Source organism: Numida meleagris, chromosome 5 (genome assembly GCF_002078875.1).
Source record: "Numida meleagris isolate 19003 breed g44 Domestic line chromosome 5, NumMel1.0, whole genome shotgun sequence".
Taxonomy (NCBI): Eukaryota; Metazoa; Chordata; class Aves; order Galliformes; family Numididae; genus Numida; species Numida meleagris.
In genome coordinates, this window is record NC_034413.1 from 7,994,620 (window position 1) to 8,118,419 (window position 123,800).

At 39.4% G+C, this 123,800-nt stretch overlaps 4 protein-coding genes across 9 annotated transcripts; 1 reads left to right on the top strand and 3 right to left on the bottom strand.

Annotated features, from left to right (window-relative positions):
- Positions 15,724–55,723, bottom strand: NHLRC2 (NHL repeat containing 2). The gene is made up of 12 exons (XM_021398486.1): positions 55,595–55,723; positions 55,292–55,496; positions 53,304–53,456; positions 44,639–45,094; positions 42,818–42,939; positions 41,656–41,785; positions 31,082–31,181; positions 30,421–30,652; positions 29,844–29,966; positions 27,746–27,955; positions 25,893–26,118; positions 15,724–23,206 (listed from the first exon to the last, which is right to left on the bottom strand). The coding sequence occupies exons 2-12, from the start codon at positions 55,452–55,454 to the stop codon at positions 22,938–22,940; spliced, it is 2,184 nt and encodes a 727-aa protein (XP_021254161.1). The 5' UTR covers positions 55,455–55,496; positions 55,595–55,723; the 3' UTR covers positions 15,724–22,937.
- On the top strand, positions 55,884–70,567 carry DCLRE1A (DNA cross-link repair 1A). 2 transcript variants are annotated; one of them, XM_021398485.1, is made up of 10 exons: positions 55,884–56,076; positions 56,178–56,850; positions 58,284–59,783; positions 61,586–61,719; positions 62,734–62,852; positions 64,548–64,691; positions 65,578–65,723; positions 66,861–67,015; positions 69,025–69,166; positions 69,848–70,567. In XM_021398485.1, the coding sequence occupies exons 2-10, from the start codon at positions 56,433–56,435 to the stop codon at positions 70,012–70,014; spliced, it is 2,925 nt and encodes a 974-aa protein (XP_021254160.1). In that variant the 5' UTR covers positions 55,884–56,076; positions 56,178–56,432; the 3' UTR covers positions 70,015–70,567. The 2 variants fall into 2 exon arrangements, with proteins under 2 accessions (XP_021254160.1, XP_021254159.1); XM_021398484.1 differs by having other exon boundaries at positions 55,884–56,850.
- On the bottom strand, positions 79,016–96,099 carry PLEKHS1 (pleckstrin homology domain containing S1). 5 transcript variants are annotated; one of them, XM_021400079.1, is made up of 16 exons: positions 95,947–96,099; positions 94,931–95,057; positions 94,562–94,691; positions 93,289–93,380; positions 93,077–93,183; positions 91,677–91,811; positions 90,623–90,695; positions 90,034–90,141; positions 89,269–89,361; positions 85,708–85,818; positions 84,586–84,701; positions 82,909–83,091; positions 82,702–82,803; positions 82,092–82,227; positions 81,210–81,299; positions 79,016–80,100 (listed from the first exon to the last, which is right to left on the bottom strand). In XM_021400079.1, the coding sequence occupies exons 3-15, from the start codon at positions 94,590–94,592 to the stop codon at positions 81,231–81,233; spliced, it is 1,356 nt and encodes a 451-aa protein (XP_021255754.1). In that variant the 5' UTR covers positions 94,593–94,691; positions 94,931–95,057; positions 95,947–96,099; the 3' UTR covers positions 79,016–80,100; positions 81,210–81,230. The 5 variants fall into 5 exon arrangements, with proteins under 5 accessions (XP_021255754.1, XP_021255755.1, XP_021255753.1 ...); XM_021400078.1 differs by having other exon boundaries at positions 79,021–80,100; positions 82,909–83,094; positions 93,289–93,377; XM_021400075.1 differs by having other exon boundaries at positions 79,021–80,100; positions 82,909–83,094.
- CASP7 (caspase 7) lies at positions 98,266–120,516 on the bottom strand. Its single transcript, XM_021399851.1, has 7 exons — positions 120,434–120,516; positions 118,719–118,831; positions 103,564–103,712; positions 102,451–102,579; positions 101,818–101,993; positions 101,113–101,251; positions 98,266–99,882 (listed from the first exon to the last, which is right to left on the bottom strand). The coding sequence occupies exons 2-7, from the start codon at positions 118,829–118,831 to the stop codon at positions 99,659–99,661; spliced, it is 930 nt and encodes a 309-aa protein (XP_021255526.1). The 5' UTR covers positions 120,434–120,516; the 3' UTR covers positions 98,266–99,658.

Sequence of the window (123,800 nt, forward strand, 5' to 3'; positions counted from 1 at the left end):
TTCTTATCAGTTTTTCAGTTTACCTCAGCTGATGATCCATCCAAGTAAGTGTCAGAGTTCTTTCAGTATAGCTCTTTCTCCACCAGTAATGCATAATTTAAACATGTCATTCTCTTGTCCCTTAAAAAAAAAAAAATCCCATTCTAAATTGGTTCAAAAAGATGCAGCAAAAGGGGTTTTAAGAACAGATTTGGTTTGTTAGCATGCATTTTAAAACTATCAAGAGCTTCCTTGGGGTCTAACAGGAATGTTGAAAACTATGTCAAAGCTTATACAAATATTTAGGTGGAAGGCTTTCCAATGTAGATCTCAACAAAATGAAATCAAATATGTGGTGCAGAAAAAGAGAAGTAAATGACTATTTCACATCTTTTTTCTGTCTGTCTTTTTGTAAAATGTACTCCAATGGATGCACAGATCTGCTTATAGCAAACTAAAGCAGACCAACATTAGGCTTAATGCTTTCAAAGTGCCTTGCATGATGTTCCGCCAAGCCTTTGGGACCTATGGATCGTTAGGTAGGAGCAATTGAACTAGATTTCTAAATATTCCCCTATGTTACCCACAGTTACATCTATCAGTTCTCCCCCTTCCCCCCACTACAACATAACACACCGATCCTGCCATATCCCATTGCATGTCATGATTCAGTATGGTAGAGAAGAGAGTTATTGGTAGGACAGCTCGGGACATCGGGTACTTGCTTCCTGCAGTGAGCACTGTGAAGCAGACTGCTCTCTAGCCAAAGTCTGAGGTCTGTCACAGCAAGGTAAACCTGAAGTTAATGGGCTTGCAACTGCATGGCTAAGAGCAGAGCCTAACGCTCAGCCTGTAATTTAGAGGGGGATCACCCTGGGACCTTGCTATTTTCCACATTTAGGGTTGCTCTAAAGTGTGTTCTGAATCTTTAATGTGCACCACTGATTTATGGAAAAGCCATGGTCATTAAGGTAATTTTCTCTAGAGAATTCTGTTCACCTAAAAGTTTTCATAACCATAGAAAGAATAGAAAGGAAAGGAAAAGGAAAAGGGTGGAGTCTCCGGAAAATCAGGGGCTTAACTTTACCCACCATCGAATTGTAGTGTTGAAGTAAACTATCAGATTTTCCTTTTAGTCTTGTTCAACACTAAAGTTACCAAACAGTGGTAGGTAGCAGTTATGGAGAGACTTTTATGTATAAGATATATAATGTCTTATAAAAATGCTAAAAGTTAGTAAGACATGCTAAAACTTACTAAGACGCGTGTTTGTGTATGAACTGCTAAAAACTGCCTATGGGATTATCAGCACAAAGAAAAAACAGTGCTTTGGGCTTTCAAACGCTCTGAGAACTATTGGTTAGTTTACATGAAAGTAAATGTCCTTGTAATTTGTTTTCAGCTGCAGCTTTAGATTTTCCAGTTTTAAGTCTCTGTGCATGAACTGTGCTCTGACATTTTATCTCTAACACTTTCCTTGATGGGAATGCTGATATGTACTGGGAGGTTCTTTCTCATTTTCAGATTTCGGATTAACCAAATAAAAAAGGTGCACAATGAAAAAGCTGGGAAAAGATAAATATGTGAATCTGGTGATGCATGAGTCTTCCCACTGAAAACTCTGTTACAGACATGAAGCCAGAATAAAAATAGCATGTAATAGCTACTCCCGACTTTTCATGGAAAGAGAGGAGAAAGGCCATATGAATATTTTACACTTCTAAGGCTTAGGTTGGTCTGTGATAAAATAATAACACTCAGTTTAACCAATTTTATTTGCTCTCCCTCCTCCTTTCAAGCTCTACTTGTTGCTGGTGCAGCTGCTTTGCTGGTGTGGTTAGAGATGCATCTTAGTCATACAACCCAATCTTGAGTAGTCACCATTTATGAAGGGAGCCAAGAAGGGAAGCTTCTTCCTCATGCGGATTCATACTTTTTGTATGAATTTTGTGGTTTTGACCGATGTGGCAAAAATATGGAGTCAAGTAATTCCTAAGAGCAAAAAAAGAAGCTCTTACAATGAAACATGGGCTGGAAAGATGAGGATTAAACTTTGAATTCTGTTAAATTATTCCTTTTTGTGAGCAGGAAACTTTTCAGATGTATGATGCTATGGGATTCAAACTTTGTAACCACAGGAAAGTGTATGATGTCATTCTCCTTGGGGTTCATCAGGAGCATAAGAAAGCCAGCAACAAGACACATACCTAAAGTGCCTATGGAAACATTGCTGGCATTCGTGTGCCCTGAACTTAAGGTCAAACCTTAATGCAGAATTTAATAAAGCCATCTTTTCTCAGCCCAGTTTCTCCTCCTTCAGAAAGCCAACTGAGCTTATTCTAAATTGTAATATGTATTTCAGTTCAGGTGTTTTTGCTTGTTTCTGCTTCCTTTACTCATATTGAAGGAAATCTGGTAAGAAATCGTGGTAAGTTCAAGAAAAGAGGGTAACTATTGCTCTCTGTGCTGGAGAACCATGGCTTCTTTAGAACTGCTAGCAACACTGGCTCCAGAAGCCAGAGAAAGGGCAATAATTTTAAAATTTCTAAGCACCTCTGGCAATCCTTGACAATCAGCATTGCTCTCAATCAGCTAAGGATAGAACATAGGTGGCAATTCAAGTGGCCTTCTCCATGGCAGCGCTCAAGATGGTAACGGCCTGCAAATAAAGGACATAATATCTCAAATGCTACAAGCAAGCAGAGAAGAGCTTTTTAAAAGTGCTGATGTAATCACTATGAGTTCCAGATGAGAAAGAAAAGGGAACAAACTGACTGTATCAAAGTTTCCCTGGTAATTCCAAACAATGCACTATTAACTTTCAGGTGGAGTAACTCCAAAACTATAGAAAAAAAAGTGATGAAAATCAAATCCTCAAAGAGATCTACCTGGGAAAACTAATTTCATGGGTCTTAGGATTACAGATCTCAGCAATGGAAATGAACTCAACGTCCCTGCATTGCTCAGGCTCATATGCTCTTGTACCTGTTTTAATGCTTTGTTTTGCCTTCTTTGAGCAAAATGAATTTCCACATTACGTTCATTTCTATGCACCTCTGAAACAAAACTATCTACACTTAGAGGCGTGTTGCAATGACAGTAAGAAAGAAAGAAGTGTGTAGGTTTAATACAAAATGTCTCTGATGTCTAGAATATTTAAGAAAAATGCCTACGCTAGGGACGTGAGGAAGGTGGTGCTTTTCTGTGCTCCACTGTTGTAATGGAAAGTACATTTTAAGGCAGAAAAGAGGAACGAGGAATTTAAAAAAGGCACAGAGAGAAATAAAAAGCCAAGTAGTCATCAAGAAAATCTATAACTGAGCTGGCAAAGCGACATGCCAAGTTTCAGCTAAGGATTTTGAATTCCAGCTGACAGGTTCATCTAATTTACTGCTTTGTTTTGGACATCAGGTTAAAACTCTTTAAAGAAATGCTGGACCAACGCATCTACGTCCTGAGTTTTCCAAGCGTGATGAGCTCAGCTTGGAGAAGGAACCAAGCATGTGATATTACTGTGCAAATCTTGGGCCTTTGGTTTTCTTTTTTTCTTATTATTTTTCTAAAAGGGTTATTAAATCACGTATGCTATCAAAAAGCAAGGATTTAAAAGCTCAAGATAGACTTTGGACGACAGTGAAATAAGAACTTGCAGTTAAGCTTGAAATTCAGACTGCTTACTCAGGTGGCAGTAAGTCCGGACTTGGAAGGCAATTTGGATTTCTTGCGCTCTATCTGCACCCAACCCCAAAAGAAACTAACCACCATCTCCACCTCTGACTGCTGAAATCTTCAAGCCAAACTTTCAGCAGAGCTGAATGAGAGAAGACTTTGTGAAAGTGAGTTTGCGACACAAGAGTCTTAGGTTAGATGCTCGGCATGTGCTTAAAACTGACCTCTAAGAAGACCCCATTCCATGATGAGCAGCAGTCATTATGAACGTTTAGCTTGAACATTTAGCTCCTAATTGCCAATGTCAGTGTCACAGCTCTTTCCACACCCCAAGAGTGGGAGAGACACTTAACGTACAGACAAAAATTTCCTGTTCTGCTCTGCAGTAGATTGTGTAGCATGTCTTGAATGAAAATTGATATCCTGGGTTGTTACCTGCTCATGCAGTAGTCGATGTTTTCAGCTTCAAACGTCACGCTGACACTATCACGAGCTGCAGAACTATGCAGCTCCCAGTGACTTCTCTTTGCAGTTGATAATGAGGTAGCACTGGCTTGTCATTGCATCCTGGTCCAACTTCAGGAGCAGACCACAAGTGGCAAAAAAAAGTACACACAAAGGCAAGTACAAGTGGTCATCTGATCACGTTCTCCATGGACACATTTTCTTTGTGTTAGCAGACGACAAAAGCAAAACCAATTGAAATGTTTTGGGATCCTGTGGCATGACTGAGGTGCTCAACCCCGAGAACACTAAGTAACCACCTAGCAAGTGATGCTGCAGCTGATGGTTCAGATGAGCTGGCAGAACAGCCTCAGCTCCGTTTGCTGTGTTGCCCAGTCACATTGTTAGATTGTTCTAATTACCAAAATAGTCCAGAAAGTCTGCTCTGTCTTTCACCTTCCCAACATAAATAAAGTCATAAATGTGTTGGCTGGATTCAGCTTGTGTATCTTTGCTTTCTGCACATTCTTTCTGGTTTGGGATGGAGAAGTGCAGTCCTCTTGCGCACAGAACAGGCCCAGTCCTGGCAGCAGCTATTAAATATTAACCACACCTGTAGATGAAAAGTACTGCATAAAAATGGCTGTTACTGCCTCTTCAGCATGGTGCTTCAAGTAAAACCTGGAAGGACGGGATCACAGGCACTTCTGCTCTTCTCTTCTCTCAGTATTTTACCTCCACAAAGTCAGCCTAAATGTCTAAGCTACGATGGCATTTCCTTGGAGGGTGGCCATGTGGCTACTGAGAATAGAATGAGACCACTAATAATAGATCTTAAATAGGCATAAGGTAAGCAAATCTTCTTTGCTTCCTATTTGGAAGTCTTCCAGCCAACAAAGGTTCTGGTTTCTCAGCTGAATGAGCATATTTTGGTAGATGTAACTCGCCTGAAAATGTAACCTACATAAATTAAACCTGCAATGTACTATGAGTGCTTCAGTCCTCCTCAGCACCACCTGATCTGCAGGAAATCATGTCTTTACAGTTCATGCCTATAGGTGCGTGTCTGCTGTATGCTTTCCTGCAAACTTAGCTCATGGTCTGTCTCAGAATTTTAAATCAACGTTATGGTGAGGTATGGGCTAAGGATTTGCAAATGTGATGATTTAATCAACTTCAGAACCACATGCCCATATATATATATATATTCCTACAGTTTCAAGGTAATTCTTTTCACAGCCGGATGATTCATTTTGTTTCTTGTCTGTTGCATAATTTTAGCAGCGTTACTTATTAAGGGAAAAAAAAACAGAGAAGGTCGAGCTTTAGATAGAAGCGATACGCAGTTTTGAGGCACTCGTCACTGTCAGAGGAGGCAATGTCAAAAGAGACAAAGAAGCAAAAATCATTTTTGGATTTTGAGGTTGTAGCAGTGTTTGTTAACTGTCTACGGTTGTGCATGGTCTCAGAAGCAGCAGCATTCTTCTAGCACATTCTTTAAAAAATAAAAAACAAAAGCAAACAGTCCAGTTGCTGACAGTTTCTCAGTTATGCTCCAGTGAGAATTTTCCATAGCATTCAGGTGACTTTGCAACTGTTACTGCTGCCACCTTGAAGCTGCATGGTCTTCTAGTCCACAGCCATTGAGAAGCAAAGATCATACTACGCTGCCCTGGTTAGGCTTAAGGTGTGGGAAATATTAACTTTTTTCCAAAGGCTGAAGTGGTCCTATCGCTAGTCTTATTTCCAAAGGTCTGCAGGGCTAGGAAATTGAACACAGAATGAAACGATTTTGGGCATGATGATAAAAATACTCATAGACATCTGTATTTTGTGGGGTCAATGCAACCCCGTGAAAAGTTAAGGCAGCTGCGAAGTTAATTTTAATGGAACACAAATCTAATGGGAGTTTGTAATGTGTTAACAACCACAGATCTAAAGTCGGGCATGCCATGATTTCCACACTTGACCTGATGTGTCGAGGGCTCAAGGTTAAAGCTCCCTTCTGAGAGCTCTGTTCCCGTGACAGCAATGTCAACACGCATGAAAGCTCCCGCTGTCATCTTCACGGCTTCAGCAGGTTCAGGTGTGACACCGGAGCTCTCAGGAGAGCTGGGATGGGGATTCCAGCAGTCCATGGCAGTTTGGAGCTCGCTGGAAGTTGTTTCATTACTGTCACTTCTCATTACTTGGAGCTCTCCAAGGATCCCCCACAAACTGCAGCACTACGGATATGAGACACTGCAGCCATATCCATTCTGGAAAATGTGGGCCGTGCGGTGTTTAAGGAGACTTAAGCAAATCACTGATAATAAATCCTCCAGCATTTCCCTCTGTATACAATTTGGTGTCTCCATTCCCCATTTTTAGTGATACATTTTGTTCTGATTTATATCCCACACAGAAGCGAAGCCTTTTAAACATAGGAGGAAACCTAACATTTCACAGCTGGTGCAGTTAAGTTAAATATATTAAAAATTGCCCTACGCTTGGAAAAAGAGATGAGTGATCTTTGTTGCCTCTGTTTATAGACACCAGCAGAAAAGCAGCCTGCTGTTCCGAAAGCACTGAGGCAGCCGTACTTCAAAAATTAGATCCATTAGAGTGATCATTAAGTTGGGTGCCCTCACATTGAGGTATCATTTAAACCACCTAAAACATTTAGAACAGACACTCTCCTGATGACCTGGGAATGCTCCAGGACTTGCAGAGATGAAGGACTTCAATGGTAGACTCGTGCTGCGTTACCAGATTCCTGCCTGATAGCTAATTCAATTCTCAACTTAATGCTGTTTAAGATAACTGGATTTTTTATTGTATTTATTGAAGGATGCGCTCTGCGGAAGTGCTTATAGATTTCAAAATTAAAGGAAAGCAAAGATTCCAAGGGCTTAAAGATGAGAGCCCCTCAGATTTAGGATGACAGAGCACTGTGCAGTGGACAATATCTTGCTTACAGGATGGAGAATGCTTACTACTGCCTTGGCACGCATAAAAAATCTGACAATAGATGCTAACCACCTGGCCATACCATTGAAAGGATCTGTTCTGAGGCATTGTGTAAATAAACTTTGATAGCTTGCATAATAACACGCTCTTATCAGCTCTGAGGCTGCTGAGTTCAAACAGCAGGACACTGGGATCAGCATCATGAGCCTTTTTTGGATGGAGATTCTAATTCATCTGTGCTTTGAACTGACTGCTGCATATTTTTTGCCACCATGAGAAACTCTCATAGACATGTATTTGCTTTTTGTATTTTACATGTTTCTTTTGCATGATATATGGTATATATATACAGGCTTAGCTCAGGGCTTTTTACTCCTTTTTCACACTACAGGAAGTTTTCATTAAGAACACAGAAAATGCAATACATCCATTCAAACATCGTGCAAAGAACAACATAGGAAAAGCCTTTTATGACAGGGCTGTTTAAATGTAATCAGGTATCTGTCATCATACAGGCCTGCTTGTGACACTGTCAGTTCTCCTGCAGAAGAAGTGGTTTGCATTCAATGTTTCTGAATAAGTGAGAGTGTAGGATATTTTAAAAAGCCAAAATGGGCATCTAAGAAACAACATACAATTTTCATCATTTATTTCTGTTGAAACAGCACTCAGCAGTCCCAAGTCCAGGCTGGAGCCCCACTGTGCTCAGCACACAGAAAAATGTGTGTGTGCTGATGCAGCCGGGTATGCACGAACAGACCTTTACTGCAGTGAATGAGCTCTTTGCTGTCAGCAGCAGAGCTCCTCGACAATGAAGCACGTGTGCAGACTTGGGAGTAGACCCTACAAAGATCACAGTCTTCCGAAACAGACATCCCAGTGTAGGTGCAAGCATAATGACATTGGGAATGAGTTCAACTTCATAGAATCATAGAATCATAGAATTGCTCAGGTTGGAAAAGACCTTCAAGATCATCAAGTCCAACCACAACCCAACCATACTGCTCTAACAACCCACCGCTAAATCATGTCCCTAAGCACCACATCCAAACGGTTCTTAAACACATTCAGGGATGGTGACTCAACCACCTCCCTGGGGAGCCTGTTCCAGTGCTTAACAACCCTTTCTGTAAAGAAGTTTTTCCTGATATCCAACCTAAACCTCCCCTGGCGCAACTTGAGGCCATTTCCCCTTGTCCTGTCACCAGTGAGACGAGACCAACCCTGCTCTCACTGCAATCACCTTTCAGGTATTTGAAGAGAGCAATAAGGTCTCCCCTGAGCCTCCTCTTCCCCAGACTAAACAGCCCCAGTTCCTTCAGTCTCCCTTCATAGGGCATATTCTCCAAGCCCTTCACAAGCCTTGTTGCCCTTCTTTGGACCTGCTCCAGCACCTCCATGTCCTGTACATGTCATGTACATGTTTGTGATAGGGAGCAGAGATGGGTGGCAGAGGATGGTAAGGTATGCTGGGCTCTGGCTTCACGTGCTCGTGTGAAACAGCTTGCTCACTTACTTTGTTCACATTCCCCTTACTGAAATACTAAAAAGGCATTATCAGCTTTGCACATAAATTTGTAATTTAATGAAGCAATAACCAGAAAAGATTGCCAAAAACATAGTAAGATGGTACCAATGAAAAAAGTGCTTAATTATGGTTTAGGGGATTAAGAGGCTGACAAGTAATCACAGAGAAGCGAGTACACCCAGCTCCCACTGCCATAAAGGACACGACCCCAATTGTGCTCTGTTTTTTATGACAATTTTGGTTATTCATCCTCACATCATTGACTAAAATATTAGTTGCATTGAGTATAGAGTTTCTAAATCTTAAAAGATATGTATGTGTGACTCTCTTGGGACTGTAAAATAAATGAACCAAAGCTGGAGAATCTGGGGGGAAAAATTCCTAAAGGAGTATCTTAAAAATTTTACTGGATTTATGGTCTGAGATGCTTATTTCCCACTGCTAACATTATGTGGTAAGTGCTCTGCTTCAAGGTCCTTTACAGAGAAGAGAAAATAACATATTTTCCCTTCCAATATTTTCCTCAGACTGTATCATCTTAAAAGGAGAATCGCTGAGAGGAAGGTGTGAAAGAGTTAAAAGGCAGCTCTTGGTGGAAGGCTGAGCCCAGGATCCCATGCGCGCTGGAATGGGGCTTTGTAAGTTGGTTCTAATAAAACATGAGAAATCAAGGTTAGAACATCAGACAGGAATTCTTCAGGATTAAAGGTAAAAATAAACCAGTCCATGCTAGTAGATTTATGTAGGACTGCAGAAGTTCCCCCAAGAAAAGGCTTCCTGCCCATCTGTCTCTCGGGGTATTTACATTGCACCTGGAGCCCTCCTATGTTGCTCACTGGCACTGAGCTCCCACACAACACCATCTCAGGGCAGTGCCTCTTCCTTATCCAGCTGATTTGGAGATTTCAGTCCTGGCAGGCTGCTGGTGTGTTATACATGTCTTTCATTGCCTGGACTGTAGCCATGCAATATAGAAGATGAATCATGGAAACATTAAGGTTGGAAAAGACCACTAAGATCATCCAGTCCAACCCCAACCCACCCCCACCATGCCCTCTGACCACGTCCCTCAGTGCCACATCTCCACGGTTCTTGAACTCCTCCAGGGACGGTGACTCCACCACCAATGTGCCAGTGCCTCCCCAGGTAAGGAGAAGTGTGAGAAGTGTGGAGACAACAGGTTATACAGAAAACTGTGACTCAGGAAATGAATCTTTCTGCTCAAAATATCAAGTAAAATCCATGAAAATATTCATACTCTTCTACACCAAACATATGAAAGTCAGCTGTGAAAGAGAACGCTGATCAGTCACTCAGATTTCCATTGTAAGGGTAACAACCTGTTCAGGAGACATCTCTGTGGCTTGTTCAAAGCCAGAGAGTAAACTTCTAGACGAACTAAATATCGCCAAGGACGTCAGCTCCTACAGATGATCCAAAGTCAGCCTTGGCAATCCAGTTCTTCCCCATGAGAGAAAGATGGAACCACAAATGATGATTCCCACTTGTTGATTAACACTCAAATAAAGATGCTCAACCATTATGATAAAGAAGCCAGGAAAGTATCCTTTCAGAGCACGGCACTGATTACACCTAAGGTAGTCGGTACTTGTCAGCTCACAGCCTCAGCTCTAGTTCAGAGACATCAGCTCTAAACCTGTGTCACGCAACAGTTTGTGGAAGTTCTATGCACTTCTACAGTGGCATTCTAGTCCTCACCCTAGTTACGTACAGGGAGGCCCAAGAGGTATTTTGATTGGTGTGGCTGGACAGGACTGCTGTAGCAGCCGTATCTCAGACTGTGTTTATGACTGCATTTATCTGTCATGACCTCAACATGCAGCTGCTGGTTGGTGTGATGGGGCTGCTGCTTGTTGAGAAGACTGCGCTAAGATCTAGTGGACAATGGTAAGAATTGAGCAGCTTTGCAATAGCCTACGATGGAAAGGGCCATCCCTTCACTCACACGTGTAGGATCAGTTGTCTTTCGGTGAAAGACAGATGTATCACAGTGTAATATCAAACCCTATCTTCAATGATCTTTTGCTTATCATCTGTTCAATCAATCATCTCTTTAGCAACTAGAACAAACAAAAAGAGCTAATAAATACGTGAAGACTTACATCTCTGGCCAACTTCAACATTTTTTCAGCATGTGATCAAACATCTATATAAAAAACTCGATAAAAATCTTTGGACCCTTTAGGGCTTGAACCTGGAGAGACGTCTAGTTTGGCTGAACTCCATGCGCCCTTCCAGAATTCCTGCGCTAATGACTTAATCCCCCCGGTTCAGGAAGGTTTCTGAATTTATTTGCTTGCACATTTCTGAAGCTTCAGGAGGAAAAGCAATGAGAGATTTGTCTATAAACAAACAAGCAAGAGCAAGTCCCTGGTATGATGGAAGAATAATTGCAAATTTCGTAGAAGTCATTTATTATTTCGGTTTCTGAATCTATTTTTAGAGCTGTTTTCCTAAGACTAAACACTACTAGGGAAATAAACCTGTCATACCAACTGTTATTATCATTTATATTACCATCGAGTCTAGGAGTTCTTCTCAGGAAAGAACTCCATTGCGTTAGGAGTTACATACATAAACGCATAGGAAGAATAAAGCAGAATTGCCACAGAAAGCTGGAGGTGGGGAAGACAAGGACTGTTCAGCCAAGGGCACGGTGAAGGAGCAGCTTCCAAAGTAGGCAGACAGCCAGAATCAAGTGTTGCACAGACACAAACAGAAATAAAGATGTCAGAAATAAAAGGTAGGTTGTATTTGTTGAAGGTAACCAGTGGGTCAAGAAGCCTGAAGAGATCTGGCTAACAAAAGGTTATTAGAAACCCTGCTGAGAGCAATTTCGGTGGTCAGCATGGAGACAGCCAAATTAGTGGGAACGGAATACAGAAGTGAAATAGAGGAAGTTGGAGCTCTTGTTAATAGAACGTTTCACGAGTGCAAAAAGAAAATGGAAAGGGTGTGCAGGTTAGGAATATTTTTTCCAGTATGAGAGGAACTAAATTACTTTTCTTTTTTTAGTGAAAGGAGCTACAAATGGAGAGTCAATGGGCTGCGAGTTTTGGGAGAACTAATTAGAGCAGTGAAGGGGGAGTGAAAAGAATCAAGTGATAGTCATTAAAAAGAGATTCAGCAGAGATTAAAGAGATGATTGAAGCAAAGTGGTGGAAAATGCATCTATTTGCTGCCTGGGATAAATGTATGAAGTCTACTGCCCAGATTGAAGCGGGACAACCTCTGCATCGAGAGCCACGTGAAACGCTTGGCCTCGTCAGTTGGACAGCTGAAGGGAAGTTACAGGCTGACAACAGATGTGAGTGGAAAGAAAGGTTTAGCCAAGAGGTCGGAGGCACCGGGTGGGGCGCATACATTAGGACCTCATGCATCGTCCTGTGTGCTTTGAGGTAACGGCGGCTATGGTCCTCCTGCCCCTTCCAGCTGGTTTACACCAGGGCTGCAGTGACCCTTGGCAATGAATGAGTGAATGTGCTCAGGAGCCACCACGATGTGACGAATTATTGCTGAAGAGAACGACTGATTTATTCCACGCTAGGATTCAGCCTTCTCATTTTATATCACCGAGTTAAACTTGCTACTGAATCTGAACCTCCTCCCACTCGGAGGAGATTTCCGTAGGCTTTAATGCTGAGAGGCACTATTGCATAAGCCTGGTGGATTTTCCTCACTAATTTCCTTGGCTAACCACCACAAGAAGAAAGGATAACATATATCATGGCTTAGGATAGTTCCCAAAGCATACTGTTCAGCGGACAGGTCAGCAGTGCCTCAGAATACCTTGGTCACATTTCCTGAAAATTTCTGTAGCAAATTAGCACTCCCGGCCTGCTTTAATCATAAGTATCAATTCCCTTCAACACTGTGAGAAGCTTCACACTAAAAGAATCCTGATCATTTTTTGCTTGTTGCTGTAAAAATATACTCCACGTGCTTTCTACATATTAGGAGAGGTTGGAGAACAATTACTGTGACAGGTTCGTCAGAGCCAGAATGCTTTCTGCAAACAAACGTGCCCGTTGTCAGTGTCTATAGTGAGACAGCCCTTCCTACTGTCAAGACCAAAGCTGTGATGTGCAGTCCCAGGTGGCACAACAGCCATCAGAATACCAGGGTACATGCAAGGAGGAGACGTACTGAGTGTCTGTGAAAACCAGCTATCCTCACGGAGGGGTATATACTTACAGAGACCCAAACTAGGTCACAAAGTCGCTGAGATTCCATCCACTAACATTTCAAAATCTTTATTTTTAGAATCAACAAGTTCTCCGTATATTAGAACAAGATTCTTATGCAACTCTATAAAAATAGCATTCATTCTACTTCTTCTCTTCACTTGGTGAAGTTATTTCTCCTGTATTTTATACATGTAATTTAAGCCTACTATAAAGAGAACTGCTCTTCAGCAGCCTCAAGGAAATAAAAAATGCCAGCCTCCCGCTAAGCTTCATTTCCTGACTACGCCTGTTGTGAGTCAGTAGGTGTTTCACTTTGCAATTCCAAGAGGCAAGTTTTGTCACTCTTTGCGAGGGACCCCATTTCAGAGCATCCCAGCATACCCTCTGCACTTTGCACGTAGTCTGACAAGTTCTGCCACAGAGGCCTCCTTCGACTCAAGTCTATGACAACTTTACAGCACTTCCACTGCTAAATGCACAGCAAAAATGCTAATTAAACCCATCTTCTTCACTCAACTGCATAAAGGAGAGAAAAACGTTAATGCTGTGCTTCTCAGTAGCCCCCGGCAAATTTCCCTTGGATTTAACTGCCTTTTAGACACTGAGGCTCCTACGCACCGCTTGGCGCATTTCAATTTCGTACTCTTTTGTGATTCCATCGGCTTGATACGTTAAAGATGCTGGCAGACAGCTCCATCTCTTTCTTAATGGTCTCGGTACAGCTTTAGTCAAACCACTGGTGTGTCAGCACGTGCATGGAGGGAGATGGAAAACGCCGAGGCCGTGCTTGAGGCGCTGCTCACGCCGCTGCCGGCAGAATGCTGACTGCTCCCTGCTTTGTGCAAAGCACCTCACGCTGATGTGCTGTCGCCTCAGACCTTTGCTGGGAAAGTGATGTGCTTTCCCAGCCCTGCAGTGTAAGTAAGATGTACTGCCTTCTCATGAGTATATGGAGATGATGTTAGAACAGCTGCTCAGTTCTCACTGACAAGAGTTGCAACTTTAGCATCAGAGATCCAAAATAACACTGCAGATCCACAGTACGAACTTACAAGCAAATACAAAGCACAAAGGTGATTTTGGCTATTTGGTTTTACTCAGCCTCTTCATTAATGCCTTAACTCGCACTCCTTGTACTGCAGCTTTACTCAGCTTTTGGAAAGCGTATCTATTACTTACAGCCTGCTGATAGGATCTGTGAGCACTGATAAGCCCACAGACTCTGCTTAAGGCAACACCTGAGAAAGGAAGAATACAGAGATTTAACCAAAGGTTACAGCGTGCTCGTGCTTTTCCAGAAAAGAAGGAAACAATACGTATTGCTGTAGCAGTGCTTTAGGAAGCTACTTTTAGAGCTGAAGGCTGAAATCTCCCCTTCTGCTTTCACTTCTGTATAGAAAGAAGAGGGCAAGGAGAACAAACCAGCCTTAGAAAACCCCAGTACAACTAGAGTAGAATTCTGCTTCACACAGCAGCGTATAAAAATAGCCATCAGACACTGCTTTCAGTTTCTGTTGGGACTGTGCACAAAATACCAGGGTGACAGGAAGAAAAGATAAAATTTGTATGAGACAGCAGGACCGTGATTCTGTGGAACACCCAGAGGAAAGCATGGTGCAGGGCGGAAGGACAGGGCAGGGAGAGGCCTTTTAAAGGCACCATCTACCTCACCTCCAGATATGTTCCTCTTGCCAGGAGATTGCAGAATTCCTTGCAACAGCAAGAAAATATCTTGGTCCCTGCATTACATTTCAAATGCAAGGCTCCTTTCCCCTGCCTTTAGAAATAATGTAACTGATTCTTAGAGCAGTCCCTTGGAGACCACAGGAAGGAGTGGTGCCTTCCTCCGTTCCGGCAAAATGCACAAGTCCAGTTCAGCCACACAGGTGTCATTATGCACAGTGGTTCCTTGCGAGTATCTATAGGTTTGTACATACAGGCTTATGTATTAAATATTTGAATTGATAAGAGCGATGATATTTATCAAGGAAAAAAATCAACATAGCTGCCCTACTCTCATTAGCGCTCACCTATAGTAAACAAACCAGAGTTTTTGGCATGCAGTGCTTTCGTGAGCAATTACTGATTGTACCAGTAAGAACACGAGGAGAAGCATAAGTAACAGACTGTATTCGTAGGTATGCTGGTAGTGCTCCTCGGTTGTATGACTGCACAGAAGCCTGTATTAGTACTCCAGCTCCATATGTTCTTAGTCAAAGCTGTAAAAGTGTTACCCAAAGTGAAATGATTGTAACAAAACAATTCTATTTGATGGAAGCTGCTGTTAATATGGCTCAGCCGCAATGAAACATTTCCACTACGATTGTTATTGTTGTCAATAGAACAAAACCTTCACCTCCCTGCATGAGCAAGAAATGGGGGAGGGTGTATTGTCTCATTCCTTACTTAAGGTTTGGGTGAAGTCAAACCAAGCACGTGCTTCCAGGATCTTCCATCTGTCCAGGGGCCACGCAGTGCGGAGCATAGCTGTGTCTGTAAGCACCCACACGGTGCAAACCATGGCACCATCCACTCACAGTAACGTGGCCAGCAGGGCTCCAGAGCACAACTCAGCGCAGCAAGACCTGCCGCAGGAGCTAAGCCAGCTCTTGGGATCCCTGCAATAAACTGAAGTGTGCAAACAGGCTATGGCTCCTGCAGCACAACATCTCTCATCTGTCTTATGTGCAGAAATGGAATAAAACCAGACCTCATTTTCCAGGTTGCTGAAACAACCTGGAGAGCCTTTGCAGCTCCATGCTCAGGTCCACAGATGGTCGGCTGACACCCATGGCTGCAGGGCCCTGCAGGAAGGGGAGTGTGAAATGAATGGTGCTTGTTAGCTCACAGATTTTAACGAAGTTGTAATGCCTCATGGCACACACATTTCACTGCTTCCACATCTCTGCTGATGTAAAAACTGACAAACGCATCAAACCACGAAAGGAAAGATAAAATTTGTAATGTTTATTTTTCCGTGAAAAAGCTTTACAAGGAGGAAGAGGTTTCACAGGAGTAAGAATACATTCCTCAATAGCTGCTCATCTGCTAATTGAAATCTGAGGCTGACATTTCCTCTACGGTGTATTTATTTGTTCTCCTAATATTACAGGACATTTACCTTTTTCTTAAAAAGGATCATAATCCATGAATATTGTTAAGAACTCGATTAGGTAATGCTTATGTGAAGGATCTCCACCATCTCCATAAGCTGTGGATGAAGTGCCTTCAGTTTTAATTCTTCCCATACTTTGCAGCAACAAATACAAAACATATCTTTTAAATGTCCAAATATTTGAAAGGCTTTACAACACACACAATGCAAAAACAGAGGTTTAGTATCCCAAAGGGCAGGCAAAAAGAATCCCATGTCCTCAAAGCAACACTGAAGTTTTCGAGGAAGAAAATACAATCCCCATCTTTCCACCTAAACAATATAGAGACATTTATTAAGGTGTTAAGTGCTTGACTGTGACTTGATCTGCTACTGTTCTACTGCTGGAATGTTAAGACATGCCAGCATCAGAACCTAAATGAAGTGATATAATTTCACAGTGAGAGTACCTGACCCATAGCTGCCTCTATACACAGACCTCTGCCGTTTAAATAATCTTTGCCAATCTGCAGAAGAGGAAAAAAAAAATAACAAAAAAAACCCCAACCCCAAAAGACCAAAACCTTGCCCCTAAAATACCAAGAATCATCCTTGCCCACCTAAAGCTTTGCCCTCCATCTCACTTGCACTGCAATTTCTGCAAGATGTTTGAAATCACCCTGCCAAGTTTACTCCTCTCTCTTATGCACACTTAAGAACAGCTCCAGAAGTATGTTCGCAAGATTGAGAAAAAGACTTGAGAGTGAAGTACTCCATAAGACTAGCTTGAGCAAAAAGCACCTTCACTTTGACGTGGTTCAAAGACATAACAGTGAAGTAAAACTCTTTACAGCTTCAGAATTAGCAGAGTTAAAAAACAAACCAGCAAAAACCAAAGCCCAAACTCACAAATCATGAAGGTCAAATAAATACCTTATGTCATTCAGTACTCCAGCATTTCTATGAAGACACACGTTCAAGTATTTTTATTCAAGGCACTGATTTTTTCCTTCAGTCATCCTGATGCAATGAAAACACAGAATTTCTGTCACACTGGGCTGAACTACTGTCCCAGGAGACACCTACTGCTATCCTTGGAGAGCCTGAATTTCACCTTGTTGCAGTTTTTCAACTACTTGATGATATATGGAAGAGAAAGATTTAAATGCACTGATTCTCCTTTAAAAGCAAGGATGGGTACACGTGAAGTTAGATACTCAATATATAAAATATTCAGCAATTCTGTTATAGAATCATAGAATATCCCAAATTGGAAGGGACCTTTTCCTGACACCCAGCCGGACCCTCAGGACACGTGCCTTGAATGGATGGTTATAAAACATGTATTTCAGTTTCATCAAAAGCTTAAAGAACAAGATCTTGTTCTTCAAAACTTAAAACCAAATCAGGAATACTTATATTCCATATTAATAAGCCTGACAGAGATGACACTGGAACAGGTTGCCCAACGAGGTTGTGGATGTCACCTCCCTGGAGGCATTCAGGGCCAGGCTGGATGGGGCTGTGAGCAACCTGGTCTAGAGGGAGGTGTCCCTGCCTACTGCAGGGGCTTGGAACGAGATGATCTTAAAGGTCCCTTCCAACCCAAACCAGTCTATGACTCTATGAGATGGGTTGAGTTTCTAAATATTTAGTCAGAAGGAGAAATATACACTGTGGAACACAGCTCTCCTGAGGCATGTTGAATACATAGCACTGAGTAAAGGTAGACATTTCTACAAGCATCATTTCTTCAGCTCAAAATTGTCCATGTTCTAAATGAACTAGGAGAGACCTGAACGATTCTTCTAGTTCTTTTGCTTAGCCCTAAGTAAAGTACTGCAGCTGGACAAAAAGTTCTCTTGTGTGCTTGAAAGCAATGGACCAACAAAGCAGTCAACTAAACAACAAGTAGGGGATGGGCAATGGGTTGGCAAAGGGAATTATCAATCTTGGATCCCTCTATGGTAACAAAGTATTGGCCATGTTTCATTCTTGGGGAAACTACCGGAGGAAAAGACAGACCCAAAAACATAATGAATACCTCCCATAATATTCAGAACAAACCCAGAAACTGAAGTCACACATAGCTGTACTGAATACTTAGTAAGAATGAATCCCAATCCTTAACAAGAGTAAATGATTTTACGCGACAGTACAACATCTGCAAAATGTAGGAATAGCAAGTTCTGATGGATGAGAGTAGTCAAACTTTGTTATGTGAATATAATGGAATGTAAAATATTAGAGATGTTATTTCTAAATTCATGATCTGCTGTACAATGCAAAGACAAATGTGGCAGTCTAATTAAAAAAAATAACCAGGGCTCACTTCTGCAATGACTGTCTATAACTGACTTCTACCACTCTGCCACCTTCCCAGCTAGGGACAGAGAAGCTCATTTAATCTCTGACAAACTTTTCCCAATGTAAATCATTAATTCTGACTACTAGATTTTTGCCAACATAAAATCTGAACAGATTTTATAACTGATCTAGTAGACTTGAGTGCACAGTTACCGTCAAGAAGGGTGGGTGATAAGCTGCTATGCATGGTAAATTTTTCTCAGAACAATCGCAGCTTGGAGGACACATAAACGCACACACAACCTGTTACAGCATCTCTCATAAATTATACAAAGAAGAAAACTTACTCTTGACTTGCAACACACAATTTATGAACACACTTCTGTGTAAGTTTAGGTGCCATGTGTCTTTGACGTAAAGAGCAACAGTAATTTTCAGAAATTATAGACAGTAAGAATGTACCTCAATCTCTGCTATTTCCTCCCAAAGTGTAAGCCATTTAGAAATAGATATCTCATTAATAACTCTACAAAGTCAAACATTTAAGGCTTTTGTGTACGTAGTAAACCTTGTTAGGAATCAAAAATTCAAGATAATTTGAAACTGTGGTCAAGAGTCCAACACTCTTTGCTAAAATAAATAGTAACTGAAGGGGCAGAAAGACATGCCCCTGTCACTTCATTCTGATCATCTCCCTCCTGTAAGGAAGAGATTAGGAACAAGTTTTTCTTGATGCTCTCGCAAAAAGTAGTTTTACCCATGGTTTGAACAACAAGATTTGTTCACTGGAATAAAACAAGTGGATTAAGAATATATACATATGCACCTTTTCTCAGGCTAAGCAGATAAGGCATTTCCATGACACTACTCTCTCATGTATTACTCATCTGGTCTGGACTTGCTTTGTATCGCATTACCACAGTAATACAAAACCACAATGCCCTACAAGTGGAAGACGTGAGGCAAAACATGAACTATGAAGAGGTGTATCCAGTAGAAAAACCCCAAAAATCCACGAGAGAATCTGATACAAAAAAGAACCAACTAAAAATGAATGCATAAAATGTATGCCCATCGACAACAGACTCACGCAGTCAGCGTTCCTCCTCTTCCTTCAACAGAGGGGAACAAACTACAGAAAGATGTTACTGAATTCATACAATGTGAAAAGCTATGAGGAGACATTACTCTCCTTCCTTGAAATTACATTATCTTTCTCCTAGTAAAATGAAAGCTCTAATTAAATAAAAACATCTCCTGGAACTTTCAACGTATTCATTCACAAACAAAAGCTGACCTAGGAAAGCAAACACCAGAACTAAAAACTGCAAAAGCCTTGGAACTTGCTTCTATGGTAGAATGCAAGCATGACCAATATTCTTTAGAGATTTGCTACAGTAATTTATGACTTTATTATGGTCTGATGCAAAACCTATTCAAGTCAGTGAGAAAACATGATGTGAAAAGGCTTTGAATCACATACTGCCACTGTAAGTCCAAAATCTGGGAGTGCTAAGCCATACCAAAGTACTGGTAATTTAAAATTTTTACATCAGGAAATACTACAAGCTAAACTGCCATACGAAGGGACAGCAGCCATCCGATTTTTCAGTATTTAGAGACAGAAATAAAATATCTTATTTTTCTAAATAGTATTTTGAGGATGCTTTCTGGTAACTGAACTGAAATTCCTGTAGCTTGTACAAGCTATTCTGTTTGCCTGTCTGGTTACATTCACAGCAGTTGTTGCTTCAGTGTAAGAGCACCTTGTAAACCCTGGAGAAAGCAATGGAAACAGCATCCCTTTTGTAGAATAAAAGTCAACAACATAGGCTCTTAAAAAGCATGTTATCCTAATTATAGAGTGTTCAAATGTCTGTTCAACTGATGCTGAGTGAAACATAAGTAGGGACTCGGTGAGTTCGTATGCTATTTCCTGGACAAACAAAATAGTGTCAGGCTTAACGTGATAGATGCCAGTCATAGTGAACACACACAGTGAGTGAGGATCAGAAAAACTCTGGTAACTTCATCAGGGAGAACTGGAGCACACTGAGAATCAGCTGCTCCTAAGACCACAAAGGAGAATTATTACAGCAGTGTCCCTGTGGGAAAGCCATGAAGATAGATCAGGTTAAGCTCTCCCTTTTACTCTAAAGGGGTTCAGGACTTACAGGATGCAGGTGGGGAAAGCATTTCGTGACATTCATCTTTTCTTTGTAAGTAACAAGACAAATGCATTTCTGAGGTGGTCTCACACCTTCTGCCTCTGTTAGTCATTACACTGCAGTAACAGGGAATGTACTAACAATGGCATGAATCTGGTACGTCCCTAGTGTGTACTGGATACACTCCTTGTTTATACAGGATTCACTCAACTGCTGCAAGACACAGACTTAAAAGAGAAATAAAATAATCCAACACATATTCCTATAGTTTTCCTTGAAATGCAACTATTTGGCTATGACTAAATACTTAAAGGTCCTTTAAAGTCTGAGCCTGGATGTCAGCTGGATGCTTATGCAACAGTTTTCCTACTATCTGCTACCACTCCTTTCCAATAAGTTTACAATGGTTGTGAATGTGCCTACTTATAGTAACTAGAAGTTGAATCTTGAAAAGAAAAAACACATGACCCTTAAGCACATGTTGGTAGATGTATATTTAGATAGAAAATGTATCTACAATACTATATTTCAACATTAGATGCTGTAGGTAAATAAAGTTAGGAATACATGGCCTTTCCCTACAGCAATTCTTTAATTAAAAAAATATGATTTAGATTATATTTGTTGCAGCTTTTTTTCCTGAGTACCAGAGAATTTTGTGATCTTGTCCAACTGAAACTGATTTTTTTTCTCTAATTTCCAACTAAAATTACACTACATTGGTCTATCCGCTGAGTTACGTACTCAAGGTAACTTTAAGAGTTTGATTTGTTATTCTGAATTTCTGAAACTAATGCCTGTTTTTTTTTTCAGTAAGCAGCAGAAAAACTGTGAGCTAGCTGGAAGCTGATCTAAGGTTTCCTGGCTACCACCCAAAGTTAAACACCAAAAAAATCTGAAGGAGCTATAATAAAATGTAAGGAATGATAAATGCTCCAATCAAGTTCTTCAGTTTCATCCTTCTAACAGCATTTGCAATCTGTGAACAAAGTAGCAAAGCTCTATCCTTCTTCAGAATGGCATATGAGGTTGTGAGGCTTTCCCAAAGGAACTGAAAGACTGAATTAGAAGAAATGATTTTTAAAAAGCAAACAAACAAACAAACAAAAAAACCACAAGAGAAGTAATAGTTCAGTCCTCAGCTTGCTGACAGGTGGTGAGATAATCACCATTTCTGGTACTACAGAGAACTCACAGATAGGCTGGCACTTCAATAGAAGGAAAAAACACACCAATCCATATGGTCCCCCCAAAACAAAAGCCCTTTGAGTTCATGACCGACGTGTCAGTCAGCTTTTAAGAAGGATCAACAACAAATCATACTGGGGAATTACTGACAAGTGTCAGGAACCATGGCGACTGCTTTAGAAAAGACTACCACATAAAAATTCTTCCACTATCATGCTTCGTACTCAATGCAAAAATACTATCTTCCAACTTAAAAACCAATTCATCTTCTCAGAACTGATCCTCATAATCAGAGCACTGACCCTAATCCAGCTGCCACTTAAGCACTGTGGAAATCCTTCCAATTTGGGCAAGACACTCGCACATCCTTCCTGGTATTTGCTATGGCAAATTGATCAAATTTTACTTGCAAAACATTGAAACACCAAAGGCAGAGTTCTGGAACACGGTTTCAAAGCATTTCACTCAAAGATGAAATCACCAGCTTTCTAGCAAACAGTCAGAACCTCCAGACATGATATTATCACAGGTATAGCTCTCATTCAGAGGCCACCGTAACAAATGAGTGAGAGGACAAACAGCAACTTCAAACAACTTTGAATCAGACTTCAAGAGGGTTGTATTACTCCAAATATTTTAAGTTTGCAAGAAAGAAGTCCTCAGACAATGTTTTACATTGAAATTGTAGACGTGAGAAAGTGATTCACTTGCTTGAAATGGATGGCATTTAATTTCTGCAGTTTAGATAATCAAACATTTTCTATCACTTACCATAAAATGTAAATCAGTACATATTAGAAAGATTCCAGCATGGTTTTATGACTTTTTTTCTTTACAAATATACATATACATCAGAGAGGCACATTCTTTGTTAGAAATCAGTGTGATTTTTTTGGAGGAACTTAAACACTTCCTTTCACAGGAATTTTTCCATGAAGCTGTCCTCTTCATATAAGGCAGTCAGATTTGAGTTCAGCAAAACACTCAGCTTAAATAATATTAGAGCTACACTTAATTTAAGATATATTTTCAAAATACATGTGCCATAGATGCTGTTCAGAAAAGCAAGCAAGATGCTTCTTTTGCAGCCTCGAGAAAGAAACCATTAGTTTTGACATCCTGTTAAAATTTAAGGGCACAAAGGGAATCTATAAGTGTTAGTCCCACGTAATTCTGTGTACAATGCAAAGAACTTCTTACAGGAGCATCACAAAGCAATATTAACTCTTTCAAAAGGACTTGTTGCTCATTACTTAGAATGGCGTATGTCCAATATATTCACAATTGGCAACAAAGTCTAGAGCATTACGATATCATTGCTGCTACTGTAATGAAAAGAAATTGAGGTTGTGATTACAAATTTTCCCGTTAATCTAAGAAACTCTGCTTCATTTTACCAAGCACTAGTTAGTTAAAAACGAATGCGTTAGTTCAACTTGAGTCAAATTGCCTTGGTTTGTACTTCCTATCTGTAAAGGCTGATTGAATGAGATTCCTTTCATCATGCAGGCACTGCTATCTTTACTGCAATAGTAGAGGCACGCTTTGATAGCCAGGACAGCTTCAGCTGATAGACAGACTCTTGGTAGCTGAAAGGGAATGACAGTTTGACAGGAAACATCCTTAATTTCTCCAGACAGATACTGTCCTTGAAGCAGCCATGTATTATTATCTGCAAAAGAACAACAAGTTTTATCATTAGGATATTTAACACCATATCTGAAACTAACAGAAAACACTCATTTTACCTATATGACAACATGGCCTTTCTTTAGCAATCATTTAAGGATGGAAAGATCCACAGCTTTGCTTCAAACTTGTGGGTACATATACAGTACACCTTTGTTAAATGCAACGATCTGCAATTTATCCTATACACTCCTCAGAGGATATTAATATATTTTATTTCTGAGATACACAAGCAAAACTCCTTAAATTATTGGGCTGTTATATGTTTTCATCTGAGGTCTAATACTCCAGGTAAGATGACTGCCATAAATACACAAAACTGCAGGAACTTTCTGACATATCCCAACAGAAATGTTGGCTTTACAAGCGGTACGCTGAAATTTACCCATGTTCAGACAGTTACAGCATAACTGGAGTTATTTATTTAAATTTTTAAGAGCACATGAACTTAAAAACAAACTGCACAATAAACACTCACTGCATTGTTCTCTGCATTTTCGATTAAAGTAAGATGGGTAAGTGCTCTTCCTGGCATTTTTCAGAAAACACATAAAAGTTGGCTTTAGAAGTTACGAGCTTGCAATGACTTGCTGAGTTTAAGTCACTCAACTTCCTCCAGCTTTACTAATGCCTGAAAGTCTGACGTAGATCTCCACCTCAACAACATATAGAGATTTTGCAGGCCAAAAGGTGTGCTGAGTATCCTGGGAATATTCTACTTGTACTCTCCAGGCACAAACTGTGGTAAGAAACAACCTAAAATCATGAGGTATATAAACAAATTGCGGTTCCTGTACCGTATTTGTTGAATGCTTCTAAAAACAATCCATTTAATTAAGCTATCACCTGGAGAGTCAGACACTTTGAAAGCTGGCCAAAAAAACGTGAGTCAGAAAATGAGATGTTTCGTTTCAGATCACTTTAATTGCATCTACAGGGAGGAATGACTACTAACATGTATTTATCATTGTAAAAGCCAATATGGCACATAAATTCAGGCTGGGAACAATTACTAAAACTCAGCAGAATTTTACAACCTAGCAGCATTTCAGAAAAGGATTACTTTTCAATGCAGTATACCAAATGGGCAAAAGTAACTGAAATACAAATGTTCTGTGTATTGCTTCTAAAATTTGACAAAGAAGCTACAGGAGAAGATATTCCAAGTTTTTTCTTTTTTAAATTGCTTAGCAAGGTTTGTTCTGCCCTATAACGGCTGAGTGGATATCTTAACTTACTCCAGGAGGTAACAGTTCTCTGTACATCACTGACTGTTAGGGTGTGCAGAATATAAAAACAAATGTGTTCATGAAGTTCAGAAATCTCACGTACTCTGAGTACTAAACATCATCCCTTCAACTCCAAGATCGCCAGTTTATGGTGGCTGCCTTACTTAAGCACACAGCACCTACCACAGGATACTACTTCGAAACATTGGTATTTCAGAGGGACAAATATGTTAAATGCATCAGACTTAAAGCAAATGAGCCATACCTGAGTAAGTCAACAGTCAGGCAAAATTGTGTTAACACACAAAGAATGTGTGAAAAAGATGGGTTATTTTGTAAATGGTCTTTCATGTGGTACTTCTGTATGAAAGTTTTTACTTTGGAATGGTACTTCCAAGGGCACTGATAGATATTCCCTTCTGAGTGCAGCTGGAACACTGGAAAACATTGTCTCCAAACACTCACTAATGGTCACCCTTTGCAAGAAGGTTTTTCAGATAACCTTGCTATTTTTGTACTGAAGAGAATTTCAGGGAACACGCTCACACGGCCTAGTCTACCAGTCATGACTTTGGACAAAGTAGTGTCCAGAGTAAGGATGGCAACGATGGCTACAATTAAACCATTCCAGCCACATGCCACATGAACAAGTTCCATGCGTTCTTTTAAAATACTTAAGAACTGAGAGAGATTAACTTAGACTCTGGACTCCCACTTCCCGGTAACCAAGACATGAAGTTACAGTGCATCCAAAGTCACACAGAAAGTGAGCAAAAGAACCTCCAATAAACGTCAATCTGCATCCCTGACATACCATAATTTAGTTCTGATATAAGGTGTGCCTTATTATAGAAGTACTCAAGCACAAACAAAGAAACACGAATTACAACCAAGTCAGTTCAAAGTGGTTATGTACAAATGTACCTCAATTTTTTGAAGAGATGAAAGGAAAAAATGGAATTTCATTCTGGAATATGTTTCAGCTTCGCAAGAAGCTTTCTGCCAGAGACAGGTAGTGAGACTGCGATAAGCCACTCACAGAGACAGAGTAAAGAGGGCAAGCATTCAAGGAGGAAAAATGTCAACTGTTCTGTGAACAGTAGCTCTGCAAGCCCTCACTGGCAGTTTGTTTTATGGAAGTTTTACAAAAATTAACACAGCATGCATTAATTCAAGCAAAAAGCTACAGTCGTCTGTTGTACCAAATGCTGTACTTGTTTTGTTTGGTTGGTTTTTGTTTAATTCTTCCCACTTCAGTTTTCCAATTTAACAACTAAAATGGCATTTAGCATATCACAATGTAAGTAATATAGCAACAGAGACTGGGAGGGTTGTTTTGGTTCAGACTGAGATCCCTCATATTACCTGCATGCAATGACAAAATCTACTTCTCATCTTATCTACTCCCATTCCACTGATAAAACAACATAAGCACTTTACCTTCTGCTGTGATAAACCAGGAATTAGGTGCTTCTTCATTCAATTTTGAATCTGGAGGGAGAGTCAACTTCAAAAGAAACTGAATTGTCTGACCGGGAGCTGCACTCAGTGAAGGAAGCTGAATGTTTGGAGCAGATTTCGGCAGTTTCGGAAGGTTTGCTATTTGGTCCTTTTGCACAGCCAGGTTATCTGTAACATCGCAGGTTTCTGGATTCAGGATAGGCAACTATCAGTAGAAATCAAAGTATTAATTTTCATTTGTACTGGTACGGCAAATAGGCTTTCAAAACACAATCACTTTCACAGCTGACATGGACTAGGAAAACTAATGCATGACAATACAGCTACTGTACTGAAACTCTCTGTTAGAGTGCAATAATACTGCAATGACAGGCAGGGAAAAGGAAGGACAAAGTGACTTCTTAAATTAAAGGGATGAAACTGATTGATCCCTAGAAAAATATTTACTATTAAAATCATAAAATCCGATTCAGTTTTACAGTGCTCACTACTTCAATTTAAAATTTGAACATTTGCTTTGTATTTTTATTTAAAATAAGATTTGAAGCTATTTTCTCCTGACTGGGCGCTAACTGCATCCTTTGGTAATAAAATCCAAGAATCTAACTACGCAAATTACACAGCAAAGTAAACAACAATTTCCCAGAAAATGCACCAAGATGTTACATGGTATGAAAATTTAAACACGCACTAACATTGCACACTGTGAAATGCAAGAAACATACAAGAAAACAGTAGGACAATTACATCATATATTTATGAGAACAGTAAAACGTGGTGCCATTATAAGATGGACAGCAGAGCAAATCTGTTTTGCTTTCATGTTTACAAGCACACCGAGCACTGCTGTATTTGAAAGTAGATTTCATTCGGCAACTTGAAAGCCCCAAATAAGGAATATATGAAATTCTGCAAGGCACACACTAAAACTTCACGTTTAAAGTAAGTTCAGCACCATAACAGTAAATTCAAGACATCACAGTACACATTTTTGCCAAATTTGGAAGAATTTGGATCTACGAACTTTTGGTTTTGGAGCTATAGGAGAGCGATGACAACACTTCTGCTCTCCCCACAGGACTTATAATACAGAAACTATTGCTGACTTTTCTCTCCAGACAACTGCTGCAAGCTAGCATTTCTGTAATTAATATTCTCAACGTTGTGCATATTTTGGGGTATATTTAGATCTCAGAAATACAGATGCAGAACTAGAGACAATGGAGTTAACAAATATAGGATCTATTACAAACACTGTGGGGAGAAAGTAAGCAATTGCACAATAAGCTACACAGAAATACATGAAGTACAAAGGGGGAGATTTGCTCTGGCATACAACAGTTTATGCAATAGTACATGTAGAATAGCTGAAATTTGGCAAAAATGACACCTTAGATTGCCACCTGATCTTCGGGATAGACTATGTAACACACTTTAAGGCAATGACCTCTACAAATCATGCCATATAACTTGATTACAGACCTGGTAATTGATTTCAAATTCCACTCATTATAAAGGCAATTGCTATGGCTCACAAAATTCTCTTCGTATTGAAAAACCGGGCTATACTATTTAACAGCTTGTATTTCAGTATTATTACTTAGTAGAGGATAATCACTCTTTCATGCAAAAGTTGCCTTCCAAGGACTAGGGCATTCAACGCATACGCTAACAGACGATGTTTGCTTGTCAGATCATCACAAAACATTACGCGAATACACCTACCAAAAAGTTTATCAGCTATATGATTTTTTACACCGCTTGCCAAAGTCTGTAATAGTAATTTACACCAAGAAACACCACTGTCAGACTGTTTAATAAATATTACTTGCCATGGATAGAATTTTTGTTTCCAAATCCAGCACTTTAATCTGATGATTATTTGTGTCTGCAACATACATCAAACGGCCATTGTCTTCAACGCACAAACCTCCTGGTTCATTGAAAGTCGACTGTGTAAAGCTGGAGCCAATAACATTGCCTGCATCTCCCGTGCCTGCCAGGGTAGCACAGTTCTTCATTTTGGGATCTACAATCTTAATCTAAGATTTAAAAAAAGACCAAAAAAAGACCACTTTCTGAAAAAACTACCAGAATTGAGGAGTTCTGCATTATATTTTACCCCACATTTTCAGAAGCCAGTGCTAAACTTGATTCTCTTAGCTAACAAGTGTGTGTCCTAGAAGACAGGTTATCATACTTTACCAAAAGACATCTCCCCTTTTTCCTCCTGAACTCCATTCAGTTGTCTCTATTTAAGGCACCTATTCCTTTGGTGTACACATATGCTGAACAGCTTGTTTTTTCTAGTATTTGTTGCCATTCTGAAAACATTTGCAAAATAGTAAGACAACAAAACTGGGAGGCTAACTTTTAAATATGTTTTTCTAAAAATGGACGAGTTATTTTTTTTTCTTAAAGTAATAGCAAAAAAGTTGATAATGTTGCAATGCTTTAAGCCAAATTTCATTTGCCCCTGCAATTTTAATGAGTGTTTATTGATACCTACCTTAGTCCTCAAGTAAAACAAATTACTTGCCTTCAATTCAATTTATCATCGGAAAGCTAGTAACTTTATGGACACGAAAGCTTATACAATGTCATGTGAAAACAATCAGATAAAACAATGTCTCATCTTTGAATTCCAAGGGGTAAAAACTGGCAGGAAGTGTCGATCTGCCTGGGGGTAGAGAGGCCCTACAGAGAGATCTGGACAGGCTGGATCTCTGGGCTGAAGCCAACGGGATGAGGTTCAACAAGACCAAGTGCCGGGTCCTGCACTTTGGCCGCAACAACCCCAGGCAACGCTACAGGCTTGGGGCAGAGTGGCTGGAAAGTTGTATGGAGGAAACGGACCTAGGGGTATTAGTCGACGCTCGGCTGAGCATGAGCCAGCAGTGTGCCCAGGTGGCCAAGAAGGCCAATGGCATCCTGGCTTGTATCAGAAATAGTGCTGCCAGTAGGAGTAGGGAAGTCATTCTCCCTCTGTACTCAGCCCTAGTGAGGCCCCACCTCGAGTACTGTGTCCAGTTTTGGGCCCCTCACTGCAAAAAAGACATTGAGGCCCTGGAGCGTGTTCAGAGGAGGGCGACGAAGCTGGTGAGGGGTCTGGAGCACAGGCCTTATGAGGAGCGGCTGAGGGAGCTGGGATTGTTCAGTCTGGAGAAGAGGAGGCTCAGGGGAGACCTCATCGCTCTCTATAACTACCTGAAGGGAGGTTGTAGTGAGCTGGAGGTCAGCCTCTTCTCTCTTGTAACTAGTGACAGGATGAGGGAGAATGGCCTCAAGTTGCGCCAGGGGAGATTTAGGCTGGACATTAGGAAACACTACTTTTCTGAAAGAGTGGTCAGGCGCTGGAATGGGCTGCCCAGGAAGGTGGAGTCACGGTCCCTGGAGGTGTTCAAGAAACGTTTAGATATAGCGTTGGGAGACATAGTTTAGTGGGATTGTTGGTGGTAGGTGGATGGTTGGTCTAGGTGATCTTGTAGGTCTTTTCCAACCTAGCTCATTCTATGATTCTATGATTCTATAATTCAAAACATGGGTGGCTTTTCTGAGGAAAGAGCGAGTCCTCTTGCTCTCCCAGTTTTATCAAACCTGCAGTATTCCTGAATAAGCACTCCCAGTTGTTTTGCCACAGTTTAGCGTCTTTAGAAAGACACAAGGAATGAGTCTTTAGTTAGATCTGTAACTTGGCACAAAACTGACCTTCCCCAAGGGGCCATCATGTCAACACAGCGTATGGCAACAAAACAATGGGTAAAGAGAAGAATCCAGAAAGGAAGGAAGGAAGGAAAAAGAACCCACAAAAGGACTCTTATCATTTGTTTCTTCAGCTCCACCAAGCACAACCTTCACATGTTCTGAAAATAATCTCTTACAGTAGTAAAAATTGTGAAGCCTGTATATATCACGCTACTGCACGCTTACCTTATGATTATAGGAATCTGCCACATACAGCAGTTTTCTTTTCTTGTCCCATGTTATTCCTAGGGGATGCTGCAGCTTGGCATTTATGCCTGCTCCATCCACATCACCAAAGGCAAACAAATTCTGAAGAAGTACGTTACCAAATGAAATTATTTGATTATTCAATGCTGGCATTAATTTAAATTGTTGGAATTAAATGGAAATTCATTCTGACAAAAAAAAAATCAAGACAACTTCCAAAAAAGGAAACTGAAAACTAGGAAGCAAGGATACTAATGATGGAAATGGAAATTATCACATTTAAGTAATCGACATGAATCCAGCTGGCTTTAACAACCACGCAATGCAGTTTCCATTCAACTATCTTATAAACAAGTCAAGTGATTTTGTATCTGAGGAGCAACAGTATGCTCTATAACCTGAGCACCGCAACTGGCACACATTCGCATTCCAAGCAGTGACGTTAAGAAACTGATGGCCACAGAAACTAATTTACCCTCTCACCCCAAAAGTGGTTCCTCCAGGTCAGGCTTGAGGAATATTAGTAGGGCAGTGTGGGGAAGTTTGAAGTGATTACCAATGGATCTCTCTCTCCTCCTACAAGGTGCTTCACAGCTCCATCTTTCAGAGAGATCATTCGCACAGTGCTGCTCTCACTATCTGCTACAAAAAGGCAGTTCCACGGCTCTTCGGAAGCCAGAGACAGTCCAGAAGGTTGTGCAAAGCCAGCCTTATGAGGGTATGCATTGTTCCTGTTCTCTTCATTTCCACTCCCAGCAAATCGAAGACAGACTCCTTTCTTTAAATCACTAAAGGAAAATAGTACTTATCTTCAAGAACGAGTCTGACATACTTCAGACATTATGCATAAACAGAAAATACAGGAAGAGCACTTGTGAGTTATAAAAACAACCGTGCTATTACAGCACAAGGAATTACTCAAAAGCTTCATGCTATCTTTTATTTCAACTTGGTTTATCATTCATCACTAGATAATTCAAATGGAATGAAAAGTAACATTCAATTGTACAACTGTACCTTACCAAGTCATACAGCTTTTTAGCAAAGGTACCATATTTCATTTCCTCCACTTCTAAGTTTGAACAAAAACAGCAAGCTACAAGCTAAGTACAGGTGGAAATAAATTACTTTAATTGGTTTATCTGCCTCTTTGGGGGTCGAAGGCTAGTTATCCAGACAAATAGCAGTTTCACATGTCTCTTATTGCAACAGCTTACCTTCCCTTTGGAAGTTTTCCACCTTCCAACATCAGAGCCCATACCTGATGAATGCCTGCCATTGCTATCCATAAAACATCATCTTCCTGGGTCCCTGAAACTTAAAAACAAATGGATATATAAGAACAGATGCAAAAGAACCAAAAAAACCCCAAAATCACTCTTTGTAAATGTTTTTTAAAACAAATAAGCCAACAAACCAATCCTGCCATCCCCACTACTCTGGCTCACTGTTTGCCACAGGGAAAAACAAAAAACAAAGAAACAAGCCATCGAGCAGGAGAGCAAGAGAATGTCTTTCATTTACCAAGAACTCTGCTATTGTTCTTATATTCTCTTCCCAAGGACATAGAATTATGTTTTTAATATCTCTGCCTGGTAAAGACAATACTTCAAATGGGATTTGCTCTTCGGAAGATTCTGCTATTGGGTCCATGTTTCACCTGTCATTTTGGGATCGTATGTTAACAAACATGTATGTATTTTTCCTAAGCGTGGTTTTCAGGGTGTTTTTTTTGTTTTGTTTTTAACTAAGCTACTGACAAAATTAGACACTACCAAAAGCTATTCATAATTGTTTACAGGCCTTGAGAGGAATAACAAGGACAGTAACTTTCAGATCAAAAGTTCACGTTAATTCCTGGTCCTTTATCCTGAAAATTCAGATATTCTAACTGCATTACTCTTAACAGTCCCACTCAAACCAGTGTACCACTAATGAGTACAGACAGTGTACACAATGTTTTTAACATAATGAAAACTGACGCTGTCCAGTCTCCAAGTTGTACTCTCTGTGCACACACACACACGTTATTGCACACAAGAAGCAGAGCTACGGAACAGTGACATTCTGATCAAGCATATATCAAGCAGCTCATTTTTCCCAACACTAACATTCACCAGTCCAAATCTATATAATTAAATAAAGCTCTCTTAGATAATATATTGCAAATAAAATGACAGAAATAGAAACAGAAAAATATTCAAGTGCTCTGTAGCTCAAAATATATCACATTACGTAAGAAATAACATATGAAGACATCTGCACTTGTGGAAGGCTCTTAAAAAAGTTACTTATCTTAGTGCTTTTTGAACAGGCTAAGGAATTGAAAAGTTGACTTTTAAAAACTGCATTATAATGGGGACTGTTAACTTTCGGACACTGTCCTAGTTCATACACATTGAATACCACTCTTTGGTTTAGTCCGACACAACTTTAAGAAGGTTTTCTAAATGGAGGAATCAGGTATTAAAATTAACTACTAGCTCGTCAACAGAAAAGTACTTTTAAATGGCTCACAGAAACTTTCTAACACACATGAACTTATAAAACAACGTCCATCTCACAGCTATTCCTGCGAACAACCTCTTGGACCAGCCCTCGCTCCCCCTTATTTGAAGGTTTCAAAATAAAAGCAATTATATGTAAAATGCCTGCCAACACCTTAGATCTGTGAAGTTAGTCCAAGGCAATCTTTCTAAAATGAAATTGCCACTGTTGCTTCAATTGGTATTCTGCTGCTGTTCCTTCAATCCTAAATCCTACTTTGCCTTGAAAGCTGCAAGCAGGAGAAAACAGCATCCCATCTCCAGCATCATTTGCTCACTGTGACCTCTCTTCAGAGCAGCACTGGTATGACTATCATGCAGTTTTGGTTCAGCCCTTCCTGTTTTTTGGATGAAGATACAAGTTTCCAAGACGGTGATCAAAGGAACTCTGCTGACCCTCTCCTGCACTTTCACATAGCTCCATGTTTTTTATGCAAAGTGGAGTTCCAAGAATAAAAGTTAGACTTCCAAAGTATCTGAATACTTTTTGTTGAGACGGAAGGTTTGCAAAATAGGTTGGAAAACAAACATTTTATAAGTCATCAGAGACATTACCAAAGCATTGGCAATATCAGAGCCCTTCACCACACACCTAACAAAACTCCCCCAAAATAGAATACCCTTTGGTTCCAGCATGTTTCTAAGAGATTTAATTGAGAAAATGACTAAGAAAACATTTCAATACTTCCTATATAGTACACGATGAATTTCCAGGATTCTGTGCCTATGCTGCATAGCTTGCACTTTTCACGTGCTACAATTTTGAGGACCCCAGAAAGAATGATGCTAAAATCACTGGTCAACTCTGAAGGCGAGCTTTCCACCTTGCTGTACATACAGTTCATTCTGATGGGTGTGGAAAACTGCTTTGTTCATTATTTAATATTCACTTCACTCAACAGTTAAATGAAGGAGTAAGACTAGAGCTGAGCACTTCAGAAAATTCTATTCCATAAAATCCAATTTCTGTAATTCCACCCACTGCTGATCCCCTGTGACAGCTGTAAGGTTTAAACACAAAAAGTGTCTAACTCTGCATATCAAAAGGCTTACCAAACTTGAGATACAGGAAAAAAGTATAAATATTAAATTTCAAATTTTACAGAACGTGCAAGATCAATAGAGATAAGATCCCTTCTTCATCTGGAGATCAAGAGAGGAAAAGTAAATAAGAACTCTGCAATTGCTGTAACAAATATTTTCTTCTGGACAGTAGTTAAAACAAATGGCATGGATAAAGCATAGAGACAGTACAAGAATACTGAGTTGTGGAAAATATGCCAGAGCTTTAATAGAAAAAAAAATTACACAAAACTAGAAAAGCAAAACCAATGCCAATGGCCGCACAGAAAATGTTTGTTTTTTTTTTAATCACACATTGGTCCTGACAATACAGATTTTGATGTTACATGTTTGAAATTAAAACAAACGTAAAAAAAACCCCAGATTCTTATTTGAGGATGAAGGGATTTGGGGACATGCCACTGTCATCCTCATACTGTTCTCGGAGGAAAAGGGAACCAGGGAAAACTAGCTTGCTGAAGTTATGATAATGCCAGCATTACCATAACTCCTTATCATCCTTGACTGGAAAGAATTTATTTTTAAAGAATTTATTACAAAACAACATAAAAGAACAAAGCAACTCTTTTACATTTATTCAATTAAGCCCCACATTCCAAACTATCTTGAGCTGCTTTAAAAATCCAATGTAGTTTCTCCTTATTAGGGTATGTACTTTCTTATCTTCAGTGCTGCCTGTATCAAAGCAGAGTATGGCTTACTAAAGTGATATACTTATGTTATAAAGATTCACTAATAATAAACTAGAGCTCTGAATGCAGTTGTGTGATGTGGTATACACTATTTCAGTGCTTTTTAAGTTCCCGAGTCTGCCTCTGCTATATATCTGTGTTTTAAGAACTCATAATCCTGTTCGTACACACACTGAATTTTGAACAGTTCAGGAATACTGCTGACCTCTTTAAGACACTAATCTGAACACACCAAATGGACTATCTTTTGTAGCAGGCAACGTCTATTTGAAGAGATTCCATTCCCAGGGCTTCCAGTTGCCCATCTGAGGACTTCATGCTTTTTTCCGGTCTGGGAATTAAAAGTCTGGAAATCAAAGTCACATCTCACAGCTAGTACCATTGACATTTTCTAAATAGACTGAAGTTTGAAAATATTATTCGTGTCTACTAATTTTATCTTTTACTAATGCAATAGTAACAAAGAAGATCGTTGGTACACTCATCTTGTGCAAAACCCCAAGAGGCAAAAAGGGCTGACCAATGGCCGCCCCCTCCTGCTTACAGACACATATTGCTGCACATGTATGCATATGAATACAAGCCTTGTCCTCACTGAAGTCAGTAGAATTTTAGCAAACTAAATCCAAATCTGACAAACACAACGGCTAGAGAATCACTGTGAGACACTGAGACACTTTTTTTCAGTGAGACAGAGACAGCAAATCACAAAAACAAATGCTTTAGCACTCTTAAGTCCGAACTGTTACATGTACACGTCATCCTTTTTGGAGGAGTAAAAATTAGTTTTCCTCTTTTTTCCCATGCTACCCAGTTCTCTTTCACATACTTCTGCATCATGCAAACAACATAATCTTTCATGAAACAAAATGCCTTTGGGATTTTCCTCCTTAGTAAACTACTCTTAACCTCTAATCAAGGGAAATCCGTGGACATGAATAGCAAGGGGATGTCGAGCATTAGGAGACAAAAGGAAACTAAAAATAACAGCTACGGTCTAAAGGCATTTTTTTTAACATGAAAGTACTAATTTAGATTATCTTCTGTTGGGATACAACAAGATAACTGCAAAAAAACTAAGACTGGTTACATGTTTTATCCATTCTTGTTTAAGAAGAACAGCCACATACACTTGAGCCTAGGTCAGTACTGCTCTGCCCCTCAACAGACTTCCCACATTGGAAAGTGCTTTCAGCATCAAACTAGACCAGTTCAGAAGCCACTCATCCTGACCCTGGCATGCTCAGCAAGGCCTCTGTAAGATTTGTCAGCGATGTTTATTTTCAGCAGATCTTCATCTGGAACTTTTCAGTAGAAGCAGTATCCAATACCTAAAACAGCGCTGAGGAATCTGATGAGCAGTTTTAACATTTGTCTAATTTACAAACAAGACTTGTGCACTGTGGAAGGAAGAAACAGTGTAAGAAACCAACATTACAGGTACAAATGTCATACTTTACATATACAGAGAGCACTGAAAAGTCATGAAATTCAAGATATTACTGAGTCTGACATCTGTTAAGATGGTAACTGCTAAACCAAATGTTTCTTTTACTACAGAAAATCAGCATAAGCCATTTTGTCAAGATTTAGAGAAGTCTTACTAGAAAATAAGTCTGTCAAACTAAATTGTATAGGATTACTGCTGGAAATCCAGTCACAACTTCCATTCTTACATTATGTTTATATCAAAGGCATGCTTATACTGCTGTTAATATCAACTTTCTTGACCAAAATGTACAGGGAATATGTAAAATATTATTAAAGTCTATGGTATTACTATTCAGCAATACCATAAACTCTCTAATCACTTAACAACCATTTACAAACAGATTTAGGATCTAGTTTGAGAAGGTAGACAAAGCTATATCATGTCAACAATGTTTCCAACGTGACTTTCTGTGCCATTCATGTTTATGGAGGCAGATGATGCCCAAAACTGGGTATAGGTATCCCTGAGCTTGTACTTTGCATTGGAAACCACTGAAGAGATGAGAAGGCCTTTTGCATGTCAACTAAGTCTACACTGATACATTGTGCAGTCATATCAGAAATGCAACACACATTTAGAGCAATTCAAGTTTTGAGTTCTCAAGAAAAATGGTTCCTAATTAAAGCCTGATGATCTCATGAAGGAGCCCTTTAATTTTCATCTATAGCCAAGGAAAATTCCTTTTACAAGACAGTGAAGGCTAAAGCCTCAATGCCAGAATGAGACCAAACCAGAAGGGCAAAGGAAACTGCCATGTAGAAAAACATGCTTTCAAGATAGAGACAGTTTAGACACAGTTCACCATGTAGTGTTAATTACTTATAGCTGAAGTGATTATTGCTTGATTTTACTTTTGTTTGTAAAATTAGGGGAGAATTGCTAGGAGTAATTCAGAAAAAAAACAAAGAGTACTTCCTTGTGAAAGCAGTTCTAAAAAATAGGAAATTGGAAATGGAATGGAAACCAAAGAAAAACTATACATACTTTTGCCTTTTAAGGGCTATAAAGACTGTACCAGTACTATAAGGTATAGTACTTCCAATTAAATAGTATCTATGTAAAACCTACATTGACTTAAAAATTTCCAGTTAGTTTACTGAAAGCTTGGTCAACACTGTGCTTGGGAGAACCTATAAATAGCATACAATCATGCAACTTAAGACTGGATTTTGGAATGTGAAACACACAGTTATGTCACCAAGCGCAGGTCATTGTCCTGTTCCTCCCAGCAAGAATGCAGCTATCAAGAACATTTCACACTCAGATCAACTGTGCATTTAAGCATCACTTGCTTTCAACACCCAGTGAATAAAAATAGAAGAGGACAACAGAGAAACCTAAAAAAGCAGACAGTAATTTAATAATGTATTTTTAAGCTGCTGGCCCTTCCCTTGTATTGTGTATTTCCTACACGATCTATGTCAACGCAAGTTTCAGCACTGCTTTCGACAACAGAATTTAATCCATGGAGTTCATTCAAGACTTTTGAAGGGGGAGGGCAAAAGAGAAGCCTAGTAGCCTCAATTAAAGAAATAAAAAAAGAGGGAAAGGAAGAACACGGTCTACGTGAATCCCAGCACAATGTTTGTCTTAACTCCCCTACCTCAGAGAGACATTTTAATCAACCTGCTAGTAAGAGGTGTTTCATTCACTTAACCTCTTTGCCTCAAGTTTCAGCATCTGTATAAAATGGGAAACAGAAGCTTGTTATCTCATGGAAGTATTGTCAGGCTGGTTGAAAGTACAATAGTAGAATGTGCTCTGAAGATGAACTTATCTCTGTTCTATCTATGTAACTTTTCTTCTCAATATTTTTAACTTCAAAATATATACAAAAAAATTCTAATCACATAAAACTGTCTACCAAAGGGGATGCATCTGGTTTTCATAAAGATGATATGGTATCCTTTCAGGTCTTCGGCTTCACTCATCTGATAAAATGAGAACTTTATCCTTATGAATACAGATTCCAAAAATGATCAGATACCACAGTACTGAACTGCATATGGAATTAAGAAGTCTGACTCTTAGTATACTTGGAGGCAAATTAACACAGAAAAATGTCATTCACTGAAACCGTTTCCTGTATTGTCACGACAGATGTCAGCAACAGATTTGAAGACTTCAGTGGGCTTTGAATCAGGCTTAATGTCATCTGGAATCACTGAGACAACTGAAATGCTATAACTAAGCTTTGCATTTACTTCACACCTTTGTGCCTACTGCCTCAAAGTGATAATGACTTCTGAACACAGCACTGGAGAATTAACTGAGGGCTTTTCTTGGTTCTGTGCATGGCACCTTTTATTTAGACCGTGATCTGAATTTAAGTTCACAACAAACAATACATTAAAAATTTATGAAGCAAACAATGCAGTCTTTTAATTGATCGATACTTACTCTAAACTTTATGTAAGAGGATTAATCTTTGAAGAGATATGATTGATACAGAGAAAAAATTAATCCCTCAAGACGTAACCTTCTGCTGACACTTTGAAAAAGGTCAGCAGAAGCTGTTTAATACTGCTTTCATCTTTTTTTCTTCCTCCTCTCATGTTTTGATTAGCATGGCTTTGGGCATTGAAAGGAAACTCACAGAAGCATTACTTGTTTAAAAACTGTAATATCCATAAATCTACATTCCGAAAAAAATGCTTCTTGTACAGTTCGAATTACATGGATCTATGGAAAACAGAGAAGCATGAATCTATTTCCCATATGCTATTCCAGTTCTGGCAAAAGTCAGAATTATAAATTATAAAATTTGGAATAATGAGCCTTAAGTTTTTCAAACACGCATAAACTCCCACAGCTTGCAGTTGCATTAGAGAAATGGGCATTACTGTGCAGACGCAAACAAAAGTCATTTGGGAAACTGATTAATTACTTCATTCATCCAAACGCATTAATAGATATGGGCAAAACACTTCTGATAACTTGTAGGACAGCACACTGAGAGTCACCAACAGAAGCCTGGGTTTCTGCCCACGGACAGCTCTCTATTTAGTAGAGACTTCCAACAGAAGTTAGCTTAATATGGGTTTACTAGATAAATGCATCCCATCCCATCCTACTGGACATTAAGAGAATATCCTACTAGGTTCAAGTGATTTGCATTAACAGTACAACTCCGACAAACCCTACCTAATGAGTTTTTTTGCATTAACAAACCTAAGGAAAAAGAAAAAAATCACTGCAGCTCATGACTGTATCTATGGCATAAGGTAAATGTGCTGCAAACTACAACACACAGTCTTGGCTCCTTGTGCACAATCTGGTTGTTTTTCTGTCTCATTGTAAGACAGTGTTCCAGCGAGCACCACTCATTCACTTGTTCAAAACTTCTGATTCTTTCAGTTTCCTTGAAAATGGTGGCTAAGTTGCAATTCTGCTCCCCTGAAAACATTGTTACCTTCAAATTTCTGTGGCACTCCCAAAAATACTGCACATGCACCAAGAATAAATGAGCACTTTTACCAACTGCTCATCAGTGCTGTCAACATTTTGACAAACTTCATTTTAGTTCAGTAAGCTAAATTCCCTAGAAAGACTCCCTGAAACCTAAAACACACAGATTGTTGCACAGAGTTCAACTCCAACTACATGTTTGTAACTTCATTTCACAAACCTAATGAAATGAATGTGACAACATAATATAAGGTATCAGAAACAACTTTCAAGAAAGCTGCATCAAGAAGACCAGCCTGAGGCTGCTGCTCTGACAATATAAGGCTGTTTTAAGAGGCTCTTGGAGGAGCAGCAGGGGAAGGAACTGAGGCAGCTGTCAGCAGGACATGCTCAGCCCAAGAAACACAGGAGGAAGCTACCTTGTAGCAAGCAGGGCTGGAGTACTGCAGCCTGGGATGGTGCAAAGGAGTCCTCACTTTTGTTTTAGACTACCTTCTGAGAGCTGTTATCGTAAATGCCAACCACGTACACAGAACAGAGAGCAAATCCTCCAAAGCGTAACACTGACTTCAAGAGGCTTCAGGAAGCAATCTAGTTCATTACCCTTCTTCAAGGAGATACTACGTACTGCTTCACATCTACAGCTCATGACAGACCATCTAACCCATTTTCCAATACCTGCAAAAAGACGACTCTACAGTCTTGTTAGGTAGGAAGTTTTACCAACTTTACCAATTCTTTCATGCCAGGTTTTGTTCTGCCCACAAAAGATTTGGAAAACAAGATTGCTGTCACACTGCAGTCATCTATAATTCGATCATTCCCTTCATATACATGGCAGTATATGGTATTTTCTCCTACTAAATAATAACAAGGCATTCCAAGGTAGATTTGCACTGCATCAAAGTCATTTTCAAACTGTGCTTCCATCAGTACACTGTCTGCCTTTTGTACTTGGGTGACACTGGGCTATGGGACACATTCCTGTTCACGTTCTACTCAGTGTAACCTCATGTTTCCACAACTCCCCCTAGTTACAGTTTACTGAAAAGATTTATGTAGATACTACAATCATTTACATATTCCCTATCTTACCTTACACACAACCACATCAAAACTCTTCAAAAATCCTAAAAGCATCCCCCCCATTTTACCTATCTATCCTATTATCCTCCCAAAGGAGGGGATTAAATTGATTTAATCTCCTCTGAAATTGAAAGTTTTTAAATATTTTTTAGAGATCTAAGCAGCCAACTGACTGGTAGGATGTGACTGAATATAAAAAAAAATCCTACACCGGTCTGAAAACAGCGCATTTAGAAAATCATTTTGATATAAACACTGATAAAAATTCAGCAGTGTTAAACTGTGCAGATGACTAATCCTTTACAGGTGACTAATTCACTGATTACTGTGTTCATGTTGGTAACAATCATATCATTTAACGTTTCACTTAACAATCAGAACTCTCAAAAATAAAAGTAACAACAGATACTCAGCTACTGGTAGATGCAGGAAAAAAAGCATCATGAAAATGGCAAAGTATAATTAATGTATATTTTGAATAGTTCTGTTAACAGCATTAAGTTTATGTTGCACTGGGGCAGTACTTTTCGAGTTTGTATTCTCCTCCATTACTGATCTGTAAAACAGCTCTGCAACAACAGCCCCCAGCAATCGGGTTGCTGGTTCAGGGTAAAATGAAAACTATACCACCCAGTCACACAACAGTCTACGGGATCACAAAAGTGAAATCGGACTGGGAAAAAATCATTAACAACAGCCCAAATCTGGTGAGATGCTCTTTCAGCTTTTCTTCAGTAAGATTCCTTAGCACCCTTAATTTGTAAGGGTCACTGACAGTGGTAAATGTAAAACTGATGCCTACTAACTTCCAGTTAATAACATTTAAAAACATGGCAGTTATGTGATGTCAGGCTCAGGAGTGTGTGAAATTGATCAGGAAAGAAAACCACTTAAATCCTCAGAAGATGATTCTTGCATACTATCTTGCAAGGACTTCGTTTTTATCCCCTGATGCTTGGAAGGTGTTTTCTAAGGTATTCTTCTATCTGTTTAAATCTATCATGATCCATTAGTCTAACAATTTCACATCATCTAAACAGGAATAAGCAGAAGTCATCAGATAAAATTTATTTCCTAAACTCAAATATTTACGAGTGGTGAGATGTCTGGACAGACAAGGAAAGGAGCTTCAGACAATGTCCACTTCCTGTAAAACGCAGCTGCTTCTTCACTCATCCTGGCATAGAGCACCGGCCTAGCAAAGGCAATCACAATTCTCTTCTGTATTTTGACCGAGTAAATACATAACTTTCTGCAAAAGAATTTTTCTTCAGATTGGTAAACAGCTCACATTTTTTCAGGATTCACATCAGAAATTCAGAGCTGATAACGGCGGTACTTACGCAAACGAAACCACCAGTTTTTAGACTCGATTGTGAAGTACATCTTACTCTTTCACGTTTCGGGTTACTACCATAACAGGAAAACATTTAGCAAACACTCATGCTTGTGAGATTTTGTTAAAACCTCAGCTGAAACTGCACCTGAATTTCCGAAGACCACATCCCAAGGAGAGCTGATAGGCTGTTCTTCTCCTTTTGCTCCACCTTCTTTATCAACACCTTGTATCCCAATGCCTGCTACAGTGGTCACAATCTCTAATTCCAGGTCAATCTGTAAGAAGCAAAATGATGTACACTAAATGTACAACAGCAACCGTAGTTAATACAGAGGTAATACAGATAATCTGAGCTACCTATGGAAAAACAAGAGTATCTTCACAAGTAAAACCCTAATCCTAATAAATTTCAGGTATTTGTTTATGAAGGAAAATTGTTAATTTTATCATAATGCTTTCTGCTGGTGTTAGGGAGGTAAGGCAGCAGGAAAAACAACTGACTGCAATTCTCTTCCAGATGCATCAAAAACACTGATCTGCAAAGATCTGCTCAGGAATTTTGGAAGAAAGCATTACAGTTTTCTAGAGAAGTATTTCAGATGGACAATGGATATAGGTTTTAAAATTCTAAAGGAATATGCTATAAAAGCTCAAATATTGTAAAATTATTTCTTGTCTTTAGATAAAGTAATCTAAAAAATTATAGGAAAATATTTGTTATTTCTGCAACCTAAATCTATGAGTGACTTCTAATATCTCCCTTTTAATAATAAGGTAAGATGATATTGCTTCAGCAAACTTCTCATTATTCTAAGTTTGACCTAACCCCTATCCGAGTTTAAGATTCAACTCCAATTAAATCTTAACAGCAACGTTCCTATGTGCTAAAAACTTGCAAGTGTTTAACAGAAAAAAAACCCACATGGATTAAAGCAGGTACCTCTACTTTACAGGCCCAAACATTTAGATATCCATCAAACCTTAAGAATATGATAACCTCAGATAAGAATCTTTCACAACTGGAAACGAAACAAAAACAACTTCTGCTTCCAGTACTAAGAATAAATATTTCTTATAACAGAAAAGGAAGAGTCACTAGAAGAATCACACAGCTTCATTTGAAAGGAAGTACAAAAGATATATGCAGCCCTTTAAAGAACCACCACACAAAAGCATTTTTTTCAGAAGATAATAGGCCAAATTTCTTTCTTGATGTTGAGAGCATTTGTAGAAGAAGTCACTTGGTATAAATTTTCAAGTAAGTATGGTGAGGCACAAGAGATTAAATTTGTTTATGGAAAAATTACCTTTCTAATTAGATGATTTTCTGTATCAGCTACGTAAATAACATTATTTTTTATAGCAACGCCTTGTGGTGAGTTGAAAGATGCCTCTGAAAATCTCCCATCTTTTCTTCCACTATTTGGACCTATAAATGAATCAAAGCAAACTCAAAATTCATTTAAAAATCCTGAAAATAAACAGTCTATTTAAACCTGTAAGATAATCACATATTCTAAAAGATGCTTTCGTAGTGCCTTGTAGAGTTTACATTACTCACATTTTGTGTAGCCTCACTTTAATCACTGTGATGTGTAATTGCTTTCGGCAGATACTAAGGTTTGAAGTCATTCTCCACAAGTTCTCTGCATCTTTAAGATTATCTTTCAGAAAAAAGTCTTAGTAAAGGTCTACATTGCTCCTGTTCCATTTTGCTAAGAGACAATTGTAACTGCAGAAGACAACTCTCAAAACCTCCTTTTTTATTAATTCTTCATTACATCAAAGCTAGTCAGAAGCAAAGATTTTAAATTCCAAACTCAATTTCGTTTCAGTGGTTTCGATTTTACTGTAAACACAATGAAACTAGTATTTGATTAGCAGCACTTTCTCACTACTAATAAAAATCCAGCAAAAAGATGAAATGCAACTAATTACACAGAAGAACAGTGAGAATGATGGAGTGACAGCCTTCTGCATAGCACAGTGAAGAAACAGAGAGGAATATGACCTCGATAAAACAGTATCAGTGTAAGCACTGTATTTTAGATGGAGTAACATTTAAAGTGCATCAGCACTGTGTGTCAGCAGAAGACATTTAGATACATGAGTTACGTGCACAACATGATTTATGATGCAAATATAGCAATTTCAACCTTTGTGCATGCCCACATTTATTACTGTATTATCAACTTCATTACGTTATTTTCTGCCCACAGAATCATTTAATGAGTCACTAAAACATACAAACTTTTACGACTTACTGTCAGAATACAATTCAGACATGAGCAGACATGAAATACTGAGGTGCTAGTGTGTCAGACTCCAGTTGTTCCCCTTGTAACTAGGACACAGCACAGAGTGCCATGGGAACCAAGGAACCAATAGGACACTTCCCTCCGAGTTGTTCTTTACTGAACATCCCAGAACACTGATGAGTACTTTGTTGGCAGAGATTTCAGCTCACACACAAAACAGAAACCAAACTGTCTGACTCTTGTCATAATAAATCCTGTTTGTGCTTCTTGTAGGAGAAGAGCACAGTGACTGATGCTTTGACCAAGGTTCACTTGAGTAATAACTCAGTGCACTGTTCCTACAAATAATCAAAGTTTTTCTTCCTTTCTTAAAACAGTAATGCCACTGGTATACCAACTCCAATGATCCTATTGAGAGGTACTCTTCACTCAAAAACAAACAAAAAGCACCCCCAGAACACAACTCCACCATAATCCAATGTTCTTTTTTGCCTCTTGGAAAGGGAAGTGTTCTTATCTCTTTTCCTTACCTCGCTGCTAGATGTGGATATACATCACTTAAATCTAAATGCATTTGAAGCTCTTTCAGAAGAAAGAAAAACTGTATTTTTTGTAATTCATATTGGTTGTCACATAAAAATACAGAACATAGTTAATGAAACAAAGAAAATGAATTAGAGACAACTCAACCAGTTGCATAACAATTTCCCACTGACAGTACTACACTATAGCCCTTCCGTGTCCAGTACAAGTGATTTTCTGAGAAAAAAAATTCTGACAATGTTTATGAATTAGTAGATCCTAGGATCACCACAGAATACAGTCCACCCCTAAACTAAAAAGTTCGTAACAAAATTTATATAACCTTACCTCCAATAGTGTGTAGAATCTGCCCGTTTTTCTGAGTGACCAAAATCCTGTGATGTCCAGTGTCTGCTATTACCAGCCTTTCTCCTGATTTATCTACTGTCACTTTGCCAGGAAACAGCAGGGGAGAAGGTGGGAGAGAGTCTTTGTATAGCTTTATTCCAATACTGTTATCTTTAATTTGTCCTCTCTCCTTGTAGAATTTCAGTGTTACTGAAGTAAATAAAAACAACTTCTCTTTGTGCCCTTCTCCAACAAGTGAAAACAGCATGTTTCCACGAGGCCCAAGAATGACCAGAGTTGGCCAGCAGGACACTTCTAGTTCATGCCACAGTGTTGCATCTGCATCATTCACTACAGGGTGGACAATATTGTACCTCAAAACTGCACTCTTAATGTTATCCAGAACTTTTTCGTTTGGAAACTTCGCTGAATGGACACCAATAATAACAAGACCATCTGAAAGGAAAAGTGAATTATTACATTTAAATATATTTGTATTCAATTACAAAAATAAAAATAAAGCAGTTATCCTCCAACGTAACTGAATGCATTTCAGAATGAAGAGAACCGAACAAGTAAAAAGCATAATATGTCATAAATAGTTCTAATTCCTGAACCTCTGCATATTAAGGCAGAAAATACTTTGAAAATAATCATGGGTAAGCTGTAGCAGTTCAACCGATACTTTGTTTTCTCAAGTATTCACCATACCTCTTTGACTTCTCATTCCTTTACACACCTATCTTGTTTACAGAAAATTAATACTTTTCTATTGTAAACTAGGAATCACAAATATAACATGGAACTTTAGATAAACAATAAAGAAATGAAATGTACAGGCTCCTAAAATCAAAACAGTATTCTGTATTTCTGTATTGTAATGCTGGCAGCACTGGAAACTATGAAAAATAGTGCTATTACAAACCAAGTCCCAACTCCTTTCTTAAAAAAAAAAAAAGGATTAAGTCAATTTAACCTTCAATTTTTACCCTTCCTCTTAAGATTTTTAACAAAATATCTATATTTGGTTTATAAAGACAATCAATAGTATACGTTTTCCTGCAACAGAGATACTGCACTTGAAATCCTAGCATGAAGGTTCTCTTCAACTTCTTCATCAATGACATTGATGACGAGTCTGAGTGCACCCTCAGCAAGTTTGCTGATGACAGCAAAAGGAGTGGTGCTGCTGACATGTTAGAAGGAAGTGATGCCATCCAGAGGGACCTTGAGAAACTTGAAAGATGGACCCGTGTGAACCTAATGAGTTCCAGCACAGCAAAGTGCAAGCTTTTGCGCTTGGGTCAGACTAATCCCAGATATGTATACAGACTGGGAGAAGAATTCCTTGAGAGTAGCCCTGCGGAGAAGGACCTGGTGGTCCTGGTGGATGAAAAACTGTACATGACTCAGCAGTGTGCTCTTCTAGCTTGGAAGACCAATGGTATCCTGGGCTCCATCAGAAGAGGGGTGGCCAGCAGGGAGAGGGAGGTGATTGTCCCTCTCCACTCTGCCCCTGTGAGGCCTCATCTGGAGTACTGCGTCCAGGCCTGGGGCCCCCAATACAAGAAAGATGTGGAGCTGTTGGAGAGGGTACAGAGGAGTGCCATGAAGATCACCAGAGGGCTGGAGCACCTCCCCTATGAAGACAGGCTGAGGCAGCTGGACTTGTTCAGCCCAGAGAAGAGAAGGCGCCAAGGAGACCCCACTGCAGCCTTCCAGGATTTAAAAGGGGATTATAAAAAAGAGGGGAGTCAACTTTTTACTTGGGTAGACAGTGATAGGACAAGGGGGAATGGTTTTAAGCTCAAGGAGGAAAGGTTTAGATTGGATGTCACGGGAAAGTTCTTCACAGAAAGAGTGGTGATGTGCTGGAACAGGCTGCCCAGAGAGGCTGTGGATGCTCCATCCCTGGAGGTGTTCAAGGCCAGGTTGGATGGGGCCCTGGGCAGCCTGGTCTAGTACCAGATCAGGGGGTTGGTGGCTCTGCCTGTGGCAAGGGGGTTGGAACTTGATGATCCTTGGGGTCCCTTCCAACCCAAGCCATTCTATGATTCTATGAAGGTGCTGGATAAGCACAAAGTAATATAATTCAGCTTCTATATATGGGATAGACAGCATCAGCCATCAAATTGATCAAAAAGCACACAACTGAATTGCCTGTTTATTTTCTCATTTCAATGAAACTCAAACAGAAAATCTACAGTTCACAATTCATCAGCTTTTCTCTGCATGACAAAAAATAAATATATTTCCACCCCATGTAAACAATTTCATCAGCAGTTCCCTACCTACTTAACTGAAAAAGAATGAAGAGCCTTGCTTTAGCAAAGTCACTTTTCAGTACTTCCTAGGAGGAAAAAACCTCAAACACCCTAACAAACAATTCTGGATCCTTTTTCAGTGCTTTAAATTATGTTTTACTAGCATAATCTCTCAGAAATTAAATGAGCAATGTACATGACATCAGCACCATATTTTGTTTCATTCTGTGCTTAAAGAATACTTAGCCATAAACATCATGTTGTTATAGTCAAAGTAACTTGTCAAATCTGCAATGATTTGGGTTTGGGGTTATTTTTATTTTGAAATTCAGAGATGCTAGCAAAATAAATGAGACTGTCTGAACCATGACATTTGATTAAATTTGAGAACATTCCATTTCTAGAATCTGTTGCTCGCAGCCATCATAAAAGAATGAGACACTGAAGATCTTTCGTTACTGAAGCCAGGAAGATAACGACAGTAACAACCATGCGGTTGTAGAAAGCTGCAGTACAATAATTTTAAACCGAAACTGTTGATCTAATTGAAATCTTCAGATGTTAACCCTATGTAGTGGAAATGCTAAGTCACGGCTTGAAGCAGTGATTGAGCACCTGGGGGGGAAGGCAGGGCCAACCCAGGGGAGCTCAGGTGCATGCAATGCACTGAGTGACTGGAAGGAGTGGAGCCAGGATCCATCCCTTCCCAGACCTCATTTAAGGGCTGGCAGTGGAGGAAGGGATATCTTGCTGGAGATCCCTGTGTACCTGAGGCCTTCTGAAGGTAAGCAGCTGCCTTCCCTTATTTCTGTGTTTGCTGCTGTCGTGTTTGAGAGAATCCTCATTTGCTGTGGCCTGGGATCTTGCTGCTCTGCTGTTGTTGCTGTGCTTACTGTTATGTTACGCTTTACTATGGATGTAAAAACCATGGGTGTTTCTAGATATAGCAAACCTATTGTAACAACAGGTAACTGGAATCATTCTACTACTTTAACCAAAAAAAAGTTACAAAATTCTATCTAATCTTATGTGTTAGGTTGAGTAGAGAAGTTAAATTCAATGGGAAAGGGGAATATCCTTACAGTTAACACCCTTTCTGGTTGATTTCACTAACTAAAAAAAAACTGACAGCAATAAGAAAGTGCTTTCTTCTTTTTTCAGTTATACCTATACATATATTTAGCATCTATGAACTCTTTATCACTTGCATTCAAATATCTACAGTGTTTCCTTCCTTCTCCCAGCTACCAATGTCTATACTGAATTCCTTATTTTATCAACAATATGAGTAATATCATAGAGAAGGAGACTTAGAGACCCTACAGGTGTCAGGGATGAGGAAGAGACGTTATCCAAGCTAACTTTGATATACAACTGGTGTACAGCCCTGAAGTACTTAATGAGGTTCTTAAATTACATTTATCTTAAGTTACATCTCAAATTAATTTGTGCTCCCTCAAACACTGCAATGAAAAATGTTGTATTGTACTACTACAGACAAAACAAATTTGGTTGAACAGCTAGTAAATTGTATCCTATTTATATAAACGTAAAGGTTTAAAGGATAAAAGCAGATGTGCAGTGTGAATCCGTAAGGAAGCAAGTGCCTTTATTTGCTGTTGATTTGAATATGGGAAAGGTCACTAATCTGGAAAAGACAAACTTTAAAGTCTTTCCTATCTGAAAGGATTTTATCAGATTTTCAGAAAGACTGAAGGAACTGTTATTTGTAGTAGCAGATACTTAAAAGACTATTTTTGCCCTTAACTGAAAATAACTTTTTGTTACAACAGAATGAAACTTTCATCAGTTTGCTACACCTAATCTGAAAGAACTAAACACTTTCAACCATATTGCTGGCAAACTTATTTCTCACTTTATAGTTTCTCATAGTTGCCAGGGCGAAGTCCTTCTTCTCTTGCCTGCTTCTATCTCCCACTTCCATTTCCAACTGCAATGATCAAAATCCAAAGCTTGCTCTTTATGAAAGAAAATCACAATTGAATTATCATTCAAGTGGCAGAAGTTTGTTTCCTTATCAAAGAAATTTATAAACATTCTAGCCCTTTGGCTTTTCTTAATCCACAAGAAATGCTTATTTTTTTCCCTAACACTAAATCAGCTATCTTATATACCTCATTTCATCTAGCATTAATGGATATCTGTCACACAATGATTTGTTACTTTTTTTTTTGTGTTATTATCCCCCTTGCTCTATGTAAGTGGTGAAGTTTGGCTAGCTGGCATCTCTCATCTACCCTTGATGGTCTGAGCAATCTGTTGTTTGCAAGTAGAAGTTGGAGAGCTCTCCCACTGTCTGCTCCTCTAAGTTCTGTCAACCTACCAACTTCTGACCAGACAGGCCCTTAAATCTAAGCAAGCAAAATCACTTCTATTAAAGAATCAGCTAATAGTCCCACATTATGGCAATGCTGAATTAGACTAATACAGTCTAAAACTGCGTTTTTTCATCCGAACTTCACAGTCCTTAACTTTGCTGACACAGGAAGAATACTTTCTGTTACACAAACTCATTTGAGTTAAGAAATCTTGAGCTGCTTTCTTGCAGGTATTTGCTATACTTTGCCATAGTTATTTCCAATAGGACTTCAAACCTTCAAGGCCCTACTGCCAGGACACTTATCCACGCAGCTGGTTTGAAGTCAGGGTAGCAGTGTCTTTTTTTTTTTTAGAGACTCTTCCTCAGACTATCTAAAAACACACCTGCAAATCTCTTATTTCCCTGTTGCTCAGTGGAAACTTTTTTAAACCTGCTTCTTGCAAAAATGTCAACCCTTTTTCTCCTCGCACTCTTAATATCTGTTGAGTTGTAGAGATCTTTAAGCCATTACATTCCCTTAAAGCTTTGCAATATACTCCTATCTATGCTGCCATCTGAATAGTTTAATTCTAAACTGAACAGTGTGTTTTCTTCCCAGCCTTTATGAACACTGTTATGGAATGTGTGTTTATCTTGCTCTATTCTACAATGCAAAAATTCAAATGCTACCTTAGGAAAGCATTCCTGGCATGAGGAATTCTACTCTGCTTTTCTTCTAGTGCCTGTATTGCTGTTTGGCTTTAGTTGTTTTGGGGTTTTCTGTTTTTTTTCTTTGAGGTTTTAAAGCTTAAATTGATACATAATATGGATTATTGAGCAACTCTGTTACTGCAAATAATGCAGCAAAATGATTATAGTGTACAAAGCTGGAGCATAAATAATCCCCTTCTACAAAAGGGGAATAAGCCTTCTAGTGTACATCACAGTTGTCTGACACCTGCTCCAGGAAAGAAATTTTCTGCAGCAATGCAGTGTGCATTGCTAGCACTTGATGAATCATCTCTGAAAATGGAGGGCTGCCAGAACTGTTATTGTTTTGGCAGCACAAGCCATATTTAACTTCTATTTCAACTAAATTATTTTGAGGGTTTTGTGGCAGAAATGTAAGAAAGGCTATTACCTCATGACTTACAGTTGTACTATTGAGCTCAGAGGACTTTGTTTCCTTCTAAAAACAAACAAACCAATTTAATCTCTGACTTGCTTTTTATTTGTTTATGAAGAAATTGAGACTTATTTTTCTATTTTGGCTCTTCTCCTCAGCTATAAAACAGTATTAATGGAGAAGAACAGCATCTAGAGGAATGGTAGTATTTTCATATGAAAACAAGGAAGGGTAAAGCTCTGCATGTTAGCTGAATAAAACAAGTTCACAGAGAATTAAGAAAGCAAAAGAAGGTATTGTCACTGCCACTCTGGTAGGCATGGCATGTTGCAATGTGATACAACTCAAGTTCTAGTGTCATAAACTGCTAAACTCCAAACAGCAATTTAAACATTTTTACTATAATAGGATCAGCAGCAGTGCTTGTATCTGTCCATCAAAAATATCATTAAGGCTGGAAGGATAACTCTATATTGGATACCTATACAGTACAGACATTATACAATCTCATGAAGAAAACTCCTGTGGAAACTGACAGATGCTACACTGATACAAGAGAATGCACACCATTTAAAACACTATTTGAAGGATTTCAGCAGAGCATAACACTGGAGGTACGCCAAGCTATTTCTGAATATTAAAAAGTACTCCCTCTTATAGAAGTAATTTCTGGACTGCTGATAACATGAACTGGTTATGCACTGGGGTTTAAAATAACTTTCTGAATGCCACTTGAAAAACAGAAATAGCTCCACTGAAGATAGCAACAAGAACAGATCAGATAAAGATGCTAGGTGACATTTAATCCTATGGAAAGTAGTCTTTACTTTGAGATAAATCTCAAGTTCCAGACAATAGAACTGTGTGCGTGTGTGCAAAGATGTATCTGATGGCTTAGGATGATCCTAAAACTTCAAGATTCTCATGTCTGATAGTATTACTGAAGTTTCTACATTCTTCCAATAAGACAGGATTTGAAGCATGTGGCCAAAAAAGTAATTAGATATTAAAAAATTATGCACAGAAAGACTTTGCTGCAAATTATATCAATATTAAGGTTTGTCCTCAGTAATGCAGAAATATGGAGGCAACACTCCTTTAGCTATTCTAACACCAGATTAAAGATCCAAATGCACTATGAAATAGTTATTCAGAGAGGAAAAACAAACATCTTACTCTAACAAATCATCTGTCTGGATCAGGACTCTGCCACTGCTATAGCTCTGTAAATATGTACATGAGATGTGTATGTAAATGTTATAGGGCTTCTTTTTTTTTTTGAAATCATGAAGTGAGAGATGGGGAAACCAACCCAAGTAACAGTCAATCTGCCCCCCATACCCTGAAGGGACAATGGACTTCCATGAACTAAAGAAGGCAGCAGATTAAAATGGAATGAAACTCCAGCATCATTATCTTAGTATTCTTAAAGTATTTTTGCTACGCCCAACATTCTTTCTACTTCAGTCTTATTCTTCCAGCCTTTACTTTTCTCGGGTTTCTCAAGTTGGCTTTTCTTATCTCTTAGTGACTATTAACTTATATTTATCTCCCAAATACTTGCTCTCATTTCTTTCTACTTATTTCTTCATTTCCAACCCAAGCATCTTTCTCTGAACTCCAGTTCCTTTATAGCTCAAATCTAAAAAGCGTTTGTCATCTATCAGCAGATCACTCTCCTCAAGGTTGTTAAAATAATGTTTTTTGTTACCAACAGATTTAACATCTTGGTTTTAAAAACAAGTGAAAGATATGACTGCTATATTAGTACAACAACACTACACTTGAGAATCCTTATTATTTAAAGATGCTATCAATTTAATGATCAGTGCAGTCTTCCAGTGTCTCAGAGCAGACCTTCTTCCCAGCATGCCTGACATCCAGAGCAATCCCTTCATAATCTGTTCATCACTTTCCACTTAAAATTGTCTCCTCCACAAAAAAGCTATGAAAGTTTTTCTTTAATAAAGTTCCTCACAGCTAAAACATCATAGCAGTTATCAAATTTCTCCAAAGCAAACAATTTACCTGCCTTGAAAAATTTAATTATTTTGATCTTTTGTAAAGCACTACTTAAACCTACAATGTATGAGTGAATTAACTTAACGAACTTTTAATTTCAAAGACACTGCCATCTGTTTTTCTAATGAAAACAGGGAACATGGGAAAATAAATGCTGACAAAATGAAAATCAAATCAGACATGCTGATGTAGAATCAAATGTAAAAATTACATTACCTTTAACTTTTATTATATTCAATAAAATATTTTAGGGACTGAAAGTAACATTGTTCTTTATCTAATTAGTCTACTAAAATAGACAAGTTAACTTAGTAGCTGATGCATTCCTCTGTAAGAACCACTTCCCTCTGACAAGTCATCAGAATGAGGAGAGACTAAATTTTAAATAGTAATTGTCCTGGATCTTCCATTGACCACAGAGAGAGGGGCTTTATTTCAGATGTAAATTTAGAGTTTAATCTCCTCTCCAGACTAGAGGGCTACTAATTGAAAACAAGATCATGCAAAAAAATCCTAAATCAAGTTTATGTATTTTGTTATTTCAATGGGGGGGGGGGGGGGGATGGGAAAACTACCAGTCTACCATTTGTACAATGTCCTGCTTGGAGCTGATTTCCAAGTCATACCATAACTTTGAGCCCATAACTTACATCCTTACATCTTGCAAATAGTCCCATGCGGGTATCAGATTTGTGTTTTAAGCACATATCCTGTTCCTTTAACTATACAGACATAAAAGATACTGTATTTAACCCCACCTAAAACTGTGATGAGAGTATAGCCAGTAACCTTTTTCAGGCTACTTAAAAGATTAGAAGACATTTTTAGGCATCCCTGAAATGCTGCCAGCTGTCTAGTAACCAAAGTGACTCAGCTACTCCACCTGCAACACTGCCAGGAAATTCTATTCTGTGCAAGCCAAAGCTCTGTTACCTTTATCAGAGTACTGGTGCTCTAATTCATGGAGATCAGGCAGCAGGTGCAAGCAATTGATGCAGCAGTAAGTAAAGAAATCCAACACCACAACTTTTCCACAAAGGTCTTTGTGAAGAGAAATAGGACCTTCAGTGTTTAACCACTGTAGATCTGCACAGAGAACAGAGGTAGGCAGTTAGGGAAAGGAAGACACCTGTAACTAACTGGTATGCAATGCATAACATTCCTAGTACATTTCACTTAAGACAAACAGCCCCATCTATTTCTACCAAGTAGAAAAGCAAAACAGAAGTCTTATGTTTATCAGACTTATCCTTATATTACATAAATCTTCAAAACTACTAAAAGAATAGAAATTGTTACAAATGTAATATAACACTGAAAGTGCAACTTGTACGGTTAAATAGATTCTTTTTAATTGACAAAAGATGCAAGCTGCAGAGCAATTTCCATGTTTTAAAACATAATCTACATTATTTGACACCTAGCAGCATCGTAGGTGTTAATAACTATTCACTTAAAAACTCAACTGTAAGCAAAATAAAAACTTGTTAAACTCTTTGTCATTTTACAACAATTTTCTAAAGAACTGCTTTCAGAGATGACTGCAATATTTTTGCCTTTTTAGTTTTGATCTTAATTTTCAACACTTTGATATAACAGATATGAAATAATTCTGTCACCTGGGAAGAGATATAACCCCTTCAGACAGGTGGCTATACACTTGGACATTTATTTTAATTACTTGATCTAAAACATGAAAGCAATGCTTTCTCGCTAGTAACTGATATTACTCTGATGAGCAAGTGGCACTTAGGTATGAACTAGATCATTATTTGCCAATTCTACCACTCACTGTTCTTGGAGGAAGAAAAAAAGGGGAAGAACAGATGCAATACATTGCAAAGTCAAGCTCAATTCTTGAAGGACTATTTTTTTAAAATGTACAAATGTACTATGAATCATCTGAAAATAGTCAAAACCTTTACCATGTCAGTTTCAGCAAGCTACGATCTCAGTGCTCCAGAAGTTATTGCTATTCAAGTCAGCAGATTTGTTTCCTGCTTCACTATGAGAAAGTTTAGCCTCTCTCTATATGCATGCAGGGTATATATGTTCATATACACAACATGAATGTACACATTCAGATCTGGAGACAGTAAATTTCAGTTCACGCATTTCTGCAGTACAAGGGTAACGCTTTACATTTTTCTTTTTAAAAGAAGAATAATAGCATCATGATCCTTTTCATTAAAATATCTTCCCTTAAAGCATACTGGAATTAAAAACTGCTGGCTACTTACTTGATCTGATTTCTGGAGACAAACACATTCTTTGACAGAATACAGAAAGTGAAACAATACTAGTGACAGCAGTGAAAATCCAATTCAAGTAAAAGCATTAACAGTGGTTAAGAGTCAGAATTCATTCTTATGCTATGTGAGTAATGTTAATTCTGTATTTCATCTGTTTTGGTCTCTGCTTTGCAACCCCTCATCTCTCACAGTCCCAGGGAGCATCGCTAAGGCCACAAGCACCCTGAGCAGCAATTGCAAGATGAATACTTTGTGGATGAGTTGTAGACTTATGTGAAATACAGGCAGGGAAAAGAGGCACACCACTGGACCGGGATGACACCTCCAGCACAGAACACGTTAGCAGGAACACAAAAATCGGCAAACAGCACAAATCAGTCACGGGGGGGGAGGGAGCTGAGAAAGGCCTGAAGCGGAAGGGCAAAGACTGCAGTGAAACCAAAGAAACTCGGGAGGAAGCTTCCTGCAGAAAAATGAAACCCTCTGTTCGAAAAAGAGAAAGAAAAGTTAACGAAGCTATCGGAACTTTAAGAACGAGGCTTTAAAGAGCGCGTTTTTACAAGAGGTAGCAAAAAGGACACTCGTAAAGAGGTTATTTTCTCTTGGCCTTTTACAACAGTAGCCAATGGGGCGGTGATTCCGCGGCGCATCCGTGCCCCTCCAACCCACCTCCGCCGAGCTCGGGTATCGTCAGGTCCCGCTCCCGGCTGTCCATCTTCTTCAGGTACTGGTAGACCAGGTTCTCCTTCTCCTGAGGGGTGTCGGCGTCGAGCAGCGCGTACTCCAGCTGCGTCTGAGCGGGCAGGAGCCCCGCCAGGCCCTCCGCCGCCATGGCGCCTCCCGGCCGAGCCCGCCGCTGTTTACTGGCCTGTCGCTTCGCCGCCGCACATTCGGCAAGGGAAAGAAAAGCTGTAATTAAAACAAAGCAAAAAAAGCAAGGAAAACGCTAAACAAAAACAAACAGAAACTCACCTTTTCTAAAGGAGGGGCGCTTTTTAATTCATTTCGGATTTTGACCTGGCTTTTGCTAATCGCAGAAGCACATTCGTGAGGGTAACTGTGTGCTAAACCCTCAGCGGTGATTCCTACCCAGCAGATTCATCACCATTTTTTCCCCGCTCATTTCATTTTTTTTTTGTTCTTAAGTGGAAAATACCTTACAATTGGGATGGACCGGGACTAAAATCCAACAAAAAAAAAGGGGAAATATTTTTTTTGGGGGGGTGTAATGTCAGAGGTGGTGACGAAACTGCGGACGCCGACGCTCTGCTGCGTGGGCTTCGAGGGCCGGGCGGCGGCGCGCGCCTGAGTGGCGGCCGGTTCGTGGCGGGAGCGGAGCGCGGGGTCCCAGCGGCTCCCTGCTCACCTTGGCCTTCGCTGTGTGGCGGCTCCTGGCAGCGCACTCGAAGCTGAAGTCACGTTTTCTTTTAAATCTTTCTCGGGAGCGGTCAGAGGTCCGAGGCGAGCCGGGCTTCACCACCCCAGGCTGGGCTGGGGGCTTGGGGGGAGGGCTGAAGGAAATGGCTCACTCAGCCATTCTTTCTGTGTCTGACAGGTTCTGGTCTTGTTTAACAGCGGTTGCAGATACTCAAAAAGGCGCTTGTTAAATTATTTTCCGGATAGGATCCACCATGCCCCTGTCCCATCGGGGACTGCTGTTTGGTTTGGGGCCCAGCAATGCTTTTGTAGAATGGGGTTCGAGTGCTTTTCTTCCATCCCCCGTTCACTACTGGAAGACAAAACGTATTAACAGTAGGAAAGTTAGATTTGTGAACTGCTTAAGTGTAAGGACAGTATTTCATATGTTGCAATGTCTGAAGATGGTTTATTGGAAGAGGACATTTGGGAATACAAATCAATTAGGAAGCGAAAGCCACAGAGTAACTCAGACAGTACCTCTGTGCCCATGCAGACAGTAAGCAAAGGCAAATGCAGACCAAAAAGAAAGGGAAATGGAAACAAAAAGAAATCTGTGGAAGAAAATGGTACTCCTCAGAAAAACGAGCAGAGATCGAGGCCGAGTGAGGACCTGGGTCTGTGTAAAGATGACAGCAGCGTGCATCCTCAGGAAAGCGTGAGCAGCCTGACAGAACAGGGCTCGCCAAGCACAAAGCTGGTTTGTGATGGATACTGCCCGAGCTGTCAGATGCCCTTCTCCTTGCTGGTGGTGCAGACACCTCGCTGGCACGTTGCTGAATGCTTGGATACTCCAGGATCTTTTGAAAAAGGTAGGATTAGAGTAAGAAAAAAGTCTTCAGCAAAATACGTTAAACAGATAATGCTGCTGTAAGTTCTGGTTTTCATGTGTAGTGCAAACATTTTCATATAGAATTTTCAGTTCTTTGTGAAGAACATGGAAATCTGATAGGAAAATCTCAAAAGATGTGGAGCATTAATAAAGATTCATGGTTGTTTAACAAGTTCCATTTCCATTGGCTTAAGAAAGAAATCGAAGATACATATTTACCATTTTAAAATAATGGGAAATATCCTTCAGTTAAGGATGTTTGCAGCTTTTGGCACAGAATTTCCTTAGAAGCAAATTTCACTATCCGATATCCATATTACTGTGTGGTTTGTTTTGTTACAGCTGTAAGCAGAAATCAGTCCATAGGCTAACATAGAGGAAGTGTTAGCCACTGGTCCAGTATGCTTTAGAAATCTTACACAGAATTGTGCATGTACATGTATCATAAGATAACATAATTTGGTTTTAAATTCTGTACAAGAGGAATAAAACCTAAACCAATTCCTATTTTCATGCAATGAAATACAGCGTTTGCAAGAACCTAAACAGATCCAGGAATCCAGCTTAAGTTCTTTAATACACCTCAGAACTTTTGAAAAACAGATGGTACGCTGTCTGTCAGGCAACTTGAAGTAAAGGGTGTTGTAGTGACTACTTCCCTCTTCGTATCTTTTTTACTTTTCTTGAAGTTTCTTCTTCGGAACAATGAAAACTGAGCCCTTAATCCTGATTTTGACAGTGGTATTAACTTAAAGCAGATGTGTTAACACCTCATTTCCATCTCTTCCACCTACAATCTGGGAAAAAAAATCCTAATTTATTTGCATCTGTCTTAAAATTCTCAAAAGTTAGGCTAGTGAACTGTCAACAAAAAAATGTTCAGGGAACAGCCACAGATCTTTTGTTGGCATCTGAATCCTGAGTACTTTTTACACATAATTAAATACCTGACAACTTTTTAAAATTTAACATGTCACCTAGCAGACAATGTTAAATGGAATTTCAAGTTGATTCAGAGCCTAGATTTGGTTTGTTTTGAAAGATGTTTGGCCCTTTCGGGCACTATTGATCTGAGCTCATTGCTTGCATGTGAGACAATTCTAAACTTGAAGTCACGTAACACAGTAGTAAGAACAGTACTGAAACAGGGTAACATCTTATTAGAAGGGTGAATTAATACAGGCTCAGTGCTGTGCAAGTATCAGGTTGGAAAACCTAAAACTTCATTTCATGCCATGAGACCTGGCAGCCTGAAAATTACTTTGTACTTGTGCCTTCTACCCTCCAAGAACTGGATCTATAAGAAAAGCTTTAAAATTATGTGCCGCATGAGATTTTTATTTGATGTAATAATTACACAAACTATATTTACAAAGGTATTAATGTTACTTCTTGGCTGAACTGTTTCCACAGAGTGCCCTGATGGTTTAGTGTGCACATCTACCATTCCATCCCACTACAAGCGCTATAGCCATTTTCTACTTGCAGCAAGCAGAGCAGGAGAATATCTTGTGAACTCTGCAGCAAACACTTTGGAGAGGAAGACGACATGTTCTACTGCTGCAAAGTCCAGCTGTTTTCCAAGTCACGTAGAAGAAATTTCACAGACTGAGAAACCATCTAAGAGCTTAAAAAATGTCCCAAATAATGAGCGTACATCAGTGATACAAGATTCAGCACAAAGGAAGTCTCCAAATATAACCAGTGAAAGTAGTTCCTCTTTTGCAGATATTCAAAAGCCTCAACAAACATTTCAGCTCACGCAGACCACAGATAATGATTGTAAATTTGAATTTTATGACTTTACGTCTTCACAAGAAAGTGTTTCGGGAGAAGATCTTTGTAGTCAAAAAGATACAAGTCAGCCAAGCCTACTACAGTCAAAAGCTGATTTCAGTGACTGTGAAATTTCTTATTCTCCGCTGAGTACTTGTGAGGAAAGTGAAGGTGAAGCTGAGGAAGAGAAGGAAGCAAAAACATCACAAAATAAATTACTCGAAGTCCAGAACTTTGAAGGTGAACAATCTAATTCTGAAGTTTTTGTATTTAAAAAGCATCACTGTGAGGAAATAAATACATCGAGCTGTCTGGATCATAGTGGAAAAACTGCTTCTCAGAATCACGTGGACAGCAAGTGCTGTAATTCACCATGTGTAGATAATCAGCAAGAGGCACTATCAGCAGAATCCTCTTTTCCTCTTAATTGCAATGAGGAGTCTCAACAGCCAGGATTGATTTCCCCTGCTATTAATACAGGTAATAAGGAGTCACAAGACAGTGGTGCCTGTGCTTCGGATTCTGTGTTTTCAGGTCTTACTCACACACAATTAGAGCTACTCACAGAAGGTGCTGGATCTCCTCTGTCTCAAAAAAACAAGGTTTTGAGAGGCCCAAGTGTTGTTTTAACTAATACAGATAAAATGACTGCTGATGCAATTGAAAAAGGAGCTTGCCAAGAGAGTTTGCAGCCAGCGGAGAAGAAAGAAGAAAACCTTGATGCAGCTGGTGTGTGCTTTCCCAGCCCCATCTCTAAAATGGTATCATCTCGTTCCTTAGCGACTATGAATGCCAAAGCCAGTCCTGCCAAAGGACTCAAACAAATGGACATTGGTGTTTTCTTTGGGTTAAAACCTAAAGTAAAAGAGGAAAGCAAAGGAGAGGCGTGTTTGAGTGAGGGAAAGCAGATCCTGAGTTCAGTAGCTCCCAATGGAAAGAGGCCCAGACAGCAAAAAAGGAAAGCTCAAGGATCTGTGGAGGATGTAGAAGCAGTTAAAGAAAGTTCAAATAAAGATGGAGATGTTGCAAATGTAACTTCTGGTGGCCAACGGAAGTGGAGAAAAAGATTTAGAGAATCACCTACTGCAGGTGAAGGAACAAAGAAAAAACAGTGCCCTTTCTACAAGAAAATACCAGGTGAGAGATAATTACAGCTTGGTGTAGTGGTTAACTAATTTGGGCTTGTGTATTGCATTTTTTTTCCCCTAATTTTCGGCTTCATCATTCTTAGCTCTCCGTATTCATTTAGACTACAGACTTTGATGACTTCTTCCATCTAAGTCAATAAAATCGTGTCTGGGTGCGGATCTCCAGAAGAATCTGACTATGGGACAACAGCCCACAGAGGCCTCCTCAGTAAAGCATAGTGAAATGTTTGCCTCAGGAAAACAGTTACTAGGACAGACTTGTGCTTATTTTTGACAGAATAAGAATCGTAAGCTGATTTACTTTCTAAAGTGTTCTTTAATATCGCCTTTGTTGGTGTTCACTTTAAATTCCTGAACTTAATCTTTTACATTGTTTATTTTCCCCCTGAAAATAGATTGGTCGATTACACTTTTTTTCTTTTGCTATTTTAAAAAAAAAAAAAAAATCATTTTGTATTTGAAGTTTTTAAATGCTACAACTTTGTAGGCAAAGACATGAAAATGAAGCAGTAGAATGTAGCTCAGGAAACAGGAATTTCGCAGTCTTCTCAAACAATTATGCTAAATATGGGGTGGTACATCAGCAATTTTAAAAGCTTCACAATTCTGTTTACCACCAAAGGATTTAATCTTACGTGAATATTTGAGGAAGCCGAATAGAAATGTATTAGTGGTTATAGGAGCCAAGCTGCATCTTGAAGATTGACCTATAAGTCTTCATGAGGTTACACCACTATCATGAGTCCCATGAACTGAGAGCATTTCCCATGTATAATAAATTTGAAAAGCAGAGTTCTATGCCTACGCTGGAATTCTAAAGTTGTTTTGCTATTATCTGTAGTATTTTTTTGTTTTGAGTTGTATTACTTTACCTGAAGTACATTTTCAGTGCTGGTAGTGCTACATGTTGATACCAACTTGAGGATTTCTTGTTTTCTTTTGTTTCTTTTATTAGCAGACAACTGTTTTTTTTTTTTTTTTTTAATGGAGTTACAAGTGAGTAGAGCTATTTCTAGTTCTGCTGGAAGAGCTGGGAGATGTCTGCATCATGAAATGAAAAATATTTGAGTGTTACCAGATGAATTGGTTCTTTGCAGTATTTGGTGGTTTTACAAAAGTATGACCCAGTGTAAAAGGACCATTTGTCATCATGTCTGCATTAAAAACATTAAATGTGTGGAGAGGAGGGTTGTCTTCTGTGCTGCTGTCGTTATGTAATATCTCTGTACAAACAGCACCTCACTGAAAGCATGGAATAGCAAATCATTCAAGTTTCATCTCAGCAGACAAATTTGGAGATCCCAGGTCACTTACTTGGTAACTATACAATAGCATGGTTTAAGGGGAATATTAAACATAGAGTAATTGAGATGTTGCAGGTTGATCACAAAATAAATTTTGTTAAGCTGTTGGTATCTGTTTTATTTTGTGCTAAGGTTTTAAATCTGTGAACTTTCAAAAATACCTGTTAAATACAGATTTGCTTAACCAGTTGCCATCTGAGTAGGATGACAGCTGAGCAACAAATATATGGGCGGGCTGTGAACATATTTGCATGTGGACACTTTGCTAAAACTTCGTTTTTATGTGGAAAAAAAAATTATTATTTTTTTGTTTGGTGTTCATCATTAAATGATACCTGACACTTTGTAATGTGAGCTGTATTCCCTTTCTCATTCAGAAGAAATAAATGAAAAAAGAAGAATATAAGAAAAATCTCATTAGAAACTTGTTCACTTGTTCTGAACTACGTATGTTTACTGACTGGTTTCTCTTGCCTTTTTGCATTAGGAACTGGCTTTACAGTGGATGCTTTCCAGTATGGAGAAATAGAAGGCTGCACAGCCTATTTCCTCACTCATTTTCACTCTGATCACTATTGTGGGTTGACAAAAAACTTCGTATTTCCACTGTACTGTAATAAGGTAAGGTTTTTCAAGGTAACCAGATGTTACCAAATCTATATGCAACTATAATCACTGATGAAAATAAATACAGGACCAGACATTCCATTTTTGGGGCAATTTGGAACAGTGGATAATATGTACAGGGGAATCTGGGAAGAAATCTTATCCTAATTTGTCTGTTAAAGATTAGTGAAACTTGCTTAGTTACTATGAATTAATTTAGGTTTAAATGGATCTCTAGAGGTCAGGTAGTTCAATTTCCTGCTCAGAACAGGGCAAACTTCAAAGTTAGATCAGATTGTTCAGAGCCTTTGCCAGTCAAATTTTAAAAATATAAAAGGACAGATTCCACTGTCTCCATGCAACTTGTTGCAGTGCTTAACTCACTCTGATTTTTTTTTTCAGTACATGCAATTGAAATGTCTCTTTTTGCAACTTGTGACTGCAGCTTCTTGGTTTTTCTTTTTTTTTTTGCGTGTGTCATTGAGCAATATGTCTCCATAGTCTCTATCAATCTCATCCAGTGAGGAAAGTTTGAACTTAAGTTCTCCTTAAGCCCTCACTTCTTGAGGTTAAGTAAATGCTGTTGTTTTAGCCTGGTCCTGTGTGTCCTGTTCTTCAGGCCTCCGAATGGCCAAGGCTGCCACTGGCCATGTTATGTCCAACCAAATCTTCTCTACTCCTAGCATGGTAGGGCACCTTCCCTAATAAGCCCATCCAGAATCTGCATCAAAATGAAATGCATGCGTCCTGTGTTGTCCTTCCAGCAGGTGCTGGACTGACTGCAGTACGCTATTATGAGAGTTAGGTCCCATGACCTGGAAACTTCTACAGTTATTTAAAAAAAGCATTGCCAGCTTCTCTTCTTGACTAGGCAGTGTGTAACAAATACTCATCATGTTGCTTCTTGTTGGCCTCCTAACATTCTCATAGTTCCTCTAAGCCAGACAGTTTGGCTTTGAGAGCCTTTGTTTCTAAAATAAATAAAGGTTTTTTTTTAAGATTTTCTTCCTGTTCCTTTTCTTGTTACAGATAACTGGCAATCTGGTGAAGAGCAAACTTCGAGTCAAAGAGCAATACATCCATGTGCTGCCAATGGACACAGAATGTATAGTGAATGGGATCAAAGTGTTGTTGCTGGATGCCAATCAGTACGTATCATTGCATTTGTTGTGCCCTATATGTGTGTGTAGAATATTCAAGATAATTGGCTGAACAGATCCAGTTCTTTCATAGTTTTCAGGTTTCCGTGGGCCTGAAAATTAAGGGCAGAAATACTTCTGGTACCTGAGTTGACTTCCTAACATAGATTTTCACTTCATTAGTGACTTAGGAGTATAGGAGCTTCAACTTGTTACAGATGTTAGCTTTTGGAATAGGCGAGCTATTTTTTAAAATGAGTCTTAGGCTTTTTTGGTAACATAACCTTAGTTTTATTTTGTTTGCTTGTAATGAGTACTTTAGTGTTAACCACACATATCTCCTTAACGTTTACACTTGTTGAGAGTTTGGATGATTTTCTAGGGTTTGTGTACTTCCATTTTTTTGAGTCTGGTTGGAAACATCCTAGAAATGATGATGAGATCTGTTAGGTTTCTGTGGCTACAACACAAGAGAGCGAAATCTTCAGCTGAAGAAGAATGTGGTACTTTGGTTCCTGAGGGAGACAAAACCCAACCAGTCAGAAACAAACCAAAAACCCACAAACACCACAGCAAGTAACTTGTACTGGATTCAGGGATACAAGGGTGAAATTCTTACCCAGCGTGACACAATGCCAGTGTGTGGTAATGCTGGATTTAGGGTTCAGTAGCTGCTGAATTCCAGCCCTGTGCTCTTGCTGTTCTGTCTGTTGGTACCTTATTTGGCTATGGGCTTGAAGAAAAGTCCTCTCTCTAAAGCATATATTGAAACACAGCACTGTGTCACAGCTGGTTTGAATATTACTTATCTTAGGATTTGTTTATAGTTGGAGAGATAAGATTCCATGAAGTCCTTTGAGAAGCCTTTCTGGGAATGAAGGAAGCCTTGTTTCTTATGTAATTTGGACGCTTCTCATTTTTCCTGTTTGCTTCCCTGGGCTCCTGCTACAGTTTGAAAGGCATGTAAACCTTAAGTATGAAGTTTAACTTTTTGGAGAGTTTACCAATTTTGTCATTTTAGCTCTGATTCATGCCAGTTTTCTCCTTTTCTGAGATCTCATTTACCCTTTATGTATGACTCATGTCCAAAACAGTCTCGCTCTGATTTTCCTGTCTGAATGCTTGCCCTTCAGACAGCTTTGGTGAGGAACTGCAGAAGGTGCAGTGGATTCGTTGTGGCCAACACGAGAATTGGACTTAGAAGCAGTGAATTCTGGGTGCTGGGTGATAGCATGGGTGATGTTTAGAAGCAAATGCTTCATTAAGACCTAGAGGAATGAAGATGCATCTGCAATAATGCAATGTTTCTTACAGATAAGAATGCTGCTTCTTTTTTGGTATGCTGTTTCCTCTTTAACTCAAGTTCAATAGAGACTGCAACGGAGGCAGCATTTTTGTTCTACCCAACAAAAAAAGAGCAACCCAAAAAGAAAGTTAATGCTTGATTATTTTGATGTTGATGTGTTTTTTTCTCTCAATCTCAGCTGAGAATTCAAGTCTACCTTGTCTATGGCCATAAGAACGGCTTTAAAATTCCTTTAGGAATATCTAGCTACATTAGGCAGCCCAGTAGGTGTGGTTTACAGTGCTGTTCTGCACACCTTCTTATTACAGGGAGGCAGTATATTACTTGTCTTAAAGCACCACATCTGTGTAGAAACTAACATGATTTATGTGTGGGTGTCTTTTGTATTTTCTTTCCAGTTGTCCAGGTGCAACAATGATCCTTTTTTACCTGCCTAGTGGAACTGCTATTCTGCACACAGGAGACTTCAGGGCAGATCCTTCTATGGAGCGTTACCCTGCTTTGATTGGTCAAAAAATCCACACCCTTTACCTTGATACCACGTAAGTTGTGTTAATTTTTTTTTTCAGTACGACCTTCTTTGCACTTTAGTAAGACTTTGTGAACCAAATGCTTGTAAGTATGAATAACCTTACTGTTTTACCACCCATTAGTTCTGCTTAGTGTTACGTAAAACCCGGTATTTATTGAAAGTCTGTGTACATCTATCTTGTTCATCTGCTGTGCAGTTAATGTGAGAGAATAAAGTGATATTGGAAAAGATGCCTAAGTATTGGTTGATATGGACTTATTATTTGTAAGTGGTATTAAGTTCTTGGTGTTAAAATTTGTACGTTAAGTCGTTCAGTTCTAAAACCAGAGGATTATGGAACGTTGTTTCTATGAGTGTTCAGCTCTGTTATGAAAAAGTAGGGAGAGGGAATTGAAAGAGTGAAAGAATGCCAAATGGATAAGTCAGATTTCCAGGTTTTCATTAGACCTTTCTGTGACTCGTGTATATAACAGTGTTTTTCAGTGATGACTAATGTCCAGCTGCAGTTCTTTATTTCTGTCCCATATGTTTCTGTGAATGAATAATGCTTTATGTTATGGTTTTCTGTGCATGACAAAAAATAGACATAAGGATGTAATTAGAATGTGCTACAAATATCTAGCTTGAAAGAGCGCTTGGTATTTATAGAGGAATAACTACAGAATTGAGCGTTAGTGTCAGGCAAGTGAACAGACATAGGGAGAAGGCATGCATAGAGTAAATCTTGTCCAGTTTCATCTGAGCACCTCAGTGGTTTCTAATAAATGGATTTCAAGCAAACTGAAGTTATATTTACGGATAGCATCTTTTTCATTTCTTATTGCATATATGCAGTTTGGAGCTCCTTAGTAAATTCAGATGCCTTCCATCTGGTCTGTCTTGTTTCCATGCCCCAGGTACTGCAGTCCTGAATATACCTTCCCTTCTCAACAAGAGGTTATCCAGTTTGCTGTCAATACTGCCTTTGAGATGGTGACTTTAAACCCCCGTACTCTTGTTGTCTGTGGCACCTATTCCATTGGAAAAGAAAAGGTTTTTTTAGGTATGTGGGGAAAAAAAAACAACAACAAAAAACAACCGATGGATCAAATGACTAAATAAATGCTTAAGTACACATTAAATGACCTTTTTCCCAAAGGAAACAAAGGGGTTGCTTATTCTTGATGGTCAGAAATTGCATTAATTGAATAGATTCAATAATCCTATTTTTTCCTTTTTTTCCTTATTTTTCTAATCAGTAAGTTTAAACTTTGGGGAAGAAATATTTTTCTGCCATGTTTACAAACACACACACACCTCCCTCCCAAGTATACAGAAGAAATACTTGGATACTGGATGAGTGAACCTGTTTACTTGATTGTGGTGAGAAAAGTGCCAGAGATCATTTTAAAACATAAATGATGTATATTTGTTTTAGTAATCTCACTGTCTCTCTTATCAAGGAAACAGAAGGATATAATTATTCTTCAACTTCTATTTTGCTAACAGTTTTTCTTTCAAGCTTCATGTAATGTATTTTCTTAAATATGCGTATTTATCAGTTTTAAAGAAATCAACTTCTATGCAGCATTCCCCAAACCAAAACACAACCTTTCTGTCCGAATGGAAATCTTGTATGCTGTGCTTCAGTCAGGTACAGCATTAGAAACCAAAGTGATTGCTCTAGAGTATACACTAGAGCAGACAGCTGTGCTCTGTTTGAGTTTTTAGGTATGTTTGAAGTCATCAATACTAAACTTCTGCACTGATATTTAGTTGCTCTAGCTTGTTTAATTTGTATGTTCCAAAACCCTGCATGTTTCTAGCTTGTTTCAGGTGATTACCCATACATGCCAGTAAGATTTTACCAAAGAAATATGATCTTGAACTTGTCACTGTGCTTCTCTTCTCCTTTTCTTTCCAGTTGCCATACGTAATTCTGGCACTAAAACATAGGAGCTAGAGTAGAGTTGGTTTTTGGTGGTTTTTTTTTTTTAAACAGCCACTACAGGTTTCTCTTCTCAAACAGTTTCACCTTCTAAAATTATCTTATTGAATATAGATTTTTTTTTTTCCCCAATAGTAAAAATGACCCAGTGTAGTAGCTAGGAATAGCTCCAAACAAGTAACAAAATAACTCTTACTCTTTTTTTTTTTTGTGTTTGGTTCTCTTTGTTTGTTTTTCCAATTAATCCTAAAGCAATTGCTGAAGTTCTGGGCTCCAAAGCGAGCATGTCCCGTGATAAATACAAAACCCTGCAGTGCTTGGAATCAGCAGCTGTTAATTCCCTCATCAGTATGAACTGGGATGGTACTTTGCTTCACATTCTTCCCATGATGCAAATTAATTTTAAGGTAAGTTCTAGAAGTACATTCTGTTTAACCTTCTGGCTGATCTTTACCGGTGGCTCTTCCCAGCCAGTGTTTGGTGCTAATTACCCTCTTGTCAGATCATGTTTACTTAGTCAAGCTTTGACATACAGCATTATATTGAAAATGAAATGCAATTAAACATTAATAAATGTCTCCAAACATGATGCACAGAAGCGTAATTTCACTTCAGTGCAGCCTTGCACAAGATAAGATGAGATTTGTTCAAAGGCTTGCTCTGTGCGGGCCTTTTTGAAGTGATTTCTGTAATGACTGCAGGGTCTAGCCTCTTAGCAATTAGTATATTTTGGTGTTGAGTTCTTGCTTTCAGCTTGTCTCTTACTTTATGTGGTGTAGGAAAAGACTGGAAGGGTTTTCTGCATGCAGCTCTGCATGAGGATGCGCTTTGGCCCATGAACCTTACTAAATTCCAGTTTGGTGTTTGACATAAAAAGGGAACAGGGTTCTCTTCTATTCCTGTCAGTTCAATTTCCACGGATTTGCAGTCGTATTTTTACCTGCAAAAACAATGTTATATCTCCTGCTGATGAATAAGGATACGGATACTTGAGGGTATGGATATTTAAAATTCAGTGAAAATTTATGCATCGTCAAATATGCACAGCAAGTAAATTGAAGAATGCTTTATGCATACACACATGGTTTAGTTTTTCCATGGTATAGTCTTTTGTATTTTTTGTAGCCAAAGCAAGTAAATCAGTTCATGTTTAAGACATTGTTTCACCGCAGATGAATTTAAATGCGCGTTCAGTCAAGAGATTTGGCGCAATAGAGTTTTGGTGTTGAGACTTTCTGTGGGAATTTCTTAGTTAGGAAAAGGTGACTAGTTTCTGGGGTGAAGAGGTGTTCTAAAATGGTCCACGAAATACAGAATGGCGTTAAGGCAAAGCAGCAGGCTGTAGTTTAAAGGTAATCTGAAAGAGAGAGAAAAACGGAGGCAGCTTAGTCTTGACAAATTTGGATTCATTTTCCTGCTTTACTTCAGGCTTTCTGTGCCACTTCCCTGCTTAATAACTTTCCAGTGTTTGACACGTTAAGTTAGTGATTGGTGTTTGGTCACAGTCTCTCCATCTCCATCCCTCCTCCCTGGCATTCCCTTTTTTTTTTTTTTAATGCAGTCTTTATTTTGTATTCTTCCTGCTGCTGACATAAGGTTTATGACTTTGAGCTCTAAAATCACATAGGGCTTTCAAGTGAAGAACACGCCTTTAAGGTTTTATACAGATGAAATTGATTTTCTGGTTTTGGCTTGAAATAATTCTGACCTCACTTCATCTAGGAATAGGACTGTACATTCCTTGTTCTTCCTTCTCATCCTTTTCCCGATCCTAGCTTACACAGCATTGAGGTTAACTTAGCCAACTTGGAAACCGTTTAATATTTTTATTTTTACATTGAAGAGATGTTTTTTTTTTTTCCTATCATGACTAGAGACGTGATAAAGCCCAGTTTAGTGATCAGAGCAACACTGTACCTCTGCACTGGCTTGCTGCAATTTTTTGGTTAATTTACTGATTTACTTAGTGCTTCTGGCCACAAGCAGATACCGAAATGCCAGTGGCACTTTAAATTAACCAGATGGTTTTGCACTGAAGCTGGCTTTTGGCTTTTTTGTCACCACTCTGCTACAAGAGTGCTGACCTCCAGATGAGAAAAGGAAACAAATGGCTTGGGGGCAAGGTTAAAAAAAAAAAAAAAGGTGATGATGCCTTATGTGTTCTGATTTGTAATGCACAGCTATTAATATGTGCTTATTCAGATGAAACAGTTCAGATCCTAAGGTATGAGGTGCTCTGCAAGTGTAAATATTCATCGTTATTGGTTTGAAGGCGGGTGGTATTTAAAAGAAAAAAGCTCTTATACAGCACGAGAACAAAATTTAATTTGATATCTCTATCATGAAATTTCCAGTCTTTCAACTAATGAGTAATTTAATGGCATTCAGCATATGTCCTATTTGTTTTTTTTAACAGGGATTGCAAGATCATTTGAATAAGTTTTCTGAGAATTTTGATCAAGTTCTGGCTTTCAGACCTACTGGGTGGACCTACTCTGATTCATGCCTTTCTTTGGCAGATATCAAACCTCAGACAAGAGGAAAGATCACCATTTATGGTATAAGTGTGGTAAAGATTCATTGCATTTAGTTGTGTGAACGGTCTTTGTATTTTTCTTCTGGGAACTCCTCCTGTTCATTGTAACCAATGCATTCTCAGATAACTCACTGAGAAACTGAACAGATGGATCACTCCAGGAGAAAGTAGTTGAGAGCACTGTAAATAAAGGTTTCTTTTTCATACTTCTTGCTCCTGTCCTCTTCCTACAAATAAAGGTTTTTACGTGATACTTGCAGTAACTCCAGGGATGAATTCTTGGCCCCACTGATGCTGGTGGCAGTGCAGTTCCTGAGCCGAGGTTTCATTCTGTACCTGACTCTCATGCTGGAGAGGCTGTGACTATTCCTCTCCCTCTCAATTCTTGTCAGTGGTTAGAATTGAATCTCTTAATATTTTAATATTAATTTAATCAAATGTTAAATGCTGTTCAATTTGCACTGACAACTGATTTGGTAACTTAATGCACAGTAACTTTTCCAGAAATAAAATCTGGATTTTCATTTTAACTTAGCTGTAAACTTCACATCTCTAGACTGAATTAAAATAATAATAATAATAATAATAAAAATAATAATAAATAAAATAAAAAAAATAATTTTTCTGAGCTGGAAAGCTTGCAAAAGTATTTTGGCAAGAAGCTAGGTAGAGTAACAGAGCTCTCTGATTTGTTTCATTTCAGGGATTCCTTACAGCGAACACAGCAGTTACCTGGAAATGAAACGTTTTGTTCAATGGTTGAAGCCACAGAAAATTATCCCCACTGTAAATGCTGGTGACTGGAGGGCCAGAAGCTTGATGGAAAAGCGTTTTAGAGACTGGATGATTGAGGGCAGTGAACATAAATAAGTAAGGAAAAATGCGTATTTCAAAGAAGAGGAGCTGAAGGGGAAATTCCAAGTTCCTGTGAAATTGTGACTCCCTTTAACGTGGAACTCTTTGGGAAGGACTCCACTGCCGTTCTCCTGAGAAAACTGGACTGGGGGGAGGGTACCTGCTAATATATTTTCCTATCACTTGTTTGCAAATACCTATTTCAGGATATTTTTATCTTATTCTTTTTTTCCCTTCTCTTAATTTTCTTCAGACTATGGAGATACCCAGATGTATAGTGCTGGGGGAGAAGCCACCTCCAGGTTAATCTTTTGGGAAAATAAGTTATTGTAATAAATGAAACAGCATTATGCTTATGCAACGTGCTACCAGCTCAGGCTTCAGAGGAGCTCATTTCTTCGTAAGCCAGCATTACCTACAGTTATAACCTAAATAAAGTTTACTTAATGGGAGAGGACTGGTGTAGCTCCTGCAGTATACATCCTTGCAAGTGTGAATTTTATAGAAGACATTGCTAACTATATTATGGTCAAGATTTTTTAAAAATAAAGAAGCCACATGAAGCATATGAGGTTTTTTTCTAAAAGCAAAATGCATTTATTTTCAGTATGATAGTTGCTCATCTGAGAAACCTCTCTATAGTAATTCCAGTGAACGTTTCATATGTGTTGCTTTTGTGAGATTAGGCCTGTGCCCTTGTAGTGCAAATTCTCAGCACACAGACAAAGCACACAAGTGCTTCTTCTCCATGTAGTACAATGCATTTGTGTTTGCAGGGTTGTTTGTACAGGTTTGTCCCTTGAATTCTGGAAAAAAGTACAAGTAAATCGGCATCAGAAAGGTAAGTTTCACTTTGCCTTTTCCCCCTCAGTGATGCTGTTTCTTTATCTGCTTGGTGTTTATGGTACTGAAGTATGTGGTTGCACGCAGACACGCTGGTGTAATTTTAAGCATTTTAATAAAAATCCTTCCAAAGTGCTGGATCATGCATAAAAAGCCATCCTGCAGCTCCCTAGAATAGCTAATCTGAAATCTTCAATGCCTTTTTTGTCAGGAAAACACTTATTTAATGGTCAATGTAAGTATAAAAACTTGCACTGATTCATAATTCTGTCAGTACGTTCACTGAAATATGACATTGGTAAATGGTTCTCTTTAACCTCAGCAGTGAGAAGTATCTGAAGTTTTTATTTTACATAATATATTGTGCTAGCTCTTCTTATCACAAGAACCATTCACTGCCCTGGATTTGGCATACCCATTCCTAGGATTCCGCTCCTTATTGGAGTAGGTGTGTTAAAAATTATCTATTGGAGTGCTTGCATCTGCTGAGCCTGAATTACTGCCTGGTACAAGTTAGGGCAGATCTGGGGATTCTGTTTGGCAGGCACATGCTTCTAACAGTTGAATCGCTAAGGAATTATTCATGGTTTTCGGCTCCCATGTCTTTTTCCTTACCTAATTTTGCACAAAGTGTGAGGGGCACTCTGAGGTTAAAACTGTAATCACGTCTCTGAGATCCTCTTGCTTTTATAGCTGCAGTCTCAAGAATGAATATCCCTACAGAGAATGAGTAAGCGCGTGGGCTGTGAACATGCTGATGCTGTTACGGGTTTGCGACGCAATTAGTTAGCCTTTATGCAAATAGTAACAGAGAACCGAAATAAACTGGCTTTCACTGCAGCTGGTAGGTGTGAGACACCTGTTCCCCCTATGGGGCTCTGCTGGCTGGTTTCAATTTCTACACTGTTACCCAGAGTAAAGGTTGGGATTTGTTTTCTTTCAAAAGCAAACTTTAATTTCTACTTCTAACCGCAAAGATGACGTGTACTGGGAGATGCTGGCATTGGCAACTGGGCTGATACAGTTAATATTGTCCTGATTTGGAACAGATGCTGATAGGCTCACAAAGCAAAAGCAGAAGAAGAATGGCGTTTGTACTGAATTCCTTTTTTGTCTGCGTGCTGGGGTCTGGTTTCAGTTGCCTGCTTTGCTGTAGGTATTCATGCATCAGCCCCCTGCTTGCTCTGATCACCCCTTTCTGGTTTGTGTTTGCACTTCTACCTACCTTCAGCTATTTTTGTGGGTAGATTTGTCATCTACCTGCATTTTAGGAGCTGTCCACACTATCATATATTTAGCCTCCTTCATATGGAGAAAAAAAAAATTTAGAATCCAAACTTGGGAAGAAGGGGTGTTTTTTTTTTTTGTTCTCTGTATTGTAAAGGAAGAAGATTAATAATGGGATTAGATTTCTTAGATTGCCACAAGGGGCATATAAGCAGATGTAGAAAGCCATTTAATTAAGAATTTTGTGGAAAGACTTATAGCAGGACACTTTCCTTTCTGAGATTGTTCCTTAGGGAAGGCTCTCAGGAGGGATCACAGCTGGTTAAGTCCTCTGGGGGGCACGGATACGATAAATCCCTTTTCAGAGTTGGTGTAATTAATTAGGATTTAGGAAGTGACTCCACTTTTCCTAATGGCAGAGTGAATATTTTCGGTCTTTTAGCAGCATGGGAATTGTAAATACATGAGCAAAAAAAAACCCAAAACTTTGTTCTTTTGGTGAAAGTTGTTGGCTCCAACTGAAGATGCCATTTTTTAAGGTCAGTATATGAGGATTTTTGGTCTGTGTTTTGTTACAGCAAGACTGCACCTGGGTACCCTGTGCAGTGGATGGATGAGTCAGGCTCTGTGCTCGCCTCCATGTCCAATGAGTGGCACATGTCAAAGTAAATTACAGGTTTTCCTAAGGATGGGCTTGTGAGTACTCTGGATGCACTTCCAGTTTGTTCGTTGCCAACAGACTCGGGGCAGAAGGCAAAGCAAGCAAAAAGGGCAGCAGTAACACGTGCCCGATCAGTGCCCAGAATGGTTTTCAAAGCCAACCACTCGAAAGAATCACTTTGTATTTCCCATCAGGACTGATTACGTATCTCCCCAATAGGCAGATAAATGAGCTAAAACAATGCTGTTTGAACAGGGCAACAGGAGGGAAGAGGGAGGAGGAGGAAAGCAACTTGCTGAACGTGCTGAGTCAGGCAGTGAGGCTCAGGCTGGTTGCGATAAATGAAAAACAGCCACAGCAAGCCTGCCCTTCATGCAGAGCCCTTAGGTGCTGTTAGGGTGGAACTGCTCTGTGGAGCTGGTGGAAGCCTGGAGAACCTCGTGCTGAGCCCCAGCAGGCAGAGCCCTGCATCTCCCATGTGCCTCTTGTTGCCACTTTTTCATCTGAACCTTCACCCGCTGTCATATGGTGGCACCTCATTATCGAATCTCCAACAAATACTTTGGCAGGGAAGAGGCTTTTCCACTGGGTCACATTTACTTGTGCTGTGGTATCTCAGAGCAGATAGTGTCCTGTTTGTGCCAGTTCCCAACAAGTGCTCACATAAAGATTTTTTTTTTAATTGTTTTTAAGTTTTCCTAATTGGCATTTGAATGTAACTTTATTCACCTTTCCTTCTATGTCCTGTGTTGATTGTCATGGGTCGAAGAGGAGAACGCACTGTTTTAGGGAAAAAACATCCGAACATTGCATATGAGGAAAAGGTGACACAAGGACACAGACGTAAACAAAGGTGACGCTGGGGCTGAGTTCGGCAAGAAGGGCTGGCAATGAGCTCCTGCTCCCCCATCCTGGGAGCTCACTGCTCTCCTCCATGGTCTTCCTGCAGCTCCTTCATGATCCCTCCTGGGACAGGAAATCCCTCCCAGCAGGGAGAGCACCACTAGGCCGCAGGGCTGATCTGCAGGGCATCCCGCAGCCTCTGGGGCTGGACGCAGGTCTCCAGCAGTGTGTCAGGGTTCCTGGGTTTCTGCCCTGTGACAGCAGGTGCAGGAACCTGCTGTGAGCTCCCCTGCTCTGGAGGAACTGACTCTGCAGGGCCTTGGCAGCACTCTTGGGGTGCGAGCCCTGTGAGAGCCCATGGTCTTACACACCAGACGTGCTCTCTCTCCATTTTAAGAGCACTGGTGTCAACTGGAGATGCTAGCGTGCTGCTAGAGTCCCATCTAGATGCTCACTGACTGAGGAGAGAGTCCAGAAAAGCAGTGAAGGGCTTTGAGTGCTTCTGTAGTAAATACAATAGTGGTGGGGCTTGCCAGAGCAGATGAAGATTTGAGAGAGTTGCACGCTGCACCAGCCAATGAAAGGTGATGCTATATCAGTCAGGGAAATTTCAGGAATTTTGCAGCAACGGAACTGAATGATGAATGTCTATTCAGTGGAAGCCAGCAGATGTTTTAGCTCTCATTTCCTGCTTTTGTGCTTTCCAGTTTGCTCCCAGGGGGTTTACTGTAACAAGCAGCCTGATTCTGAGGCCCACTGGGGACAGAACACACCGCTGTCTGCTCAGATTTGGCTGCAGCCCAGGCTGTTCTTTAGGAAGGAGGATGGCACATAAGAGCCAGCCAGGCAAGATGGCCACTCACTGAGATGAAGGCTCAGGTCATGCCCTCAGGTACCCCTCAATCTGCTATTTCCTTTACCCTTCTTGGAGGTTACAGTACAGTGCCACAGGCCTAGGACCAAGTGGGTTCCATACCAGAAGACCAGAGGCCACGACCAACCAGAGGTGCAGGAGAACACCACAGGAGGACACTAATTGCTGGCCATGAGGATGAAGCAAAGATGCACAGAGGTGGCCCAGGGCTGGTTGGAGTCTACACCCTGCAAAGGGGCTGTCCTGGGCAGGAGCAGCACTGTGCACACTCAGGCTGTGTAAGTAGCATTTAAGAGTTTATGGCAGAGACTCCTGGCCAACTTGTTGCTCAGTAGCCCCTGGGCAAGATAGTTGCTTGTTGACTCTGTTCTGCAGGCATATGTTGTGTTCCATGATCTTCCTGTCTTGCTGTAGTGCCAAAATCTCCTTGCACTCTTCGTAGCCTCTTGCTCTCCTGCATCAGCAGGACTTGAGCAAGACAAGTACAAATGGATGGAAACACTCGGGTGCCAGGAGCACGGAGCTGTTGAATTTAGCAATGTTTCATCGTGCTGCCAGAGGGACTGGATGCAGTTTTACTCTGAGTTATTCCAGTGCTTTAGCCGGTCTTGAAGAACAGGTACTGCCATCTGAAGCTGGGGAATAACTGTGAGCTGATTCTTCTTCAAATCACTAAATATCATAAAAATGTATTCACAGCGGAGAACGCCACTTTTACCATCTTTGATACTATTTTTTCTTACCGTCTCTGTTTCTAGTGACTCTTCATGACTCAGTTTTCCTTCCTCTCTCTGTGCTCTCTCCCTATCTACCCTTCCATTGCTGGGGATTTCTTAGAAACGTCACTCTACCGCATTCACCTTTGTTCCTAGAAAAAGGAGCACAAGAACATTTGCTTGGAAGCAAGCTGACATCTGTGAAGAATGACACAGGCTTTGGACGTGGAATAAAACTGAAAAGAGGCAAATCAGAGGGCAGGAGGAAGTTCAAGGGCATTTAGCATGTAAATGGGGTTATTTTAGCAAAATGTGTCCTGATGTGGAATGTGCAACTGATCAGGTGGGGCTGCTAAGGAGAAAGAACTTGAAAACAGGGGCTTCCTCTTTGGTGAAAAAGATGTACCATCTTTATGGCTGCTGCTGGTGATAGCAGAACAGCCCTCGGAAGGACAGCAATCTGCAGAGACCACCGCAGCAGCGCAGGCATGCTGGGACGGGTGCATCACGGAGTGCTGCATGGATTTGGGAAGTTTGAGAGCCCAGAAATCCTGGGCAAATGTACAAGACCCTTGCAGTTTGCCAGAACAATGTTTCCAGGTGGAAAGAGGCACGTCTGAGAAATGCAAATGTGTGAGGGGCTTTTCCAAATGGGTTTCATGGCATGCTAGCTGTAATCCAGTGCTTTTCACAGAAAAGCAAAGGCTCACAAGGCTTATGTTCTAACTCTTCCAAGCTTTATTTTTTCTTTCCTCTCTCATTTTTCTTCAGGGATTACAAGAGATGGAAGCTTAGATTGATTTGTTTTTCTCTTCTGGAGCAAGTGTTTGGGGATTTCACTTTTCAGAGAAACTTCTGCCATGTGGAGAAAGGTCAGAAGCCTTTTTTTTTTTTTTTTTTTAATTTTTCCAGTGGAACAGACAGCAGCATCCTTTGGTCATGTGGCTGCTTTGGATTTTCAGGTAGATTTGATTAGCTGGAGCGCACATGAGGGTGGATACCTTGTGAGCCCTGGGGGACACTTTCTGGACTTCATTCTTTCTTCCTTTGTCAGCTTTCTCCACCCTATTTTCTCTGGAATCAAACCAAACTAGAGAGAGTCTGGGGAACCCTGCAGGTGTAAGCTCTGCGCCAATGCAGATGTTTTGCTTTGGTGGAAGAGGTGCTGAGCTCTTTGGGGAAGAGACCTCTGCTCTAGGAGCTTGTGGATCTGAAGCAGTGTTTACAACAAACAGTAACAGACATGGGATTTTAAACCATGAGGTTAGCACCTGTGCTGGCCATGTCTTAGCGCTCCCACTGGCAGCCGAACTTCTTCACCCTCCCTGGCCAGGTTATAAAAGAAACCAGCTCTCAGGCATAGACTTGAACTTGGGCACCCCAAGATGGAAAACCCAATGTGACCGGGGTCTTGCTACTGTAAGTGCAGTCCTGCTGTACAACAGTGGCTTCATGCCTGAAGAAGAGCTGGTCCTGCTGTCTTTTCAGAGTGGGAAGGGTGAGACACTGTCAAGAAAACTGCTGCTGAGCATCCTCACTGCTGTCAGGCACGGAGATGCAATTTCTCTTTAGGTGCTTCTGCTGAATGAAAGATTCATGTCAACCTTGGCTGCCCTCTCATTTTCTTTTAATGATGCAATAAATTAGAAAGTGATAAGGGACCAAAGGGAACATTTGAAATTCCAGTGGCATTTCTAGGAATGGCCTGAGATGTTCCAAGCTCCTCACAGCCTGCTGGCCAGCCTGCAGGAGGGAAGGGGCTGCCTGCGGAAAGGCACATACTGGGGAGGGCTGACTGTCCCTGGGAAGCAAACCAAAACAGCCCTCAGCACAACTCAGATTACATTGTCAGCTTCCTAAACCTGAAGGTAGGTGGCCCTGTGGTTAATGCTTTTTGCTGAGGATTCAGTTTCTGCTCTCCTTCTAATGACCAAAGGAACACCAGGGAGGAAGTATCCTTGTAAATATTATCATACCCCTTAGTGGGGCGTGAAGTACTGGCCAAAGTTGTCTGTCCGAGAGGATTTCTGTTTGATTCCTGTGGCTCTCTGTGAGCAGCACGCAACAAGACTGAGCTCCCTGTGGGACCATTGGCTCTTGTTTACTCATGACTGTGCCGTCTCATGTTCCTGTTGGGCGCTAGGGTTGGCTTCTCCATTAGAATTGAATGGGCACCCCAGCACCTTCCTGTGGCACCAGGCTCTGACATCCTCCCTCTCCACCTTCCTGCATCATGCCAGTCTCATGGAGGTATCTCCAGCAGATATCCTGGATGTGAGAGCAGTTGCTAGCGTTGGATGTGATACTGGAGGTCATTGTAAGAGGCTACATGCTCCATCTCTGGAGGTGCACAAGGCCAGGTTGGCTGGGGCCCTGATCTGGTGGGTGACAACCCTGTCCACAGCAGGGGGGTTGGAACTGGATGATATGTAAGGTCCTAAGCTATTCTATGATTCTATTACCAAAGGTCATCCAGAAAACTGGGGACAAAACACTGACTGGTGCCTGGTGTCCTCAGATCACTGCTGATCTGCTCTTCTGTGGCGTACAAGGTAACAGTGCTGTCCTCTATAGCAATTTCTCTTTTATTGCTTCCACTTGCTGAAAATGCAGCCCCACCAACCATGCCTGGCTGGGTACCCCAGGTCAAGGGGACTCAAAATCACACCAGTCCTACAGGCTGTGGCCGGACACTGCACTGTGCAGTGTCACCTGTATCTCAGGTTGGGATGGACACAGGCAGGTAGCACAGAACCCCTTCCTGCCTGGATTCATTCTGCTGCTGAGCTTGTGCTATCTGATTAGTATATGACCCCGACCCTGGTTCTCAGTTGTGTTGCCCTCCAAAGGAGGTGCTGGGGCTGTGTGGTCTGTTTTGTGCTTTCCATTTAATGGGTGTTGTGTTTTTTTTTAACTTCATCACATCAGTTTGGGGACTTCTCTTCCCGTTAATTTCTCTCTACTCCAAGATCCGCTTTTCTCCTGGGTAGCTGCCACTTTTCTACTGGAGAAGGTACTAGAGATGTAGAAAGAGCACGATTTGGGAATTGAGGAGGAAATTAGCAGCCAGTAATAAGTGAGTGCAGCATGGGAACGTGCCATGAACTTATAGTCAGAGAAACAGCCTAAAGACACAGGAATAAAATACAGCAGGTGAGGAGAATGTTAGTCATTAGTTGATCATGGAGTCTGTGCTGCAGGCTGTTGGTTTTTGTCTCTTACACACTCAGTTAGAAGGTGCAGAGTGATTCAAGCTTGCAGGTGCTGCAGCTCTTCTTCTATGCCTGTAACTTTATGTGACCAGTGGTGCAAGAATTCTTCAGGACTTGCACCTTCTGGCTGTGCTTTACGAAGATGTGCTAGTCTATGAGTTAACTGAATTTCAGCTCATGACCATTTAAACATCTGCGTCAGGAACCCTCCGCAGGCCAGAAGCTGAGGCCATTTTTGATAGCACAGATCATACTGCAACAAGAAGTTACGACGATACCTACTTCTTTAAGTGTCTGCTTACACAGCACCTATAATATGCTACAGGTGGTCTTAAGGATTAGACCTTAAAGCTGGCATGGGCTTAAAGACAGTCTCTTAAACATGAGTGCTGGGTGATGCTGTGCATGTAAGTATTCCTCTTTGCTGTTGCTTCTAGAGGCAATTTAGCAGAATTTGATCGTTTGAAGAAAGGGGAAGGATGTTACAGAAGGTTGTTCTTGTTTTTGAGGGGTAGATTTTTTTTTTGACATGACCTGTTTGGTGACCTATCTAGAAGTTACTGGGAAGTTATGGATCGTCTTTGGTGGATGAGGAGAGACCATATCGGGAGAAAGCAAGGTAGGTAGGAAATACAGTATGTGTTGTAAAGTGATAACACATTTATTAATTACACATGCACAGGCAACTTCAGGCATCCCACCAGAATTTACTGTACCAATGTAACTTCCATGTTATATGTCTAGCAAATGTTGTGAATCAGACATTGTGTAAACATTCGTCATTTGCATTTAGTGTTGTGCAAACTGACATAAGGATCAATTGACGTAACACATCAGTAACTGCTTATAGAAGTACAGAAACAGTTCTCTGGTTTTCTGAAATGGTCTGGAATCCTTTTGTGTTTGATATCTCTACTCAAAGCCCATTTTTGTCCAAAAGTGACATTCTTCCATGGCTGAGAGGTGCGGCGTGTGTCCCTCAAAGTCTGCTTCGGCAGCAACACCACGTGCAGGTTTCAGGGTGGTGGCTTCTTTCCTCTCGCCACCACATATGGTCTGGAGCTCCTCTTTGTTCATCTCTTCTTGGAAATGATTCTCACAAAGTTTCAGGAAGTTCTTTTGAGGCTGTGTCACCTCTTTGTTCTCTCATGACTGGAAAAGGAGGGATCTGTTTTGCTGGTCAGTGTCACGTGAAAGGTTTTGGGAAATGTTTCAAAAAAAATGTTGAAAGAAAACTCACAGTGGAAAATAGAGCATTCCCTGTGCCCGCTGAAACAGGGCAAGAAAAATCCTAATCATACAGAGATACAAGTCCTGGAGCAAGACAGGAGAACTTCAAGTTTTCTTCTCTACCATTCAGAAGAATTTCTGCAAATCTCGGGCAGGAAAGGTTAAGTGAGAGTCATCAGCAGATACGTGTGACCTATATGATTTGTGATATCAGGATTCTGACCTACAGGTCTGTCCTAGCAGGCAGATGGTTATGGACCTGGAAGCAGCCCTACATGGTGCTGTACCGGCCATCCCACCCCACAGAGACTCCTTAAGCAGAAATTGAGTTGTTGGGCTCAGGAAAACAGCCTGGAGCAAAGGAATCACATAGCCGCTTCGGAGGAGGGCTCCTAAGGAATTATTTTTCTTCCATTCTCAGTCACTGTTGTTCCAGAAGCGGGATTTCCGTCTGTCTTTATGCAGAATTCAGCACAAACAGGCCTTTGAACAACACTGAAACAAATAGTAAAGCGTGATCCATTCCCATCATGAGAAATAGGCATGTCACGCTTATCTTAAAAGCAGAGACAGGCTGTGGAAATGCTCAGTGTGAAAATCAATATTTTGAATAGGAACTGAGACTGAATTGGTTATACAAATATTTGTGTTTGTTTCTTTTGAGTTACTGATGCTGTTTTCGTCTCAAGCTAAATATAAAGATTTAAAAAAAAACAAACTTCAGATTGGATTTTAATGCAAGTATAGAAATCACCTTTGTCAAATTTGGTACTGGAGTTGAGTGGCAGCAGCACTGATTTTTAAGAAGTGTAGTTTCTCAATTTGAACTAATTCAGCTGGAAGCCAGACAAATGTCTTCTTTTGGCCACATCCACCTTGATAAAAGCTTACATAAGTATGTTAATGACAGCAAAACTAGGCCTGCTAAAGCCAATAGTTATTTTGGTTATCTGGTAAAATAGAATGATCTGTACTTTGTTTGTTGCCATACTGTCACATATTAACTGTATATATTTATGTTTGCAAATACACACACACATATATACTGATGTACACATATCCATATAGAACATGCTCTGTATTTCTATGTATTCTTGTGGTTGTAAGATGAGGGATATAACACCAGAGGCTCCCCTGCATCATTACACAACTCTTCACCAGCCTTCTGAGACTATAATTCTCAGTTTGCCTTTGCTTTTCTGAAGCTGAGAGGAAGCAAGGAGCAAGGTGTTTCAGACACAGGTTGTTCCCACTCTCCTAGCTGGTTCAACAGATAGGGTAAGTCAATATAACTCAGTGTAAAGAGGCAAGCAGAGGTATGAAACTGTACTTTCTACTAAATTACCAGTATATAAAGTACAAAGGTTATGTAAATGATTTGACCTTCAGCCTTGCTCATGTAACAGAAATAGATACCTATAGGAAAAACACAACTGTTCATTGCACCAAAATGAGTTATTAAGACATAAAATGAAATTTACATTTTCTGTTCATTGTCCTTAACAACAAAATCTGTCTGGCAGCTCTGGAAGGTATAGAATACCTCTATACGTTACATATCCCATTCTTCTCCCTGATTCTTTCCCTTGAACTTTGGCACTTACTTTGAAACTGACATCTTTTTTTCAGGAACATGAGCAGCCTTTAACATGGAAAGTATCTGAATGTGGAATCCTACATACAGTAAGTTTCACCTTAAAAAGAAAAGGTAGGAGACACTGCTTTATCGATTGTTACTAACGATAAGTATTTGTGCTACTATCTGACTTGTGTTTTAACAAGCTAAGTAAAAAATATCCTGTTAAGAGAGATGAATAGTTTTTTTTCTTGTTGAAACTGGCTTTCTTTACTTTAGATGGCAACAACATCTAAAGACCGCAATTTTCTCAGCAAAATTAAATATATTCATGTCTGGGTCAAAGAACTTCAGTATTGAAATAGGAGTCTATTTCAGAGAAACATAGGTATCTGCATGTAGCAGATTACTGCGGTGTTAAGGTATCACTTAGAAATCTCCCACATTCTTCCAAACAAGAAAAAACAGTGGCTAAGTATCAGGCAATGAGTTTATGTAATGCTTGATAAGGAACTGGAGGTGGGAATCTAGGTCTCTGCCCTCAATACCCAAAACTACTGAAAGAAACTGCACATCCACTGGAGGCAATCATTCATTTTCCAAAGTTTTCAATTCATAAGTCGTAGCCAAAAAATGCCAACCAACTTTAATTTAAATTTTGGGTTGAGCAGACTCTTTCAGATCAAGACCTCAAACACAATAGTGCAGATCTTGCATTCCCCAGGTAGCACAGAACTAAGAAGTGCTGCACTGAGTGATGCTGAGGGACTACTTGGTACGGAGATTATTCATACCGCAGTCAAAACAGAATGAACTGGTTTGAACAAAGCCATTTGAAAAGCAAAAAGCATCTTGATTTCTTGTTTGGTGCAATTCATTTGACTGTCACTTTGAGATTAGCCAAGCGTACCTCCTTTTGCGTGGACCTGCTGATGAACAAAGAAGCCTCCTCCATGTTCTGTGGGTGCAGACCATTCACAGCCACTATACGGTCTCCGTGGTTAAATAAACATCCCAATCGGCAAGGACCAGTCCACTGTGAGACGCTATTGTGTTTGAAGGACAGACAACAAAGGAATCATATAGGATATACAGTTACTGTTAACAGAACGGAAAACAGGATGGCATTTATGGCATTGCCCTCTGGAAATGGGACATAGGCTGAGTGACTTTACAACTTCTTGATCTTGTTAGCAAGCGAGATTGATGCTAGCAACATCACCAGAGAGAGCTGGGGATTCCAGTCTGAAAACGGGGCTAGACCTGGTGCAGTTTCATGCATATGCTGCACATGTTTGACCAAAAGTATTTTCCCAAGGCATTTCAAGAGGCTGAAATTAAAACTTATTATCATATATTTTATTTATGGTACAATTGCAAGGATCAGAGATCTGCTGCTATCCCGTCTGGACCCTTATGCTGCAAAACTCTGCATATGGATGTGTGTGCTTCTCCCCCTACAGAGACCGTGTCACTCGTTCACGCTTGACAGTCACCATCACACAATATTCAGGGCTTACCAAATTTGTCCTACTGCTTCAGTAAGTTTTAGGTAACTGTTAATATCCGCCAAGGGGACCAAGATATCCAACTCTTGCAGTTGCGTCTTATCTGTAACTTGACTGTAAGAGAAAACATCAGAGACCAGGCACCTTCTACCAGTACCTTAACTGGAACACTCAGACATATCTGTCTGCTTAGCAACAAGAAATGGGGAAGGCACTTACCTGAGCAGTATAGACAACTGAACCACTGAAAGTGGTGATGAGTTCTGCCTTCTTTTGAGGAAAGGCTGCTGTGTGGTGCTTTCTGGGAGTTTTAGGTCTCTATTTGCCTCCAAGTCGTCTGGGCTTGCACTGTTTTCCTCGCTTTTGGGAGGAGAATGGGGGCTGTCATGTCTGCACGTTGGCCTACTGAAAAAGAATGGTGATAAAAATGAACTGGCTTAGCCATTCCAGGCACTCCTGCCGGATCAAATAGCTGTCAGTGAAGAAAAGAATAACAAGTTCTTGTAGAATATCCAGTGGGCAAAATTACGGCTAAGTAAGATAAACTGTCCTTCTAAAAACGGGCCATAAATCCTAAAATAAACCTTTTCAGTATTTAAAGACTATGCAGTAAGCCCCAAAACATTCCAGCCAACAACATACTTTTACAAAGAAATGAATACAGATTGTTGCCCTTGGCTTTGCCACCTTTTGTGGGGATGTAATGCTGTCCTCTGGGGTATGTAATGACTCAGATATGCTTGAATACTTTTCAGGTTATTTGATAAGCCTCATAATGCCTGGAGTCAACTCCCTTCTTCACCTCAAACAAGGTTTGGGTTAGCATATGAACTCCAATGGCATAGGCTTGTGATGTTTGTATAGTAAACTCCTCCACAAAGACTCCTAAAAATGCAGATGAACAAATTTATTGTAATAATCTGTCTTCTAGGCTTGCATTTCTGACTGCCTCCCACTACGTGAAATAAGACCTGGCTGTCTGTAGGTGGCAGGACATAGCCAGCAGCTATGGACAAGCCCTTTAGCTCATCACTGGCATGCAGTTATGATGTAGGCACTCATTTTTTTCAGCGTGCCATGCTGTATTGTACTGGTTGTGAAGCTTCCTGGTGACACCACAACTGTCAAACAATATTCAGGTCTTTGTGACACACCAAATACTACACCCTCAAAGTACACAGCATCAGGCCTATACTTCGGGGAAATGGTAGGAAGGAGTTGACCTCCTAGGGCTAACATTGCCTCTTACTGGAAAAACTAGGAGCTAATGCCACAAATCTTAGGCCTTTTTTTATCTAGCTAATACAGGTTGCTTTGCAGAGAACCTGTCTGAATTGTTGCTGGAACTTGGCTGAGGTATCTGAGCACAGTGGTGTGGTGTTATGTCCTGAAAGCCTAGATAAAGTATCAGTCAACAAAACCTGCAGTGCTTCTTGTCAGAGCCTGTCTAAATGCATGAGTTGAAATGTGAGCTTAAATTTCACATCAATGAGTCTGAACTTCACTCTGGTATTGCCACAAGTCTTAAACTTTCTGAACCAAGACAGAAGGAAAAACTCATTCAAGAAAGATGCAGCCTTTAGGTACTATAATATAACTACTACGAACAACAGCTCTAGCTATGCCACTTGTAATTTGCAAAGCTTTAATGGGGATGTTTAATGAAGAGTCGAAACATTTGATTTTCCAAAAGAATGGTCAGGCACTGGAATGGGCTGCCCGGGGAGGTGGTTGAGTCACCGTCCCTGGAGGTGTTCAAGAAACGTTTAGGCGTCGTACTGAGGGACAAGGTTTCGCAGAGAAATATTGGCGGTAGATGGACGGTTGGACTGGATGATCTTGGAGGTCTTTTACAACCTTGGTGATTCTATGTTTCTACAATTCTATGTTACTTACAGGGACTTCATTGACACATAAGCATTCTCCTTTACTGGCTTCCGTTGCCATGGCTTCTCTTGTACAGGGATATCAGGCTCATCTGTAGTGTCAATCTTTGATATTTCACTATTGCACTGTTAGAAACAAATAACAATGTTAAGAAGTAAATATTCATGCTCTGTCTACAGAAGAAAGAATCTCAATTTCCTTGTTTTGTTCAGTGCTTGTGCTGTTTAAGACCATTAGCTAGTACAGCTTGGTTTCCCTTGAATAACTCACTTCCCAGAAACTGAGAGCTAGAAATGTGGTTGAAACTTAGAAGTTCATGCTATCTGGTATAATTAGTACTATCTTTTTAGGCTGGAACATAACTAGCTATATTCTCATGTACGACCACTTAAAATTCGACAATTTTATTTTAGGAAAGTCTTTCAAAAAGATTATATATATATATATATTTAAAATTTATTTCATTTAAAGCACTTAAATGATATGATAAAATTAAGTTGTTAATGTCCTTGAGTTATCTGTACAGACTTTGGAGGGGGGCTGTGACTTCTGCAGAAGCCTGCCTGGCATAATGAACTTCTTGTGACCACAGTCTGTATGGGAAACCCTGAGAAATGAGCCTCCTAAGTTCAGTGCCAGTATTTATTTAAGATTACCAATACAATTCTTCCTGCTCCCTTGTTTCACACTGAAATGCATACATTAAAATGTTTTCTGGCATTTAATAATTACTGCTTGGTTTTATGCCACTTACTGATGCTTCAATGCAATTACATTTTAAAATAATGTTATTTAAAATAACAAAAATAATGTACAGTTAGTGCAGTTTTCATTTCTTACTAAAATAAACATTGATACAATTGGCAAAAATCATTTACAACAGTCAATCTGAGGAATTTCAACAAAATCAGCAGTGTGTGTTGTCAAAATGCCATTTTTTAGCAGAAAGACCCTTTCAGTTTAGCATTTTCTTTTTCTTGTACACATTAAAGCTTTATTACCTACTGCTTTATCTATGTACATCTTTGGCAAGGTATTAGTGGTTCCTCATACCAATTCCTCTTTGGGTCATTACATGTGTCTGTCTCCTTGGAGCTGTTAACAAAACAGAACTCACAACTAATAAACTACCTTTGCTAAAAGACTGCTGGGAGTTTGGTAATAAGGTTCTTCTTCCTTTTTGAGGTCTTCATTTAAATCTGATGCTGGAAGATTTTCCTCAGTCTTTCCCAGATTTTCATCCTGTTAAAAGAATGTTTTTATTTGAACGGGTTCAGTTATGTGGATTGTTTAACATGTATTTTGCCATTTGCTAATGAATGTCCACAGGAAACACAGGAAGATACGAAGGGTCTGCTCAGTTTGTGTTAGGAACAGGTTTCTGTAGTTCTGCTCCTGGCTGTATTTTTGTGCACGTGCACAAAATTAAGCACTAGTATTAGTCTTTCTCCTAGCTAGAATTGTGGTAACTAGGAAGTTGCAATTGACTGCATGTTCAGAAACTGTTATTTTGTTTAAAAATCAAGTGAGCTGAATACTTCATGTATGATTCTGCATACTTTTTATGTGCTTGTGTGCAAAAGAATTTGTATTTGTCTTAAAGTCCTTATTTTAGGAGAATATCTATGGGAAACTGGACTGGGAGATATGTCACTTTTAAGCACTCTTTAAATACTATCAAGAGAAGAATGCATTTGAGATTTCCCTGACTAATGAAAAGTCTGTTAGCTCTCCTTTCTAGAACATAGCCCAGGGGGCTGAACATCTGATACTGAATCCTTTATGTCCTGAATGATATTCTCCCTGGTTCATAAATACCTGACGTATTAAGTCTGTGGCTATTTGGTAAGTCAAGGAGAAATTAATACCTTCATAAACTTTACCTTTCTAAATACAAATTACTCATTTTTATGTTTCCTCGTAGTGAAGAGTATAGTAATTAGAATTTTGCTGCCTCCCAATGCAATTCTCCATGCCATGTTTGTGATGCGACCATTTTTAATCTTTCTACTTACATCCTTGGTTTCCATGGTGATCATTTTAATAATTGCTAAATATGCCACAGAATATATTACTGTTTTCAAGGTGAAGTAATTTAAACTAATTACTCTCTTAGATATACAGAGAAGAAACTGACATTGGATAGAAATTAAAGATGATGTATGTATTTTCGTTCTTTGTTGGAGTAAATGACATAAAAAGCAGCCCACGCTGTAGCAGTCAGAACAAACCAACGAATGGTCCTTCAAGAAGTGCATAACAAAACTCCTTTGGGAAGGAAGACTGGCTCTGTGGTCATGATCTAAAGCCATGAACAAGTTTCCTAGTGATGTTTTGGGGGCTTTGGGTCAATCAAACATGTTAATGCTTGGGGAAAAAGGAAAAGAGAGATTAAGACTTGAGATCCTCCAACTCCTATGAAATCTCAGAGTAGACAGCACTCATCAGCTTCCCAAAATGAGCTTTTGATCGCTGGCAGTGGCCACTTTTGGCAAACATGTATACTGTCTGTCTTTGTCATCATCACAGACTACGGGGACAATGGAGAAAGCTAAACAGCAGCATCACTGCGTTTTCCTGAATAAGTTTGATGACATCTATGTTCCTCTGAATATTTTACAACCAGAGAAGTTAAGCTAACTTCAGTGTAAAATTGTTCTCAGCTGTACTGCTAAACAAGTTCAAGTCTGTGCTGAACCACAGTGTGTATTGGCATTAGAGAAAAAGTGGGTTACGGAGGAAATAGGCTGTAGCAAAAAATGCAAATGATACCTGGAATTCAGCTGAGTAATTGTTAGTTTTGGGCTCCTTGGGGACAGGGCTAGAAGTTACATGCTGCCCTGAATTTCTCTTTCAAAAAATCATGTCCAACGTGTATTGGAGTCAGATTCTTGACCAGTATGTCTAGGTACCTGTCATACAGTGTGATGCAAATTAGGGTTCCTTGTTTTGATGCATTTTGGATATTAATAGCTGCATGTAAAAATAGCTAGTACTCAGCTGCTGAGTCAGATGTGGTTCGGTAGCTCGAAAACATGGATTGAAAGGGAACCAGATTCTCAAAGCATTCCTGGGTCGCTGGGTCCCTGCCTGTATGACTAAACCTAGCTGATTTCAAAAAGCCTGTCTGCACGAACAGTGGCTTCTGACCAGTTTTCAAGATCAGGGTCTGGATGACGGAACTGCCAATAAAAAGCAAAACTAATCAGACACTAGAAATAAAGAGTCATACTTTTAACAGGAAGTAAATATAAAGACTTAATCTGGAAGTCAGCTGCCTGGACATCACTGAGCAGAGAATAGATCCGGAGATGTTAGCGGATGTTAAACTTATGAGTCAAGTGTAATATTTTTATCAAATGCAGAAACATTTTTGCTCCTTGTTAGCTGTATGGCAAGGTTATTTATTGTGACACATGCTGAAACAATATGAGCTTCCTGCTGCTCCCTCTGCTTCAGGCTAAAGAGAACAGGAAAATCCAAATTCCTTATCTTTGAATGTTCCTTGTCAGCCTGTCCTACTCTGACCAGCTACATACAATACGTGCTCTCTGAGTCACTGTGAGTATAAAGGATTAATGAATAAGACAGAAATGACACGTATAGGAAAGAAGCAGAAAGAGAGCCTTGGTATGCATCCAAGAGTAGCAGTAGCTTATGTCAAACTAAGGGCTAACACAATGCATTTCAGAGCTCAGTCTCATAACTGAGCGATTGCACTTCCACAAATTACAGTGCCTCAGCTGAATTATTATAACAACCCATGGCATTGCAATGTAATTTCAGCTATTTTCACTTCAATCCACTAAATCAAACTGTATTATATCATGCTTGCTACCAGCCTATACAAACGGATAGTGATTGCAGCATGTGATTCACTGTCCTGTTAGCTGTGATAGCAGAATAGAGTCTTTCCCTGTATCTCAGCTCCTCCAGATCATAGTCCGGTGCCTAAACTGCCAATAAAGATAGGTTTATACTCAACTGCCTAACTGCATACTGGTGTGGTTGTGCTGTCAGTTCTGTTGACTGCTGTAAAGGCAGTAACCCAGGACAGGGTGGCTGACAACCATCTGAAACTGCTGCAGATCTTTTTGTTCAGGGAACGTAGGTCAGAGCGCTTTGCCAGTAATCCACGGTTAGCACCCGTCATTGTATCTTTTAAAATAATTCCTGCCAGATATGGAAGGTAGATTACAGGATGTCATATTTATAACAATACAATGTCAGCTTTAAGGTGTACTTCAGTCTGATTTTGCTTTGTGTTTCGGTTACTCTGATTCAACTGCTACTTGCAGAGGCTACAGAAGGAAGCCATTTAGAAGAGTGTGGCACAGCTGAGAAATATGACAGGAGGGACAAATCCTCCAGCAGTGCAGCTTCAGAGTTGTCTTTTATCAAATTTGAGAGAGTTGCCTCAAGTTGCAATCACTGCATGGAAACTCTGAGGATCTGCCCCCAAGAAACAAAGTAAACAAAGGGTATTTCAAGCAAGTTCTCAGAAGGTTCTCTTCAATGCTAAATGAGACAGCTGAATAGCTACATTTAAGAAATCCTTATAATAAAAACCAGATCAGTGCACTGGTAAAGTAAGTGAATAATCTATAGCTACAGATAGTCAGGTGACACGACAGCCAGTAGTCACTTCTCCTGAACAAATAAGTCAAGAGCAGTTTTATTTGTTGTGCTCACCAGGCTTGGAAAAACTTGTGGTGAGTCGCTCTGAGCCTGATGAGGGCCAGGATCTGAACTTGGCCTGTTCTTATCTTCTGAGGGACCATCATCCTGTACACAGAAGAAAAAATGTTGACTCCTACAGATACACTGGAGATGATGTACCTGCATTCAGCTTCCCCCATCAGGGCTATTTGCACGCAACTTTGTGACTACAGAAACCAGCACCTCCTTGGCAGCTATTCATTCTGATGCCAAAGGACTAAGACTTTCTATTTAAATGTTGAGGGGGAATATCTGAAAGGCACAGACAGCAAGAAGTGTGGGCTGCAGTGGACAGCACTGGACTGGACTTCCCCAGTAGGCTTTAGAGCTCAGAGAGACAAAGAACAGCGCAAGCACAGAACAGGAAGAGCATGGCTAGCAGCTGTTGAAACAATCATCACAGGTCTTTTCCAAGGCATGTCAGAGCTAATCTGCAGCTATTTTACGCCAACCAACTTTTGCCAGTCAGTTGAGATGGACAGTGAATATCAGTGCTCATTGCTATCATCACCTGTCTTTACTTACAGGCAGACTCCTAAACAAACCAACATGCTGGTACTGGCCATTTGTGGGGGCTCTCTGGTGATGTTAACATCCAGGTCCTACTTGGGAACCCCAGTACAGAGCAGAACAGACCACCTGGACACCCACTGCATGAGCTCTGAAGAACTTTTGATTGAAACAAGCAACTATATAACTGGCAGCAAACTCATCATTAAGGCTGAGTAATCCATTTACCTTCAGGTAGCTCTGCCTTCCCAGGGAATCGGTCGTATCTATAGAATTCAAGAACAATGGCATAGAGAAGGACCGGCCTTTGACTTCTGAATTTGCAAGATCTTGTTTCTAGAAAAAAGGGAACAGCAAGGTAAGACAGACACCTGAAGGACTGACTGGTTTTGAGCTGGCAGTGTCTCCAGCTGGTTCACAGCACTGACAGACTTGATGTGTATCACTTTGTTAAACAGCATGTAAATATATCTAAAAAGCACATAGTAAGAAGTACACACCAGTTTTCATCCTGACACATCAAATGTGCAATTCATTGTAGTTCAGTGTCAGTCACTTCATAATTTCCATGTGTCTTACTCTTCAAAGAGATGCTTTCAGTGTAAGAACAATCCCTACGCAAACAGACTGTGCAATGCCTGCTTAATGCATAAGCCCAGAGTACAGGATTTATATGGAAAATTAATTTCTGATTAAGCAAGGCAAGAGACAGCTGGCAAGGCCAAAATCTGGACAAGAAAATTCCTTGCTTTTGCATAGGTTTCTAATGAGATTACAATTTTCTTTCTTTCTAAAATCAAGTGGAGTAACATGTCACCTGAGGGCAGCATCCACCTCTTTTGGCCTCCCTGATGGAAGATATGGCAGTGACCCAGTCCTCTATTTCCAGGCTGTGGGTTAGAACAATAGAAATTAACACCTACTCTCAGGTAAAACTCAGGGAAAACCCGTTTGCTCACCTACTTCCTCTCATGAGCCTAAAATAATGCCTCTTGAAACCAACAGGGAAAATCTGCACCTTCCTTTTGGGAGATGGATGGAAAAATCTGGCCTCAGAGACGCACAGCCCAGGCCCAGGAGGTATGGAAAGGCTTTTGTAGGGGAGGTGCAATGGTGCCTTCTGCTTCATTCTCTGTGTGTAGTGCTTCTCAGCTGAGTCTTGCTCTAAAGATGGGGCTTGGGAATGCAAGCAGGATGAGAAGCTCCTGAAAGCACCCCTGAAGCCCTGTTCTGTGCTTCCAGTGGGTTTCATTGGATTAATTCTACAACGCTTCCTACGGAGCCTGGCTGTGAGAGCAGTGCCCTGGGCAAAGGCGTGGAGTGGAATGCTCAAGTGGCACACAAGTATGTGTTTTGTTTCTGTGCTTATCAGCATTTCACACATCAGGTGCTCTTCTGCATTAGGGCAGAAAAACCCTGCCATGCCTGTAGCTTGGAAAGCAAAGAGAAGTGGGAAGCTGCACTAGAGCAATGCTGTGCCAAATGTCCTGCCTGTCTGACCTGACCACCTGGGCCACAGCGATTCCTGCCCTGCTAAAGGCTGGGTTGCGGTGAGCAGAGCAGCCCGCAGGTAGGCCCAGAGCTACTCTTTTTGAGATCAACCTTCTCTCCCAGCTGGTTCGGCTGCCTGTAACAGCAGGAAATTAACCCAGGCATGAGAGAAGCGGCATAGAAAAGAACAGCTTTCCTTTGGATCATCCAGCCAAACCTCTTTGGCCCAGGTTGCTCAGACACAAGAGGAGGTGGGAGCTGCTGGCCAGAGCTGCAGAGGAGCGGGATCATGCTCTGGGGGGGCAGGAGGGACAGCAGCTTAGAGCTACATCAGCTTGTCTGCAATCTCACATTGCATTCGCACATCTCTCTCGGCCTACCTGCTCTTCCCAACGAGGTAGTAACATCTGTTTTCAGTAGTGATGGACATCACCTCTTCAGGAAAGCATCTGAACATCTTCCTCACTATTGCCATTATGTCAGAACTGCTTATGCCAATTTCTACACTTGTGATCCTGTTAAGGCAACCACATGAAACATCCTATACACACATGCATGCAAACATACACACATGTACACACACATTTATATGTGTACGTATAGGTGTGTTTTACTCTAAGCACAGCATAACATGATGATATCTATGTGGAAAAAAGGTGAATATTTTTCCACAGAAAAATGTCTTAAGAAAATAAGTGCAAAAATTCAAAACATCTGGTATTTCAGTGAAGAAAATATCCTAACAAAAAAATCAAATCTAATTTTAGAGAGACTCACATCCAGATTTTGGAACCTGATTTCTGAACAGTGAGGCTGTTGGTCTAACAGAGAATCCTGAAAAGAAATGATCGTAAAAAATTCCATGGCATTCATTACAGAACAATGTTTGATTTGAAACTGATCATATACTAACAGTATTTTAATGAAATGGATGTGGAATAGAGAAGCTGTGTACTTAATGTACACTACTTATAAGAAGTTAAATCATTCAAAATAATAACAACAATAATGATAATGGTGATAGTAATATAACCGCATACTTTTGAGCAAGCTGGAAATGTTTCAATACTTCATAATGTAAATCCTTTTAATGGAAGAAGGACAACATCAATGTGATTCCAGCAAACTCTTAACAACTCTAGGAGCCTCTGAGTCAAGCTCCAAGCCTAACTTGTAAAAATTTTATGTTTCTTTGCCAGAACAATGTCCTTTCTATGTGGCTTATACAATAAGTGACAAGATAGGGGTGCTAGCATAAAGCCAATGACACTCAGACTTGCTGCTGCCTGCAGTGGATGCTGTGCTGGGAAGAATAAAGTGAGCAACCCAAAGAAGGCAAGCGGGTCTGCTTCTTGGCAGGGTGAGAGGCACCTCTCTGTAAGGTGAGAAAGTTTGTGTGTTTGCACAGTTACAAGTGGCGTAGCCCTTCCCTACTTTTGTGTGAGTGTGCAAAGCACTATCTTCACAGAAAATATCTTCTACTGTAGGAATACAACCTTTGGAATCATGGAGCCAACCCGTCTGCTTTGCAGGTGCATCACCACAATTGCTCACATAAATGTATCAAATTCCATCAAACCATTTAGGATTTTTACTTCTTCATACATTATACGCTGTAAGTTGTACCTAAGGCCTACAAGAGCCCAAGGGACTCTTTCCTTGTCTTCAGTAGGATTTGGTCAAGAACCTCAATCAGGAACAAGCATCTGTACCATTAGTGGTCAAGAAAGACGGGTGATAGATGATTTAAATTAAAAAATGATGTATTTGAGTTACATACTGATCAACAGGTATGGAGCCTTTCATGCTCATTCCTTTTAGGTACTTCAGGATATAATCGCCCTTGTCGGATTTGGACAGGATGAAATAACGCCTTTTCCAGGAATTCTGCCAAAGAGAAAGTCATTTGTCTCTTGTTACAACCCACGATAGCAGAAGTATCTGATGTTTGTTGAGGGATTGCTGGAATATGACTGATCTGTGTTTGTGTACCTTTGAGTTGAAAAGATGAAGAGGTGGTGACTTGATGAAGAATCCATGCTTGAAAACTCCACCTTCAGGGCAAAATGGGTTTTGAGCTTCTACTAATCAAAGAGAAATGAATGGCACTGTTACTCTATTTGTTGCCAATTAACCTCTTAAAAGAACCTCCTTGAACTGAAAATTGTTGCTGAGCACTTGGTTTCTGAGCTTAAATAACCATAAAGCACATCCAATTAGAGAAGAGAAACACAAATCAAAGCTATAAAATACAGGGCCAGGCCCTGCTTCCTTGATGTCACTGTTACTGCTGACAACTGGCCAAAGCTGTCAACAAATGATAGAGGCAATGTACTGTGTCGAGGGAGGTGGCTCAGAAGATATCATGAAGCTCTGTCTTATTTAAAGTTCTTGTTTAACTTCTGTGGTCTGGTCTTATTTAACTTCCTAATTAGTGAGCTGAAAGGCAGTAAATGGCACCCTAATGAAATCTGTAGATGGCATTCAGTACAGACAGGCTGCAAACACCTCAAATGATAGATCATCTTAAACTGCAGATCATGATGCAGCAACTGGAAGATGTCTTACAGGGAAAAAATAAGCTAAAATCTTAGGGTTAAAAATATGTGAATGTGTTTGTTTGTGCCCCTACATACTCTGTGCACAGCTGTAGTTTAACACTCATGTTTTCTAACCACCACTGGTGGATTTCTGATCAAAATCTCAGTCTTACTAACACCCAGTGAAAGCAGGGGCAATATTATTTCATTTTTTAAGCCATAAGCTTGATATGAGAAGTTAGTACTTTTAAAGAATCCAATGACTGAAGAAAGGGCAGTCAATCTTCAACAGTCTAGTACAAGTTCTGGGAAAGATGGCAGTACATCAACACCCAACTTTATGGAGAGAAACACTTGGTTCTGAGATCCCATTTACTACTGACTTCAGTGGAGGTAAGACTTCACTGTTAGTGTCTTAGAGCTGCTGACATATCTTCCATTTCCCACTTAATTTTTAAGGATTTTAATGTTTTTAGAAATGTCAGTCCAATCTGTGTGTCAGGTACAAGAAAGATTCTGTTGTAATGGGAAATGCTGCATTTAGGACAGATTCTTTAAGGGAGGGAGTGGAGGAGTAGAATTATCACAAGACACTGTTTTCAGTATTTAAAACAAAATCCTTGGCAGCTGGAGGCAAAAGAGAATAGTACCAAATATTGAAAAGAATGTTTTGCAACCCGATTCAATCTTACCACTAACAGATCTTAGTAAATGAAATTTTGTACCTTCAGAATTTTTTCTATTTCTTGAAGCCATCCTGATTATTTTTTTACTGAGATGGGAAAGAAAAAAACCTTGAAGCTAATTCCTTTCACTCTTTCTTGCTGAGCAACATTTCACTGCACGCACAGTTGCCTGAGAAAATAACAAATATCTCAGAAATGTTTGTTTTCATAGTGATGGTTAAACTATATGCAATTAAAAAGAAAAATTCCCTAAGAAACTTACAGATACAATTATAGTTATTATTCATTTAAATATATTACTATCTATAATAAAATAATACTATAAACTACATATTATATGCTATAGCGTTATATTTTATTCTTAAATCGTAAATATAAAAAGATGCATTACAAAATTTATAAACTTACATAATTCAGAGGGATGATTTGCTCAGGATGTGAAGAAACCCACCAAGAGAACTGCATTTCGCCCCTTCCTTTGCAGCAGCCACCCCAGCTGTACCCTAGGAGCATTGCATTGCACTTGTTTCTGACACTGGAAGTGCAAGAACACAGCAGTGTGCATCTTTTAGAAAGTAAAAGGTGGCTTTAGTTACTTTGACATGACTCAAACTGTGAGCTTCCAGGCAATACCCTGCTGTAAATGAGAACGACCATTGCTGGAGAGCTCCTTAGAGCATTTCTGCTTATGATTTTCTTAGTGAAATCGGTACAATTTTGCCTCTTTTAGACAACTCTTTGTGCAACTCTTTGGTTATACAAAAGCTGAGACGGGCTATTACAAAATTTACTGCCTAGGCTTTTCGGCTATTGCTTCCCCCCTGTCCCTCCCCCCCCCCCAAAAAAAAAGGACAAAAAAGTCATTTCCAAAACTGAAAACAGCTGCACAAAAAGTCAAATACTTAATGTCAGTAGTAGGGGGACACATCTGGGGTTGCAGTGAAAGGCAAAGTAATATTCCTCCCAGCATGACTGACAAAGTCTCTATGATTGCAAGTGATACATCTCTCAAAGCAGCCTTCCAAGAGCTTGTAACAGGATAAAAGTCTCATCTAGGTTTCAGTAAAAGTCAAAATTTCCGGGTGGAAATATGAGAAACCATGAGATTACAGCAAGCTTTTCATCATTGCTGTCTCTCTGCATTTTGGAAAAAAACTTTTCAGTGTTGCATTTAATCATTTTTTCATGTCAATGTAAGCAACCTTTTAAACACATTGTTTAATTCAGAACAAACAATGCCAATTCCATGATTATACCCCATCAGATTTTTGTATCCCTGGCATTCAGAGATTTGATTGATTTCAACCTTTTGGAAATGCAGCAAGGCACTTCAGTCAAAATGCAAATAAAGTGCTGCAAATGAGTAAGAAGAACCTTCAAAATATAATACCAAGGTAAGGATAACAAACTGTGTTAATACTTACAGGCAAAAGTCTTTATAGCGCAGAAGGTCTTAGAGAAATACACCATTAAACATTTCCAGATTTCCTGTATTGTTTTCTGGGGCAAAAGACGGTGTGTCCTCACCCTGCACTGTGACTGCTGACTTATAGCTGGTGTATAAACACAAACACCCTGAAATATGACCCACGAGGAAATTCCAGTTTCTGCTTGGAGAAGCAAATTAAAGACTGTTCTGAAAGGGGAAGCCCAGATTAATATTCTCTTACAATTAAAAAATGCCCTTGTTTGAGGCAGCCATGAATGTCTCCCAGGCAGAAAAAAGCCTGGAGATGCTTTTTTTTTTAAAAAAAAAACTGGTTTCTAAATAGTCCTTTTTTTTTCCCCTCAAGCTGTGCCTGAGAGATCATATCCACTCGTGATCGGGAGACAGAGTAACATTAAGAACCATAAAAAGATCATATAGTGCCATAAAATGTTACCAAGTTTAGATTACTAACTAAAGAAACCACAAGGTGGAACAGGCTTTCTTACCCTATCTATGTCATAACTGTACTTTCATTGCAGGGTCAATGTCTGTCCTGGTTATAGCTGACTTTCTGTGTTCTCTCCAGAGACATCCAGCATATCATTAATGGCAATGATTTTCAACTGTTCAGCTATTCCTGCTACTAACAGGAATACTTTTAGACAGAAATGCGTTTTAAATTTGAATGGGAAAGAAACTAAAATGCCCTGCAGCTTATAAGTCACAATTCAGTTATCTGGCATTGCTCAAGACACAGAGTCAGGTTTCCTTAGGCTGAACGTGTTCCTGCAGGCTAAATAATATTAATGCTTCTTGGACATGATCTAAAGTAATGCTTCATCTAGCAGAGACACAGGCCCCTACACAAGGGAATTATGTTTTTCTCTCTTTCAGTACTGCTCAAAGTTATCTTTCCAAGTTGCTTTCCTCTCTGGCAGTGTCTTCACATATTTTATGCCTGATCTTTGTATACTTCATATACTGGACAAGCCTGAAGGTTGCTTAAGATTCAGCCTTTATTTCTTCCCTTCTCTGTAAATCAGCATATAGAATTGCTGTGCTCCTTTGTTCTATATTATCATATTTTTTCCAGGAAACCTTTGGTCTACCAGGAGAGATCTCTTATAAGCTGATAGTACTTATTTGCTTGACACATTAGAGAGGTGAAGAACTTCGGATAACATTACTGTTTTGCCTTTCTTCTTAGAGAGACAGCTACTGCTTCACCTGTTAGTTGGAAATTCCCAAGCTGTGTTTAGTGTCCATTAGAGTAAATGTACAACAAGATCTGGTGAAGACCCGCTCTGTCCACTCTTTTTGTAATTCAAGACATCACACCAAATGGGGGTAAGAAGCTTTTTGAACTGCTAGAGTAAACTAACCAATGCTAATTGCTTTTGTTCCTCCTCACCATTCACAGGGAACCTCACCAGCCACAAGCTGAACCAGGGACTATTTGTGAGGCAACTACAGAGTGGTGAGAGGCACACGAACCCTGGCAACAGGACAAGGGTATTTGTTGATCCATCTTAATTACAAGCAATTTTGAATGACACTGATGGCCTTTTGCTTCACTTTACAGAAGGTGGTAATGTCTACATTTTTGCAGTGCTTCTAAGCAAAGATAGATTTGCAATAGTTTTTTAAATAATTCAAGATTGTTCTCAAACAACTGTTATGAATAAAGAACTGTGCAAGAAGAAGCACACTCCTTAACTGTTATACTTGTTGGCATTTCTTGGCATTATTTCATAAACCTCAAGTGCTCTGTTTCTGAACCCCTTCTTGCTCTCTTACAATGTGGCAGGGTAACTTTGTTGGCAGAATTAGCTTAGTAAAAATCTACAAATGAACTGCAGGGAAGTGTATGAACTGAATACCGAAAATGTTGAATGAATACATTTCTCATGGTAAAACGTTTCTGGCATTTCTCCAGTGCCAGAAAACAGTTTAAGATAGAGCTGTTAGCAAGAAGTAATAAGAAGAACATTTCCATATGAACTGCTAGACCACTGTACAGTGTAATGTATACAAACACTTCATGCACTGGGCAAGATTAAGGGCTGGCAAATTAGGAGATTTCCATTAAAATCTTTTCAATGATTCTAGTTTACTCTATGAAAGGATCCAGCCTACTTAACCCAAGCGATCAAATGCCACCTTACTCTTCCAAACTACTTTCCAACTGACACGGGAAACCCTGTCTTGTTAAAGATGCAGAAGACCAACTTCATTCATGGCTGAGAATAGTTTTGGGATGTATTTTGGTTGGTTTTCACTCCACCAGATTAAATGACGAACAGGCAAATGTTCATAGGAAATTAAAAAAACAGGTCTTTATTGATACCATGCTCAAGACTTCCACAAAACAATAATTTATTTAATTCTATCAATTGTAAATTTGACTTATGAAAAAAATATGCCTCGCTATGCTACAGTTCCTGTAAGAAAATATACTTAATTAAGAGGTAATTTGGCATACACCCGTTTTCTTAGTTTAAAAAAAGATCTATAGAGTACATTAGCTAGGAAAGGGGCAGATAACCTATCATTTATCAGTCTAATCAAATCATTAAAATTACTTTTTTGAGCTCGCTATCATATTTTAAAAGAATATAAAAAGTAGAAATATAAGCATCATTGACATAACTCCAAAATACAAAATCATGACAATATGTTAACTAAAAAGGCACTTCTGGTTTCTGATTCAAGTAAGAATTTCCAGTCTTGGCAAAATTCCTTACAGGTAGAAATTAAATCTAAACGTGCATTTGTTACTGGAATACATAATTCTATTGTTTCAACATTAAATGTTAATGTTTTATAACAAAGTCTAGACATTAACTTTTTGTGGGTTCAAAACTTATGAATCAACATGCAGAGGTTCTCAAATCTGCAAGCAGAGAAACTTTAATACTACTGTGACAGGCTGTTCTCTCAGATAATTGTCATTTGCAAGGCAAAAATCTTCATAATGGTATATTATTAAGGTATCATCCAATTAGTTTGCCCACTTTTAGAAAAACCAAAATGAAAATAATTCTATTTGATACATTTCCATGCCATTCAGCTGAATCATCTGCAAATAAAATTCACCTTATGCTAGAATGATCACTAAATTGACTTCCAGATTAAGCACAGTGCAACCATTACTCTTCATTAAGAATGTTCTAAAATGGAAATAAATTTATTAGACTAAGAAGCACCCTTTTAAATAGCTATAAAGTCAGTTTCATCTGTGGACATATCCATTGTATGATGGTCTTGGAAATTTCCAAGGAAGTTACAATTCCATGAGATTGTAGTGGAAGAAAAGATAGAGTTTCATTGATATGTTTTTTACAGATTTTACAGTCTGTTTTTTGGAGTAAACCTTTATGGGTCAGGTAACTGACTCTCAGAACATCTTCAACACCCATAAATCAAGACAGCTACACTAAGAGAAATCCAAATAATTTGTATTAGAATCATAGAGCCTATGATTCTAATGCAAACTAGAAATTAGCTATAGGATTGATCCACAGCATTTAGGTCTTCTTTAAAATATTGCATATTGTCCATTCAAAAGATACCCCAGCTTATACAGTATGTAAATCTAGTGTCATTACATTCCTGTTATTAAAAATTGTGCTACTGCAATTTGTAATCTAATCTTCACCCAAAAATTTATCCTGATCCCACATTACTGGCTGTATTAAAATATGCTTTCAGAAGTAAAGTTCCTTAGTGAGCATAGAGACTACGCAAGGAATCTGCTTCTTCTCACTGAAGCGTGGATCATCAGACTGTGATTCAAAATTCGTGGCAACCACATAGTTGACCCGTGTGAGGATCTGCATGATCTCAAGTTGTTTTCCATGTTCATTTAGCACAGAGCACAGAGACTGCACAAACCAAGAGCCTCTTCCAGGATTCCTCCAGGAATAATAACCTTACAGGAAAGAAATAAAAAAAGAACATTTTTTCCCTCTTTTTTCTTATGACTTTGTGCTGAAAAATGGAACATCAGAGATAAATGTACCAGTTCATGTGAAAGATTCTCGAGAAGCAGTAACTGCACACAAAAAGTTCAATTCTTATTACTCATGTCACAAATCCTGCTTCACTGATGTGGAAAATAATGTGTACTACCTCTCCAACCCTCAGAATATTAAGGTACCATTCTCTATTTTTTCATAGAGCGTATTTTTGCAAAGGTTCATGCTATAGATCGCCCATCCTCTTCCTGCATTCAAATTCAACACAGTTACTAAACTAGCCTGTCAAGGGCGGGTATCACCTTCCTCTGCCATCTGTAACGTCTGTGCCTTGTCATCTGCCAGATTTGGGCTTTCTCCTATTTCAGCTCAATAGAAAAGTAGTGGATAGAACACACTGTCCAAACATACACTGTCTTAGCATTTTGTCCATCAGTATACACTAGCTCATCAATGAGGGTCAGTCTAGGATGCTAGTGGTAGTACTACCGCAGCTGTGATGCATAAGGGCAGAGACACAACCAGTTCTGTAAAAATAACGTTTTATCAGAGTAACTATTATAGATGAAAAATGTTGATTGGCAACTGAAGATTGGACTTTCTGTTTTTTTTTCCAGCTATATTAGTAATGCAAGACAAAGAGATTAATTCTCCACCTACAAACTTTTTCTATGCTGTAATGAAGGAGTTCAGATCATACTTTTTTATTGAGCAACCTTCAAAACATATTTAAGGTAACTTATTTCTATTCCTAATGATTACAGCTTCACACTCAGATTCATACTCCTTATTATATATCTCATACAAACTCACTTTTACTGCTAGGTGCATGCTATACTTCTAGCTGCATAGTGAAACAGTAGGAATATTTCCTTTATAATCTAACTTCTCACTAGAAAAGAAGGTTGTTAACCACAGTAAATTAAAATTCTGAATGTTAATAAAAGTCAATATAGTGCTTCTATTTGCACTTCCCAAAATAAAAATGTTAAGGTTGTTGGAGATAACAGAAAATAAATTTTAAAAAAATTAATAGAACATAGCCTTCTTTTTTATTTATTTACATATACCTAGAAAGTGTAATTTAAATGTAAAAATGCACATCTAATTTACAAATAGTGCAAGTTAATGTAAATGATAAATTTTTAGGTTTCTTGCCTCTACTATTCCCTTTTTTTTATTACCTGGCACTGTGGAATATGCAAACAGAAAATCTGCTTCTACTGGGATTTTGTATCTAGGATTGGCATCTGTTTCCAGAGTGTCATTTGCAGGTCCAGAGTCAGTTTGTATACCTTCATCAAACTCAGAGCCTCGGCATGCCTGAAACAGCAGTGAAGATGAAGAGAACTTGACCAGTAAGGAGAAATGAGGTATTTTATAAAGTTTTTTTTTTTAACATTTTTAAACGGATGCAGTTTTTAGCAGTTCTTTGTATGTATAAGAAGCAAGAAAGTAGAAAGTAAGGCTACTCAGGGTGAATGGAGAATTTAGCAGAATGCAGTAATTTGGAGACACAGCCTTTATCCAAAGAGACTTGGACGGAATTATTTCGATTGGTAATCACATACTGTCCTCAGCTCTGTCAGCACAAGATGGAGATTATCAAAATGCTCTGAAGTTCATGTATTGCCCATCACAAAAAGAAACAAAAAATGTACATGTACAAAAAATGTGGATGAGGAATATTACAGTATGTTCTTTACATCTAAGAATCTTGCATGTAAATCACCTTATAAAAACAAACAAGATAAGTCAGCCATAATCAACTTCTCTCCTGTTTTTTTCCTCAAAACCTCTAGCAAAATTCGTAATTTTCAGAGCCTTTCATGACCAGACAAGTGACATCATACGTTTTCCCCACTGCAGAAGAAGGATATAATATTTACCTGAATGAAAAACAATTTGGGTTTGCCTATAAGGCTTTTACATTTGTCTCCTCTGAAGAGTGCAGTCAGATGTTTGATAGCCATGGGTCCATCAGTGCCATATATGAGGCCTTCTTCCCCATGGCTTAGAAGGATACAGGCAAAACAAGCAGCATCGCAATGATTCTCTTCAGCAGCTACAAATCAAACACTTTTTAGTCAAAAGGAGGCAACATTTTAAATGGAAAATTATATTTATCAAACACATCTTTCTGAGACTAAACATGCAGTAGGCCTCTACTGGAAGTCATAAAAAGGAGTGGATAAAGATGACACAACCCACTTTTTAATAATGTGATGAATACTTTGAATAAATGAACATAGATTTCAGCCCGCTGGATTCAACAGGCTGAACTCTTAACTACATGCAATGTTCATATACTATGACAAAAAAACTATGCACTTCTGAATTGACAGGAAGAGGAGGGGAGTTAAGGCTATCTGTTTAGAAACTGAATCTTTCTCTAGGGAAAATTGCATTTCATGAGGCCTAAGCACTCTGTTCTAATCTGACCTACTCTGTGCAGAGCATTACTTAGGTGACCTCCAGAGGTCCTTTCCACGATAAATTATTCTCCGGCTCTAAATTTTTACCTTGTTGCAGTAGTTTTTTCATATCATCACAGCTTCGGTCATTGTATGTGTGAACATCAAAACCTAAGCTTCTGAAACTCTTAGAGAGATCTCCAGCATCTTTATCAGTGCCATTGCGTGTACCCATTCCTACCAGAAAAGAAATAATACAGTTGATTGCATGTTACACAATTTAAAATAATTTATATGTTCAAAGGCAACTTTTAGGTTCTTAATTAATTTACAATGTCATGATGACATGAATTTAAAACAATCCTCTAACAACATCCTTGGCATTCAGAACAAACTGAGTTTTCATTTTAATGCAAAATAATGCAAGGTCCAATGTGAACATGTATTTTATCCTGAAAAATGCTGGTTTATCTCCAGCATCTTGCAACATGGGACCTCTGTGGAGAATTCTATCTCCTTTTGGTTATGCAGAGTAACATATGCACGAAGCTCTTCAAGGAATAATTGTTAAAAAAGATTCCCCATGATACCCACACAAAAGTAATTGACGTAAATTCTTTGGAATAAGCATTTCATTTAATTAGTATGCCCAGCTTGTAGAGGGAAAAAAAAGCCTACAAAGTTGGCTGTATCACAGATATCTGTCTGCTTCAAAACTGTACAGAATCTGGAAAGTTAAGTGCAGCTGACACCGGATTGTGAACAGAGCACAGCTATAGCTATTATTTTTGTAGCACAGCTATAGCTATTAGGTGCAGCTCAGAGACAGAGAAGTTATAACATGGGCTGCAGATACCAAAGTTCAAGTTTTAACAAGACAGCCTTAAATTCTAGGACAAAACTTTAGTTGGAAGTTGGCAGAACAAGGTGATGTGCATTTTGAACCACCTACTGCAAAGGAGCTGCAAAGAGCTACTCTAATATAAGTATTAAAGAATGGGAACGAGCAGTATGAACAACTACTTATCAAATAAAATGAGTATAGTCATTAAAATTCCATGTCCTAAATAGAACAGGTTTATTGATTAATGACAGTATAAAAATTCTAAAATCTGTAGTAAGTGTCGACAGAATCACAGAATTAAAGAATGGTTTAGGTTGGAAAGGACCTCTGGAGGTTATGCTCCAACCTCCCTTCTCAAGCAGGACAAAGAACATTACCTGTTTTGTCTTCAAAATTTTTGTTGTTTATAATTATACATTTGCCCACTTTCTTGTAGTTCATATTATACTGGAATGTGGGTGTAACAATTCGGTACTGGTTACTGAGAGAGGACTTCGGCTGTTCTTCTTCTCCATTCTTCTTTTTCCTGTGCGAATCAAATGAAAATATTGTTAATGACCAGTCACATGCAATGTGCTTATTTATCTTAACTCATGCCATTGGGGCAGCACTACCTGATGTTTTTATTTCTATTTCTCTTCCTTCATATTTCATGGAGAGATGTAGAGATACTAACTCATTGCTTAAGTCTCATGATTTCCATGCTGTATTTGGATACTGATGATGGTAAAATCACCCTTGAGTGAACTGCAGTCAACTGCAATACATGCAGACCTTGAGCAAATATCAGGCTGGCAGCAGTCTTTTGCAAACTCTGGTTCTGGATGTAAGTACTATTTTAATTTTACTTTAAGTGATTCATGTAAACCCAAACAGATCTTCCTTAATAGCTATTCCAAGCATGACAAGAAGATACACAATTTATCATGTGGCATGATGGGATTTGTTTATGGAATCATCCCTAAATTCTCTGAAAATGATTACAAGCAGTAGGTATTTTCTACTGATAAAGGTTATAGATATGAACAGCTCATTTGTTAGCGTGGTCTGTCAATCAATAGTTTGAAGCTATGCTAAAAACTAAGTACACTTCAGTGTGATCTCATCAGTATCTCAACCTTATTATAAACAATCAACCAAACAAAATCATATAAATGTTCTCCACTAATGTAACTGTGCACTGATCTTTCTGCTATGTGATGGAGTCTTAGACTGAATTAGAAAAAGATGCTGAGAGACAGCACAGACTCTACCCACCAATTTACACCAAATTAAATATTATAGAATGAATCTATGACAACCAGCATGCACACCTGAAGTACAAGCATGAGGAACTCAGCAGTGCTTGCTTCTAGAGGAGGACTTTTTTGTCCAGCCAAGTGACTTCTGATGTTGAGATGATCTCCACAAGCAGAACTGAAGGCAGTGAAAGCCTTCAAAGGGTCTGATGAAACCTCAGAAATATAAGCAAGCTTTGGAGCAGGCCCACTTAGAAATAATACTCGTGAAAGGGCAGAAGAAGATATTATCATCTTGCTTCCAGTAGTACTTATTGCTGAAGTCTGAGAGGAAAACATAACCTATTTTCTCAGCACAACTAACTGTACTATACCATTTATTTTTAACAAAATGAGATTTGTCCCATAATGTCAATTAAGTACTTTCACTGTTCTCACTACGACATCTTTCTAGAAAATTACCAAGCTATTTGCTTCACTAATAGCCTTCGGAGATGAGATTGCTGTGAATTGATTAAATGTTGTTTAGGAAATGTACTTTCTTATCTTCCTGATTTAACAATTGTTGTCTCTAGCAATTGTTGGAGTCTCCAAGTGTCCACTTTTTTATTACTAAAGGGCAGGACTAACTGGAAACCATAAAAAAGCACCTCTAGATGATTCATCACATTCAAATGCCACAGCAATTCAATTTTAAAGCTTCTTATCTTAGAGTGTCCTCATGCTCTGTTATAAAGGACCAAATTAAATAGTTGCATCTGGCAGGCTTTCTCTGTACTCTTTTTTACCCATCATTCTAATGTCATCTCCCCTCTTAGTCTTCTGTTAGAGGCTATGAAACAAGATTTGAATTGAACCTACTTGAGGACTGTATTTGATACTCTGAAAATACAGTGTGTTTTTTTTCTGGCAAACCACAGATATTGGTATTCTCCCTACCTACTGCTTCTTGAGGGCTCTGAGAGCAATAATTAAATATGCTTTGCCTCAAGAAAAGATTTTAACCTTTTTAAAGAATTATCCACAGCTGCATGATGTTAATATTACCTTTGAGTTTCAAAGAGATCGTGGATTTTTATTTTAGCCTAAAATTCCCCCTAGTCCAACATCACAAGACAACTCTTTGGAAAAAAGGAAAGAGTAAAAGAAAATTCAAAATAAGAAATAAGCACTCAGGTCAATGAAGAGACTAATTTCCCCAGTCCACGCTGGATTCAAGTTTGTACAAATTTATCTGGCTTCACTGACTTTCTGAATATGCTGTATGACTAGCAGTGGCTGTTGCACATACTAAGATATTTTCAAGGGTATTCTACAAGAATTTCTATTGATGTTCAATCCATGAACAGTTTGGACACTTGGGATAAATCTACCTACGTGGTGCAATATCATATTTACACTGTCCACTCTAAAATGCTGGAAATGATCTAATTTGAGACAAGAAGTCATGCGGTCACATTACCCAACAAAGAACTTCACTGAAAATAGCAGCTGGGGTTAAGTGGCACAGTAAAGCAGCCACACAACTTCTCCTCTGAAACCATTTAACTTCCGAGTTCAATAGTTTGCACTCACTCATGCAGAAATTCTCAGGACTTTAAGAGATATAGCTACTGCTGGTATTCCCAAAAACATGCCAGAAGCTCTACATTGCTCAGTGTCAAAGGTCACAGACAATCCTTGCCAGCATAACAGTCTGCATGAATCCATCGTTTAATTTCCCCATTCTTTTACAAAGGATACTATGGTTTTGTTCTAATGATTCCTTCCAAGCTTAACAGGATAATCAGATAATAAGCAACCGCAACGTACCTTGTAGGGTTACGCCTATCGTTCCTTTACTGGCAGACAACAAAACAGTTCCAGAAATCTTTTGGTATCTGTCCAAATTGAATGAATAAGAAAGCAAAGGTTGTGCTGTGCACTTATCCCAGACTGCTATCCAGGGAGAATTTTTTTTTTTTTTTTTTTTAAGATTCTGTTTGCTGTGCCAAAATGGGGCAATTTGGGAATTGCCTGAGTGGCCTAAGCTGATAGTTTAAGGTTCCACTCTTCAGTTTAAACAACTTAAACCATACCTTGTAATAATGACTAATAACGTAATAAATATGTACTAATCAGTCCTAAAAGGAAATTCCTTGTCAGTGGCAGGCTGTCTCATGACTGAAAGCATAAAGCATTCTAGAGAAAAATTTATTTTCTAAGCTTTGAACTGGACACATTAATATAGATGTTTACCACTGTTGTTCTCTAAGCTTTCTAATCACAGTATTTTCTGAAAGCATTTCCATGGGTTAATTATGTGTTTTTATAAACTGTTGTCAACTATCTGCTCTCAGTTTTATTTCTTTCTGCTTCTCCGATATCCAGTGTCTTTAATTTTCCTGATTCAAACTTGCCCAGACTAAATAGAAACCTGAATTTTACAACTGTTTCCTCTTCTTTTAGTTTTTAACTACAGCTGTGCCTTAATTCCTCATTCCACTAGTGGTCACTCTGATCTTTCCCTTAGACAGAATTATTCTTCTCTCAGTGCTCTCACATATTTCATGCTCTCTCCCTTCAGTCAAGAGTTCAGAAAAATCAAAACTCCACTCTGGCACCCTCAAATAACTTGCACGTTTTTCTACTTATTCTTATGGTGTTTCCAAATCTAGGGCTTAGGCCTGACAGTGGCATGTCTGGGAATGGGACTTCATCAAGTCTACACTCAATCAGTGTCAACACTGGGAAAAACATTATTATCAACTCCTCACATTTCAAATACAAAATGAAAGTTTTCCATACCGTTTATCATTGTGTTACTAAAATTTAAATAGCAAAGGCCAAATTTCTGATCATTATGGGTGGCTAAAATCCTGTCAGTGTCAGTGGAGATACATTTGTTTGCACCAGTAGGAACTCTGATCTTGACTATCTAAAGAACTGATAGATATCACAACAAACTTTCTTTTCTGTTATGCTTTGGGTAAATCATGATTCCAATATGTAAAGGTATTGGAACTTAAGGATAAAAACAGCTTGTTAACTATTAAGCATAATTAATGATTATTTTCAAGAAAATGAAATCTTTACAATTTTATTGAAAACAGTGTCTCTGAGCAGCCCCAGCTTCCTCTACTTCGGCTTCCTTTCTTCTAACATCACTCTGCACTATCTTTGCTACCATGGAGAACTATGAGATAGCAATGTACTAAGAATCCTTTAACTGGACAAGAGCTTCCAGTCTCTCATTGTCTCTTAACTTCTGATTAACTTCAAGGGTAGCACAATATTTCCATGGAGGTCTTCAGCTTCCACTCCATTCCATAATTAATGTCAGCTGTGAAATTTGGTAATGTCAATCTTTGTGCAAGGTGCAAAAATCAGTAAATGTAAAATATCTTTAAAAATGCCTGTCTGCTATAATATATGGACTCCCCTTGGGACAGTAGCAGCATGACACAGGGAAAAGTCTCAAGAAGAGAGGAGTGGATTAAAAGAAAACATTAAAAAAAAAGGCAATCCCTAGGGTAGAAGCTATTACAGCAATCCATTTACTCAATGTGAAAATTAATAGTAATTTAAAAAGAGACTGATAGGAAAAGACAGACAACAATTTTTTTTTTTCTGGAAATGCTTCTCTGCCTTAAAAGTAAGAAATTCAGTGACACCTAGCAACACCCAGGGAAAAAACAAGTCTCTTCATAAAAGAGCAGTCACTTAAATAAGCACAAAGACAGAGGATTAGAAGAATAAAACAAATTTGAAGATAATCACTTCCTTCTCACAGGACAGGAGGATGTCCCTGTTTGTCTGTAGTGTTTTTGTTTTTTTTTCTTAGCAGTTTCTTCTTTTCTAAGAGGAAATTGTTGTGTTAATTAAAAATGAATTCTGAAAATGGTATTACAGAGGCTTTGAAAACAGCTATATTCCCTTTCACTCCCCAGAAAGTTAGGGACTTCTGTTGCTATACTAAAAGATGTAAGTAGATTAAAAAATCTACACTTACGATACTATTCAAATCAAGGAAGTTGGCCTTCGCAGGAGAATAGAAAGGTTACACTGATTAATTTCTATCCAAAGTACACACACAAAAAAGAAAGAACTCTGGCTTGATCTACGACGTTCAGTAGATTTAAGTGGTACTTGATTAGAAATATCTCAGAATATTTTGGTATCTTTTTTTTTTCAGTCTGGCATGTTTCTTTAGGATGATGGGCAGTTGTGTATCATTTTTGAGTACCTTATTAGCAGGTTTCTATAAAAAAGAAAATTTGTTTGTCTTATAAAACATGCTGTCTTCTACAGAACACATCATCTCAGGCTTGCTTCTGGAGTCCCCAGACCTTTTGGCATTGGAGAAGAGCTTGATTCTTGTTTTTATCCGGTTATCAGCCTTTCTACTGAGTCCAGGCAAGAAGATTATGGCATTGGTAGACTGAGAAAGTCCACAGTACCAGTTTTCTCAGGTAACTCATTAACAACCACCAGAACTTTCATGCACTTCATGTAGTGGGACACAAGATATCATAAAATTGCAGTGCTCTTTATTCTACTGCTAACCACTTAGATGCCCCTCTCATCATTTTTACCTTCTGAAGAAGTGACCAAGAAACAGAATTCATAAATTAGACAAATCAAAGTTCAATATTTAATTCTGTGTTTTTACTCTACTCTCAATAATCAGTGGTCTATTCATGTGTGTTGCTTTCTCATGAACATGCATGGATATGTCTGGCTCCTATACAACCTTCTCTCCAAAATTTTAGCTTTAATACTTTTACACAGCTTTAATACTTCCATCCAGTCTAATTTCACCATATTTAGTACACCTCTAATTACTGTACACACTCCCCTCTTTGAATTTTTCTCTTGAAATCTATTGGTAATAACAAGCACAAGACACTTGTTAAACCTGACTAGGGCTTTTTAGATCTTAAGTTCTTTAAGGCAGACTCTTTGTTCTTTGTCAGATTTGTTTTGGTAAAATGTCAAGCAGATTTAGAGCTGCATGCAAATAATAGATTATCCTGTTGACTTTTTCCATTAATATTGCATCAAGTTGGCAGAACTGCAGCATTTCTGGACAAGATTAATGTGCCACTATTTGAAGCATCTTTTATAAAATGATTATCTTTTACTGTTAATAACCAAAAAGCAAAAATTATATGGGATAAGGACTAAGCATTAACCATAAATGCTAGTCCAAATACTAAAACTGTATTGCGCTGTGCCTGACTGTGTGATTCTGGGTCACATGCCAACAAGGCTACATGCTGGAATACAAAGTGAAAGCTACTTTAAATACTAATAGGAGCCACTGTCGGTGACATTGGCTTTTGAGAGAAATCCATTCCATTTTCAATCTGCCTGTGACACACGTGAAGTCTGGTCAGTGCTTTCTTCTTCACATACACTCTGCCAAAGTTCCTAAGCCACAGAAGTCATTTTTAGGAAGTGGCAGAATGACAGGAAATGGCCAGCATGCTTACCCAAGTTAAAAGCAATAGGACTAGTCAGACAGTAAACAAAAGCCTGCTTGTAAACAATCTCAAGATCAAAGCCATAGTAAATATTTAGCTTCCATCTTCATTTTAAACTGATAATTAGTTAATGACTTCTTGAGGATGTCTTTTGAGCAAGACTGTCGGCTGCCTGAACAAAGATAATTTAAAATCACCAGAGGAAAAGATGTTTTTTTGAATGAATCTCATATGAGGAATTAACAGAGAGAGTATCTCTTGTTTCTTAGAAAAAAACATGCCCCATGTCCTCCTTCTAACTGGAAACACACAAATCTTAGGATTCATTTTGAAAGGAAAATATTGTTGTAGCAACGTTTCTTTCCTTGGAAGAAAGGCGTTAAGTCAACCATGGAATTATTTCCTCGGACTTAGTGAGATTCTTAATAGGGCTGGGAAAAACCCAGGCTTTCATTAACAAGTTGTTTGCCCAAGGCAAGGCTGGGTTCATACCTCCAGTCATATAAAAAATCTACTTTGGTTCCTACTACAAAATCCGTAGCAGTACTGTTTCAGATTTTGCAGAAAATTCACAAAATGTTTCAATTTTTTAAAATTGAAACCCTGGCATTTTTCTAAGTTTCCTGTAGCATGTTATATCACCCCCAACAGCAGAACACAAACAACATTTGTTAAGATGTATGCTAACTATAGCTAACTATAGTGACAGGACATGGGGAAATGGTTTTAAACTGGAAGATGGTAGGTTTAGACTAGATATTAGGAAGAAACTCTTTACTGTGAGGGTGCTGAGACACTGGAACAGGTTGCTCAGTGAGGTTGTGGATGCCTCCTCCCTGGAAGCATCCAAGGCCAGGCTGGATGGGGCTGTGAGGTGTCCCTGCCTATGGCAGGGGGGCTGGAGCTAGATGATCTTAAAGGTCCTTTCCAACTCAAACCATTCTATGACTCTATGACTGTATACTTAGCAACCACATATTTGCGCAGTCTTTAGGGCCAGAGTAGTGGCATGTCCCTGGTGGAAAACACTGCTTGGAACAAATGCATTCTTACTGTGCACTGTGGAGGTCTACAGAGGATTTCAGTCCAGAAGCAAATCTCTTATCTTTGGTTACTGAACATTAGCTTCCCTGAATAGAGTAAATAATTTCATGTAGGTATTAACAATTTCATGTCAACTGCAAAATACACATGGTTGCAGTTCACAGAGTATGGCAATCCTCAAAGTATATTATAGCCCCAAAGACCCCTGGGACCTTAACAGCCAATCTAGTATGGCTTATGTGGTTGCAGCTACTCCTCTGAACTATAGGAAAGACTGTGTATGTGTTCCACATCCTGTAAACCACGATCGAAAATCTATTAGCTTCGTCCACAGCAGGGCCTCACCTACCACAAAGCTTCACAAGGGCAACAGTTGCAGAGGCGAGCAAAATCAACCTGTGACCAGTGTGCTCACTGCAGTAGCTGACTCACCTGTGTGTGAGCACGCTTTTAGTTAGATCTCTTGCAAAGCAAACCAGAAAACCTCATTCAGAAGTTTCTACAAACCTGCAGCTTCTGGTTAACCTGCAGAACATCTCTTAGATTTTAAAACTTTTTTTCAAAGATCGTATGTGCCTAAACAAAATGTTGCAACGTTGCAGTGTTTCACTCTGTTGGATCTACTTATAAATTCTTTGCTTACAGAAAGTGCCTCCCAGCTCCTAATATTATATTCCATATATTTTTACAGAGTACAAGGAAATTATCTTTCAACTTTAGAGAAATGAAATAAAATACATTTTAAATCCTTCATAGACATTTTTCAAAACCTGAACTACCCTAGTAGCTTTTTTGTGTCATTTTAGTTTCAGGCTCTTCTCCAATTAGGAGAGGGGGAAATCTTCCTAGGAACTTGGAAAACAGAGAAACCCAGTTCAGGACAACTAGAAACTAACTGTTAAGAAAAGGGTTTGAGCTATTTGAAAGAAGAAACTTCAGGCTAGAACTTTTGGCATCCTTTGTATATCACAGATATTCTTGGATTTCTAATACATATCTAAATATATCATGGAGTCATAGAATCACCTAGGTTGGAAAAGTCCTTCAAGGTCATGAAGTCCAACCATCAACCTGACCTACAGAGTCCCAAAACAAACCATGTCCCTTAGTGCCAAATATCCCACCATCCTTCTAACTTTTATTAGTGATAGCCTTAACATAACAAAATCAAAATCACAGCTGCAATTTTATTCATTATATATAAATGATCAAGATGGAGGAAACTGGTGCTAAGCCAGTTCCACTTCATGAAAATGTTTCAATGCAGTTTATTATGTCTAATGCCGCCCACATTTCTCAACAGTTGAAAAGCATCCTTATCTTTGGGCACCTAATTTTGTGTGGATAATTTACAGCCTGCATGACAATTCTGTGGTGTAACACCTGCAGCTGACCAAAACTGAGTGAATTCTAGATTCTCAACCATCAGTTTGTAACTCAGTTTTCTAATTATCTTCCTGCCTTCCTATGATATGGTATGCCATATAATATTCAAATACCATACAAAAGGTAAAATTTTACCCAAAATAATGTTGCTTGCTGAAAGGCTTTCTGCTCATTTCTGGAAAACCTGAGCACATACACCTTCCACTGAAATCTTGCATGATCATATCCTAAATAATGTACATAGGCAACTCCCAAGTATGCAGTAAAAAAAAAAAAGCCTCTTTTATCTGTCATGGGTACTACAAACAATTAATAGGTATATATATTTCTATACAGCCTGCTTGGAATATGACTCAAAATAAAGCAAAACTTCCAAATAATATATCTAGGAGAACATTCTATCTAGGATTACCAATTGCAAAATGCCAGAAGAATTATAATTAGCAACTAAACTCCTTTAGCGTGCTCATTCACGAGATTCCCAAACAGGTGGCAGAGAAGGAAGGAGGTAAATAACTTTCCACAGTACCTTGGCTCATCATCAAATGGCACTCCACACTGCATCTGAAAATAGCTTCAGCTTTGTGCTCAAGAGCAAGTCTAATCCTCTTTGCTAATGCTAGGAACCCACCATGCTCAGGGCTACATTGGAGCATGAAACAGGATGCCCTGTGCTCAGGCCCAAAGATTCGCATGTGTCAGCAGTGGGTCACACTGGACTTTTCTATGGGGCTATTCAAACCCTCACAGCCATCGTCCTGCAAACAGAGGTCATGCAGGCCTGATCTACCTTTGCTGACAAGCAGAAAACACACTCTGATTCTACCACTGCTCCTATATAAGAGTGTAGGAAAATAGAGCAGATCTTGAGATGGAGGTGGTACAGCAAGCTTTACTTTTTAATACATCTCCTCTCAGAACCGGATCCAGCCATCACTACAATATTTACACAGTGAACGCTTCTAAGAAAACAGCGTGAATCAACATAGAGAGTTTTCAAGACTTCTTTTGTATTCTAATTCATAGAACTATTTCCCACATATTTACTCTTATACAGTTTTGGTTTATTAAAAAATACAGCTTAATTTGTTGTGGTTCCTTTAAAAGGTTAAATATTAAAACATATTATAGCTTTCCTCCAAATTTTGAGCGCTGACAGCACAGAGTTCATTGTAATGACGGAAATAAATTACTACAATAAAAAGGAATTAGGCTACTTGACTCACTGTTGTGATTGCTACAGATACAGTTCAAGACCGATCCAGTGTTTGCTGTGCTTCACATGAGGAAGTCTCCAAGGAGACTGGAAGCAAATGCTAACTGAATTAATGACTTCTTATACTTTAGGTGCTATTTCAAGATATTGGGCATTTCCTACATAGTACATTCAGTAAGTTTCCAAGGGAAAGTACAAGCACTGTGCACCATTTTAACTGTTTGATACACCTGTGGTGTCCTCTAGAAATTGAGATCTAGATCTAACAAAAATGACCATAACAAAACTAAAAGTGAACCTCCAGCTTAAGAACGAGTAACAGAAAGGAACACCTCTGTTGTACAACCTATGTTAAAATCTCTTTTACTGTATTTGTAGGAATTAACATTAGCAGACTAGAGTTGCCAGAACCCATTACTTCTGAAATTGTATGTTCATTACTTTGGAGGACATATGCTGGTATTTAGCTTGGGAAAAGCAGAACGCTCAAACCCCAAACAAATTAAAATGAAATTGCACTAAACTTCAGAGTGAGGATAGTAAAAGTAAAGATCATCACTCATTTATGGGATTAAATAATGCACTCAGTGTACTTGCTTAGAGATATAAAGGAAACCTGTGGCTGAACCAAGAGTTCAGTTCATTTCCAGCCCAGGGCATAACTTCAGGTGATTCTTTGGCTGTTACTTCTAAAGTGACTTATTTATTATATACAATTTAAGGATAAAAGAGACACTTCTTGTAGCAGTATTTGTTTTTGAAAGGTTTGTAATATTCTATGGCTCAAAAACCTGTAACAGAACTGCACTTTAAAACTTAAAAGTGTAAAAAGTTATGATGAAAAGATGAAGTATCATTCAAAGCATCATCTGAATCTGAACGTATTAATTTCAAGGCAGGAACAGCTGGTGTAGAAGGAAATACAGTTGCTTCATAAACATGCAATGTTAGCAGTATTTTTTCTCTAAATAAAGCAATTAATTCATTAGATCAAATCCAATGTTTCCAAAAGGCCCAAAAATACAAAATGGCCAACTCTGGAAAAGATATGCAGATATGAGATGGAAAAGATATGTACACTATATGAAACTGTTCTTCATCAAGTACTAACTGCAAAACATCCTATAAACTGAATACAAAGGAGCAGCTGGTAATCAAAAGTGGGTGGAAAATACCTCCTGAAAAGATGGAAGAACAGCAAAAGTGCAAGACAGAAACAAAGGCAATTTTCCACTCCTGTTGGAGCTCCATAGCTGAAGTTCAGCTGAGGCTGAATCTCAAAAATGAGTGTTCTTTGGAGAATTATTATTTATATTGAGAAATGTGACTATATTGAGATATGAGTCATGAAGTTAAAATAGTTTAAATAACATTGTACTTCCTCATTTTCGTGCCCTGTAGTCTAAATGAACACCATATGAGTGAAAAAAACCCACCAAACCATCCCTATGTATCTTTTAAATCTACATACTAGTTTACAAACTTCGGATATTTAATCGGTAGGCATCATAACTCTTGAACTACAGAAGTAAGATATGCACCGATGTTTCTAGCAAACTTGCAAATAAATTAGAATAAAGAGTCTCAAACTTCATGCTGGCCTGGTTTGGTAGAAATAAATAACTTAGAGATATTGTACTGTTTTGCACTCTTAAACAGCTGAAGTACTCTTGGGGAGTATACATGAGTGTACCCCACCAGACTCGTGGAGATTCTCTTACAATACATTTCATGTTTTTTACGCTAAAGATGTTACAGAATCACACATTTTCCAGTGGTAACTGGTATCTGTAATTCTTAAATATATATTTAAACAGTGTCTTCTGTTTCCAAATAAGAAGGGATATACTGACTGTAAAACAGACAGCAGAGCTGCTGTGGATAAAAGTAACCAAAGGACTAAGGGTTCTATGTAATTAAATTAGTATAAAACTGGTATCTAGGTACTACTAACAACTGCCTTCTTCTGCATTATGCTTCTTCACTGAAGTTCAGTCCTGATTACTGAATGTGTGAGTGCTAGTCTACCAAACCTGGGGAATTTTCAGATGCAGCCTTAAACAAACAAACAAAACAAAACACATCAGGAGTAAGAGAAATTCTAGCTCTAATTAATACAATGGAACCTGAATTCTACTCCATGCTAAGTTACGTTACCTGGATGCTAAAATAGGTTTGGCTACTATATTTCTCAATCTTCCTAGCAGTGTTCTCCAGTAGAAGGCTCCAAATAAAGACACTAAATCATCCTTTGGAGAAGCGAGACTATTTTTAAGGTCTCAAAAATGGTAACATGAGTACGCACAGCACAGAAACGTTCTATCCGTTTCTAATTATTGCACACAGCATTTAAAAACGTGTCTCAAATTCCCAACTCAATTTTTACTTTACCATGTCTTTTAAAATTCTGTTTTGCTCAAGCTTGCCATAGGACATCTTGCTGTCCCTGCCTTCTGAAACGCAACTTTTTGGGTCAACTGCAAGTCTCCTGAAGTTCGTCCCCTACCGCCAGCTCAGCAGTAAACAAAAGTAAAACCCTTCTGCCATCTAGTGGCTACAAATACCAACAACGTCTAACAATCCCAAACACTTTTCCACCACCACCACTATTTAAGTTCTAGCACTTTTTCCAAGAAAAGGCGAGATGCAGAAAAGAATTCCCCCAAACTGTGTCGCACACAGAAGGGCCCGCCCAACCTGTGGTTTGTTCTGAGCTCTGCTGCCTTCTTGATACACCATGGTCATGGTCATCTTAGAGCAATGTGCTGTATTGAAGATTCTCACCTATTTCTGTTTACTGCTCTCGTTATCTAAATTCCATTCAGAGACAGAGCAGGGAACTGGAGCTGTGTAGGTGCTGGAAGCAGTTGGTCTATCCGTGTGGCTCTGATTTTAGTTTCTCACTGTTCTGTTCTCTTTCTCATTAAAATTCATGTGCTTATCTAACAGTAGAAGTTTACTGTTTTCCTACTGAGCTTATCGATTTCAAGCTCATATATTTAAATACATTTTAATATTTTTTATAGAAATGAAACGCAATGCTGACTTTCCTTGAAAGTACTGCACAGATGGTAAAAATTGGGTTAGTAAAACAAATAAAATTGTAGTCCTTCTAAACCTTTCTAGACACTTTTTTCACAAGTATTAAGTTTATGTTGCCAAAATGGAGCCCTGGCAATCAAGCCACGGAGCCATTCAGGTTCCAGCTGAAAGCAAACAGGGCCTCGTATCTGGTACTGACTAGTAATGAGTTTTAAGAGAATAAACTAAAGAAATTTGCTCCAGAATATATTCTCACAGAAATCTGATTTAGGGACATCTCGGATCAAAGATTTTAACCTCAATATTCCCACTGGATTTTTCTTCCACATATTCACCTAGATTCTTCTGAACTCATCTGAAGTATCAACACATGCATATGTTGTGACTTCAAGTTTACAACTGCGTTCTGTACTATGGGAACAACATATCTTACTGATTGTTTTAATCTTACTCTATGAACTTTTCATGGGATGTCCCTTTACATTTTTTTGAGAGGCTCAATGAACAATCATTCTCTGTTCACTTTCTCCTCCATGACAGCCACTGTTTTTGATCAGAACCCATCTTCCTTTATCTTCTCACATTCCTTTTCTATATTCCTATAGGCCAAAGATTTTCTATAATACAAAGACCTTACCAGTGCACGTGGATTTTTAAGACCTTCTCTGTAGAACAGGCTAACGTCACTTTTGACAAGAAGCACTGATAGATTTCTCAGGCTTAATTTTTTTCCTATAATATCTGTATTGAAACTTCTCAAGTACTTCTCATATTTATTCTTTTTTCTGTATTTAATTCATCTGAGTTCTTTTTTACTTCTAGCGAAAGATGTTTCAAATTGTATCTTCAAGGATTTCCCAGAAGACGAATGTCTCAAACTGATGAATAGCCAAATTACTTGAAAATTTTCTTATAAAAAAAGTGACAGAAATGCTGATTCTTGCTTTTCCTTCAGGAATGATTAACTTTGGCTTGCATAATTGAGTAACAATATTAGCATATCACTTCTTCTAAAGAAGATATGTCATATTTTAAAACACACATTTTATAAATTTTAAAAGAAACCTTTGAAAAATATTTGACAAGATTTAGAAACAAATGATAAGTTGTCTATTTTGTATCATGTGCGTTTGTGAAAATTAATAATACACGTACACATCATAAAATGCATTTGAGGAATGAGGAAATGAGAGACAAAAATTTCAGTGATTTGTTAACAGCACATCAAAAGTCTCCTAAGGTAAGGAAGCTTCACTTCTCTCACATTTCTGTCAGATTTGCTACACGCACTGCATTCAAAAATAAGCTACAAAAATTAAATTACATTCTACACGTACTTTCTCTGAATTATATTGTTCACTTGAATGTGAACATGTGCAACAACAACAAAAAAAATCAAAACCTCTGTAAATACAACAGTCTTTGTAAGAAACACCTGTAATAACATACAAGAAGTTCACAGCAGGAATTAGTATTTTCTGATATTCAACAGCATTTGTGAGTTTTGCACATTCATTTTTTATCTTTTGCATTTTCAGTCACATTTATCTAGTGTTTTCAGGAGTACAGACAAGAAGCACATAGTTCTTGCTGCCTGTACATTTAATGAAAGTAAAATTATGCTTCAGTGAGACTAGTAGGCTAAAATGAAAGGCTTTTAATTTATTCTGTAATGGGTTACATCTCTAGACTCAGTGAGGCTTCTTTGTGCTACAGTCTAGATGGCACATCCAGGCTTTAAACTAACTTAAATAGTCAGCAGGGGATTCCAGCGATGTGGGAGATTAGCTGAGCTGAATGCAGTAAAATAGATAATTAATGGCATATTTAATTCCCAGGTCCACGAAAGGGCAATGTTTAAGACGAGGGGCTACAACTGATGCTAAATGAACTTAGTGGTCTCTTGACTACCAAGTAAGCTGATGGGAGATATTATAAGTCTCTGTAAATCAGATGAATGTGAGGGCTGTTCAGCTTTAGGGTACAGATTAAATATGTTAGACCTTATACAACATACAGTGCCTATCAGACCCTCTTTGACACTCTGGGCATGGCAAACTGAACACTGCAATCCCATTAGAAGAGCAGTATCATAGCTGACAAAAAGAAAAAGAAAACCAGAAATAAAAGTGGTAACTTACTTTGCAAAAAGTGAGAGTCTGCTACTTCTGTCTGGTCTTGCATCAACTATATCATCTTGATCTTCATTACTTCTCTCTTCAGAAGAATGATCAACAGACTGTTCTCCCGACATCTACAAATAAAAGTACAAGAATGTAAGCATCCCTCAATGAGCACTGTTATTTCAGAACTTCATAAATAAAACCATTAAATGGACACGTGGGATTGCCAGTTTGTTACGTCACATGGTTCTTAATTGACTGAGAGTGGCTATAGATTCCTGGCACGGCATTAAAGTGATACTGCACATCTGACCATCGCTGTTCTACCTTGTGGTGAATGCCAAAAAGTAACTTGTCTAACACCACTCTGAAAAAGGCACATTAGAAAAGAAGTAAAAATCATTTTATGATGTAAGATCTTACAACTAATTGCCAGAAAATTCTTTGTGGTCTGGAAAGAAGTGTGTTGGGAAGAAGGCAAAGACAACCAACACCAAAATATTTAGAACTGCAGTCCCATCCAGTACAGAAACTTCCAGAAAGCTCCTCGGTATCACAGAATCATAGTCATTAAGGTTGGAAAAGACCACTAAGATCACCAAGTCCAACCATCAGCCCATCCCCACCATGCCCACTGACCATGTCCCTCAGTGCCACATCTCCACATTTCTTGACAATCTCCAGCAACAGTGACACTACTACTTCCCTGGGCAGCCTGTCTCAACACATTACCACTCTTTCCGAGAGGAAATCTTTCCTAATATCCAACCTGAACCTCCCCTGGTGCAACTTAGGGCCATTACCTCTCATCCTACCCTAAGTTACCCGTGAGAAGAGGCCGACCCCCACCTGGCTACAACCTCCTTTCAGGTACATGCAAATGGGCTTAAAAGAAACTGTATCATCTTCCATGGATGGAATCTTAATTTTTCATTTCTGTTTTGACTATATCAACAGCGTACAGTTGTTAGGAAAAAACAAGTGCTTCTTGGAAATAAAGGCACTTTTCTTGACATAAAGCAGCCTCTCACAAATTGCTGTATTTCTGCCTTTTTTTTTTTTTCCCATTACTGCAGTATTAAGTAAGTTTGGAACATCTTCACTCATCTCACAAGGGATACTCAGAGGTAACAACATGGCTGAGTGAGTCTTGTCACTTCTAATTAAAAAATTGGTCTTTCTCCTCTTCTTCTGTGTACTGAACTGGCCATTCGGTACATTTATTTAGATCATTCAGCCAGCAGGAACCTAGAAAAAGGCAGTTTTGATAGCGTAGAGTTCTGTGTCAGCTCAGAACAGGGTGAGAAGAGTGGTGGGAAAGGAAACAGGGCCCGCATTTTGGTGCAATCTCCTGGGCTGTCTGTCCAACTCTGGCCATGGAATTTGCCCAGGAAAAGCTACTGCTGCCCTAATTTTAGCAGATTAAGCTCTGCAGTTGCAACACAGAAAGAAAGAAAGGAAAGCCTGCAGGCCACAGGCAGAGGAGAAGATGCCCCAGCGAAGCAGTCCCACACAGGTAGAGGAAATCAGCACCACAGATTGCAAAAGAAACCGTGTGCACGCTTCTGCCCTCTGCAAGGAAATGGCTGTGCAGCTACCCGAAGGGCCGGACCGCTTGCACCCCTCTGCAGCGCGAGGTACGGGGCGGAAGGAGAGCGGAGGAGAGCGCGGCGGGGGGGAGCGAAGCGAAGCCCCAGGGACCCGAGGGGTAGGGGAATGGCAGCGGGGCTTGCCTTAGCGCTGGGCTCCGGGGAGACGGAAGCGAAAGGAAAAGCAAAAGCGGAGGGTGGTGCCTGCGGGCAGAGAGCGGCGCGGGGCGGGGTCTGTCCCTGTCCCGCTGGGGCCGCCCCGCTCCGCGCGATGCTGTCCCGGGGCTGCGAGGGCGGCGGGGCTGCTCCTACTCCGCTCCTCGGGAAGGGGCTCAAGCCCCCTCCTCCCCCCATCCCCCACCAGCTTCATCCCAGCGATGAGAAAATTGCTGCTTTTTAACAGCAGCGCTCCGTCACACCCCCTCGAAAGAGGAGCCTGAAGTTTCATGGTGACACGAGATTGTCTAGATCTAAGGAAATTTTTTTCCCTGATATAAACTTCAGTGGCATTTCCTTATCTTTGCAATTATGCACTGTGTTGCATCTCTGCTAATTACGATACCCCACTGTGTAGCTGGTGCATCGGGCCCAGCAGTTCAGTGCACGGGCTGGAGATTGGCACGGTCTTGCTAATTACTCCTGGATGCGGGCTCCGATCCTGCAAAATCATACACCTACCCAGCAGTGTGCGGTGTTTAACATTCACTACCTGAAGAGATTCACATCAAAGCGACATTTTTCAGTGTAACTGCCTCATAATTGGCACAAAACACAGGCTCTGTAACAAACAGCCTTTTGCTTCTCGACAGGTCACCGCTTCGATGTGAGCGAGCAGCGTCTGAGCTGCGCGTGGCTCTCGCCAAGTGTCTGTGTGCTGCTGCCGGGCCGATCTCCGCTCCGTGGGATTACGCCTGTAGCTCCTGGTTGGAGACAGAGCCAAAGCTTGCTGCTGAAAATTAAGCTCTAGCAGAGTCCCATGGCTCCTCTCATGCCATCTGTTAGCTGCTTCTTTTCGAGAAGCCAGCGCCATTTCCAAATCTGTACTAGATCATTAAGGACAACAGAAGAACTAGAAATGGATGGATCTTCAAGTAAAAGTGTGGAGGAGAGAGGTGGGAGAGAATCATGGAATCACAGAATGGCCTAGGTTGGATGGGACCTTAAAGAGCATTTAGTTCCAACCCCCCTGCTATGGGCAGGGTTACCACCCACCAGTCATGCTGCCCTAGGCTCCATCTAACCTGGCCTTGAATGCCTCTAGGGAAGGGGCATGCACAGCTTCTCTGGGCAGCAGTGCCAGGGCCTCACCACCACCACCTTCTGAGTAAAGAATTTCTGCCTAACATCTAACCTAATTTTCCACTCTTTTAGTTTAAAGCCTTTCCCCCTTGTCCTCTCACTTTCAGACTGTGCAAAAATTTAGTTCCACTCCTGCTTATAAGCTCCCTTCAAGTACTGGAAGGACACTGTGAGGTGTCCTGTGAGCCTTCTCTTCTTCAAGCTAAACAAGCCCAACTCCATCAACTTTTCCTCTGAAGAGAGATGCTCCAGCCCTTTGATCAGGACTATGACATAACCAGCAATGACTGGCACTGGCTCCTGAACATCCAAATACCCTTTCCTGGTGGTGTGTGCATGTGTTATCTTGGAAACTGGGACACACTATGCCATCTGTGGCTTCCTATGTCTCAATGAAAAAGTTTATCTATTGTTATCTGGTCCTCAGGGCCAAATTGGCATATCTAAAGATATCTCCATTCTACAAGTCATTGTAATGCTATAGAAAAAGATAGTATTGTGTTTCATAGAATTTTTTGAGTTAGAAGGAACGTTTAAAGGTCATCTGGTCCAACTTCCCTTCAACGAACAGGGACGTCTACACCTCAATCAGGTTGATTCCTCAGTGTACTGCAAAATCATTCTTAACTACATGGTTATTTATGAAGAATAGGGTGCTAGATATTTCAGAAAATCTTGCTGGTTTTCAGTGATGAGTAAGGGAGAAATTAGAAAATACATATGTAGAAGGAAATATCTTGCTTCAGGGCATAGAGTGATTGCTACCTTGAGAAGGGTCAGGAAGGAAAAATTTTCTCATGTATACTATTGCATAACTGGCCATATGCATTACTGGGCAGGAGGAAGAGCCAGCAACGTGTTGCATCAGCATTCCTCTTCTTATCCCTGGAGACTCACTCTACTCTCTGAAACCATTAATAATGAAGCCTTTAGCTGGATATTTGCATTGTAGAAAAGAAATGTTTAACCGCCATGTAAGCAGCTGCAGGATGACAATGGAGTGTGCCTTTGGGAAACTGAAAGGTAGATGGCAGGTACGAACTAGAAGGCTCGAGGCAACAAAATAGTATCTGTCTGGAAGAATAACTGTGCTATGTTCTGCTCAACATCTGCAAAAACAAGGATGCGGCTTTGCTGTGACCTGGGTGGCAGAGGTGAGGATACTTCTAGGTGGAAGAACTTGAACAACTCTCAAGATGTTCCCTCCTAAGTTTTGGTTGTTAGGATTTTATGTATTTGGCAAGAAAGGGTGGATGGTTGTGATAGACTGTGGGAAACAGTGGGTGTGTATGGCATGATTTGGCACACCACAGTTATATGAAACTCAGCAGAATAATGCATTTCAGACAACTTGGTGTATGTATTTGGGTCGCATTTCTCTGGAATTAGGCAGGGGTGATCTCTTGTGTATGCCCCATTTTACTGGCTTTAAATTTGAGGTATTTACTGGCTTTAAATTTGAGGTATTTTTAGGTTACGATGTGTGAAAATGGGAATATTTGGACGATGGACACTGTCTGGATGGGTTGTGTTGTGCATGCTTTGCACAGTTTTCTTCAAACTTTCAAGTTTTCTACATCCTCAGCATATCTTTCTCTGCTCTGCCTTCTTGTCCTCCTGATCCTTTTTTTCCCATTTCTCTCTATTCTTGCTCTCACTTTCTCTTGCTCTTTAGCAACATTTGCAGCATCTCCCCACACTTAAGTTTTCCAGATGCTGGCAACAAAAGAAAAACGTAAGCACAAGTTGACAAATGTAAACAGGTGTTGGTTGGTTTCTGAAACAGCAAAAATGTAAAAGGCTACTGTGCACATTTGGAAAGCAGTCCCATAGATCTTTTTCTTCATGTCTTGATAAATATTTTCCAACTTTCTTATGATATTTTTGGAAGCAGTGTTTGCTACTACGCTGAATTTGATTAACACAAATGGCTGTATGAGACAAAATGCCTTGAGCCCAGGTATCGAATTAGCTACATAGTTCAGAGAAGATTATGATGCAGTTGGGCTCATGTCTGAACTTCTACAGGCAGCTTTTAGCAGTGGATAGTACCCTCAGTTTGTGTGGTGGAACGGGACCTTTTTTAATTTTTATTTGTTGCAAATAGAGGGAAGGTGTGGTTGCCAGGATTTGTAGCGCCTGGCTTCCTGCTATTCAAGTGGCTGGAAGGGCACAGCTGCTATTCAGGAATGACAGAGAAGGCGTCCCTGAC

Bases quoted from the DNA above. Each gene is read 5' to 3' on its own strand.
- NHLRC2 (XM_021398486.1), bottom strand. From the start codon at position 55,454: ATGGCGGCGGAGGGCCTGGCGGGGCTCCTGCCCGCTCAGACGCAGCTG. The intron at 30,653-31,081 runs GTAAGCTGTTGC...ATTTTCCTTTAG, and splicing joins GGAAAACTTCCAAAGGGAAG to TGATTTAAAGAAAGGAGTCT. The intron at 27,956-29,843 runs GTAAGCGTGCAG...TTTAAATCTTAG, and splicing joins CAGATTCCTATAATCATAAG to ATTAAGATTGTAGATCCCAA.
- DCLRE1A (XM_021398484.1), top strand. From the start codon at position 56,433: ATGTCTGAAGATGGTTTATTGGAAGAGGACATTTGGGAATACAAATCA. The intron at 56,851-58,283 runs GTAGGATTAGAG...CTGTTTCCACAG, and splicing joins TCCAGGATCTTTTGAAAAAG to AGTGCCCTGATGGTTTAGTG. The intron at 59,784-61,585 runs GTGAGAGATAAT...TTTTTGCATTAG, and splicing joins TTTCTACAAGAAAATACCAG to GAACTGGCTTTACAGTGGAT.
- PLEKHS1 (XM_021400075.1), bottom strand. From the start codon at position 94,592: ATGGCTTCAAGAAATAGAAAAAATTCTGAAG. The intron at 93,381-94,561 runs GTACAAAATTTC...CTCTTTGATTAG, and splicing joins AAATAGAAAAAATTCTGAAG to TAGAAGCTCAAAACCCATTT. The intron at 83,095-84,585 runs GTAAGTAACATA...ATTCTTTTTCAG, and splicing joins TATGTGTCAATGAAGTCCCT to TAGGCCAACGTGCAGACATG.
- CASP7 (XM_021399851.1), bottom strand. From the start codon at position 118,831: ATGTCGGGAGAACAGTCTGTTGATCATTCTTCTGAAGAGAGAAGTAAT. The intron at 103,713-118,718 runs GTAAGTTACCAC...TGATTCGCACAG, and splicing joins AGACTCTCACTTTTTGCAAA to GAAAAAGAAGAATGGAGAAG. The intron at 101,252-101,817 runs GTAAATATTATA...CTGCTGTTTCAG, and splicing joins CCAAATTGTTTTTCATTCAG to GCATGCCGAGGCTCTGAGTT.